At 39.1% G+C, this 144,179-nt stretch overlaps 1 protein-coding gene across 1 annotated transcript; it reads right to left on the bottom strand.

The window, feature by feature from the left end:
* Positions 1-56,039: 56,039 nt before the first annotated feature.
* DPY19L3 (dpy-19 like C-mannosyltransferase 3) lies at positions 56,040-127,707 on the bottom strand (the record flags this gene model as incomplete). Its single annotated transcript, XM_079723437.1, has 18 exons — positions 56,040-56,201; positions 57,702-57,860; positions 60,268-60,400; positions 67,673-67,755; positions 71,687-71,743; positions 72,369-72,480; positions 72,863-72,985; positions 76,642-76,800; positions 76,959-77,032; positions 79,524-79,625; positions 80,990-81,121; positions 90,577-90,711; positions 91,256-91,379; positions 93,098-93,243; positions 94,058-94,179; positions 100,389-100,479; positions 121,133-121,266; positions 127,605-127,707. The coding sequence occupies 18 exons, from the start codon at positions 127,705-127,707 to the stop codon at positions 56,040-56,042; spliced, it is 2,151 nt and encodes a 716-aa protein (XP_079579563.1).
* Positions 127,708-144,179: the final 16,472 nt, after the last annotated feature.

Here is a 144,179-nt window from a genome sequence, read left to right as displayed (position 1 = left end):
AAGTTCCAGATAAAAACAGTAGCAGAGGGCTTCCCTGGTGGCGCAGTGGTTGAGAGTCCGCCTGCCAATTCAGGGGACACGGGTTTGTGCCCCGGTCTGGGAAGATCCCCCATGCCACGGAGCGGCTGGGCCCGTGAGCCACGGCCGCTGAGCCTGTGCGTCCGGAGCCTGTGCTCCGCAGCGGGAGAGGCCACAACAGTGAGAGGCCCGTGTACCGCAAAAAACAAAACAAAACAAAAACAGTAGCAGAATCATGATTTCACCTAACAGGTTGCAACTATCCGTCACAGAATCAAAGCACGTACTCCCTGGTCCTCAAAAACGGGTTCACAATCCTGTTTGTCACTTTATCCATCTTTAGGTGATGTTTATTCCTCTTCTACCTGAGTCACAATCCATCTTTGATACCCTGTAACTTAAAAACTGAGATACAGGGTTAACTACTGTTGTAGTGGGTTCGGGCTGCTATAACGGAATACCACAGACAGGGTGGCTTAAACAACAGACATTTATTTCTCACAGTTGTGGAGGCCGGAAGTCCAAGATCAAGGTGCTGGCAGATTCAGTGTCTGGTGAGGACCCTCTCCCTGGTTTGCAGATGACTGCCTTCTTGCTGTGTCCTTATATAGTAGAGGGAGGGGGGCTGGGGGAGAGAGAGAGAGAGAGAGAGAGGGAATGAGTGAGGACACAAGCTCTCTCCTGTCTTTTCTTATAATCCCATTCATGAGGGCTCCACCCTCATGACCTAATTACTCCCCCAAAGGACCCACCTCCAAATACCATTACATTGGGGATTAGGCTTCAGCATATGAATTTTGGTGAGACACAAACATAGTTACCTATTGCTGTATAACAAACCACACCAAAACATAGTGGCTTATAGCAACCATCCTTTGGTTTGTTCATGATTCTGTGGATCAGTCATTTGGGCTGGCCTCAGCTGGGTGGTTCTTCTGCTGGTCTCATCTGGGCTCACTCAAGTGGTTGTACTTACCTGTGGTCCAGTGGGGCTGAATGGTCTAAGATGACTTCACTCACACATCTGGTAGGTACTTACTGAATTCTTATTGGATTCTTGTATTTTTTCAATTCATTCCCTTGAATTTTCCAATCACATCATTTCCAAATAATGATAGTATATCTCCTCCTTTCTAATTTTTATGCTTCTTTTAAGAAAAATTTATTGGAGTATAGTTGATTTACAATGTTTTGCTAGTTACAGGTGTACAGCAAAGTGAATCAGTTACACATATACATACATCCGCTCTTTTTTAGATTCTTTTCCCATATAGGTCATTACAGAGTATTGAGTAGAGTCCCCTGTGCTATACAGTAGGTCCTCATTAGTTTTCTGTTTTATATATAGTCGTGTGTGTATGTCAGTCGCAATCTTCCAGTTTATCCCTCCCCCTTACCCCCTGGTAACCATAAGTTTGTTTTCTACATCTGTGACTCTATGTCTGTTTTATAAATAAGTTCATTTGTACCCTTTTTTAAAGATTCCACATATAAGTGGTATCATATGATATTCATCTTTTTCTGTCTGACTTACTTCACTCAGTATGACAATCTCTAGGTCTATCCATGTTGCTGCAAATGACATTATCTTGTTCTTTTTTATGGCTGAGTAATATTCCATTGTATATATGTACCACATCTTTTTGTGTGTGTGAGTTTGTTTATTTTGTAGCTTTACTGGGGTATAATTGATATGCAAAAATTTACAGACATTTAAAGTATACCTCTTGGTGAGTTTGGACATATGTGTTCACCCGTGATGCCATCAAGGCAATAGACACATCCACTACCTTAAAAAATTTCCACTTTTTTTTTTTTTAGTATTTTGTTTATTTTGTTACATGAGATCTATCCCCCTAATGTATTTTTTCTTCCAGTTTTGTTGAGAAATAATTGACATGCAACACTCTATAAGAGTAAGGTGTACAACCTGAAACTAACACAACATTGTAAATCAACTATACTCCAATAAAATTTAAAAAAGAAAAACATTAACCACACCACAGAATTTCCCTTGCAATCACTATTACTATTCCCTTCAGGGTTATACTGATTTCGAACATTGTAAATTAAGTTAGCTTATTTTTGAACTTTATACAAATGTATTGAATAATACTACTGTTTACACACACACACACACACACACACACACACACAAAGATTAAGGTGTACAGCATGGCTTGACATATGTATATATTGTGAAATTATTTTTTTTCTTGATTCCCAAATTTTATTTCACTTATCTTCCCATTTTACCACAAACTCTTTATAGTGAGAGCATTGCAAGTTGATAGGATATATTGGGGTTAAAAGCTTATTGCCTTGGAAGAGTTTTAGAAATTTTAGAATGTTTCTTAAAAACTCTTTACCACATCTTCTTTATCCATTCCTCTGTTGACAGACATTTAGGTTGTTTCCATGTCTTGGCTATCGTAAATAGTGCTGCAATGAACATTGGGGTGCATGTATCTTTTCGAATTATATTTTTCCCTGGATATATGCCCAGGAGTGGGACTGATGGATCATATGGGAGCTCTATTTTTAGTTTAATTTTTATGCTTCTAATTTCTATCAACCAACTGCTTGGCTAGTGCTGCCAAGACAATGGTATGTTACAGGGGTGATGGGGCACCCTTGTTTTCTTTATGACGCTAGTGGGAATGTCCCTAGTGTATCCCCACCATGCTGATGCTGGCTTATTTATCATATTAGAAATAGATGGAAATTTCCTTATTTCAGTGTCTCCTTAGTTTCACAGATATGGAAACAACATGGAAGTCTATTCACAGAATTCAAACCAATGTCCCATTTAATATTGGTGATAGACGTTCTTATAGAGAGCTAAGTCCAGGCCGGAAATGATAGCTGTCCAGGATCAGGGTCATGATGGTGGTAATAGGAGAAGTAGATGAATCTGAGTTTCATTTTGGGAGTAAAACCATTGATGAATTCAATGTGGAGTGTAAAGGATAAAGAGGAATTAAGGATAATTTCTAGGTTTGATCTGACAAATGGCTCACACAGAGCCAAAAACTCTTGATTGCCAAATGCAATGGGATTTTTCTCACTTCACCCAATACCTGAGCTCTGAGAACCTGCTGACCACTCTCTTCACTTTCTGTTCTGCAGCACTAGGGCTTCCTCCTTCACTGCCCTCACTGTTTCTTCTCAGTCTCTTGCTGGGTTCTTCTCCACCTGCTGGAAGCCCAGGTTGAGACCCCCACACCCAGCTCTGTCCTTAGCCATCTTCTCTCCCTGAGCATCTTTGGATATTCTCATTTCTCCCCAGGGTTTCATGTACCACCTGTGATGCTGATAGCTCCAAAAACTGTGTCTCTATCCCCATCTTGCTCCTAAACTCCCAGGAGAAGATCCAGTTGCCTATAGGATTTCTCTCTCCATAGGTCTTCCGTAGGTGTCTCAAATCCTTCAAGTTTGAAACCAGACTCCTTATCTACTTCAATTCTGACACCAATTCCTATGTGTTTTTCACACAATTTCAAGCAATTCCCCAACACAAGATGGGTGTCCTACAATTCAACTGAATTCTGACGCTATCTACTTGGAGACAGCAACAGCTCCCACAGGTTAAGGACTCAGTCCTACAAGACTCCCCCCACCCAACCCTTCAGATGCCAACTGAAAGTTTGTCACTGGTGATTCTGACTGACTGGCTGAAGATGAGAATTTCGAATGACCCCCTTCCTTGGGTTTGATTAACTTGCTAGAGTGGTTCACAGAATGCAGAAAAATATTTTACTTTCTAGATTACTAGTTTATTATAAAAGGATATAACTCAGGAACAGCCAGATGGAAGAGATATGGAGAGCAAGGTCTGGGAAAGGAAAGGGCTTGGAGTTTCCATGCTCTCTTAGGGTACCATTCTCCCCCTATCTCCACATGTTCACCAATCCAGAAGCTCTCCAAACCCCGTCTTTTTAGAGTCTTTATGGAGGCTTCATTACATAGGCTTGATTGATTCAATCACTGGCCATTGGTGATTGATTCAACCTCCAGCCCCTCTCTCCTCCCTAGAGGTCAGGGGGGTGGGACTGAAACTTCCAACCCTTTAATCACTTGGTTGGTTCCCTTGGCAACCAACCCCCATCTTTAGGTGCTTCCTCCAAGTCATCTCATTAACGTTAACAAAAGACACTTTCTATCACTCTCATCACTTAGGAAATTCCAATGGTTTTAAGAACTCTGTGCCAGGAACTGGATGAAGACCAAATGTACATTTCTTATTGTAAATCACAATATCACATCTACCTTCTCCCAGACATGATGAGGGTGGAACTTATCATAGGTTCCATTCTCTCTGTCACCCTTTTTCCCCCCCGATCAATCAGTCACTAAGTCCTAAAGATTCTACCATCTCAAATCAGTTCCTTCCAGCCTCTTTCTTAGTCTTGGTCATCTCTATTGGGACTTACATGACAACATCCTCAATGCTGTCTCCACTTCCTTCCTGCATTGCTCCCTTGCATCCACCATTTCTGAACTTCTTTGTTTTCTTAGAGTGTTTTTAAAAAATCTATTGAGAAAATTTTTGTGTTATAAGAGACACTTCCCTAAGAATGGATTTTTGCTGGAAAAACGATGAGCACAAGGACAGAATGCTGTGTCCTTCCTAGCTCTTTATTCTGACCATGGGAAACTGGGATACCAAGATTCCTTAACCTTGTGACTGGTGCTTTCTGGAACTTCATGTATTTTCAAGAGTATTTAGCTGACCACGTCCATTACAAATCATGTGCAGACCTCTAGCTTGAATCTCTCTTGGGCATCTGAAGTACACTCTCTCATTGATGAGACTGAAATGCCTTGCCATTCCATAAACTGCTTTCCTAATCCCGTCACTTGACTTTCAAGGTTAACATTTAGGAATTTGTAGGAGAAAATTTTATCCAGAAATAGTTTGTTTTTTGTTTTTTGGCCGCACTGCACGGCTTGCAGGATCTTAGTTCCCCGACCAGGGATCAAATCCAGGCCCCCGGCAGTGGAAGCACAGAGCCCTAACCACTGGACCACCAGGGAAGTCCCCAGAAATAGTTTTAACTAATCACAGATATCAAGAACCACAGTCTTCAGCCACTGGCATTTTGAAAGGCAGAGGGAGAGGTGTGTGTCCTGAAGGCCCAGCTGTGGCAGTGGCTGCCAGCCTGTAGGGCTGCGTGGCTTCTAGAGCAGGATTTGGCAGCCTGGCCGGTGTAGGACTGGGGCAGGTGGGCTGTGAGACTGAGGCAGGGCATTGGGAATGCCAGAGGGAGACCGACCAAACCTGGGATTCAGTGTGAGTCAGATAGGAAAGGGAGCGGGGCCAGGAAGTTTGGGAGGACCAAGGGAAGGATGTGGGGGATAGAGGCTGATATCCTCAGGGAGCGGGGGAGGAATCTCAGTTTATGGGAGTTCCTGGAGAGAAAGGGAGAGGGAGAGACAGAGACCCAGATAGGCACAGATAGACACAGATAGATTCCATCAAGTGAGGGAAAACCAGCCAGAATCGACAAGAGTGCTCACTAGGCAGAGAACATAATTGAAGTGTCCCTACCTGTGGAATCATTCTAAAGCGATAAAAGAAAAAGAAAAGGAAAAAGAAAAAAACATATACTATATATAATATTATATATTATTATATATATTTATATATACTATCATAATATATATACTATTATTACATAATATATATTTTACCTCTTGAGAATGATTCAATATGTATTTTTTCTTTTTCTATACTCATAAAAAACAAATAACGTTTATTGAAGGCTCTGTGGGCCAGACACTATGTTGTGTGCTTCAGGGCATTATTTCTTTTAATCCTACCGCAGTCCCACTTTACAGATGAGAAAGTAGAGTCCAGAGAGGTTAAGCAGCTGGTAATCAGAGGACCTGGTGTTGCAGCCCTGGAAACTGAACTGTTAACAGCTGCTCTGGACAAAGAGAGCCGTGACTAATGTTTCACCACTTGGGTAGGTTATTTGGAGGTACCTTGGACAGTTCTATTTCTGATGGTGATGAGTTTGAAAGAATAAACGATGAACTTAGGTGGCCAACTGATCTCCAGTTCTTGTTGCTGCCTTTGTCCGATTTGGGACTGTGAAGGTGAGAACTGTTGAGCAGGTGTGAAGACAGTCAGTAAATAGGTTACGGGCATTCAAAAATAAGGTGCTGGGGACTTCCCTGTTGGCCCAGTGGTTAAGAGTCCGCCTGCCAACACAGGGGACACGGGTTTGAGCCCTGGTCCGGGAAGATCCCACATGCTGCGGAGCAACTAAGCCCGTGTGCCACAACTACTGAAGCCCGCACGTCACAACTACTGGAGCCCACGCTTCTAGAGCCTGTGCTTTGCAGCAAGAGAAGCCATCACAATGAGAAGCCTGCGCACCGCAACGAAGAGTAGCCCCCGCTCGCCGCAACTAGAGAAAGCCCCGCGCAGCAACAAAGACCCAATGCAGCGAAAAAAAAAATTAAAAATAAATAAATAATAAATTTATAAAAAAATAAAAATAAAAATAGGTGCTGAGTTGGATATGAGACATGACATCCCCGCCCCCAAGAAGCTTCTTATTAAAGTCACTTGAGGAATCAGCTCTTGATAGGAAGCTGATAGCCACATCTTTTTCTCTCCATTAGGGCACCCCAGTTAAGAAACTGGACTTAAAATCACTTGAGAACTTTATAAGATTTTAATGTCTAAGAATCCAAATTAACATGTCTCTGTCCAAAGGGTATGAAAAACTAATCTGAGTATAATTATCATATAATGTGATACCAGGGCAGGGACCTGGAGCCTGCTGCCTGTGGACCTAAGTTACTAATGAGGGGGTGGGCTGTAGACCACTAACAGCTCCATCAGGGTCCCACTCGGAGCAGCTCGGGAGAGCAGCTGGGATGGTGACCCCTGGAAGGTCCGAGAGGGGTCAGCTGCGGCTGAATGTTGGTGGCCTTACAGCCAGGCCATGCAGAGAGATTGCTTGGAGCCCTGGAAGAAAAGCCACATTTAAAATTCAGGTTTGAGATGCTCTCAGGGGGAAAATGCTTGTTCAATGAGAGGTGTGACTAGGACAACAGGAGTGGAGGGGGTCTGCGAACTGTTGATTGAAAGCTACCTGCCTCAACCCATCAGATCTGCCTTCAGGCCGCTCCAGGGAGCTGACCTGTGTCTTTTATTTGATTCTAAGGGATGGAGCCCACTTCTAATAGGGCATCAATAAAGCTTCAGGCTAATTAAGTACCTAATTGAGTGTCTAAATTCAGCTGAAGCAATTTGCATGCAGTCTTGCCATGTCTGGGATGTCTTTTTCACTTATGTCTAAGAAGTCATATTTTTGAATTTTATTTTGTTTCTTAAATTCCTTTGATACGACTGTGGCTGCCTTTGCATATTTATGACATTGGATTGGTTGCTGTGGCCACACTATATGCAAATCAATCAATAAATGCAGTAGAAAAATAATATGGAAATCTAAAAAGGTAAATACATGGGGGTTAGAAAAGAGTTTAGACAAGAATCGCAGAAACTCCCTTAGTGAGAATGACCCTCAGTGGAGCACTGGAATATTTGGAATATTGGCACTTATTCCTGCCAGAGAGCTCTTGGCTTTTTGTTGGAAATTATGTACATTTTTATTATAGTCTTTATCAACAGACCTCTTACCTCTGGGAAAAAGTTACTGCCTTTCTTCAGTATCTGTGCTTTGGTTCTCATCCATCCAGTCAAACATTTATTAAGTGCTTACTGTATGCACTGTTCCAGTTGACAGTCTGGTTCTCGCTCTCAAATCTTGCCCCATACTCTCTCCTCCTGCTTCATTCTCCCCCCGACCCAGCCCTCCCACCGCCAACGAAAGTGGCATCCTGGCCGGGCACAGCAAACCAGCCTGACAAGTGAATCAGGGGTTGGACTTGGTGAGGGGTGCGGGGGACTCAGGGCTATTTCAGAAGGGTCCTTGGAGCTTTGAGGAGCACGAGAATTGTTCCCTTTTGTGCATTGCTTGTCTCTGTTCTACACCCCCCAAGAGCCAGAGATTGCCAGTGGAGTCCACACTTCAACTCTTCAGAAATTTATGTTCAAATCCCTTAGAAGGAGGAGAATCTGCCCCAATTAAGGCTTTATCTTAAACCTGAACATTACATTTTAAGTAAAAAATATAAGATGTCAAAATGTGTGCTGTTGCCACTTAGTGTATACATCCCTATTCTGTGTCTGGCTTTAATATGGACAATTTCAAGCATACATACAAGCTGGGAAAATCATATAACCCCCACATTTCAGTAATTATCAACTTATAGTCAGTTTGCTTTCATCAGTACCCTCTTCCCACCGGATGATTTTAAAGCAATCCCAGACGCCATATAATTTCATCTGTATATATTTCAACGTGTATTTCTAAAAAAAGAAAACATAAAAAAATCCACAATAACCCTTCTGCAATTCCTTAAAATCAAATACCTAATCAGCAAATGCTCAAATGATTGAACTGCTTTTTTAGTTTGTCCTAATGGGTTTTCAGAGAAGGTTTGTGATTGGCTGAGATGCCTGTTAAGTCTCAATCTGTATCACACCCTTTCCCTTGTGTTGATCAAGGCTTTTTAAAAACGGTGCAACCACCTGCTGAATGTTATCGAAGATGTGTTTTGATGTCACGAAATGATCATCAGTGGAAAATTAAAATTGTTTTTATCAATTTTCACATGGTGGAAAACATACATAGAGAATTGCTTACAGTGGAAAGGGTTCCCCATCTCATCACCTTCCCCTCTGAGTCACTCCTCCATTTTCTATTTAGTTTCTCTAGTGTTTACATCCAAGACTGTAATTAACATATGTGGATCTCTGTGCCATGGATGTTACACACTGGCTCCCATTGTGAAAGATGGGCACTTGGTGCTCTTACCCTGTAAAAACTGTTCACTGGAAGACCTCATTTGTAGTTAAGTGCATCCGCATGTAACTTTCTCAGAATGAGTGCTTGGCAGGTCAGTTTTCTAAATCTTTGCATATTTGAAAACATTTGATTGATAGCTGGCCTGGGTTAGGAGTTCTAGGGTCAAAATTGTTTTCCCTAAAAACTTTGAAGTCCTTTTTCCATTAAAAAAATATAACTTGCAAGGTTAATTTCCTTAGCTATTATTACTATATGCTCACATCTGAGTACTTATGATTTGAACAGTGCCAACCACTGTTCCAAGTGTTTTAATCAGTATCAAATGTAAACCTTAGCCCTATGAAATTTGCAGTATTATTAGCCACATGTACAGATGAGGTAACCAAGGCATGTAGCTTGTCCAGGCAGGATTTAAACCCCAGAACCTGCATTCTGAACCTGGCAGCCTTCTTCTACCTAAGGCCACACCTCCTGTCGCGGACCCCCTCACGCAGCCCCAGTACTCACAGGGTTCCTCCTCTGACCTCTTCAGGCCTGGGAGTAACAGCTTCCCAGGGTTGCTGGTCCCCATACCCCAGCCCACCCCTTTGAAGAGTCTGTTTGTTGCCAAAACTCGGCTTCTGTTCACCGGTGCCAAATAGAAACGTGGAGACAGAGTTTTGGGTAAAGTAGAATAGTTTTATTGCTTTGCCAGGCAAAGGGGGCCACATAGGGCTAATGCCCTCAGAACTGTGTGTCCCACCCTGGAGGGGGTTGTGAGGAGTCTTATAGTGTTCAGGGAGCCGGGCGTGGTCAGCTGGTGGACATACTTCTGATTGGTTGGTGGTGAGGTAATTGGGAGTCAGCAACACCAACCTTCTGGTTCCAACAGGTCTGGTGTCTGCATGCTTGTGGGCAGCATACAGTTAACTTCTTCCACCTGGTAGGGGTTTCAGTATCTGCAAAACAGCTCAAAGGACATGGCTCAGAATACCATTTATAGTCCTTGAGGAAGAACTAAAGGTTCTTGACTTTGTTTAATGGCTAAAGTATTATTTTGTCTTTCTTGACTGTTTTCCTTTCTTTCTGCATTTTTTCACTTCTCTAATTAAATTTATTCTTTGACTACAGATTTTTACAGGCAAAAGGCAGGTGGAGGACATGGGTGGGGGTCTATTCTGGGAAGGTCTCAGAGGGTCCTGCTCAGTTACATGTTCATTAAACAGCTTTTCTTAAACCTCTGAGCACCCAGCAGAGACCATGACCAATACAGTCACATGTCTGGGAAGTACCAGGGCTCAGATTCAACCTGGTTCTGTCAAGCTCTGGGTGCTTGTTACCCAGAAATAGGTTTAAGACTTAAGAAGACAATAATTTAGAAGCTGTAGAAGATGAAAATGGAGAAAGTTTAGGTTAGTCTATTTTAATTTAGTATTGAAACTGCCCATATTTTAAAAAAGCAAACCCATTCTAATATTATTATAATTATCACACTGTTCATTTTGTCATTTTTATTTATTACTACTTCATATCTGTGTAGTAAAATAGTTGATCTAAGCAACTTCTCTTTTTACAAGTGTCATATAACTTTAAGTTCTTGTTTTACCATTTTTGAAGTGTTTTGAATACCAGTGAGGGTCTCCCTGTGGTACACCCTGGGGCTGCCAGGTTCCCCCTCCCCAGTGGGTTTTTATTGTCATCACAGAGTGGAATGGCTATTCTCCAGAGTTTAGACAACTGGTCCACAGGGAAGACATTGTTTCTGAAAGAGTTACCATGACAACCTCCTTCTTCAAGGTAAGCATTTGAGTTTTAACAAAACAAAGGACTTGGCTTTGTATTAAATTGGTCCCCAGTGTTCATCACACCATGCATGCTATATTAGCCGCCTTCACTCCTGGTATATTTTTTTCCTGAGATTTAAGAGCTCAGCTCATGACTGGGTGGCCACCTCCTTGCATCTTGGACTCAGACCAGAAGCCTGACCTCTTCTGTGAAAAAAGACTCATCTTCCTTAAATAAAGAAAGGCTGTTAGCTGGATATGGCTCCTTATCATGTAGTTACTATTTCCTTTTTGAATACAGGCTCTTAGATTTGGAAAGAAAATTTTTTGCACTGGAACAGATGCTGGCATCTCTCTCCTCTCCACCTTTCTCTGATAAAGTATTTCACTTCTCTTGGTGGATTGGTCCATTGATTAGTTAGTAAATATAGCCTTGGACAACTGGTTATCCATTTGGGAGAAGTTACTTCTCTGCTTTCATGTTATTCACAGAAACCTTGATGGATTAAAAATAAAAGAATTTCTAGAGTAGCAGAAGAAAATATAGGAGCCTATTTTCATAATCTGAGAGATGGAAAGAAAAGAAACCTAGAAGCAATAGAAGAAAAAAAGAGGGGAGCCCTCAAATTTAAAACTTACATACACAGCCACATCATAAATAAAGTTAAACAATAAATAACAAAATTGAAAACATATTTGTGACATATGGCAAAGCATTAATATCCATAACATGTAAAGGGCTTCTAAAAATAGATAAGACATATGGTAAAAGGTACTCAAGTTTATGAATGAAAGAGATATAAATAAATTAGCAAAAAAAAAAAAAAAACCCAACACTGTTGGACCAACCTAAATGTAAAAACTTAGAAAAAAATTTAGTGTTTGTAGGGGTGTCGGGGAGAAGTATTCCTGCTCTGTTGATGGGAGTGTGAAATTGTTATCGAACCCGGTCCGGCTGCTCACTGCTCAAAACTCAATACGCAAGAGAGAGAGAAAAATGTTGGTAGAAAGGAAAGTTGCTTTTAATCAGAATGCTGGCAATCTGGGGAGATGGCGGACTCAGTGTCCTCCAAAAACCACCTCCAAAGGTTCTGCTTGGCCATGAAAGTTTTTAAAGGGAAAAAGGGAAGTAATCTCAGTTAATCATTGAAACGGGGGTCAGAGTCATCGTCATCCCCCACTGTGTGCAGGCTGTGTGCAGGCTTGCTGACTTCTTGTGGTTTTTCTTTAGATGCTCTCTTGTTCACACAGTTTGTTCGAGAGATTACTGAAAGGGAAGCTAAGGAAGAGATCTGGTTGTCTATTAATTACTTATTCTTCATTTCTACTTCTTGATCTATGGAAAGAACCAACAGGTTAGGCAAGGTATTGTGTGGTCAAAAGATTTGAAAGGTGTGCTAGGGCTGGAGATGAGTACAGCATGGGGGTGCCTTGTGTCAGGTTAGTGACAAGACAAGGGGGCCTCCTGCAGAGAGCTTTTTTCTGCAAAGAGCTCTTTCCTTCCAAAAGCTGCTTGCAAATTTACACCCTCTTTGGAATGGGTAAATGTGACAGTTTTTGTCCATTTAAAATGCCCATGACTTTCAACCGCCAAATTCCCTTCATAGAAATCTATTCTATAGGAATACTGATACAGATTCAAGATGAGAGTGTGCAAGGATGTGTGTGAGAGTGTGTCTGTGTACGACAGCATGTGAATGTGGGAGTGGGTGGGTATGTGCGAATGTGAGTCTAACATCCTTGGTAAATTTGCTCAGTCTCTCTCCTTCACTAGAAGCTCCCTGAGGGCAGGGTTCTTGTTGGTTCCATTCACTCCTTTGTCCCCAGCACCAGGGATGGAGCCCCCGCACATGGCAAATGAGCAAATATTTGAAGGAATGAATGAATGAATGAATGTCAGGCAGCTGCAAGAAAAAAAACCTGGGGTTATATCATTAATATGTGATATGGATTTGGGTCAATGTATTAATGATACAGAGGGCTTGATTCACAATGAAGATGTTCATATCACCCACACAGATGTAGTAAATTACTGAAGTTGAAATATACAAAGCAAAAAAAAAAAAGAAAGAATAAACTGTCATTAAGGAAAATCAGAGTGAGACACTTGAACACACAGTTCTCAACAGGTCAAACAGGAAAAACAGAAGGGTTAGAGGCTTTGTATAATGTTGACTTAGAGATCCATGGAATTTTGTGTCCTGTGCATAATCACCTCCTTGTCTCAGGGTATGCGAAACTCTCCAGTCCCACACGGCAGGAGTACGTTTTCTTTCTTCCTTTTTTAAAATTTATTTATTTAAATTTATTTATTTTTGGCTGCGTTGGGTCTTCGTTGCTGCCCGCAGGCTTTTTCTAGTTGCTGTGAGCGGGGGCTACTCTTTGTTGAGGTGCGTGGGCTTCTCATTGTCATGGCTTCTCTTGTTGCAGAGCATTGGCTCTAGGCGTACGGGCTTCAGTAGTTGTGGCATGTGGGCTCAGTAGTTGTGGCTCCCGGGCTCTAGAGTGCAGGCTCAGTTGTTGTGGCGCACGGGCTTAGTTGCTCTGCGGCATGTGGGATCTTCCCAGACCACGGATCGAACCTGTGTCCCCTGCATTGGCAGGTGGATTCTTAACCACTGCGTGACCAGGGAAGTCCCAGGAGTACATTTTCTGACAACAGTGTCATAAAACTAAAAGCCAATTACAAAAAGTTTATTTTAAAAATTCAAGGCCTGGAAGGTAAGCAAATAAGTCTTTTCAGTAACTCTCTGTCAAGGGTTAACTTCCTCCAAAAAGCAATTGTTGACTGAAAAACGCACACAATGTAAAAGTTGAGAATTATGTTTTATTTGACCACCAAAACTGAGGACTTAAGCCCAGGATGCAGCCTCTCACATAGCTCTGAGGGACTGCTCTGAAGAGGTAAGTGTCCTCCAGGATATATAGGTGTTTCTGGCAACAAAGACCAGGTAGTCAGAACATAAAAAGATTACTGCTAATTCAAGAAAATCAGACATCTCAAGGAATTAAGGAATTTAGTGCTTTTCTATGTATGGGAAATGCAAGAGTCTAGGCTCACTGAAATCATTCCTTTGATATGCCCCTCAGCTATCTGGTGTCAGCATTCTGTGCTTTCTCATCCTGAGTCTCCTCAAGATGCATCGTAGGGAGTGGCTGCAGTGGCCGACTGCTTGAGGGCGGGCATCGTGTTTCTAACCTGAGTTTCCTCAGGGCTCACCGTTGGGGCAGCTGTAATGTGATGGCTTGATGGCTGCAGCATCCTTTGTTTACTGATATGGCACGCAACATTTTTTCATTGACACAATTATGGACTCCTTAAAAGTTAGGACTATGGAGAGCACCAGGCACCAAAGCTCATGAGAGATGCAGGCAAACTTTGCTCAGAGCAGGAGAAGTGTTTTCATTATTAGTGTAAGGTCTGATCTTAACAAACGGCATCGCGAAACAGAGGAAAGCTTCAAGTGAGCTTTATTAGGGGACGCTCCCGGGCGAGGTTCACTGGTCCGAGAGAAAGGGGCCAGAGAAGTCGCACCCGGGTGAGATTTGGGCAAGATTTCATAGGGGAAGAAGGGAAAGCGGTGTGGTGAATCTGGGAGGGCGCAGGGTATTTCTTATTTGGTGGTCTCTTCGGGTATCCTGGCAATATCTGGTGCCGGTTACAACAGTCTTGGGACCGCTAGTCCCGCCCCTCGAAAGGCGGGAAGGCTGGGCCGGGTAGAAGGTCCCCAGGTCAGTTCCTGGAACTGGGTGGTCCAGAGAGTTTCGGTCTGATGCAACCTGTGAATCTGATTGCGTTCCCCTGCCTGGGGCCAGTTGCCTTACAATTAGGTAAGAGAGGATGAAAATAAATGAACTAGGGATTCAATAAAAAGCTGGAAAACCAATAAAACAAAGCCAAGAAAAATAAAAATGGAACTACTGGAGACAAAATTAGAGAACAACAAATTAGAGAAAAGAACTAAAATAGGATTTTTAATATGAGGAATAGTTCTCTGGAAAAAGTTAAAAATGACTTAGATTTTAGCAATGCTAATCAAGAAAAAAAAACCCAACAGTAAATGGTAAAGGGTGTGTAAGCACAGGGATGGGAGGGGGAGATGGATGCCATTATAACACATTCGCCACCCCCCGCCTCCCCACCTCTCCACAGGCCCAGGCATCAGGAGGTAGGGAGGGCCCTCAGGGCAGCCACCACTAGTCCCTGAAGTAGTATATGGTATTGCAAATGCCGAAATGTCACAGCCTGTCCTTATCTTTCAGTGGTCAAGGGGCAGATGCTGGAGTCATACTGATCGGTCCCTCTCCTGGAAATGTATTTAAGACCCCTGGACTCTGGTCAGTGGGGCATTCTTCTAAATCAAGGACACGCAAACTTGAGAGCCATTTTCCCTAAGGGTATGGAAAGAGCCATTCTGAGATGGGTGGTGACCTGGGACCCTTTGCTGCAGTGCTTGCACCTGGACAAACATCTCCTCCACCAACAGAATACAAAGAAACTATAAGGGACTAAAAATAACCACATGCATGCCCAGTTGGGGCAAATTATGAACAGATAGATAAAAAAGGCCAAAACCCACCGCCACTCTTTTTTTTTTTTTACATCTTTATTGGAGTATAATTGCTTTACAATGGTGTGTTAGTTTCTGCTGAATAACAAAGTGAATCAGCTATACATATACACATATCCCCATATCCCCTCCGTCTTGAGCCTCCCTCCCACCCTCCCTATCCCACCCCTCTAGGTGGTCACAAAGCACAGAGCTGATCTCCCTGTGCTATGCGGCTGCTTCCCACTAGCTATCTATTTTACATTTGGTCGTGTATATATGTCCATGCCACTCTCTCACTTCGTCCCAGATTACCCTTCCCCCTCCCCATGTCCTCAAGTCCATTCTCTACGTCTGCGTCTTTATTCCTGTCCTGCCCCTAGGTTCTTCAGAACCTTTTTTTTTTTAGATTCCATATATACGTGTTAGCGTATGGTATTTGTTTTTCTCTTTCTGACTAACTGCCACTTCTAAGGTGCTGGGAGCAAAGACTGAGTACTGCGCATGATCCCTGCCCACAGCGCCACCAAGCGGTGGGCAAAGCCACCCTTCCGGCCCGACATACTGGTCCTGCCCCTACCCTCGTCCCGTTTAGGGGACCGGCCTGCCTTCCTCGGAGAGGAGAGAGAGCAAGGGCATCTGTTACTTGCTTTTCACACGAGGGGTGCTGCAGCCTGAGTCCCATGAAGCCTTGCCTGAATTCCTCCTCTGGCCTCTGATGAATTTCTAGTAATTAAAAGGTCCGAGGGCCTAAGTCAGTAACAACTCTGCCAAGAGGAGAGTGGGGACCAATGGAGAGAGAGAGAGAGAGAGAGAGAGAGAGAGAGAGAGACGCCAAGACCCTGTGGCCCAGAGCCACCGCAAGGCAGTGGCTGCTTCAGGACCTTGGGTTCTCTGATACCTTTTTGCCTTATGCAAAGTGTAATTTATAAAAGATTAAATAACAAGACTCAACAATAATATGAATAAGTGTCCAAGATTTTCTTTAACTCAATTGATGTGGGAACCAGGAAAATGTTGAAACTGGTTCAAACTGCATTAGAGCAACTGGGTATTTTAGGCAACTTTAATAAAGGAGTGTTAGGGTAGGATTGCTGGTTTAGATAGAAAACTGGTTCATCTCCTACAGGACTATAACCATAGCATCTGGGATTATTTTTTTCACCATTCAGAGATTATTTGCCTATCTAACTGAAAAAATCTAAGTTCAGGTCTGCCGGTACAGAGCCATAAAATAGCCCAATCCATAGAAAAGCAATCACAGGTGCAAGCCCAGCACTGCACTGAATTCACACCCAGCAAATCTCATTGGTCTGTTTTCAAGTTGTGGATAGCTTTGATGATACTGAAAAATAAATCCTTCCTTAACTTAGTCTGAGAGGAGTTTTGGTACTCAGATCCTAAAGGTCTGGTAGGAAGGAAGGGAGTAGAACAGTCAGAAGCAGACGGGTATTTCCTCAGCTGGTTGCAGGACCAGCCCAGAGCGCACATACTCCCATAAGCATGCCTTTCCACACTTCTCAACTGAGCTCTGTAAAAGAGCAACATTTGGACAAATATCAGTGGATTTTAGTTCATTATAAATTAACCAATCAAACTCAATCAACTTGTATATTTGAGAGTCCACTATGTGACCATGATCAGGTCGGTGTCCGCAGGTTCCGCATCCATGGATTCAACAATTGATCAGATCCAAGATTGGTTGAATCCATGGGTGGGAAACCTGGAGATAAGGAGGGACCCACTATGCCTTTTCACATAAGGGACTTGAGCATCCATGGAGTTTGGTATCTGCAGGAGTCCTGGAAGCAATCCCCCGTGGATACTGAGGGATGACTGTATACAGATGCGGAAGTACTCTAAGACCACCCTGCAAGACTTCATCGTTGAGGGACTTCCCTGGTGGCACAGTGGTTAAGAATCTGCTTGCCAATCTCCCAATTGGAATTGACATATATACACTAATATATCTAAAATGGATAACTAATATGAACCTGCTGTATAAAAAAATAAAATAAAATTCAAAAATTCAAAAAAAGAAAGTTAAAAAAAAAGAAAGAAATATGTTTGGGAGGAGGGTATTCCCTCCAAATGCATAGCTGTAAAAATGGACATAAGGTGCTACATTATGTGCTCAAGAGCAGAGGCTTTCCATTTCTTTTTACAAATGGCAAGAAAAAAAGGAGAAACCTACAGATAAAAAAAAAGAAACTTAAGAGATGTGTTAACCAAATGCCAGTTTCTGACATAGATTTTGTTTGGATCATGATTCAAATAACGTACTGTGGGGAAAAATTATGAGACAATTGGGGAAATATGAACATGGACAGGACATTTGATGATGCTAAGAAATGATTGTTATAGGTGTTGTTATTTTTCTAAAAAGAGTCCATTTCTTTTGAAGATATATATTGAAATATTTACAAATGAAAAGATGAAATTCTGTGTGTGTTGGATAGGGGCTGGGTAGGGTATGGCTGAAACAAGATTGGCTATGAGTTGGTAATTGTTGAGGCTGGGTGATGAACACATGGTGATTCATTACACTATGTTATCTACTTTTTTATGTCTGAACATTTTTATTAGTAATAAAGGCTAGGGCTTCCGTGGTGGTGCAGTGGTTAAGACTCCGCCTGCCAATGCAGGGGACACGGGTTTGAGCCCTGGTCCGGGAAGATCCCACATGCCGTGGAGCAACTAAGCCCATGCACCACAACTACTGAGCCTGTGGTGTAGAGCCCACGAGCCACAACTACTGAAGCCCATGTGCCACAACTACTGAAGTCCACGTGCCTAGAGCCTGTGCTCCGCAACTAGAGAAGCTGCCGCAATAAGCCTGTGCACTGCAACGAAGAGTAACCCCTGCTCTCCCCAATTAGATAAAACTTGCATGCAGCAGCGAAGACCCAATGCAGCCAAAAATTAAATAAATGAGTAAATAAATAAATAAATGAATAAAAAATAATAAAGGCAAAAAAACCCCACAATAATTATTATTTCTCTCGATTCCATGTGTTGGCTGGGCTCAGCTGGGGGATCCCTCTGTTGGTCTCACCTGGTGTTTCTCACATGACCACAGTTATCTGGCAGCTGGAGGGTCCAAGACGGTCTCCTCACAGGTCTGGGGCCTTGATGCTGGCTGTCAGCGGGACCTCTCCCTCCACTTGGCCCCGCATCACTTGGGAGTCTAGTGCAGACTTGCTCACATCGCAGCTGGAACATTCCAAGAACCGGAAGAGGAAGCTGCAAGGTTTCTTCTTGCCTAACTGCATGTCTACTGTGGTCTATCAGCCAAACTTGCAAAACCTAGGTCCAAGTGCTGGGGAACCAGACCACACCTCCTGAAGGGAGGAGCTACAAAGTCACATGGAAAAAGGGTGTGGCCCCAGGGAGGCATGACAAATTTGGAGTCTTATCTCTTCTACCACAAAACTGTAAAGTAGTTGCTATTTACAACGTTCAGCATGAAACAGGCATTTGGCATCTATGATACCCACTTAATTCAGACAGGGCCAGGCAAATAGGAGGATTTTAATAAACACTTACTGTATTAAACCAGACTGAATGAATTTAGACCCAAAATGTTTCCTCTCCTTGTTTTGTAACCTTTATAACCTTACTTGGTACAGTCAATGGACCAAAAGCCCTGATAAAGATAGTTAAAGGATTGAGTAACACCCTCTTCAGAATTTTTCATTCTACTTAATTTTAACAAATAGTGTATATATCAGCTAATGAATATTTCAGTCTTTCATGTATGAACCAAAAATGTAATTATGGATTTTATTTTACCAACATTTGCTTCTTGCAGTAGTCTGTGATCACAAGTTGCATTAAATGAAAGGTGAACCCCATTATGGTATCTGGAAAATGGAACTTAATAAGTTATGTAATTATGGGGAAAATCTGTGCAAATTGCAATTTTTATTAGGCAATTTTCCATCTTCATCTAGGCTCTAATAGTCTGTTAGGCTTGTGGCAGTTCAGTGCTTTTATTAAGGAAGTTCTTTAACTTCTTTTCTGTTTGGTTCCTTATAATGAAGAAATTGTATTTTGGGGTAAAATGATCACAGGCCTGCTTTAACGTATCTTTTTCAATCTTATTACAATAGGAAGCTGAATTCTAAAGTTAATTATTCAGCTAAAACTCTATAGATCCAATTTATGCTCATCTTACATAAAGACAGAGAGCTTAAGAGAATTTTATGCCAAGAAAAAAAAAATCTTACAATCCAGTTCTTTTCTATTTGCTGCACCATGTTGAAATGTTGGCCGAAAGAAAAGAACTTAATTTTAAAATCTTACCAGGTCAGTTTTTCATCCTAAAAATGTTGTCTCACCTGTTGGGTGATTATGAAGCTATACATCATTATATAGAATAGGAATTCAAAGTTGACACATGAAATTACCCATCACACTACCTTTTTCTACTTTGTGGTTGTTTGGGGTAAGATTTTATGATATGTAAGATCCAGTAATGCTATGTTTAGCAAATTCTCAGGTTTTATTGTCATTTAAAATTTTTTGTAATATGTTTTTATTTTATTTATTTATTTAAATAAATTTAGTTATTTATTTTTGGCCGCGTTGGGTCTTCGTTGCCATGTGCGGGCTTTCTCTAGTTGCATCGAGCAGGGGCTACTCTTCGTTGCAGTGCATGGGCTTCTCATTGCAGTGGCTTCTCTTGTTGTAGAGCACGGGCTCTAGGCGCGTGGGCTTCAGTAGTTGTGGCGCATGGGCTTAGTTGCTCTGCGGCATGTGAGAACCTCCCAGACTAGGGATCAAACCCGTGTCCCCTGCATTGGCAGGTGGATTCTTAACCACTGCGCCACCAGGGAATTCCTGTAATATGTTTTTAAATTATGATTTGATAAGAAGAAAATGACCCTGTGTCACTAAGTATTAGGATAAAGCCTTGTGGAAGGCTTTTCCAGGTTGCATGGATATTTCTATATGCAGTGTTGGAGGTGGCTCAGGTAGCACAGGGCTGGATTCTGCTCCGAGCTCAGTTAGAGATTTAAAGCATGGGCTTGGCCTGGAAATAGAGGGCATGACAAATAATGGTAGATGTGAATAACTCCCAGTTCAACAGAACTCTCCTGACTAGGCCCAGGGATTTGCACACTTTTGGTTTAGTTTTTTTTTTTTTTTAATTAATTTTTATTGAAGTATGGTTGATTTGCTGTGTTGTGTTAGTTTCTGCTGTACGGCAAAGTGGTTTAGCTTTAAGAACGTTTTGTTCCAGGTGCTCACGTCTCCATAACACTCTAGGTTTTCGAGGATGTGAAAAACACATCTGTCTCTTCCCACAAACTCCTTCTATATGTCACCCTTGCAGATGGTGCAAACAACCTCTCACTTGGTGGGGTGGAGCTTCCCAAGAAAATAATGATCTGGGTTTTCTTGGGAATCAGTGATCCAACAGATTATTAAATTCGATCAAGATTTTGACTTCCACGTTGTAAGACCCTTGCTCCTTCCTCCCCTGTTAAGGTCATAGGTAACATTCATCTGATAACCGAGGTTTAACTCTACATGTATTAGTATCTTTCTTCACTAATCTGGGACATTTCATGGCCCCTCAGAGTCTGTGTTTGTCATTTGGCTCTTCATTTTGAAAGATAATCAGGCTGGGAATGGTATTCTAGGTACAGAATAATTGTCCCTCAAAACCTTGAAGAAATTGCTCTGTTGTCCTATAATTAGAATTGTCCTTGAGAATTTACTGATTATTGTCCATTGTAGGAAATATTTATTTGGAAACTTCTAAGAGTTTCTCTCTCTCTCTCTCTCTCTCTCTCTCTCTCTGCTGTTTTGAATTTCACACACTGTGTCTTGGGTAGGTCTCCTTTCCACTGATGCTCAGAGGGCACTTCAATCTGGGGACTCAGGTGTCTTCAGCATGGTTACTCTTCCTTCATTTTTTTTCTTCTCCTCCCTTTTCCTCCTGGATCTTCAGTTGAATTGCTGTTGAAATTCCTGGATCTCTCTCTGGCTCTCAGCCTTCAGGCTTTCCATCCTGGTCTCATGTGCATCCAGATCCACAAGGAGCTCTCTCACTGGCTCCTCAGCACTGTCCATTCTGTTGCTTGGCCCATCCCTTCATTTCCAAGATTATTACATGCTCTTTTTCATACAGCCCTTTCTTACTTTGTGGATTCCCAGGAACTCACTCTCTTTGCTCTTGCCCACTGTTTGGCATGGCCTGGGGAGAAGACTGAGTGGACTTGCCTGGGGGTTACTGCTGCAGTGTGACCAGCACCTGTCTGGACACCTCCTGGAATGTGCAGCCCCTTCCTTTCCCAGCACCCTGACTGCTCCCACAGTCCACAGAAGTCCACTCTTGTGCATGTTTTGGCCGGGTGAATTCTCCTCCAATTCAGGCCCATCTGCCTTCTGAATTTCAAGGATTCTTCATAATTGCTGGTTTATTGAAGACATTTCTTCTTTTCTTGAGGACTCTGTCATAGATTAAAAAATACACGTATATGTGTGAATATGCGTGCGTGCCATTTTTAGGCATTTGCCTTTAAAGGAAGCTGGATACACTATCTTCAGTCTCTCTGCGTTGTTCTGAAATTTTTTTCCCATTAAATGATATATTTTTCAGTATCCTAAAACAGTCTTTGAGAACAAGATTCTTAGTGGTTGCATGACATTTTGTTGTATGTCTCCACCATTGTTTATTTAACTAACCCCTTATTATTAGAATATGATTTTTGCTATCATATAAAGCTATATAAGTATCACATACATTATAACTGAGAACTTCTCTCCTGTTATTACCTCTTCATTTGTACCTCCTTGTGTTGTTATTCATATATCTCATCTCCTGTTTTGGGGGTTACTGCCTTTTTGTTTCTTTTGGAAATTATAAATCACATTTCTTTTTTTAATTGAAATACAGTTGATTTACAATGTTGTGTTAATTTCTGCTGTACAGAAAAGTGATTTGGTTGTACATGTATATCTATTCTTTTTTATAAATCATATTTCTAATGAATAATTTTCCATATGTCTCTTGGGGCACATGTGCAGGATTTCCTTTAGTTGGGGAATTACTGGATCATAGAATACGTGTGTGTTCAACTTTATAAAATTGCTGTGGTCTTTTCCAGAGTGGTTTGGCAGTTCACACTCTGATCAGCAGTGGGGCAATTTCCTGCTGGTCCATGTGCTCATCAACCAACATGCGTCAGGCTTCTTTTTTGGCCAATCAGTTGGGTAGAAAATTGTATCTGTTATGGTCTGAACTGTGTTCCCCCCAAATTCACATGTTGAAGTCCTAACCAGCAGAACCTCAGAATGTGACCGCATCTGATGGTAAGGTCTTTGAAGAGGTGATAAAGTTAGAATGAGGTCACTAGAGTGGGCCCTGCTTCAGTACGCCCGGGGTCCTCACTGAAGAGGAATTAGGACACAGATAATGAGCAGAGAAAAAAATGATGTGAAGGTGCAGGAAGAAGACAGCCATCTGCAAGCCAAGGAGAGAGACTTCAGGAGAAACCCAACCTGTTGACACTTTGATCTCAGCCTTCCAGCTCCCAGAACTTTAAGAAAATACATTTCTGTTGTTTAAGGCCTCCAGTTTGTGGTACTTTGTTATGGCAGCCTGAGCAAACTAAATATAGTATCTAACTGTGGGGTTTTGGAAGACCTTTTATTACGGACATTTCCTAGTGTTTATAAGTAGAGAGAATAGTAATGTAACTGGCCTCATTTCCCCATCACCCAGCTGCGTGTATTTACTGAAGTAGTTTAAGGCAGGTCACAGACATCGTATTCACTGTGGTCTTCAGTTGCATTTCCTGGATGTCTAATGAGGTTGAGTCATGATTATGTTTATGGGTCCTTCTTGTGTGAAATGACGGTTCCATGTTTTTGGGTTTTTTTTGTTCTTAGTATTTTGTGTGTGTGTATGCACTTTTTTTCTATTGGGTTATTTGTATTTTCTTTTCTTATTGACTTGTAACAGTTCTTCACATAGTCAGGACATTAATCCTTTGGCTGCTCATATGTGTTGCAAATATTTTACAGCTTGTCAATTCACTTTCTCTATCCTTGGTTTTAAACTTTTAATTTTGAGATAATTTGAGACTAATAGAAGGGTTGCAATGTAATACAGAAAGTTCTTTTTTTTTTTTTTTTTTTTTGTGGTACGCAGGCCTCTCACTGTTGTGGCTTCTCCTGTTGCGGAGCACAGGCTTCGGACGCGCAGGCTCAGCGGCCACGGCTCACGGGCCCAGCCGCTCCGCGGCATGTGGGATCTTCCTAGACCGGGGCACGAACCCGTGTCCCCTGCATCGGCAGGCAGACTCTCAACCACTGCGCCACCTGGGAAGCCCCACAGAAAATTCTTGTTTATCCTTTATCTACCTTCCTTGCTGTTAACATCTTATACAACCTGCATAATATTTTTAGATGAACAAAAGTTTTTAATTTTAATGTTAACATTAATATAAGAATATAATTTATATAATGTATAAGATAAAATAAAAATAAAACGTAAAATATACTTATATATAAACATATGTAGTATATAATCTATATTATTAAAATATATAAGTATACTAAAATAACTATAAATTAATATAAATATTATATATAAATGTACAATATATTAATATTAATTTTTCTTTTACAATTGGTGCTTTCTGTATCTCATTTAAGGAATTCTTCTCTACTCAAGGTCATATGTTATCCTGTGCTAGCTCCTAGGCATTTTTAAAGTTTTGCCTTTCACATTTAAACCTTTATAACCCATGCAGAGTTTCACCCATCAGGTAAAAGGTAGGGCTTCTTTTCTATACGGATCGTCCCGATACTATTATTGAATGTTCCATCCTATAATGCCACCTCTGTCACATAGGGTTTCCATATTTGCTAACGTGACAGGTGAGAAGGCATACCTAAGTGCAGGTTTAACGCACATGTCTCTTATGCATTTGGCGGTGTCTCTTAAATAATATTTTCAAGATATGGGGTGAGAAGTGGTGGGCAGGGGAGGAATTAACAACTGTTGAGAACCTGTGATGTGCTGGCCCTGTTTGAGGCCCAGATGCATTGCTTCATTGAATTCTCATGATGGCCTGATGAGACGAAGAATCGTTACCTTCCCCATTCTCAGTGAGGATGCTATGCTCACAGAGCCAGTAAGTGGCTGAGCAATGGCTCTGGCCAAGCCTGTCTGGCTGCACAGTTCTGTCCCCTGCAACACCTTCAGGGTTGGTGTATATGTCCCAGGACCGGTCTGGTGTCAGAGATGGGGTGCTGCCTCTCTTACTGCTGAAATAACAGTGGTGGAGGGCTGGTTAGCCATATAGGACCTTGGTCAATGCAGAATGTCAGCTTTCTCCTTGCCTGACTCCTTTTCTACCTTCTCTCCATCATCAGGACACAAAGCTTTATTAAAAGAAATAATGTTGCTTTAAACACGCAAAACTTTATGATCTTTCTAAAGAATTAAATCTATCAATCACAGAGATATTGTGATTTATAGGAAATATATATTTGGTCATTCAGATGACCAAAATACATTTCTCATATATATTTGGTCTTCAGGCACAGTCCCTGGCTCACAGGTCCCAAAACGCTTGGAATTTCCTACATGTTGAGAATGATAAAAGTTTCTTTTATTATGTGAACAAGGTGATGTTTAGAAGCACCCAAGGAAGGCGGCTGGTTGCCTGGAGAACCAACCCTGTGATTAGAGGGTAGGAATTTTCAGTCCTACCCTCTGATTTCTGGGGAGGCGAGAGGGGCTGGGGGTTGAATAAATCATCATTGGCTCATGATTTAGTCAATCATTACTGTGTAATGAAGCCACCATAAAGACCCAGAAGGACAGCTTTTCGGCCCCTCCTCACATCAGGGAAACAATGCTTCTGAGTGCCACCCTGCCATGCCCCGGGCTCCCCGAGGACAGAGCTTCTTTGTTTGGAACCTTGCCCTATGTATCGCTTCATCTGGCTGTTGATTCATATCCTTTAACATCCTTTTATAATAAACTGGTAATCGAGTGAGTAAATGGGTTTTCCTGAGTTCTGTGAGCTGTTCCAGAAAATTAATCGAACCCAAGGAGGGGGTCATGGGAACCTCTGGCTTATAGTCAGTTGGTCGGAAGCACAGGTAACAGCCTGAGTTTGCTCCTGGTGTCTGAAGTGGAGGGCGGTCTTTTAGGACTGAGCCTTTTACCTGTGGAGTCTGATTCTGTCTCTGGGTTGATCGTGTCAGAACTGAGTTGAATTGTAGGACACCCTCCTGGCATCCGAGAATCGCCTATTGTTGGTGTGGGGAAGTCTCCACACAAACAAGTTGGAATTGGGTGCAGGAACCCTTTCCAGTCACTGACTATAGGAAGAAGTTGCAGAGACAATCTCTTGACTTAGGCAAAATACATTTTTTTAATTGATAGTTTTGTTTGAATAGAGTTAGACTTGAGTTTTTGTGACTTTAGGATAAAAAAATTATGACTCTAAATTGTCTGGTGACATTTAGCAACATGTATGTCTGTTTCAACAAATTGGATGTGACACTCATTTGATACCCTAGAGCTTTTGAGTAATGTGCTTTTGGTATGTAAATGGTCTAGAGCCCTAAGGGCCTATTTCTGTGTTGCCTACCCATTCATCTTCATTTATGTGCAGGGAGACAGCCTAAGGAATCCCAGTTGACAGAAGGGTCTTAGAGGGGTGCTTTAATCTCTTGCTTCTTGCCTCTGTAGACAGTGTGCATGAACACATTTTTATCAATGACATGAATGATAAAAACAAAGTCTTGGGACTTATGGTTTCAGCCCCAACATCTAAAGAACTTAGAAGAAATAGATAAATCCACTATTTGGAGATTTTAAACTCTTCTGTCAGTAATTGATAGCTCAAGCAGGCATAAAATCAGTAAGGATATAAGTGACCTGAGCATGATCAATCAACTTCATCTAATCGACATTTATGGAATACTCCATCCAACCACAGAGATCACCAAGATAGACCACATTCTGGACCATAGAACACCCCTTAACAAATTTAGAAGCATATAAATCATACAAAGTATGTTCTCAGAACAAAATGTAATGAAACTAGAAATCTGTAACAGAAAGCTGGAAAGTAACAGAACACAATAAATATAGCTGGAAAATTCCCAAATACTTAGAAATGGAACAACATATTTCTAAACAACACATAGGTTGAAGAAGTCTTAAGACTTACAGGTGGCCAACAGGTACAGGAAAAGATGCTCAACATCACTAATCATCAGGGAAATGAAAATCAAAACCACAATGTGATATCACCTCACACATGTTAGAACGGCTGTTATCAAAAAGACAAAAAGTAACCAGTGTTGGCGAGGGTGTGGAGAAAAGGGAACCCTTGTGCACTGTTGGTGGGAATGTAAATTGGTGCAGCTAGCATGGAAAGCAGTAATTTCAAAAAATTAAAAAGAAAACTTCTAGAAGAAAACATGAAAGTCTTCTTGACTGAGAGTTGGTGAAGAGTTTTTAGGTACGACACTAAAAGCACAACCCATGAATGAAAAAACTGATAAGCTGGACTTTATTAAAATGAAAGCCTTCTTTGTGCAAGATACTCACTCTTAAGAGAGTGAAAAGACAAACCATAGTATGGGAGAAATATTAACACATATTTGATAAAGGACTTGTTTCTAAAATATACAAAGAACTCTTAAAATTCAACAGTAAGGAAGCAAACAACTCAATGTAAAAATGAGCAAAAGATCTGAACAAGAACTTTATCAAAGAAGATATGGAGATGCAAATAAACATGAAAAGGTACTCAACATCATTTGCATTAAGGAAATAGAAATGAAAACAATAAAATACCACTACAAATTTATTAGAACGGCTGAAATCCATAAAACTGAATGCCAGTTGTTGGCAAGGATACAGAGCAAGAGAAACCCTGATTCACTGCTGGTGAGAGTGCAAAATGGAACAACCACTTTGGAAGACTGGTGGCTTATTTTGAGCCTAAACCTAGGCTTACCATATGATCCAGCAATCATCTACCTAAGTATTTACCCAACTGATTTGAAAGCTTATGTCCACACAAACACTTGCACACTAATATTTATAGCAGTTGTAATCATGATCACTAAGAACCGGAAGCAGCCCAAAATGGAATATTTTCCATTCATCAAGAAAAGAGGTATGTAATATCAAGGCACACAAAGATATGGATGAATCTGAAATACATATTGCTAAACGAAAGAAGCCAGTCTGAAAGGGTACATACTGTATGATCCTGATTACATGACATTCTGGAAAAAGCAAAACTGTAAAAATGATAAACGGATCAGTGGTTGCCAGGGGTTTGAATGGGTGAAGCACAGGGGATTTTTTTAGAGCAGTGAAACTATTCTGTATGACACTGTAATGTTAATTGTGGATACACAACACTATGCATTTATCAAAAACCACCAAGGGATTTCTGTGTGGTTTAAAGTTTGAGAAGCACAGGTTTACCATGACCCACATACTGAAGAGCTCTCCACTCCTCTCTTGCAGCCCTAAGACAGAGGGAGAGTGGTTCTGTCCCAGCAGTCAGCTGTTGCATCCCTCCAATTTCTGCCATTTCAGTTCAGGTCACATGCATGATAAAGCTCTCCAGTCGCTCCATCTAAAACCTGACTTGCACAGGGGTAGCTGGTTGCCACGTAAGAAGTCCAACTACACTGACACCACCATCATGTGAGAATGCCCAAATTATCTGGATGGAAAGGCCACTTGGAGAGAGAGATGCCGCACCAGCCCCTAGCTATTCTATCCATCCTGGCCCAGGTGCCAGACATGTTAGTGAAGAAAACCTCAGATGACTCCAGCCCTAGACCTCATCTGAATGAAACAGCATGAGACGAAAGAACCACCCAGCTGAGCCCACTCAACCCACAGAATTGTAAAGAGATAATAATAAATTGCTGTTCTTTGCTGTTAAGTATTGGACTTGTTTGTAAGGCCACAATAGATAACCAATCCAGAGCTCTAAGGCTTTACCTTGATCTGGGGACTCCTGCCATGTTGCCTTGCTTACCCCAAAGAGAGAAATGCCTGAAATATCGGAGGAGACAATGGAAAAGATTTGCAGGCTACATTCCCAAGTCAAGACACACAGTTACTCTAGCTCACTCCTCGCCCTTCTCACTCATTCTCCAGCAGCTGGAAGAATGAGCAGATTTAACGCATAGAGTACAGATGTGTGGACACAGCCGGGGAGAAGGGGTGGGTGAGCTGAGTTGGGAGGTTAGGTTTGACATAAATACACTATCATGTGTAAAATAGGTAGCTAGTGCGAACCTGCTGTATAGCACAGGGAGCTCAGCTCAGTGCTCTGTGATGGCCTAGATGGTTGGGATGGCGGGGGGGTGGGGGTGACATCCAAGACGGAGGGGATATATGTATACATATAGCTGATGCACTTCATTGTACAGCAGAAACTAACACAATATTGTAAAGCAGTTATACTCCAATTAAAAAAAATAGTCAATAGCTAGGTCTTCACTTCTCTTTCTAAGGGAAGAATTAAAACAACGCTCAGGTTATCAGGAAAAAAAGAGTGATGACATCATGCAATTCTGAGGCAGGCTTAGAGAGCTACCCCTACCCAGTGATGACCAGAAAGGAACCAACGTGGGTCCTAGGCACAGATGTTACAAAAATGGGGGTGGAGAGAGCAGATACACACTTCAACAAGAACTAGATCGCAAAACTAAAGAAACATCTTTTAGGGACTTCCCTCATGGTCCAGTGGTAAAGAATCCACCTTACAATGCAGGGGATGCAGGTTTGATCCCTGGTCGGGGAACTAAGATCCCACATGCTGTGGGGCAACTAGGCCTGCGCACCACAACTACTGAGCTCTCGCACCTCAACTAGAGAGCCCGTGCGCCACAACTACAGAGCCCACGCGCCCTGGAGCCTGTGCACCACAACTAGAAGAGAGAAAACACGCACGCCACAACTAGAGAGAAACCCGTGCACCACAATGAAAGATCCCGCATGCCTCAACGAAGATCCCACATGCTGCAACTAAGACCCGATGCAGCCATAAATAAATAAAAAGTAAATAAATCTTTAAAAAAAAAGGAAACATCTTTTTTTTTCTTCTTTTTTTGGCTGTGCCAAGCGGCTTATAAGATCTTAGTTTCCTGACGAGGGATTGAACCCGGGCCCTGGCAGTGAAATCGCCAAGTCCTAACCACTGGACTACCAGGGAATTCCCTGAAGAAACATTTATTTAAAACTTCTCCAAAGTCTCAAAGAAATTGTCATTAATCTTAATCATAGGGCATGCCTATGAAGCAAGAGGTCAAGCAAAACATCAAAGACAAGAGCATCAAACAACAGAAAGAGAAAGAAAGTGGCTCTTGGAGACTGAGTGGAGGGGAAAGCTTTTTAAAATGAAAACCACCTCAGAAGCACCTTAGAATCAAATCTGTCCTGCTGTCATGGAGATGAGATCCGAGGGAAAACCCATCAAGTGCAAGGGGCAAAGGCAGAGGTGAAACATGATTAGATGCTGGGTATGAAAGCTGACAGTAAAGATGCAGCACACAGTGGGTTTTCCCGAAGAAAACAGAACAAATGTAACAAAACCAAATTTGTAGATAAAACAGAAAGATCACTGTAATTTCTACACTAAAAGGATTCTCTTACTATAACAAGACAGATCACTATAAAGTCCTCAGGACCAATACAAATCCTATAGGCATCAGGGTAGGATAAATGCATCTTATCATGGGAAGCTTTAGGTTGGCTTCAGACTTTCCTCCAAAACTCAAGATGCCAAAAGATAATGGAACAATTGTTTGCAGAGTGTGGTGAGGGAGAGCCTTTGAACTAAGAACTCACAAATGCTTCTTAAATTATGTGCTTTAGTTGATGGAAGACATATTAAAAGAAGAATCAAAATAAAGAACTTATGAATATGAAGACTGAAGTCTGTGGTGAGCCTTGAATCTAAATAAACAGAATTATTAGGTTAAAATGACTGGCAATTGTGGCCATAAACCAGAGTTTACTTATTAAAATGTTATTATTTTTGCATTATGCTGCTTATTCAAGAAATGTAGGAGATCGTAGAAATCTCAGCTAGGGCCAGCAGAAGTAATGGAAGCAGAGAGAATTGGAAACGATCTCTGTCTTTTTCAATTTTTCTACAAGGGGAATGTCTTATTCTATTTGGGCTGCTATAACAAAATACCATAGACTGAGAAGCTTTTAAACAACAGATATTTATTTCTCACAGTTCTGGAGACTGAAATTCCGAGATCAAAGTGCCAGTGTTGTTAGGCTCTCTTCTGGGTTGCAGACTTCTTGTTGTGCCCTCACATGAGGGAAAGAACTTGGGAGTAGGGTGGGAGAGCCTTAATCCCATTCATAAGGGTTCCACCCTCATGACCTAATCACCTCCCATAGGTCTTATCTACTAATACCATCATCTTTGGGGTTCAGGATTTTAACATATGAACTTAGTGGGGGAGGGGGGTGGAACACCTTCATTAACTTTTTATTTTTAAAGCTAATAAACATATTTTGACTTTTTCATACCACCCCCTAATTTTAGATAATCACAAACTTCAAGAAATTCCTTCTAAATATACATGTGACATGTCTAAATCACTTCTCTATTGGCATACTCATGTATGTACTTGACCAGACTGGTTGTGAGAATTTTATGTTGTCTCCTCCTGCTACTGTGCTTATCTCTCTCAACATGTATCTCCTACAATTTTTCTTCACATATTCCAATGCTATGTTATTTGGTGCATAAAAGCATCAGCTCATCTCCATTGTGGACTGTATCTGTCATCATTGTAAAGTCATCCTCTGACTTATTTAAGGCTTTTTGCCCATGATTTATATATTTGATGATAGTATTGCTACCCATACTTTCTTTTGTTTACATTTACCTTGTATATTTTTATACATCGTTTTGTTTTCAATTTTGTGGTGTTCTTTGTTTCAGGTATGTCTCATATAAACAACATAGAGTTGAATTTAGTTCTTAGACCCTATTTTAGCGTCTATCTCATTTAATAGGTTATTTCATTAACACTTTCATTTATCATAAGAATCAATAAGACCGAAGGACAAATGAATGGTACAGACCAGAGAGTTCATGATTATGCCCAAGTATATAGGGAATTAATTTTATGATAAAGGTAACTTTTCAGATAAGTGTAGTGTTGAAAAACCACTATATGTTTAAAAAATAGTTGAAATCCTCATCTTTTTCCTTACACCAAAATAAATCCCAGGTAGATTAAAAAAAAAAAAAAAAGTAAAAGCAGTGATGAATGGTCAATGAAATACAAAAGGATGTTTAATCACACAAATTAAGTAAATTCAAATTAAATCAATGGGGGCTTCCCTGATGGCACAGTGGTTAAGAATCTGCCCGCCAATGCAGGGGACATGGGTTCGAGCCCTGGCCTGGGAAGATCCCACGTGCCGCAGAGCAACTAAGCCCATATGCCACAACTACTGAGCCTGCGCTCTAGAGCTTGCGTGCCACAACTACTGAGCCCACGTGCCACAACTACTGAAGCCCGCACTCTTAGAGCCCATGCTCCACAAGAGAAGCCACCAAAATGAGAAGCCCACACACCACAACAAAGAGTAGCCCCCGCTCGCCGCAACCAGAGAAAGCCTGCACACAACAGCAAAGACCCAACGCAGCCAAAAATAAAATTTAAAAAAATTAAAAAAAAAATGAAATCACTTATTTGCACCCAGTGAGTAAAAAATAAAAAGACTGATTATAGCAAGTACTGGTGAGGACATGAGGAATTAGGTCCCTCATGTACTACTGGAGAGTCTGCATTGACACTGTGCTTTAGGACTAGCAATATCAATAAAATGTTTAAAGTATTGGTAAATTTAAAAGCATCAATAAATTTTTAAAAGTAGAAAGTGATTCTACTTTTAGGATCATCCTCTTGACACACTTAAAGAACAAAAAAAATTTTCAAGCATTTTTTGCATTAGCAAAAATATTAGAAAAATTCAAAGGCATCAGTAGGACATTGCTTAAATAAACTGTGGTATATCTACCATTTTGATGGCAAGAGATGTCATTCCAACTTGAACAAATTTTAGAAGGAAAGGGTCTACCACCCCATGGGGTTCCTAGGAGGGGCTGGAACCTGGGACCCGAATGCTGCTAGGATTCGCTCGGTCCACCACCACCTCCCTCTGCATGCTGGCTCACTCTTCCTGCCCTTGGAGGAGAACATGGACTCAGGCAGCACTTGGGCTCATGCCTTCACAGCCAGCAATCAAGAGCTGCATATGAAGCAGTCTTCAAAAATACTTCCTGGTTTGGATCCAGAAGCTCCACTTCCATCACCACTCACACCAGCGTGGAAGTGTTCACTGGCGTTTTCCTCTGCTGGCAATACAACAAGGCAGCAGTGCTTTCTACGTGGAGGCTTTCTGACAGCAAAGAGCAGGAGGTGTTCCATCTGTGTTCCATCTTATAGGGAGACCCATCTGTGAGAGGTGTGAGTGTCCCACCAACTCATCCTGGGCGAAGACAACAGCGTGAGGGTGGAGTAGGCACTGGTGATTCCAGTAACAAATCTGTTCCCTCCAAGACTAAACTATACTTCTCTTAATAAGCATTTTCCCACTTTTAGGATGCAAGCTTAATTTAGAATTTTACTTGCAAATGAACCTCTAGAGATGGAGATACCCTGAAAAGATAGCATAGTGTAATGGTTAGGAGTGGCTCTGGAGCCAGGCTGCTGGGTCGGCTCCAGCACGTACTAGCTGGGGGACCTGGAACAAATGCATTGGTTGAATTTTCTCATCTGAAAATGGGGTTTGTGATCATACCTTTTTCACGGGGTTGTAGTGAGGATTAAGTCAATTGATGTGTGTATGGCGCCTAGAGGGATTCCTGGCAGAGAAACGATGCTATGGGAATGTGAAATGCAATAAATACAATAGAGAAAAGGAAAGAGAGTGAGTGTCTGAGTGCCTTTTATTCTTCCCCTTGTTGAAGGGTGTGTTCACTGCTGTTAGCCCACGAGTATACTATCTTTGTTAAGTTGGGACTTGGGGCAACAGTTTTGGAGGTGGGGTAGAGAACTTGGCATCTGGTTCTTAAATCTCTGGAGAGAGCACCTCCTTCAACCCAATTTAGAAATTCCTGTGCAACACCCATAGGTCCTGGACTTTAAGCCTGATGCCATGATTGGATGGAACTTTTGGTTATCACCCTTGGGGGTGTAAGTATGTATTGCTTGTAGGAAAGAAGGGTGGTCTAAATATTTAGTGACAAGAAGCACAGACTGTGATAATCTTCAGTTTGCCAGTAGTTCCACTTCTCCCCATTTCCGGGCGCATTGCTGGGTACACTTTGGGGCCCGCTGGTGGTTGACTGAATCATGAGCAGAAAAGACATGAACCACTTCCAGGCCAGATTTTTTTTTTTTTTAACATCTTTATTGGGGTATAATTGCTTTACAATGTTGTGTTAGTTTCTGCTGTATAACAAAGTGAATCATCTATATGTATATATATATCCCCATATCCCCTCCCTCTTGCGTCTCCCTCCCACCCTCCCTATCCCACCCCTCTAGGTGGACACAAAGCACCGAGCTGATCTCCCTGTGCGAGGCAGCTGCTTCCCACTAGCTATCTGTTTTACATTTGGTAGTGTATATATGTCCATGCCACTTTCTCACTTCGTCCCAGCTTACCCTTCCCCCTCCCCGTGTCCTCAAGTCCCTTCTCTACGTCTGCGTCTTCATTCCTGTCCTGCCCCTAGGTTCATAAGAACCTTTTTTTTTTAGATTTGATATATATGTGTTAGCATACGGTATTTGTTTTTCTCTTTCTGACTTACTTCACTCTGTATGACAGACTTTAGGTCCATCCACCTCACTACAAATAACTCAATTTCATTTCTTTTTATGGCAGAGTAACATTCCATTGTATATATGTGCCACATCTTCTTTATCCATTCATCTGTCAATGGACACTTAGGTTGCTTCCACATCCTGGCTATCGTACATAGAGCTGCAGTGAACACTGGGGTACATGACTCTTTTTGAATTATGGTTTTCTCAGGGTATATGCCCAGTAGTGGGATTGCTGGGTCATACGGTAGTTCTATTTTTAGTCTTTTAAGGAACCTCCATACTGTTCTCCATAGTGGCTGTATCAGTTTACTTTCCCACCAACAGTGCAAGAGGGTTCCCTTTTCTCCACACCCTCTCCAGCATTTATTGTTTGTAGATTTTTTCTGACTGGTGTGAGGTGATACCTCATTCTAGTTTTGATTTGCATTTCTCTAATGATTAGTGATGTTGAGCATCCTTTCATGTGTTTGTTGGCAATGTGTATGTCTTCTTTGGAGAAATGTCTATTTAGGTTTTCTGCCCATTTTTGGATTGGGTTGTTTGTTTTTTTGATATTGAGCTGCATGATCTGTTTGTATATTTTGGAGATTAATCGTTTGTCAGTTGCTTCATTTGCAAATATTTTCTCCCATTCTGAGGGTTGCCTTTTTGTCTTGTTTATGGTTTCCTTTGCTGTGCAAAAGCTTTTAAGTTTCATTAGGTCCCATTTGTTTATTTTTGTTTTTATTTCCATTTCTCTAGGAGGTGGGTCAAAAAAGATCATGCTGTGATTTATGTCATAGAGTGTTCTGTCTATGTTTTCCTCTAAGAGTTTTATAGTGTCCAGGCCAGACCTTTTAACTCCTGGTGCAAGACCCCACAAAGCCATCTCTCCCTCTATCATAGTGACCAGGCACATCCCAGACAGGGGCTACTTCATCAATCAGTCTAGGAGGGAGGACAGCATGATGGAAAGCCCCAGTCAACCTGCTGGATATGTAGCAACAGTGGGAAATAACACTTCATCTCTTTAAGTCACTGAGATTTTAGGGCTCTTTGCAGCCGAATTGAGCCTATCCTGAAGACACAGAAATGTGAAGGGAACATTTCACTTGTATAAAATCACCTTGCTCTCCATCTCACTGGCTTGGGGCCAAAACCCTTGTTAAGGCCAGAGAAGAACCAGCATAGTGCTGATACATCGTGGCTGCCCAGAAGTTAGTTTATGATTGATTGGTGAATGTCATATTTTTCATGCTAGAAATTTGCTTCCATTGGACGTGTAAGGTCTCCACTAAGCTATTATTAGAACATAAATTGGAGCAGACTGCTTTGTAGTGACAGGAATATGAAAGTTGGTAACTTAGAGGCACTTCATTTCGAAACCATTTGGACAGCTCATATTCAGGTATTACAGCTGGAGAGTTATGTGGAAAGATGAACGTGGGAAAAGCAGACAAGTTTAAAATGCTGCTGCCAGAAATACTCTGAGGGGATTCCAGCCATCTCGGTATTTGCTACATGATGAGTGTTGAAGGGAGGCAGATGCTCTTTAGCGTATCACTGTCCAGAGACTTTGTTTTCTTATAGACCAGAGAAGGGGCTTAGTTAGGCTGCAGTGTATTAAAGTGTCGGGTGTCAAGCCGGCTGCGTTCCAAATCATTCATTTTTAAAGAAAGATTTGCAGTTTAATTTACTTTTTTATTGAAGTATAGTTGATTTGACAAAGTTGTGTTAATTTCTTCTGTACAGCAAGGTGACTCAGCTATACACATATATAAGCTCTTTTTTATATTCTTTTCCATTATGGTTTATCTGAGGAGATTGGATATAGCTCCCTGTGCTATACAGAAGGACCTTGTTGTTTATCCATTCTACATGGAATAGTTTGTATCTACTAACCCCAAGCTCTGAGTCCATCCCTTCCCCACTCCCCTCCCCCTTGGTAACCACAAGTCTGTTCCCTATATCTGTGAGTCTGTTTCTGTTTCATAGATAGGTTCATTTGTGTCATATTTTAGATTCCACGTATAAGTGATACCATATGGTATTTGTCTTTCTCTTTCTGACTTACTTCACTTAGTATTATAATCTCTAGTTGCATCCATGTTGCCGCAAATGTCATTATTTCATTCTTTTTTATGGCTGAGTAGTATTCCATTGTATATAGGTACCACATCTTCTTTATGCATTCATCTGTCGATTGTTAGGTTGTTTAAGTTGTTTCCATGTCTTGGCTATTGTGAATAGTGCTGCTATGAACATAGGGGTGTGTGCAAAATCATTCATTTTTGTAGTGACCCCTCTTAATTGCTTTACAAAACATTTCTTTGCCTGCTATGTATCCCCTTTTTAAAGACTTCACAGTTTAAAGTTTATCCTCTTGATTCATTTTCATTTTAAATATGGACTATGTTATTGCTATTAGTTCATTTCATAAGAGCAGCGAAAAGGTGGGGGATGAAGTGGGCGGGGCAGCACACTCAGACTTGCGTTTTCAAACACCTCCTCCGCAGTATATGGAGAACAGGTCTTTGGGCACAGGGCTAGGTGTACACAGACAGACGGCTGCCGCAGGACTCTAGAAGAGAGGTGATGCTAGTTTGGATTAGGTTGTGTAAAGAGGGGGAAGTGACAGACACATGTAGAAGAAGTAAAATGACTTCTGGCTGCGTTAGATATGGAGCAAGGGAAAAGATAGCAAAGGATAGTCAGGTTCCTGTCTTGAACAGCAGGATGGATGAAAGTACTGTTCGCTGAGGTAGATGGAGTGGGTTGAATGGTGGTCTCAGATGTTGACATCCCAGAACCTGTGAATATGACCTTATTTGAATAAAAGGTCTTTGCAGACGTATTTATAAGTTAGGATCTTGAGATGAAATCATCCTGGATTTTTCCAGGTCCTTCTAAGAGAAAGGCAGAGGGAGATTTGAGACATACAAGGAGAAGAGAGGGTCACGGGAAGGTGAAGGCAGAGACTAAAGTGATGCAGCCACAAGCCAAGGACACCTGGAGCCACCAGCAGCTGGAAGAAGCAAGGGAGGATTCTCCCTTAGGTCTAGCCTTCTGAGGGAGGTTTGATTTCAGACTCTTGGACTCCAGAATTGTGAGAGCATAAGTTTGTTGTTTTAAGCCACCAAGTTTGTGGTAATTTGTTATAACAGCCCCAGAAATAAATACACTAGAGAACACTGAAAAAGAACAGGTTTGGAGGAAGAAATAATGAGCTTGTTTGGACATGCTGAACTTGAACTGCCTTTGATACGGCAAGGAAGAGATGTTGAATAGGCCAGTACGTACTTGTCTGGGCTGGAGAAGTCAGTTTGTGAGTCATATGCATTTAGGTGGTCCTGGAAGCAGGGACATGGTAAGGCACAAGGAGAGAAAATACAGGGGAGAAGGGGAGTCCTGGGACCAAGCCCTGAGGGACTCTAACATCCAAAGGGATAAGTAGTAGAAGATATGCCTGCACAAGAGGTAGAGAAGGGGAGGCCAGGGAAATAAGAATGAATCAGGAGAGCACTGATTTAGAAAATAAGGGAAGCGGGTATTTCAGAAAGGATGGAGTGGCCACCAGTGTTGATTTTTATTTTTTATTGAAATATAATTGATTTACAATGCTGTGTTAGTTTCAGGTGTGCAGCAAAGTGATTCAGTTATGTATATATGTATATATATGCATATATGGATATATATCTCAGTTTGGATAAATTTGGATATATGTATATATACTCTTTTTCAGATTCTTTTCCATTATAGGTTATTATGAGATATTAACTATACTTTCCTGTGCTGTTTAGTGGGTCCCTGCTGGTTATCTGTTTTGTATACAGTCGTGTGTGTCTGTTCATCCCAAACTCCTAGTGTATCCCTCCCCCACCCCCTTTCCCCTTTGGTAGCTGTAAGTTTGTTTTCTATGCCTGTGAGTCTATTTCTATTTTGTAAATAAGTTCATTTGTATAATTTTTTAAGACTCCACATATAAGCGATATTCTATGATATTTGTCTTTCTCTGTCTGGCTTACTTCACTTAGTATGAGGTCCATCCATGTTGCCGCAAATGGCATCATTTCTTTCTTTCCTAGGGCTGAGTAATATTCCACAGTGTATATATATATATATATATCTTCTTTATCCATTCATCTGTCGATGAACATTCAGGTTGCTTCCATGTCTTGGCTATTGTAAATTGCCAGTGTAAAACTAAGAGCGTACAAGGACTAAAAAGGTTCACCAGGTCTCATGGCATCATTGGTGAGACCAGCAAGAGCTCTGCTAGTCAAGTAGTCCTGCCAAATCTACCTTGGAATGGGTTGAAAAGTGACTATAGGCAGCTTTTTGGGGGGAGAAAGGAGGAGGGCATTTGGACTATTCAACAACGGAGAGAAATAGAGAGATATATGTTGGAAGGCGAGGACGTGAGGGTTTAGATTGATCTGGTTTGTGCTTTTATTGGTTTGTTTCTGTCAGAAGAGTCATGAGTACACTGACAAGCTGATGAGAAAGACCCAGTTGCATTGAGAGGCTGACTGTGTAACAAAGGAGGGATAATCCATTCTGCAAGCATCTTGAGAAGGATCAAAATGGGAACAAAACCACAGGTGGTAGGGCAGCTTCTCTGTTGCGATAATGGGACCGTGTGATGAAGAAGTAGGAGATGAGAAAGTTCTTGGGCCATGGCTTCTATTTTCTCTGTAAAATTGGAGGCGGCCCCCAGTGGTGCCTCCTGGTGCTTATGCCCTTGTGTACTCGCTCCCTTGAGTGTGGGCTGGACTTAATGACTTGCTCCCCCTGAATACAATATGGCAGGGTCATGGGAAGCCACTTCAAATATGAGATAACCTGAAAGGCGGTGGCTTCTGTCTCGAACGCTCTTGCGTGCAAGTGCACTTGAGGAAAGCCAGCTGCCATGTTGTGAGCTGCCCCATGAAAAGGCTCAGCAGGTGAGGGACTGAGGGGGCCTTCTAGCCAACAACTTGCAAGGAACCAAACACTGCCAACAACCATGGGAATGAGCTTGGAAGAGGATCCTGTCCCATTTGAGTCTTCAGGGGAGACACAGACCCCGGTGACAACTTGGCTGAAGCCCAGTGAGAACCTGAGCCAGAGGCATCCAGCTAATCCACCCCTGGACTCCTGAACAACAGAAACCATGGATAACAAATGCTTTTTATGTTTTAAGCCACTAAGTTTTAGGGTAATTTTTTTACACAGCAATAGATAGCTAATACATGGTTTTATGTACTGAGAATGTAGGATGGGAAGGAAAGACTAGACCTTTAAAGAGGGGAGAAGATTTGAAATGGTTGTTGTGGAAAGTGAGAAAGAATGTACGTCGACCAGCAACACAATAGGATTTCTGGGCCAAGCTGAGGGCCCAAATGAGCTTAGCAATCATGGCTTTATGGTAGAACCAGTGTGCCTTCTGTCAGATATAATGAGATTATTATTCTTTTTTCTTCCCCCGGTACACGGGCCTCTCACTGCTGTGGCCTCTCCCGTTGCGGAGCACAGGCTCCAGACACGCAGGCTCAGTGGCCATGGCTCACGGGCCCAGCCACTCTGCCGCATGTGTGATCTTCCCGGACTGGGGCACGAACCCGTGTCCCCTGCATCGGCAGGCGGACTCTCAACCACTGCGCCACCAGGGAAGCCCTATTCTTTTTTTTTGATTGGAAATTTTTATGATGCTTTGATGGGCCATGGGAATCTAGCCCTCCTTTAGTCTTTCCATGACATCTTCAGGGACATGGACTCATTCAGCACGTTTGCTGAGGATTTATTATGTGCCAGACACTGTATCCATTAACAAATATTTACTGGGTGTCTTATTGGTGGCAGGTGTTCTAGACACTGTTCTAGTAGGGGGCATGGAAAATAAGTAAACAAAATGGTGATGCAAATTCTAAAGTAAAGGAAGGTGGAAGGGGTGGGGTGAAGGGGGCTCTTTTAGGTAGGGGGCCAAGGCAGCTTGACTGCATGCAGGGGCTTCTGGAAGCAGAGAACAAGACAAAGTCTTTGCCCTCCTGAAGCTTACATTCTCGTGCAGGAAATAGAAAACAGAACAAGCAGAAGTATAATTGTAGGCACTGATGGATGGTGGGAAGCAGCATTAGAGTGAGCAGGGCACGCCTCTCGTAGAAGGTAATATCCGAGCAGAGAGTTGAATGGAGGGAGGGAGGGAGTCTTGTGGAAATGGAAACAAGAGGGAAGAGAACTGCAGGCCTGGAGCATGGCACCTGGAAATGCTCTCTGATGGGACCATGCTTGGAATGGTCCAATCGTGGCCAGTGCTCTGGGAAGTCAGAGTTACTTTTTGCTGATGGCACGAAGTGTTTCAAAATGGTCATGGAGTTAAAAAAAAAAAAAAAGGCGGAAGTGTCTATTAATAGATTGATCTCATCACACTAGGGGTAAACATTTTATTCCATTGGGTAAGAAGAATAATTACACAAGCCAAACTCCCTTTTAAGAAGTGTCAAGATTGTGTTAAATAACAGCAGTAAATATTTATTAGGTGCTTACTCCATGCTTGACACTGTTGGAGAGCTTTAAATTATTAACTAATTTCATCCTTTCAGGCCTTATGGGATGAGAATATTGATTTAATCTTTTTACAGTTCAGGAAACTGAGACACAGTTTCTGTGTTTCTGTGTTTCTTGTCCAAGGTCATGCTGCTACCAAGTGGTGCTGCTGGGCCAGAACATTTAGCCCTGTGCCACCTTCCTCCAAACCTCTTGGAAGGATATTAGAAAATATTAGCAAATAATATGCATTATAATTTAAGTTTAATGGAGTGGATTATATATGTGAAGGAAAATTAATTTCAAATATCTTAATGTAACAAGTACCATTAGATTTTGGTAGTCAGATAGAAAGCAGCTTAGATTTTACAGACGGCTCACCAGTTGTTTGGGTTAGAAGTCTTAAAATATCACTCACTGAGTTTGTATATTATCATAAAATATCACAGAAATGTTAATGGGCTAATGATTTATGTTGAAATCTCAGCTGCTAATATGCCGAATCTTTTAATATTGTCCTTCTGGAAAAACCCAAACTGATCGTGGATAGTAGTCATTCTTCATGTTTGATAATCTTGCTGTTAACACAGCAGGCTCAAATAGTCTGCTTTTTTTTTTTTTCTTTGTTAGTTTTGAGCTTGTGTTATGACTGATTTTCACTTAATTAACTTAAAAATAGATTTTATTTTTCAGAGCAGTTTTAGGTTCACAGCAAAGTTGAGCAGAGAGTACAGAGATTTCCCATATACTCCCTGCTCCCCCGACCCCCAGACACCTTCCGCCACCATCAGCATCCCCCATCAGAGGAGTGCATTTGTTACAACTGATGAACCTACACCGACACATCCTAATCACCCCAAATCCGCAGTTTACATTAGGATTCACCCTTGGTGGTGTACATTGTAGGGATTTTGGCAAATGTATAATGACAAGCATCCAACGTATATTTAGGGAGGATATCAACTAAGGAGCGCACAAGCCGCAACTAAGGAGCCCACCTGCTGTTACTAAGACCCGGTGCAACCAAAATAAATAAATACATATTTTAAAAAATGTTAATGGGCTTAACAGCTATTAAACAAATGAGTAAAATCTCTATGAAAAGATATGGAATGATTTCTAGGATATATTGTTAAGCAAAAATAGCAAAGTGCAAAAGAATATATTCATTTTGTGTAAGGAAAAATGGAAAATAAGAAAACATACACACATCTGCTTATTTTTGCAAAAAGAATAAACACCAGAAACTAGTAAAATGGATCATGTACGGGAGCAAAGTCGGGTAGGAAGATTAATGGAGAAAGTGACAGTTCTCTGAGAATATCTTTTTGATTTTTTTGACTTTTGTAATCATATTAATGTTCTAAATACTAAAACAAACAAACAAACAGAACAGCATGGATGAGGAGGGGGGAAACCTAAAACTAAATGCAAACATAAACCCCTGAATCCAACTGTGTTTCATAAGAATAACCACAATAAAGGGGGAAGTGATTAATTCGAGTAACATTTGAACGCAATACTTTGACTATATACCCTCAGTCTAAAAAACAAACAACCAAACAAAACCAACCAACTAAACAAAAAAACCTGCAAATAAATACTGAACTTTTCTGAGTTGGTTTGATTTTCATAGTGACTTACAGGCATAGCAATTCTGAAACTATTTTATGTGATTTTGGATTGATAATATTGGGAACGGGGGTTCTCACTGCAAAAGAAGAGACATAAATATTGATTTTTTTTCTTTGTCTTTGTTTAACTTTAGGGAAAGCAAGGAAGAACACTGTGGGGTTGAATTGGAAATGGCTGTATTGGCACAAAGTCATGTGTATGTATATATTTATGCACACACATATATGTATTTAAATTTTCTTGTGCTTGCATATATGTGCATGTGTATGTGTGTGTGTGATTCTATATTTCTTCACATAGTCCACTGAAAAAGCCTGGAAGCCATAACGCTTAATAGCAATGAGCACACCTAGCATCTAGTGTTCGGTTTCTAAATATTTACCATTTCCTATCAAAAGGACCAGAGCCCCTTAGAGAAATGTTTGGTTATAGAGCTCAGGAAGGAATCACACACAATGAGCACTGAATGTCTTATTGTACCGGAAAGAGAGGAAAGGTTAAGATAAATAATAAGGTGTGTAAAAAAGACAAGATCTAGCTTGAAGGACTTCAACTGTTCAAATCTAGAAGAATGTGAACATTGAAATAATAAGATCAGGGATGGGTTGTAAGTCTAGTGGGAGGAGTTGGAATTGATGAAGAACAGGGTTTTTGGTCTCAAAATACCTCCTCACACATCACTTACTCTTTATCATTTCATAATTAATAACTATACAATGGGTAATTGGACAACACCTTTAACTAAGTGATCAAAATTAGTATCATTGAAAAAAGAAAAATAGTATCATGTGTCTTCAGATGTGATGCCCTGAGAAGGACACAAAATCACTTGTTTAGTATCAGTCTCTCAATGTATTTATCAGTGATTACACTAAAATCTAAACAGACTAAACACTCCTATTGAAAGGAAAACATTTTCAGAATGGAGGAAAAAACCCAACTATAAGTTTATAAGAGACACATCATAAATATAGGAATACAGAAAGTTTCCAAGAAGAAGGGTGGAAATATATATATATGCCATGCGAAGAGAATTGCTGTGACTCTGCTAATATCAGACAAAGTAAGCTAAGGCAATAAGCACCATTTAGAAATTAAGTGGGGCATTTCATAATGTTTAAGAGACTCGTCCACCAGGAAGGCGTAGCGATTCTAAATCTTAATGCTAGACATATAAAGCAAATTAACAGGAGTAAACTGAGAAATAGGCAAACGCAACAGCCACAGTGGGAGATTCTAACACCTTTCTCAACAACTGACAAGAAGAAACAAAGAAATAAGTAATTATATATATTGAATATCTAAATAACAAAATTAAATTTGGCCTAATAAATATTAGAGCACTGTATCCAATAATAACATAATAGATATCCTTTAATGTATACATATATTTTGTCACCAGTTTTTTTTAAAATTTTATTTCTTTTGGGCTGCATGGGGTCTTTGTTACTATGCGCGGGCTTTCTCTAGTTGTGGAGAGTGGGGGCTACTGTTCGTGGCCGAGCATGGGCTCTAGGCGCCTGGGCTTCAGTAGTTGCAGAATTTGGGCTCAGTAGCTGTAGCTTGAGGGCTCTAGGGTGTGCGGGCTTCAGTAGTTGTGGTGAGCGGGCTCAGTAGTTGTGGCTCGTGGGCTCTAGAGCACAGGCTCAGTAGTTGTGGTGCACAGGCTTAGTTGCTCCGAGGCATGTGGGATCTTCCCGGACCAGGGCTCGAACCCATGTCCCCTGCATTGGCAGGCGGATTCTTAACCACTGTGCCACCAGGGAAGTCCCTTTTTTTTTTTTGACTATTGAATGCCTGGTTAATTTTGAGTGGAGATTTCATTTTCATACATTCCTTTTGGAATGTAGGTGAATCAGTTTCTTCGATAGGTAGTAGGAAGGGAAAGTTAGCTTGCTAGGCGCCATCATTTCATTCCCTTCCTCTCCCTGGGAGGAACTGACTGACTATAGCTCACTGAGTATTATTTGGCTATATGAACCTGATCTTAACTGCAGAATCCAATGCAATAAACCCTTACAATATGCTCACTCTGAGTGTCCATTGGGAATTTGAAGATGAGAAAGAAATAGTCCCTGCCCTCAGGAAATTCACAGCACAGTAAGAAGCGTAGAAACTTACATAATTCAGGATGACACATACTGTGTTAACTGTATGGACATGGGCTTATGAAAGTAAAGAACATCAAAAAGAGATGTCTGCCTTAAGAAAGCCAGACTCATGAGAACTCTTTGCCTTCATAGAGTGTCTTCATCAGGGGTCATTTGGTTATTAGAAACAGACATGCAAACTAGCTCAAGTCAAAGAACTAACTTATTGGAAAGGTAACAGGGGTACTTCATGGAACCCAAGAACAATTCATGAGGCCAGCCTCAGGGGGACTATAAGTAGGCACTTGTCATCCACAACCTAATATTTCTCCCCCTGCTTCATTGGGTGGTCACACAGCCTCTTATGGCTACTTTCTGTGCCTGCTTCACTTTCTGGAGGCTGCCTTTGTCTGCTTTGGCATGCACATAGCTGCTCCAGCCCTATGATTTCACAATTCAAATTGCCAGTGGAGGCTGAGTCGGGTCCTGAAGTCCTATTTCCAATTACACTTAGGGAAGATAACTGACTTAGGGTAAGACAGCTGTGGTGAGGGATCATGAATGTGGTCCCTGCCTGTTAAAGAGGCTGAAGGGGCAAACTCTCTGAGAAGCAGATGTGGCAACGCAGGTAACACAGCTGCTACAGATGGGCAGACCATAGGTTTTTCAGACATCTCTCTACATGGCCAATTGTCACAGTTGTGGCACTGGAAACAAATGTTACTTATTGTTTTCATGGCTTCCATGGGAAAAAAAAGTCAAAAGAAATCTGTGGGTGGAAAAAAGTTACATACATGATATCTGCGACAATTTTAGCTGAGATTAATAGTGCTTATAATGGGTTCCATGAAGGATGGCATTACCGATAAGATGATACAAGCAGGGCTTCCCTGGTGGCGCAGTGGTTGAGAGTCCGCCTGCCGATGCAGGGGACATGGGTTCATGCCCCAGTCTGGGAAGATCCCACATGCCGCGGAGCGGCTGGGCCCGTGAACCATGGCCGCTGAGCCTGTGCGTCCGGAGCCTGTGCTCCGCAACGGGAGAGGCCACAACAGTGAGAGGCCCGCGTACCGCAAAAAAAAAAAAAAAAAAAGATACAAGCAAAGTACCTTGCAAGCACTGTGCCAGGCCTACAATAGGAACTTGAAAATGTGTTCTTCTCTTGTACTGAACACGCATTCTCAGCATCTTCCTTCCCAATACTAGTCTGGTTTTCCTAGCCATGTGATTTACATGCAATTTGTCTCACATTCAACTCCAGAGGGAGAAACTGACTATCCTAAATTGTCAACATAACCCATCCCCATGGTCTCAGCGACTGGTTCTAAGATGGACACATGAACCAGAAAAATTCCATTCTTTGACCGTTGAGCTACCTCGGAAGTATACTGTCTCCCCTCTGAACCTGAACCATGCCAGCGTATAGATCTTGAGAGCAACTGACAGCTAGTCTAGAAGCAGGAAGAGGTCTACGAGGATGGAGATAATATGTTAATACTAATTGAAGGAGAGCAGCAAAGTGGACAGAGAGGCACACTTCCTGGACACAGCATTGATTAAGCATCTCAAACTTAACACGGCCACTTCAGAACTCTTTATTCTTGCTCCTGCAAAAGGGCTGTTCCTTCCCCAGTATGTCAGGTCAGGATAGGTGAGACTGAGGTGCAATAACAAACAACCCTAAATGACTTAAAACAACAAACGTTTGTTTCTTACCCTACATGTTGAATGCAAGCTGGTAGGAAGCTTTGTTCCACACCATCCTTTCTCAGGACCCAGGCTGCTGGAGCGGCAGCCACCAACTGCGAGAGAGTTCTTGAGGATTTTGCACTGGCAGGTAAATGCTCTGACACAGAAGTGACACATCTCATTGGCCAGAACTAGTCATAGGACTGCATCCAACTGAAAGGGAGGCAGGGGGAGGGGAGAACCAGAGATATTTGTTGAACACCAATAATGACTATCATGCCAATCTTTTCCATCTCAAGAAAAGGCACTACCATCATATACCCAGTTACCCACGTCAAAAAAAAAATCTAGGTGTTACCCTTGACTTTACCCTTATTCCCAGTGTATAATCCATCAGCACCTCCTATGAACCCCACTTCTCTTCCTTCTCCATCACTACCATTCTGTTCCCCAAACCATAACCTTTTAATTGGACTACTGAAATACCCTTATACTGGCCATCCTGCTTCCAATCTTACCCTCTGCCCACCCAAGTCTAATTTCCACACGGCATCTGTGGTAGGCTGAGTAATGCCCCCTGGCCTTAATTTCCACTTCCTAATCTCCAGAACCTGTGAATATGTCATGTTACTCGGCAAAACAGTCTTTGCAGATGTGTTGAAGGTTATAAGCCTTGAGACAGGGAGATTATCCTATATTTTCTGGTGGGTCCAATCTAATGCCACTAGCCCTTAAAAGTGGAGAAATTTCCCAGCTGAAATCAGAAAGATGCAGCAGACAGGAGGTAGAAGTGATGCAGCAGCGTGGGGCTCCGACACCTTGTTGCTGGTCCTGAGGTGTAGGGGGCTAGAGCAAGGACCACAGAGAGAGCACTAGGAGCTAAGGGTGATCCCCAGCTGAGAGCCAGCAAAGGAACGAGAACCTTAGTTCTACACATGCATGGAAGTGAATTCTGCCAACAATCAGAATGAGGCTGGAAATGGACTCATCCCTAGAACCCTCAGAAGGGAACCTCGATTTCAACCTTGTGAGACTTTGAGCAGAGGAAACAGCTGAGCCATGCAGACTTCTGACTACAAAACTGAGAGAAAACATAACTGTAGTGTTTTAAGCATATCTTGGTAATTTGATATGGCAGCAACAGAAAATGAATATAGCATCCATGGATACTTTTTTTTGAAACAAAAATTAGATAATGTCACTACTCTGCTCAATCCTCCAATGTTTTCCCATCACATTTGGAGTAAAATTCATCCCCTTTACTGTGGCATATGTGGTCTGATGTCTGCATACTTCTACCACTCTCTCCTTTCCCCACGTTCTCATCTCTGACCCTTAGTCGCACCAGGCTCCTCCCACCTACTTGCCTCCTTCTAGTCAGTCAAATCCTAAATGCCATCTCCTCAAAGAAGCCTTTCTGAGCACTTAAAACCAAGCAACCCCCTAATTACATTCTATCACAACATCTTATTTTAATTCTCTTCAAACATTTGGCATTTTCTTATATTTTTTCCTATCAATTGTGTGTATCCTTCACTAAAATATAAGTTCAGTGAAACCATGGACCTTGTCTGTCTTGTACACTAATGTTCCTGGTGCCTATGGGTATCAATAAATATTGAGTCCATTTAATCACTGGGACATTAGATTATAAGTCTTACCTAAAGGCCTAATGTGCTAATAAATTCTTTTTATGGATTGAGCCAGGGTTAGGTTTTCTGTTAACTCTCAACATGAAACTTCCTAATTTTGTTTTCCCTTAGAGGAGTTTTTATAGCTCTGTCTAAAGCATATCATCATAACCATTTTCACTCAGTACAACAGGATATTTTTATTCATGTTCATAGCATAGGACCTTCCCTATCCTCAGGCCTCACCCTGTCATAGAGTAGGTGCTAAGTGCTCATGGAAGGAATCACTGAGCTGAATGGTGGCATAGGGAAGATTGTGTTCATAATGTTCATAACCCACCAAGCTCTTACAGAGACTCAGATTTTCTATTAAACAAAAATGCTGCCCACAAAGACAGAGCAAAATAGCTGTACAGTAGGTCCCCTAACAACAGTTTTGTCCATTTGTACTACACCGTTAATTATCAACAATCCCCAAACACTCTCCTGGCCAGAGAGAGAATCTAGCATGAGATCAGGCATTGTAAAAAAAAAGAAAAAGCATTAACAGCAGTGAATTCTGGATGAGCACAAGTTATGTAAATAATCTTAATAGCAATGATAAGAGAGATAATTGTTCACAGGTGTCATTTCCTGGGGGAAGAGGGATCCACCTTTTCTTGTAAGAGAAAATGCTAATAGTTTCATTAAATTTATGAGCCTTAATTAGCACACTGCTGTTCTAATTACTGTGCTAATCCTGAAATCACATTCCTTCACTCCCCTCCCTCTCTTAAGTAGATTCATACACAATCAGACACTTCTGCTTTCTTTATGAATATGTGCTTTTTGGCAGGGCTTTGAAATTTATCTTCAATAATGATGATGTTGCTTCCAAAAACATGCAGGCCATCAGCTTCTCAGTCTTTTTCTATGGCTCTTTTTTCCTCTTCTACACACATACACACCCAGACACAGACACAAACACACCTCTCTTTGTGATGTAAATATGTAACTCAGAAATTACTAAGAAGTTGATTTCCTGACAAGCTCTTCTTGTTAACCTCCTTCTGAGTCCCTAAAGGTTTTTGTTTTTTAAAGATATTTTCTATAGCAACATAAGAATATCTCACATAAAATTACCAAGGGCTCTTTAACATCTTTATTATTATTATTATTATTATTTTTTTTTTTTTTTTGCGGTACGCGGGCCTCTCACTGTTGTGGCCTCTCCCTTTGCGGAGCAAAGGCTCTGGACACGCAGGCTCAGCGGCCATCGCTCACGGGCCTAGCCGCTCCGCGGCATGTGGGATCTTCCCGGACCAGGGCACAAACCTGTCCCCTGCATCGGCAGGCGGACTCTCAACCACTGCGCCACCTGGGAAGCCCTATTATCTAATTTTGATGATGATGATGATGATGATGGTGATACCCTGTAGCTTCCACCTATTGTACTCACCATGTACAAAGTATTAGGCCTAGTGGTTTAAATGTCATGTCATTTAATCCAGTCAATGACCATATAGGTAATTATCAAACCTCTATTTTACAAAAAAGGAAACTGAAGCTAATAGTACAGATAGCTTGTCCAAAGTCATATAGCCCCATTCTCTTTCTTCTCTTTTTTGGGGCTTCAGTTACACTTACAGGATAAAGTGAAATGTTCTAATATATGTCTCATGCTCTTTCGTTGTTCATCCTTTTCTCCTTTATGTTTTAGCCTGAATATTTTCTTCTAGCCTATCATCTAGTTGATCAATTCTCTCTTCAGCTGTGTCTAATTTGCTATTTAACCCTTCACTGAGTACGTAATTTATTACAGTTTTCGATTCTAGTATTTCCATTGTGTTCTTTTTTAGTTTTCAGTTCACCTAAATTTTCCATCTTGTCATTTAATTTCTTGAATATAATAAGCAGTTATTTTAAAAGTCTATGCTTTAAGCTTCAATATCTAATTAGACTGTGGCTCTGTTTCTATTTCAGTTTCTGTTTCAGTCTTGCTTTTTTATTATTCCTAGTTATTTTTGATTGAGTGCTAGACATTGTATATAAGGAATTGTAGAGATAATTTGAGGCCATGGATAAGGTTCTCATCCTTCATAGCAGACTTATATTTGCTTTTGACAGGTAGATAGGATAATAGCCTCTACTCCTAGGAAAAGGTATAGCTTTTCTTGGGTCTCAAATTATTGGGGGGTTCATCATGGCCTCTTCATGCTGGCTGGACCCCAATTCCAACGTCTCCTCAGCACTACATAACCTCTGAAATCTCTGTTCAGCTCTGTTACTTATTAGATGTTCTGTGCTAAGCCATACATGTGCAGGTTATAAAATGGCCAAGGACCCAAAGGGACTTCTCAGATTTTCTCTTTCACAATTCCCTCCTCTCTGGTACCCTGCCTTCCAACTCCTACCAAATCTCAGCCATCAGAGAATCCATGAACTCCAATCTCTTTCTTTCAGTAAGACTGTCATTCTCTGCTTGAGCTCCATTTTCCCTGTGCCATGGTTTGGGAAAGACTTTGAGGGGAGAAAGCCAGGGTAAGACTGGGACTCACCTTGTTTGCTTCCCTTCTTTCAAAGATGGTAGTCCTGGATTTCCCTGGTGGCACAGTGGTTAAGAATCCACCTGCCCTGCACAGCACAGGGAGATCAGCTCGGTGCTTTGTGTCCACTTAGAGGGGTGAGATAGGGAAGGTGGGAGGGAGATGCAAGAGGGAGGAGATATGGGGATATATGTATATGTATAGCTGATTCACTTTGTTATAAAGCAGAAACTAACACACCAATGTAAAGCACTTATACTCCAATAAAGATATTAAAAAAAAAAAAGAATCTGCCTGCCAATGCAGGGGACACAGGTTCGAACCCTGGTCCGGGAAGATCCCACATGCACAGAGCAACTAAGCCTGTACACCACAACTACTGAGCGCGTGCCTAGAGCCCATGCTCTGCAACAAGAGTAGCCACTGCAATGAGAAGCCTGAGCACCACAACAGAGTAGCCCCCACTCGCCACCACTAGAGAAAGCCCACGTGCAGCAACGAAAACCCAACACAGCCGAAAAAAAAAAAAAGATGGTAGTCCTGTCAGTTGCTGCAAAATACTCTGTATTGGCCAGGCTGTGGTTTTCTTTTTAACCTATCTGTGGATTATGTCTTCTTTTGCTTTTTCTTAATCAGGTTTACCAGGTGTTTTTTTCATTAATCTTTTAAAAAGTTGCAGCATTTTTTGGTGGGGAGGGGTTGTTTATTCTACTATTTCCCTAGATAATTGATTTCAGTTCTTACCTTTAAAATTTTAATCTTCCTAGTTTCCTGATTTGTTAGTTTTTTTTTTTTTTCTATATGAAAAATCCCAAACTAGCTTATATCAACTCATGGCCAACCTTGTTTCATCTACATGCCTCACAAAATGACTTTGATATGAACCCTATACATATATAATTCCACCTGTAAATACTTCAGTATATATTCTAAAAGATAAAGACCTAAGAAAATAACAATGTCTATATCACACCTAAAATTTATAATTCTTTAATATCATTGTTCAAAGGGTTCTTCTACAGTAGAGTTGGGGAACAAGACAGAGCCAAGTTCAAACTGCCATCTTCCCAGAATCCTCCCTGCTATAAAGGCATGGCTTTCAAACTGACTATAAACTCACAGTAAGAAATACATTTGACATTGCACCCCAGAGCACAAATAACGACATGTATAACTGAAACAAATATTTCACAAAACAATACTTATATTTACCATATTGGCTGTCCACTCTCTCCCCCTCCTCCCTCTTTCATCTCTTTCTCTCTCTCTCAACCACTAAATGTTGGTTGCAACCCACTAAATTGATTTCACATTACACTATAGTTCTGTTATCTGCACTTCGAAGAACAATCCTACAAAGCAAATGTCTAAATATCAAATTAACTGAAAAGGGGGACTTCCCTGGAGGTCCAGTGGTTAAGACTCTGTGCTTCCACGGCAGGGGGCATGGGTTTGATCCCTGGTTGGGGAACTAAGATCCCATGTGCTGCATGGCGTGGCAAAAAAAAAAAAAAAAAAAAAATTAACTGAAAAGGTTTGAGATGAGGGGCAGAGAACTAGCATTTCATCTGCCACGTGCCTCTGTCACATGTCAAACCACTACACATTCAGTTCATTCATATCCCGAATCTCTCGCTTACCTATATTGTTTGCAATTCTTAATTTGCCAGACCATTCTAGCAACATGTACTTAATAGCTTTGAACTTAATAGCTTTAGTGTAAGTACACTGAATTGTATACTTACAGTCAGTACTGAATATTTGAGATCCCACTGCCATTTTCTTCTATTTGGAAGTATATCCGTCTCCCTGACCATTTCTGCTTGGAATTTCAATACCTGCTTTGAACAACCTAACGTCAAGCATATTTGTTATTATACACTCTTACCAAAAATGTGAACCACCACCCATTTTCCTGAGTTACTAAAGACTGAGAGTTTAGTCAAGAAGTAGAAACAATTCCAAAGGTCAAAACAACAGCATTTATCTCTTTGAGGATAAATTCAGCTGACAGCAGCCTTCTCTTTAGAAGTCTTAACTATAAGCTTGAGGTTCAACTAAAGCAAATAAGCAGCTATCAAACCAAATTTTGTGAAAAAAAGAAACCCCTTCAACATTAGCAAGTACAATTAAGACCTTGTCACATCCATCCTTTAGTGATTATACTCTATTTAGCACATATTAAATACACTTCAATAAGCCAGTTCCTTGGTTTTTGACCTTCAAAGAAATGAAAGACACTCATCATGTGTAACTTAGCTTTATTTAGTACACAATCTTCATACAATTCAGTACAACAAATTATAAAAGCTCTTTGTAAGATTTTACCCATAGGATATTAAGTACAGAAAATCAATTGCCACAAGAAAGTAAGCCACTCTCTCATTTTAAAAGTTTTTTTCCATGAACAGACAAGCACTCTCTTCTATGCCAAAAGGTTGTCATATATAAAGCATTTCGGAACATACTGGCCAAGATATATGATCTGAGAACATTTTGTCTTTCTATTAATTCCAACGTTTAAATGAAAATTAAAAAATGGACAATTTCTAGTTAATTCAGGTAAGTTTTGGCCAAAGATGAGCTACAATTGTTACAAGGTTCATGTGCAATCAGAATAAACCTTTTTAGTTAATTGTAAAGATGCAGAACAGATGAAATATCTACATATGTCCTTGCCAACACCAGCACCAACCCAACACACACACACACACACACACACACACACACACACACACACACACACACACACACATTTACTTAGTTGATCTCACAAAGGTCAAGAAAATCACCTTTAAGTGGACAAAAAATGGCCTAGATAACACCTAATTATGTTCCTGGCTAATATATCTGAAATGAATTCCTATTTTTTAAGTCTGTAATAAAGTGACTGGAACCTTTCAACTCTAGTAGAAGTAGATTAGTCACTGTGATCAGTAACAGTAGCTGGTCATTTAATGAAGTTAAAGTTGGTTAAAGTAGGGAATCATAACTTCAAATGTATAATTGTACATTCATTTGCTCATCTTCTGATGTAAAGCCGAGGCCTTTCCTTTGCATAAAGGTCCAATGATTACAGTTTTATTTTTGCATAAATCATACCAATAATATGATTTGGGTACTTTTTAATACCTTCTGATCAGTCTAGATTTTTTTTAAGGTGAAATGAGTACTAAAATAAATAAATCTGTGAAGCAGTCTAAGCTCAGAAATTTTCTTGAATTTTAAGTTCTCCCAACATTTTATAATTTTCCCAACCACAATTAATTTAAAAGTAATTTTTATTAGTGGCAACCTTTATCAAATCTTACCAAAGCATTCAAGCTAATTTTTGCAGAAATAACCCTTCCATTTTAGAGCAAAATTTCCTGGGTTTATGTTGAATCATGTATTTACAGCGGGAAGTAGAGCATGCAGACAAGGTTGGTGCAGGCAGAGAACTCAAAGGAGAGAGCAGGGGCCTGAGAATGCCAGGGAGCGGCCCCCAGTGGTGCTGGGCAGAAGTCAGCTTAAAAGAGGGATGGAGACTGTGAAGCGACCCGGTGAGTCACGTAAGTAAAGGTTAATTAAGAGCACTTACTGTACTTAGAGGTTCTTTTGAATGCTAACTCTGAAGCAAAATCAAGTGGTCTTTCTACCCATAAAATACAGCCGTAATTTGAGGATATTACCAAACATTAGCACGGCCACTGAGATCGTGTGGCAGGGAGCTTAGAGAGCCAGGGTCAGCCGCTTCTCCTCTCTTTCCTCCCATGTACTCCAATGAGAAGGTCATAAAAGAGAATACTGAAGAGCACTAAAAATATTTAACATGATTCATTAAGAGATTTGGTCGTCAGGAAATAAAAATGTCAACTATACATGGTCACAGTGTTTTGGAAAGAGTGTATGTATGGATTCTGTCTTGCAAGATTTTTTGGCACTTTATATTTTTCACTAAAGACTGAACACTAAGTGTTTTGGCAACAAATGGCACCTAAACTGTGAAAAAAGGATTACTCTATGCGATCAATGTGGTGATAAAAATTTAAGTACATGTTTCTTGTATACTGAAACTCCAAATACCCAAATGCATAGATTAACAATACAGGAATATTTAAAATAAACTGAAATATTTCTGAGAAGGTAACAGAGGGTTTTAAAAACGCAACTAGATAGTCTGACACGTTGTACCTTACATGTGCTTGGTTTCAATTAGAGTAAGGCACTCACTGAAGGATGGACTGACCCATGCTGTCAGCTGCAATAGGCATGCATCATTACTGGCTTAATTAAAGTTTTAGTACTGATTAAAATGTTTTATTATTATATTATCATAAACTGCAGTGGTCTCCAACCTTATTAAGGGATACAAGAAAGATATAATTCAGGAGTTTCAGTTGCATAATTTAATAACCCAGCTACTGTCAATTTTTTATTTAAATACGTTTTGATAAAAGCCAAGTATCCTTCCTTGAACCCAACATGATAGTGTAAAATTTCTTTTTGAATACTGCTTAATAAGTAGTAGTTGAATAGAAAATCATTTGAACATGTGATATATCCATCTTCATGTCTACAGTGATTTACTTCAACACAATTGCAAGGAGAAATATTTAAATCATTTCCAACTGGCATGAGAGGTGAAAGTTAATTTCATTAGCCATCTTGATTTAATTAAATAGACAATATGCTTTTATCAGTAACTTTTACATGTCCCTATCATTAGAAATTAATTACAAAAGCAATTATCAAAAATTTTTTGAGCAGGTACAAGGTACACATAATCCTCTTCGTTGTTTACAAATAAGCATGACTTAGAGGCACTTGGTTACCTTTGAGTAAGAAAAAGAACAACCTATCAAGGGCCCTCACAGTAAGATTGGAGACCACAAAACAAACTTGGTATGAAAATGCTCTCTGCCAAAAATATCATAGTAGTGAGTTAGTTAAGATACAACATTTTAAAAATAGTAAGACTTTGCAAGGTTCTAGGCTGTAAAAAATACAAAGGCTAAAAACAAAGAGTTTACAAAATTTTGCAAACCCAGTAAATTTGAATGAGTAAGAAATGAAGAAGAATTTTCTTACTTGCAGGATAGATTAAATAGTATCAACAGGTTTTAAAATAGTAACACTATACAGTAACCAATTCTACTCAGCTACATAACATTTCTGCTGCTTTAAGGACTTACAATATAGAACTTGTAACACTTTTCTGTGTCCAGCATTAAAACATTCATGCACATGCCCATGTACACACATACACACACTGACACATACTACTGAAGTGCTACACATTACATTTCAGATGGAGCACAACAAAAAATTTTAGATACATATGAAGACCTAACATGATCTTTTAAAAAATATTAAAAGCATGACAAATGAAAACCTTATAAAATTTTTAGGTGAAACAGGACAATAGAGAGCTTTTTAAAAAGCCACCAGTTGGTCTTCACTAGTGAAAAAATATTAAATAATTTAATTATGTATCCCCTCAATTCAATTCAACTATAGCTGTTGTAAGTCAATTAAAAATTAGAAGTATTTCAAATCTTGAAACAGGCTCTAGATTTCCAACATGATACGCAGCTGTTCAGGCTACCTATGGAACACTTAACTGTTCTCCCCAACAACAAAATTTTAGATCACTTTTAGAAAGTTGAAAACATTTAGGCTAAAGAACATTAATGAAACAAGACAAAGACTGAAGCATGTATAAGATACTTTCAAAGATGGTAACGCTTGTGTAAACATTTGTAGACTTAATCATATCACAGCTTTAAGGTACCGGTTACCTAATTACATTTGAAACGTTATCTATTGAGTTTCATTATGATGGAGTTTCACATATCAAAAATAGAGATAAATAGAAAGCTCTGTTACTTGTTTCTGGATAGCTTGTAAACGTGGAATGTTTTGTTCTGAAACACTCTAGTGAAGTATGCTGTGTAGGGGGGCAGGTTTCTTTTTATCTCTTCGCAAAAGCGAGGGTGGCCTGCAAGTTTCAAATCTGGATCATTCTCTCCTGGGCCATCCATCATCTAAAGCCAAAACAAAACCAATACAACTTGGAAAAAAATCTTATTTACAAAAGACAAACAGAAGTAGGAATAGGGATTGGGTTTCTTTAAGAATGACATGCTAGTGAACTTAAACTGAATGAATGTCAATGGCTGCTTGGAGATCATCTGGTCCATCCCTTTCCCCTTTGGAAGTGTGACGCAAGTCTGAAGAGCAGAGTTCGGTGTCAAACAATGTTCACCTTTAAAGGCAAAACTAGAAGCAGAACTTGGATCTCCTTGTCCTGAGGAACATACTACACCATTCCCTCTCAAAAAAGGAAACACAGAGAAGAATTACTATGACCAGAGAAAGTTCTGCAACTCATTAGATGGCCTAGTTAGAAAAAGTTACACACAAAGCAAAATTTAAATGCATGTATTTGGTCTGTACCTCCTCTGAATTCAAGATAGTTATGGACAGTTATTTTTCCTTGAGCAAAAATCAAATCTCATATTCTTTCTTTGCCTCAGCTTTATTGAAGCATAATTGACATATAAAACTGTATATATTTAAGGTATACAATCTGATGACTTGATATACATATACATGGTGAAATGATTACTACAATCAAGTTAATCAATACATTCATGTTGGTCAAAGGGTATAAACTTGCCGTTATGAAATGAGTAAGTCTCTGGTGACCTAAAGTATAGCATGGTGACCAGGGTTAATACTACTGTACTCTGCACTTGAAATTTGCTGAGAGTAGATCTTAAGTGTTCTGAATCTCAAATTCTGTACAGTCAAGGTTTTATTTATTTATTTTTTTCAGATGTAGGCTAGGTTTATCACTCCCCCCCCACTCATTTTAGAAATATCTATCAGCTTTTATACCAATAATTACAGCACACACAACCTCTAAAGGGTGAAAATCTTCCGATTTCTCTACCTGAGACCTAGCATAGCTCCGAAAACATTTTCCTCAGAAGGAAGAAAAGAGAAGTAGCTTGTTTTCCTGCTCAGGAGTGTAAGCTTGGCCACAGAAAGCCATCTTTGTGGAAGTGTGCCAGTGGACGAAAAGGGACACCCAACAAGAGAGCAGGGAGAGGAGTGAGATTCTACCACACAGGCTGGGGGGTGCTGGGTTGGCGCACCGCCCTCATGGACTCTCGTATCAGCCAAAATGACGCATTGGAGCAGCGGTTTAAAAGGTTGAGGTTTTCTTTTTCACTTTAGTAGCAAAACCTTAAAAAACAAATTCTATGCAGAGCCTCATGACACAGACCGGCTGAAGACAGAATTGCTCTCTTTGGTGTGACAGTGGGGACAAGAGCTCCCCTCCCATCTCTCCCGCCCCTCCAGCCCCCGTGGCAAGTCACTAACGTGCCAAGGTAGGGGTTCTGCAGAACGCAACGGAGGTGAATGCTTGATCCATTGTGCAATTCTACAAGGTATAAAGGTAGTTACACTCCTTAGGGCTCACACGGGACCCTCTCCTCCCCAGGGGACGCCCCGCACAGGGCGGATGGCATGCTTACGTGTCCGTTGGCGACGTCCAGCAGGTCCCGCAGCCGGCAGCCCCGGCGGTGCCTGCGCTCATAGCAGATGCTGTCTTCCAGGATCACGTAGTCGGTGCCAAAAGACCTTAGCAGGGTATGCACTTCCTCTGGGGCCCTCTTTGCATATATCTGATAGACCTTCAAAACAAGATAAAAATGGAATAGGGCAAAATGCCACTTACCTGCTGGGAAGTTCGTCAAGGACTATCTATTGCTGCAAACCTCCCACAGGGGTTGAGTCTAATCGCAGACACCCAGCTCCCCCCACCTCTTCCTGTGCAGGTCGCTCATTCACCTGTAGTCCTGGAGTGTGTGTGAGAAATTTCCAAAAAAAAAAAAAAGTTGTTGGGATGGGGGAGAGTGAGTCATGCTGAATACATTTGGATTTAGACACCAAAGAGGTCTGGATTTAGGATATACTGAGTTATGAATATATTCATCAGTAGATGCCAATTCTAAGAATGCTTCACCAAGGTAAATAATGCGATTAAGTATGTAAAACACAGTCTCTACCTTTAAAAAGGGAACCTTTAGACTAAAAGTGTCCATTAGGGGTGGTGGTACAGTCTGGAGGCACAGATACTTGTAAGGAGACCCAGCTTCTGATAGTGGCAGTTGGGGAACAGGACCCCCATAGGGTCCCTGGCCCCAGGCAGGGGCAGCACCCTTGCTCTACTGCTGTCCTGCTGCACTCAGCTTGACCAGGACACCCTACACTTTATCTTTCTCTCGTCCTTCCTGGAGGAAGAGCAACTTGCAGCGCCCAGTGGCAGTTCAACAGGAGGCACGCCTTCCCAGTCACCACCAGCTTCACACACCTTAAGTAAATACACGCAGATGGCGAGTGGCCTATATCCTGGGACTTGGCGCTGGGAAAGGTAGAATGGTGTGTGAGTGTTGGGGTAGGGGTAATGAAGAGAGGTGCTGCTTCCTTTGTCGCCCACTGATTTCTAATGATATGTCTCTGACTTAAGAGACTGGGTTCTGAGAGCCTAGGTCAGCATGTCTCAACGGATATGCTGAAATGGTGGGGGGTTATCTGCTTCTACTGCTAACACTGTGAGGTCATCCTGCCTACAGTCCAGCACCAGCCTCAGGCTAAGGCATTCCAAGGATTCGAAGGTCATGACTGAAGAAGGGCACTAGGACCTTCAAGATGATCAGTTTTTAGGGCATAAAACTCAGCACCTAGGCAGGGACTGGATCTTGGAGAGGATGGAACACAGGACTCCCTGTGCCTCTGACATGTCTCTATCTGCATCTCTCTCGAGTCAAAGTGGTGGCCACCTCCCAGCTGAACTTTGGGGTCTGGTGATCCAGGTACCCTCCGATCTTCCTCTAGCTAACTCAGGGCCATCTGGAACACTTGGGCTAGTTGAAAAATTCCCATTTTAGCAGGAATCTATGTAAAGACGATTCTCTTGAAAATGGAGTATTTAGTAAAAATCATTTACTTTTAGGCTAGTTAAATCTCACCCCCCAAACAAGACTTTTCAACAAATTTTCAGCCACCAAGATTAAGAAGTGACTGATATAAAACATTAAAAAGTTTGAAACCACTGCTGGCGAGGACTAAGACAGGTACACTTCTGTAGCACTGACTGGAGTGTAAATTGGCATAATTCATACAGACCTGGTAATTCTATCTCGATTACAAATGCCCACGCCCTGTGACCCAGCAACTTCACTTCTAAGAAGCTCATGTGTGGACAGACACTTTGTGCCTGTGCAGAGCGATGCTTATATAGGCGTATCATTTGGGAAGTTGCTGTATAACTGCAGAAGACAGGGAAACAACCTAAACGGTCAAATAAAATTTGCCACATCCACGTAACAAAATATTATGCAGCTTTAAAAATGGCAAGGAAGCTGTCGATATGCTGATGTGGAGTGATCTCCAAAATACATGAAGTGCCAAAAAAAGCAAGATGTAATTAGTTCTTTTGTAAAAAGGGGGGAAAAGAATATGAATTCATGTATATATCCACACACACACATTTGTATGTACATAAAATTACTGGTAATGTTATTTGCCTCCTGGGAGGGGAACCAGTAGCTGGAAGACAGGGGTGGGATGGAGACTTTTCACTATGTTCTCTTTTGCATGCTCTGAGCTTTTTTAACTGTGTGGCTTTGTTGCCTATTCTCTCTCTCTCTCTCTCTCTCTCTCTCTCTCTCTCTCTCTCACACACACACACACACACACACGAAACAGCCCATTAAAAAATGGGACCAGTATGTCTCTCCCCCTTTTCCTTCTCTCTCCAGTTCAAAGCTCTGAGGACTCTGTCCTCAGACACTCTGCTCTGTACATCTCCAGGTGTTCTTCTCCTCAGTTTACTCTTCTACCCGAGAGGAACAGAAGGCCGAAACAGCATGCCTTTAACAGACGGGGCAGGCCAAGGTCTAGACTCTGGAGACGCAAGTCCTGACAGGCACTTCAGCTCTGCCTTCCCCTCATAACCCGCAGGCAGCAGGCGCCCCGGCTTTACCAGCCACGAGCCAGCCCGCTGCTGCCCCACAAAGAGCTGGGAGAGACACTCACCGCTTTGGTTCGCTCTCTCAGGCTGTTGTCCTCGTAGTGTGGGTGGTTGGTCAAGGTCCTTCCCGTGCACAGCTTGACGCCGGCCAGTAACTGCATGCTTCCAGCAAACACAGCCTTCCTTGGAGTGTTAGAGCTAAAAGAAAAAGGTCATGAGGAACCTAGGGGCAAGACAGGAATACAGACGCAGACCTACTAGAGAATGGACTTGAGGACACGGGAGAGGGAAGGGTAAGCTGGGACAAGGTGAGAGAGAGGCATGGACATATATACACTACCAAACGTAAAATCGATAGCTAGTGGGAAGCAGCCGCATAGCACAGGGAGATCAGCTCGGTGCTTTGTGACCGCCTGGAGGGGTGGGATAGGGAGGGTGGGAGGGAGGGAGATGCAAGAGGGAAGAGATATGGGGATATATGTATATGTATAGCTGATTCACTTTGTTATACAGCAGAAACAAACACACCATTGTAAAGCAATTATACTCCAATAAAGATGTTAAAAAAAAAGAAGATTTTAGAGTCTAAATTAACCTCACTGCTAAGGCTTCCACGAAGATAATATCACACACTCAGGATCACCCAGCTATGTTAGGAAGGGCTATGAGTCGGGAAAAACACAGGAGGCTGCTCGAGATTCTGACTTGCACTCAAATTGTTTTATGAAATTTTTCGTATCTGTTTTTGACAATGATTGGGAAGCTTCTAATTTACTGTTTTGATGGGTTTACTCTTATAATGAATTGTCTTAGGATGTGGGTATCTCCTGAGTCTTCTAGGCTAAAACCCACAACCCTCTCCTGCTCTTGTTCCAAAGAGGCAGATTCTGACATGAGGCCTTAGAAGACTGCCAGTGCTTTTTGTATTAAACTTAACTAAAAGGGCTGCCTAGAGTAAAACAAATTATAAAGCCAGAAACTGCAGTTGCCATGAGTCAATTCCAAGGGTTTTTGGTTAAAACAAGAAAAAAAGATCACAGATATTACTATAAATTACTTTTTAGAAAAGAATTAGTAAAAACAAAAGAACACGGAAAGAAGATTCTGAACTAGTAGATATCTTATTATCTTATCATACTCAGTATGAAGATGTACAGTATTTCTGATGCAGAAGCAGAAGTATTTTATGTATTCCTTTCCTTTAGTCCCGATTACGAAAGACTACATGCATCTTAAGGAACACAGCGTATTCTGATATTAAATTAAGATCTCACTTTCCAACTATCACAAAGCTGTGATTCTCTGCCTCCCCCTGGGATGCGAGGGACAGTGATGGAGAGCCAAGGAAAGACTTCCTGATTTCTGTGAAGGCATTTTTCCTTTTCCCCCGGAAAAAAAGAATCTTAGTAGTTCATTTAATTCCCTTCCATTTTTTTTTTTAAAAACCTGGGAGCCACCTGCAAATCAACGAGGTGTTATTTTATTGTGAAGAACATAACAGCTGTTCCATGGACTCTGCTCAATGCACAATCTCCGATACAGGCCCAGCAGGAATACTGCAAGATGTATTCACCCTCCCTGTGTTAAGAACAAGGAGTGTATGGCCGCTAGGGTGAGTTCAAATGATGGACATAGTTTTTTTGAGAAGGAGTCTAATTGAAATCGTTAAAACTCAACATACTTTACAGAAAAAGCCACAGCAGGCCGTTCTCCTCAATGTTTCTGGACATCAGGGCACGAAACTTGCTCTAGTGTTCAGGTTTCTAAGAGAAGCCTCATCATATTCACATATTCCATGAGGATGTTCTACTTACTCCATTTTAATGCTAAGACTACAGCACGAATGCCACCCAACAAAGGCCTCTGGATGTCTACCAGCAAGGCATCCTACAGCTCAAGCTGAAACAGTTACAAGTAATTTACTTTTGGAAAATGCAAGATTTTCTAACAATGACACTCTCGTTCACTCGAATTCCAATAAGCTTTCTTAAGTGATGAAAAAAAGTGGATAGAATTACAAGGAGCACACAGGGAATGACACAATCTTCACCCTCCCTTATTCCTGTCAGACCCCAGAATGGATTACAAGAGAAAAACTTTTATGTGAACTTGGCTGTGCTTCATAGGATGTCATCATTCTAACAACCAGACCCAGGAACACAGGCATAAACAGATGTCTGCTCTGTCCCCCTGAACCAGCAATTTATAAGGAGTTCTTGACATGTGTCCCATGTGGTCAGGGAAATAGGAGGGTTTAAATGAAAAGAGGTGCACTGGGTTCCTTACTGAAAGGTTTATATAAAAATTCCATTTTATTCAATGAGTACTTACTAAACGCTTAGTCTGTGCCACATATACCATGCTGCCCTCATTTATAGTGTCCCGTAATTGCTAAAGACAATAAATATGGACAAATAAAATTAAAGAAAATGTCACCATTTTTCCAAAGCAGTCTTCTTTCCTTCTGTATACTCTTAACTGGCACAAACCATTCTACTGCAATAAATTACACAATTAATGCCACAAAGTGGCTGCCTTTGGGTCCTCTGAACCAAAGAGATTTAGAATGCAGGGAGAACATGAGTCTGGTCTCCATGTCTGGCAAAGCATGAGAGCTAACAGAGAGAGAACCATCCTGGTCTGTACAGTCTTACTGCCTAAGAGTGCCAGACTTGTCTCTCTTCACAAACGACAAATCCAGCAGCTGAGCTGATAGTATCCATTCAAATCTTTAGGCTGTCTCAGCATCATCATTTTGAATATATAACAGGATTCAGCATCAGGGAGATGCACAGAGCTGTTTCTAGTTGTGGCAGAGATAGATGACTGGCCTGTTATCTATTCATGGCTAATGACCAAGGTTTCACTCGCCCCTTCCTGGGCTATCATCACAATACTTAGATGAGTTATACAGTTCACAAAGGTTTAAAATGTCAAAAATCCTAAACTGCTTGCTGGGGAGTTATAAGGCTATTCTTTATTCAGCTAAAAGTTATTACTGAGGGCCTACTATGTGCAGGGCTGGCGATACCCTGTCTTGAAGAAGCTTACTGGCTAACAGACTCAGCTCTTATTACAGGCAAGCACTTCAAAACAAGCCCATAGTTAGTCCACCACATACTGACGACTGCTTTCTGTGGGCCTGCAGCTATGCTGGAAATGGAACACATCAGACACAGTAAATACGGCCTCTCTCCTCCGTAGGCTCTAAGAGCACTTGCTGCTCCCTGCCGCCCCAGTGGGTACGGTCCCCAGGGCAACAGCAGCCATCACCAGGTGAGCAAGTCATGTCACATGACTGCTTAGAGGAGTTGAGGAAAAAATGGAACAAAGTTCATTCGACTGTGACAAGTTTTAATGTTTGGCCTCATCAGTAGAGTCAGGAAGTTTAAGAGAAATGCAATCCGTCTCAACTGCTGGTGCTACAATCCTCCGGATTTTTAACAGTCTTTCACTAAAGGTCCTTGGTTTTATTTTAAATAGCAAAATACAAGCACCCTAATGGATTAGATATAATATTTCTTTGAAAACGATTGACTTCCAAGCATACTAGAGATGAGGTTTATTCACTTGATCGTCTAATTTGGTTTTATATGCTAGCCCTATGGTAAATCTGGGATATTTAACTGCTCTCTTAAATATTTAAGTTTATCCATAAAGCAAATGCAAAAAGTAAAACAAGCAAAGTGAAACAAAATGAAAAAAAAATCACATTTTCTAGACTTTAAAAACCTAGATTCACAGTATTTTACATTTTCTGTGGTAAATTCAGTAGGCAAAGGGAGAAGGGATTCTTTAACTTAAAATATGCAGTATGACAGACGTAATGATGGGTATTCTTCCTTCACAGATACTTTTGCTGACACAGTCTGTGGTCTGTGTCTAAAATAGCTAATGTGCTTTTATCCACTGAATGACACTTCTCTATTATAGAAAAACAAAGCAATTTTTACCAATGTTTGAACAAATGATGTATAAAATGAAAGAATAATTTGTTTTTATAGTTCTCTGCCAAGCTCCATAGCAGGCTGCCCAACCTGCAAACAATTTATTCTGTATGAAATGTCACTAAATAATGACAAGGACTCACAGGTCAAATGGATTTACATTATATAATTTAAATGTCATTCCAGGAAGACCTGATGGCATTTTGAACAAATAATCTCATTTATTTTTGAAGCTCTAAGCTTCAACAAGTTAATTACTGTTGAACTAATGTGGAAACTAAGCATTATAATATAATGTGTGAACATCTGTTTTATCTACACTTCAAAAATTTATAGAATTATGCAAATGCCACAAAATGATTCATTAAGTATAAAAGAGGCTTACAGGCATTTAAGGTCTGAACTTAACCCACATCATGTTTAAAATATACAGTAATTCCCTCTGCTTTGATTAAATGTGAAGGAAGTTTGGTCCATTTTCTCAGGTCCATTGAGAAAATACTGCACATGCAGGCTTCATCACTGGAAAGAAACTATTTCTAGTGAAAATCTCCTAAAGCCAAGTAGGTAAAATGTCACACTTCAAAACAGTCAAATCTACAGTCTATCTTAATTGCACAATGTCAAAGAAATGTTTCAGGAGCCAAAAATGAAATACTCTAAGGAACGAGGCATGAACTACCAATTGCTGTGACACTTGGCCTTGATGAAGTAAATGTGCTTTCTAATCACACATAAAACCTATAAAAGTACCACCTGGGTTTTGCTGAAAGAGATACCAGAAAGTAAGAAAACAAAAACGAAAAACCAGGTTTTTAATCTTCGTATTCAGGAAACATCATGAGTAAAAAGGGGTTAACGTGAACACATGCATTTAAATCTGCTGGAAAACAGGGCGTGGAGCAACTCAGTATAACGTGGAAGGCAGGCAACCAGCCCGGTGAACACACAGGCCGGGGTTGTGGAAGGCATACGGATGTCGCCCTACTTCTCATAGGGAAGACTCTGGGGGCCTGACTGCAACAAAAGGTCCTTGCTGATTGAAGAGAATTTAATCCCGAAGCATCAAGCATGAAGCCCCAGCACCAAGTACACGAGGCAGACTGGGAGATGGCGGTAGCTCCTTCTCAACACTTTACGCAAGAATTGCCCTGTGCCAAAGTGGAGGGTCATTTGTGTCCCCTCGAGTTTCTGCAGGTCACTGTTCCTTGTTCTCACTCATCCTGGAGGGCAGGCAGCCATCCCGTAAGGGAAGCTGCACTCCCACCCCAATAGATGCTGTCACGACCGCCCTGACAAAGGACAGATGTGAGTGTATCACTTTGGCTATCTGAGAACAGAAGCAGACAGGATGGGGAGGAGATGTCCCTCACTAACAGTGCTGGGTGGGGACCAGAGGTCTGGCTGCTGCCTTTAGACAATTTCAAACAGATTTTCAGATACACTCTGTATACTTAGCCCACAGCCTTTTCTGTAGCACAGCTCAGACCTACTAATATCACAAACACTGTGTGACTAATCAAGGTAGTGGAGTGAAAGTAGAAGGTCATATTTTATGTTTTAAAAAGAGAAGAAACCAGCGCAGGTTAAAAGAATAATAAATGCATGCACTTGTGTTTGGAATTGAAGTCTACAGACCAGAGCTGATTTAAATGTTGATTTAAACAAATACACTTTGTGTCTAAACAGACCCTATTTTGGCATACATTCATCATCACTTAAGCTTATTTCACAAACATGCCTAGCAGCTATTTTGCAAAAACAATAATTTAGATTTGAAGACTTTGAAGGGAAAAGAGGCAAGATTAGATCACAATAGAACCAATTTTTTGGAAAAATACAAATCCTTCAGTTGCTGAGAATTTTTAAAAAGTGAAAAGAGTAAGTCTACATACAGGGAGAAGAACTGTTAGTAAAAGGAGAATGTAAGAACAAAGACCACTTCCCCAAAAGCAGAGTAAAAGATTATCTTCTTTACACATGGAATAAGCTCTCATCCATACTTTTTCAGAACCAGAAATATTATTTTAAATAATTTTCTGTGAGCAAAAGCATGAAAATAAAGGCGTTACAAAAAGTATATCCTGTCTGACACAGCCAAAGACAACTCTGCTAGGATAAGATTTTAATGACACTACAATTAATTCCTAAAAGGCTGGGGAGTAAAGGTGAGATGTTTTAAAGTGCCAATCCAAGTAGATCCAGAAGATCTGCCACCTTCAGGACTGTACCAGGCTGGGTACCCTACACCATTCCTATCGATGGTACAATTTGAAAAACAGAAAATATCAGCCTCACCTTCAGATGCACATGTCATAAATTTCCAGTTGACTACAGCTAGTGCAAAAGTAATTAGCTTTTCTTTATATGAATAACCCTCTTTTCCCTTACACAATGAATACTGAAGGAATTACTTACTCTATAATTGTCTGCCATGATTTAAAGTTAAATAAATATATAAAGACAAAGCACTACTTCGTACTCTCAGCACTGAAAATATATGAAAAATTATACTCATTGCATCTAGTCAACCCAGACCAACATTGGGACCAAAGCCACATATATATTTTAGATACAAATCTCTATAAAATCCATGTATTGTACTCAAGAGACCTAAGCTATCAAACATTTACCATCTCTTAATACACAAGCAGTGCTCAACTGTACTGGTTAGTAAACATTAGTCACCAGCAAGTGCCAATATGGCTACTAAAATTCTAGGTCATGGAGACAATAGAGCCGATGCTTTCAGAATATGTCACATAAGATTTGCAACACCTGTTTAAGTGTGAATAATTACACTGCTGCTTTTTGGTTATAAAATAGCAATACAATATTACAGGGCACAGGAATGCTGCTCTGGGTAAAAAAGTTTATTTTTGCTGGTGGGAGGCAGGTTTCATTAACAAAACTTTGAAAAACACAAGCCTCATTCTGATGCTGAATGCTGGGGCAAAGCAACCGTGCAGGCAAAAATAAAAACCAATATAACATGAAAGCATTATGATGTTCAAGAAAGGAAAAACTCTAGCTTTTGAATTTTAAATTTTCTCTAGGCCTAATCTTGGGCAATATGATTAGTTAAAATGAAATCTGCACTGAGCTAGTATGACTCTAATTGTAGTTTACAGTATAATTTTTAAGTGATTAACAAGGAAAGAATATTTTATGTGTCAGTATTAATAGAAAATTTGAATGGTATTAAAATGAAAGAAATGATAAAATTGGCAGAGAATATAAAACTTTATTTCCATTGCTGTCACTGGTTTGAAATGCATCTTCTGATTCTGTTTCCCTCTCCATATTGGTACTTTCCCTTCTTCACGGGATTGTGGTTAGAGAGAATGTTTTTTGAATGGAAAGAAATTATTTGCAAATATAGAGTTTTAAAGAAAAACTTGAGAATGAATGGATCTTCATAATTAGATTCAGGAAAAAACCAAAAAACCAAAAACCAAATGAGGTCTACAGTGACTCTTAAAAGGCACTTTAAATTTAAAAGTTAAAAAAAAAATCCTCTTACTTAATCCAGTTCATCAGCTCCACTGTATCTGGATCATAGAATTCTCTCAACTCGGAGAGTTCATCCATCATTCCTGGCCAGAACTGAAATTAAAAACAAAACTAAACAAAACCAAAATCCACCCCCAGACCCACAACTATCACTAAGATTAAAGTGAAAAAGGAGAAACTGCATATAACTTGTGAACTAAATAAACGTGGTAACTGGAATATTAGAACTACTTCACTTCTGCAGTCAACCCTTCTAGTGTAAGTGAGATAAAGTCTGAGAAAAGTTTCCAAAATTATTGTGAGCTAGAGCTAATTAGAAGTAGAGGTGTTGCCAACTTTAAAAAAATGAGCTTTTATTTTACACTAATAAAAATGCTATTGTATGTGGTGTTAATGTCTAGTAAAACATTAATTTGGATATGACAGGAATAGCAACCATGAGAAAGTTCACAGGATATGAGAAAAATGTGACTAACGAACTTCATGTAATTTATCTCTAAATGTAGAATGTACCCTGTAGAAGACAGCACCATTTTAGAGCTGCAAAAATGCTTTGGAATACAGAATCTCATTTTATCCTCACAACTCCTCAGGGAGAAAGATGACGCAGAAGGCATCATCACCATGGCTATTTATTTTTCATTTTACTAGTCTGGAGACCTCGGCTCAGAGAGATAGATAACCTGAGTTGCTCAGATCAGAGTGGCAGAGTCACAACTGGAAACTTTTCATTGTGTGATATGGTGACTATGTTGTCTAAACTAGAAATCCGGACAAATGGTTTGATGAATATTAACATAATTACAGATACAAAGGAAGAGAAGAATATTTGAAAGTAGGACAGTCCAGGAAAATCTGGTACATCTGAGTATTATATTTATGCCACTGGTGCCTCCTACTCAACTTGAGTAACTTAAGCTATGCAGATATAATGTAAAAATACACTCTGAATCCACTGCTTTTCTAATATAACTTGTCTGTTTAAGTCAACAATTAATTAAATGTTCACTGTTTTATCAAATGGCAGTTGGCTAAAAAGACTTGATCATCTAAATACATGCTAAGGTGAACTGCAGAACTCATTTCCTATATTGGAATAGAAGCCCAGTGATAATGTATCTACACTTCATTAAAGTTGCAAGTATAATCTTTTTTATTTAACAACCACTAACTGGAAGCAAAGTGGCACCTGACTGGTCTATGGCTGTTTTTTTTATCCCCATCACTTTCTTATCTTGTCATCTCATCTTTGGCCATTTTTACTACTCATTCATATCTTGTCTCCTGGGTGGGTAAATCAGGAAAATTGCTGGTGACAGAAAATCAGGTGTCAGCACTACTAGTCCTAGGTTTCAGAAGAGATGTAATAAAAATTACTGATTAAATGATACCTCTATAAGATTCCAATTACCCATTATCCCTATTAATTTTGATAACAATAGAATACCAACTTTTAAATGATGTTTTAATTATTTTCGTATAAAACATATTTTGAAATCTGTGAATTCAATTGTTATTAGATATTTTTCTAGTTTGAAAGTTGCTCTTAATTCTGAAAATGTTAATATCTGGTAACACAGTCTTATGATAAACTTCTTAAACAACGTGAAAACAAATGTTGAATTAACTAAAAGCTGTTGCTAAATGATCAGCAGTGTTTATATGAGATTGTAGGTATCCAAATAAGTTAATTAACATGAGAGCAATAATTTTATTAAACTCTTGATTTTAGAGTGGAGACTAGCACATACTTTTCCCTTTTAAACAGGATTATCCTAAGCAGACATATAGCAAAATAAGTATTATGAACAAGAATATTTGAAATCCTCATTGTAAGTGCTATGTAAAACTTAAATCAGGCTTTGAAATATTAGTTCGTATTTCTTACAGATAAATCTGTTCAATAGTTGGAAAACATATTCAGTTTCATACATAAGATCTTTATTTTCTTTGTGATTTTGTATTTTACAAAGCACAAATACAGTTTTGAGAAGCTGAAATACGTAAACTATTTTGTACAGTGAAAGCTGGATGCGTTAGGATTTCTCCTGAAGTCCAATACTGAGAAGGGCAAGGCCATCTGTCATCAGAAGGATTCTTCAGAATTACTACTAACTCTCTTACTCAGGGAACATCTACAAAGATTCCCTGAGGAAGTGATGGCCTTTTCAGTGCTATCATTGGTTCTTCTATAGCAATGGTTCTCAAGAGGGGTTGGGGGAGGGATTCTGCCACGCCCGCAAGGGGACATTTTGCAATGTCTAGGAGCCTTTTTGACCGTCACAGTTGGAAGTTGGTGCTATTGGCATGTAGTGGGTAGAAGGTACGGATGCTGCTAAGTGTCCTATAATGCACAGGACAGCTACTAAGACAAAGAATTATCTAGACAAAATGTCAACAGTGCCGCTGCTGAGAATCACTGTTCTCTGCAGGAGGTTCTCAAGTTTGATGGTGCATTAGCACCACCTGGAGGGCTGGTTAAAGCCTGATCACTGGACCCCACTCCCAGAGCTCCTGATTCAGTAGGTCTGGAGTAGGACCCAAACATCTGTATTTCTAACAAGTTCCCAGGTGATGCTGCTGCTGCTTGCTTATTTCTTCTATAATGTCCTTCCTCAATGTTATCAAGAACAAGAGACTTAAGTCCTCAAGTAGCTATTAAAAAATCAACAAATTTTCAAATAAATATTTGAGACATAAAGGAACTCAGCCTACACCCAGAGACAGTGGGAAAGGACTGTTACAGTGTGTGTATGTCTTCAGTGGTGAGACAGGAATGATGATGAGCTGCATCTTCTCTGTGAGGAGGGTGCTTTATCCCTCAGAATCAATGTGTAATAAAGCTACCTCATTCATCATTAAACATATACTCTGCCTAATCCTTAACTGTTGCTTTCCAGATGTTTGTAAGAAGTTTCATTCATTTACCGTAGAGCAATAAAATTCCCAGAGGCATGGTGGCAGAAATGACCTATTTCTGTGTTTTCTAGTATCTGGGAGTTGGCACAGTGGTCCACCCATAACAGCAAATGTTTTGATAGATAGGAACATGATAGAACATAATTTTTTGAAATATTTACAACAGAATTGTCTAACAGTGATTATCAAACATTTCTTTTAGCCTAAAACCTTTGCTTCAAATAAAATCTTACATGAAAATATAAGCAAATAAACCCAGAAGCTGAGCTGCCACAGCTGATCCTTTCTGTAGGAGAGTCCCACCCACCTCCCCACTCCCTTTAGCTGCCCTCCCAAATCAGGAACTATACACAGTAGAGTTTGAAATCCATTGCTCTACCTTAAAATAAAGTTTGAAGAAAAAAATCTAAACTTAAAAAATATGTAAGATTTTTTTTTAAAAAAGAGAGCATAAGAGCTCAATTGGATAAAACAATCCAAGCTACCTGCCCAGGTAACAATTCAAGCCTCTCTAAATCTCAAAGATGGGATGAAAGACTCACTGTCTCATATGGAGGAGTCTCAGAATTGAAACACAGTTAATGCTGTTTGAGAAATTAGTCAACTGAAAATATGAAGAATTTCTTTATTTCCTCCTGAAACTGAAGGACATAACAAGGCTAAACTTAGACTGTATTTATATGTGCCCAGCCCCTCTTACAAAGATGATTTTAAGCATCTAAAGTATGTAGGTTAAAGTAAGATGCATTTTAGGATCTTACTCTATAAAAAGCAGGTAAAATTTTTCTCCTTTATTCACCTCAAAATAGGTCTGAAAACATCTTTATTTTCAGAATTTGCATCTGCTGACTAGTAAGTCAAAACCAAAATTAATTAGAATAATTAAATTGTAGTATTTTTTGTTATAATGTTTTTACCTGTTAAATCCCATTTTGGGAAGTACATCACTCTTCCTATCAATGTCAACTTCCATAAGAAGAAGCTAAGTAGATATCTGTAAGTTCTGCAAACCACTCTACTTGCCAATGACACACAAAGTACACTGAGTCAAAGCAATTATTCTGCTAAATAGATTAAAGACAGGAATGAGGACAATCAACCTTACCTTATAGCACAGATACAGCAGTATTAATATCGGTATTGAATATCGCATTATACATATCTATATGAGAAAGACATTATTTAGATTACAAGTGTTTGGAATATTTTTGCTTTTACATTTTTGCTTTGTAAATACATTTTTTTTAAACAACAAAAATATAATTTAACAGAGCATGAGTCTCCGATATGCAAGACAACTGAGTCAATCATTCATAAGCTATTTGTAGCTCCTACCATATTGCCACCTAGTGAATTTATAGGGCAGAACAACCCAGAACTGCACTTATGGGCCATTAATCATTACTGTACACTTAGTAGTAATTATGTTTATATTATAATAATTAACAATAATAATAATAGCGATAACTCTGGATAATGGGATTATTGGTGATTTTTAATTTTCCTTTTTGTGCTTTTCAGTATTTCCAAATTCTGTATAATGAACAAATGTAACTTATGGTCTGGAAAAAAAATGATTTAGAAAATAAAGCTAAAATTGAACATAAAATTATTTTAAAATAATTCCTTATAAAATCATAATGTATCAATTATTTTTAGCTTTAAATTTTAGTATCCATTTTATCAAACTGATGTATGGACAACTGAAAAAAAAAACCCAACAGAATTGATAATGAAAGAAATACTAGAAGTCATAAAAATGAAATGGAAAAAGAGATAGCACTGACCCTCTTTGGGTTATAAAGATGGATCAACTTCAGAAGTAACTCCCATATTTCAGGGCTGCATAAGCCAAATGATGCAAACACACACATATGTGATGTCCAGAGGTACTTCATTCTGTAAGAAGAGAAGCAGGCAAAGGTCAACAGTGCTAGCTGTGTAGAAACCTGGAGTCCGAGACAGCTGTAAAGACAGCTGTATTATTTGTGATAGTAAAATCTTACTAAAACTATGCAGAAACCATGGCCAAGGGGTTACTTATTAATTCCATTGCCTTTTGAGAACCATCAAATAAGTAAAAATAGAGGAATATTGGTAATTACAAAAAAAAAAACGGTTATAAATAATATTTTATATTGGGAGAAGATAGTAAACAAGGACATTTTTATGGGAACCATAATCATTAATGAAGATGATCATCAGTTTCCAAATTATATTGCTAAACTATGTCAGGTAAAGAGTGGTCAAATAAAAAAATAAACAGATAAGACAAACATACCTCATAGTACTCAATGCCAAGAATCCAAACAGAATTGTATGTATTAAATTGTAGGCAGTTTCTGGTTTCAGGCCGACTGTGTACTCTCCCATTTTATACATGGATTGCTGATTTGTAGAATCACTGCATGAAATAGTACATATACAAAAATTAAAGCTGGGTAACTAATTTTAATTTTGTTAAATCTTTCTTAAAGAAAAAGATAGAAGGACTTCCCTGGTGGCGCAGTGGTTAAGAATCCGCCTGCCAATGCAGGGGACACACGTTCCAGCCCTGGTCTGGGAAGATCCCACATGCCGCGGAGCAACTAAGCCCGCGCGCCACAGCTACTGGGCCCATGCCCCGCAACTACTGAAACCTGTGCGCTCTAGGGCCCGCATGCTACAACTACTGAGCCCATGTGCAGCAACTACTGAAGCCCATGTGCCTAGAGCCCATTCTCCGCAGAGAAGCCACAGCAATGAGAAGCCCCACACTGCAACGAAGAGTAGCCCCCGCTTGCCACAGCTACAGAAAGCCTGCGCACAGCAACGAAGACCCAACGCAGCCAAATATATAATAACTAAAAAAAAAAAAGAAGATACAAGAAACCTATGCCTTCGTATATTTATAAATGTTTTATTTCCCTAAGATAAAGTGAATCAGCTCTGATCAATTTTGAATTTGTTTATGAGGTTAAAAGTATCATAATATAAATGCATTAATAATTAGAGTAATTAAAATTGAACAAATTTCATTTTAATTTAAGCAAAACCTTAAAGTCCTTCAATCCTTTAAATTATAGGAGATAGCAAACAAATATTATTTTGGAATCACTGAAACTACAAGAGATCTTTAGAGATATCATAGTAGTTACTCATATTTTTCTAGTTTTTACAAATAAGTAAAAATGTACCCATAAACTTGGAATTCAGTTCCTTTACGAACCAATGATCACATTTTTAACCTACCACAATACCTCATTACATATAACTAACATGATATTTTAAAAAATTACTTTAATTTTGGCTGCGTTGGGGTTTTGCTGCTGCGTGGGCTTTCTCTAGTTGCGGTGAGCGGGGGCTACTCTTCGTTGTGGTGTGCGGGCTTCTCATTGCGGTGGCTTCTCTTGTTGCGGAGCACAGGCTCTAGGCAAAAAGGCTTCACTAGTTGTGGCATGCGGGCTCAGTAACTGTGGCTTGCGGGCTCTAGAGCGCAGGCACAGTAGTTGTGGCGCATGGGCTTAGTTGCTCCGCGGCATGTGGTTTCTTCCCAGGCCAGGGCTCGAACCGTGTCCCCTGCATCGGCAGGCAGATTCTTAACCACTGCATCACCAGGGAAGTATCCTAACGTGATTTTTAAAAATCAAATATGGCTACATTAAGATGATTGCTCCCGTAAAATTAACAATAATCCTTCAACATCATCTAACAACCAGTTCACGTTCTATTTTCTATTTATTGCAATAGCTTTTTTCAGGTGGTTTCTTTGAATGAGGATCCAAAGTTTTCATACTGCATTTCATCAATGTCTCTTTAAATTATCTTTCAATCAATAAAAGTACTCGCCCCTCCCCACTTTTAAGGGCCTTTACTCGTTGAAGAAAATGCGTCATTTGTCCTATAACTGTTCCTACCTTCTGGGTTTGGCTGATTGTCTCCTTGTGGTGCCATTTAATATATTTCTCTATTCCCATGTTTCTTATAAACTTGTAATTAGATCTAGAGGTTAATTATTAGAGTCAAGTTCATTTATTTTGGCAAGTACACTTCATGGGGATATGATGTATTCCATATTGCACCACATTGGGAAGCACATACTGTCTGGTTGTCCCCACTTGAATGATGTTGAGATGGATGAGTGGGTTCAGATTTGCACAGTTTGTTGTCAAGGGGAGAAGGAAACAACAGTAAGGGCTGCCAGCTGAGGATAAAAACAGTACTTCTATAAAGGCCCCACTTAATCCTTCACACAAACCCAATAGACTTGGATATGTACAATGCTTCTATGTACCTACAGACCTATTATTTCCTGGAAATCCTCTTTTTCACCACCCTAGATACATAAGAAAAATAAAATGATACTCTATGGTAATTTTTACCACTGGTGATAATCTTTACTTAAACATTATATATCACAAACCAAACTCTTGGCTTCCACTGATACTAAAAGATGACTCCACACAAGAACACACCCTCTCATCCTGCCTTGATACCTGGGAGGATTCTGCAACACCTCTCCCGGTGCCCACAACTGAGCTGGAAAGCTCTATTAATCCCATCAGTATAGAACAGGGTATGCTTTTCAGTTATATACTGCACACTAATGTAGATGCGGTGCATAAACGTAATCGTACCATCCTTCCTAGTACTAGAAGGCAGAAATACTTTAAATACTTGGCATTGATAATATATCCTTCAAATTACTTAGATGTTAATTCACATTGAGACACTATAATTCTTAAATGACTTTAATTAATGTAGTGCTTTCCTCTAATAAAGTCCTAATATCCCTACCTGGTAAAACCTTTATCTATAATCATATACCAAATAAGCTTCCAAGGACGGCCCATAGCTTCACGCCGAGCATGGCAGACCTTTTCACACAACACTGCAGGCCAACTGAACTTCCTGATTTGCATGCTGTCTAGAGTCCTGTCGACACCTGGTGTGTCTGGAATAATATTAAGTTACACTGTCTAGAATAATTTCCATCTATTTTCATGGGGCTAAATTTTTATCTTGGACTCGGTATAAAAAGAACACTTCTGAAAGATACTAAAATAGTTTATAGTCAATGAAATAGCTTCATGGTTCAATGTTGCTTCATTCTTAATAATCATAAAACACCTCAACTGATCTGGGCTCGCTGTAATGACTTTCTCCCAGCACAGCTCTCCGGTGGCTGCGAATCACAGCTCACCAGCACCTTAATTGTCAAGGTAACTACACAGGAAAAGGGCTTCCTTCTGGGCTTCATTACTTTTCCACAAATGACAGTAGCTTCAACTTCTTACACTTAATCTTCTTTCAATTTAACACGGATAGTAAATGCAAAGACCTCCATCAGCTTGATAGGTAGGTATTCTTCATACTCCCTGACTTTCTCTTTTAAGTAGATTAGCAGACATGCTAAGTTTTAAAAAACTGTCAACTAATACTTAAGACTTTTAGTAGATGCTAATAATTATGGTCCATTCCAACTTTATAAGCCCTTAAACAAGATGCAACAAAACAAATAAACAATGGTTAACTCTTGACAGTTCATGAAAAATAAAAAAGGCAGCTGGAGAAAGAAAGGTAGAAAAACACAGGAGATTAATAATGGGAACAAAACAGAGAGACTACAAGTCAATAATAATAACACTTGCTAATGATAGCTAAAATCTACACAATATACTCTACGCATGAGGCACGGCTTTAAGTACTTTATGTAATTTTCACTTATTTATTTCTCACAAAAAAGTAGAGTAAGTACTCTTAGTGCTCTCATTCTCCAGAAATGGAAATGGAATAATGAAGGGTTATGTAACTGGCTCAAAGATCACATTGTTCCCAAGTATGCGAGCCAGGACTTCAACCCAGACCTGTGTGCATGGCATCTACTACTTTTTGCTGTCTCTTAACTACTCCACCCTTACCAACTGAGAGTACAGTCCATGCTAACTTGGGTACGTTCCCCCTTTAAGATGACTGTACTCTGTTCCGTATCTGATGTTTTGATTTTCAATTTAGCAATTTTTCTGCGACACAGAACAAGTTCATTAAAGCACAGAATTAGATTTCTGAAATATGCCATACCTGAGATTACGGAAGGCAACAGCTAATGCTGCAATCACTGTGATGGACAGAACAAATATATAAGCATAAAAAAGCAGAGTATCTGAAAGCCTTTCAAATGTATTAAAAGGCAGAAGGCCAAATGCTTCTTCACACAGATACAGGTTTGCATCAAAATCTCTAGGAAACAAAGGGAAAGCAAAATATTAAATTCAAGTACAAGTAAACCTCCAACTTTTCCTCAAAATAAGCCTGAAATTAAGAACTGATAACTTACATTTTAAAGACCCTGTTGATTTAATATAAAAAGCAAACACAGACTTTAAATTCAGTCATACCTTGTTGCTCCAAATCCAAATTTTGCCTTCAGAAATTTAAATATGTGTTCGTCTGACTTGAGGTTAAGAATTTTCTATCGGGGAGGGAGAAAATAAAGATTGCTATCAGTTCTTTATGCATGGTTTTCTGATAATTTCCCATTGAATACACATCTTCAGCACTCCATTTCATAGGACTGTATGTGTGTGTATGTGTAAAATTAGTAAATGTTTACAATAGGTCTTAGAACTGAGAAATTCTAAGGCAGGGATTTTTTCATTAAAAAAAATTCTTTTATTTAAGTATAGTTGATTTACAATGTTGTGTTAGTTTCTGGTGTACAGTAAAGTGATTCAGTTATATTTTTTCTATTATGGTTTATATTGAATACAGTACACTGTACTTTACAGTAGGACCTTGTTGTTTATTTTATATATAGTAGTATGTATCTGCTAATCCCAAACTCCTAGTTTATCCCTCCTCCAACCCCGTTCCCCTTTGGTAATCCTAAGTTTGTTTTCTATGTCTGTGTCTGTTTCTGTTTTGTAAATAAGTTCATTTGCATTATATTTTAGATTCCACATATAAGTGATATCATATGGTGTTTGTCTTCCTTGTTCTGATTTACTTCACTTAGTATGATAATCTCTAGATCCATCTATGTTGCTGCAAATAGCATTATTTCATTCAAAAGCAGGGATTTTCAAACACCCTCTATTCCTATTTTTTTCTTTTTTTAGCAGAATCGTTTTTGCAAACAAACTCTAGGCATAAGTTCAACATGCAAAATAGATAAAAGACGAAGTTCTTTGGTTTCAGGGAGAGGGAGACGGCTGAAGCCCAGTGAGTACAACTTTTTAAATCAGAAAATCGATAATATCATGATCTGAAACCTCAAATAGGAACATAGCCCACAAAGCCTATTTTGCTTTGGGTTTTTCTCTCTGCAGATACAACTGATATAAGACTCATTCTTTCAAAGACAATTCAAGACACAGCAATAACCCTCAAGGGGTGAAGAGACAAATGCCAGTGTTTATCATTAGTGAGTATAATTTTAATTCACATTATTTTATTTTTAATTTATGGCTTACAAAAATTCATGTAACATAAATGGATGAAGAAATTGTAGCAGAAGAAAAATGAAGATAGAAAAGAAAATAAGATTAATCCAGAACCGAGGTTAGTACACAAAATATATTCAGTAGAGATGAGCCACAAATTTGGGCTCATGCATTCTAGTAGCAGATACAAAGAGGGAAATAAAAGCATTTATGCTACTCACAGGGTCATAAGATTAAGACAAACCAGTTGCTCAAGAGACATCCTTATAATCCTAAAACTGAGACTCAAGAGAAATTTTCCCCATGGGTACAGTAAAAACAGCGAACAGTCTCAAAGACTATTTTTTTAAATTCTTCTAATTGTAGGTAGCTGGCAGAACATCAAGTGCAATTCAATAGGTATTATTCTTTGGGGAGTCAAAAAACAGTGGTCCAGACAAGTAGCTCTCTCCTGGCTTAATCCAGGCACAGATAACTGAACATGTAGAGTGGTGAAACGGACGGACTGCATATCTTTCAGACAGTCTTTCAGAAATGCTGATTGTTCTGCTCAAATAAGTTTTTTAAAAAAAATAAAATTTATTTATTTATTTATTTATTTATGGCTGCGTTGGGTCTTTGTTGTTGCACGTGGGCTTTCTCTAGTTGCAGCGAGTGGGGGCTACTCTTTGTTGTGGTGCGTGGGCTTCTCATTGCAGTGGCTTCTCTTGTTGCGGGGAACAGGCTCTAAGCATGTGGACTTCAGTAGTTGCAGCACGCGGGCTCAGCAGTTGTGGCTCTCTGGCTCAGTAGTTGTGGCTCGTAGGCTCTAGAGCGCAAGCTCAGTAGTTGTGGCACGCGAGCTTAGTTGCTCCGCGGCGTGTGGGATCTTCCCGGATCAGGGCTCGAACCCATGTCCCCTGCATTGGCAGGTGGATTCTTAACCACTGAGCCACCAGGGAAGTCCCTCAAATAAGTTTTTGATAAGTAGTGAACACTATGGAGTTTAAGAAAATAGTGACAAGGACCTGGAGTGGAGGTGTTTAATGTGGCTGACTGAGTGAAGGGTCTGTTTTTTCTTTGACAGTCAACAGACAGGGAGAGAGACTGCCATTCTCTTACAGAAGAGAAGTCTGTCATGTACATGCAGCTGTCTTCTGTCCTGAGACCAGCCTTCCCAGAGGGGTGAAATCATCTCAATTAATCAATGTGGTTCCTATAGTAAAGCCAGTTTATTTATCAACCTACCCCAATAAAAATCATGTCATTTTTTTTTTTTAGTACCATAGTACAGAAAACGCTGTAAAAAGTAGTTTTAAGTTTAGAGAAATACTTGTTTAATGCTTTTAAAGCTGAGTTTTTAAAAAGTTAAATAGTCAAAAGGTGGGTTCAAAGTAGAACATGTTAAAGAGCAAATAGAAATCAAGGACTAAAATCAAGAAAATAATCCCGTTACTGAAACAAAGGTAAAACTGAGTCTGTTTAAAGTAAAACTGGTAACTCTTTAGTAATGCTAAATTAAATGTCATTTTATTAACCTACCTTAATAATGTTGTTGAGAAAAAGTGTCAAACATAAAACCACAAATAAATGTAACAATAGTTTCCCAAGCCTATTAAGGAAGCTTCCAGTTTTCAGGTTTTTCTAGAAATTAAAAGAGTTCAGTTTCAATTTTTTAATTTTAATATAACTTCATAAACATTTAAGATGAGATTACTTAAGAATTTAAAACATTGGGTCATGCAACATATAGGGGAAATATAACCTAATTTTCATGAGGTTACATTGTCTTAAAATTTGTCTTTTTCTAATAGTAAATGAATCACTTAATAATAAGCTCCATATGATGAGGAAATGTGTCCTAGTCCTTTTTTTTTTTTAAAGACCTCTTCAACCAGAGTATGGAGTTGGCCACTTAGAAGATACTCAGCATATACTGAATGAACTTGATCCACTGATTCATCTTTTTATCCACTGATTCATATATCACAGACTATAACCCATTAAACAAAAGACCTATATAAAAAAAGTAAATTGTGCTCTTTGATACATAATAGTTTTCTTATAACCCTCAAATAACTTTATGGATTATCAAATATAATAATATCTAAACAGTTCAAATATGAGTGATGTTTATTTATAATTAAGGTTAAAAGGATAAATGAGAAGTACAGTTTTTAATAGTCAACTAAAAGCCTGTTTTTTAAAATTTTGTGAAGATTTGTCCATAGCAGCTCTCACTCAAAAGACTAATAACAAAACGTATTTATTCTTCCCAAAATGGAAAACAAAACAGCTTCTTGAAATAAAAGTGCTTATGAGAAATGTTTCTCATATGCTTGTAAGACAGAAAACAGGCTTTGCAACATTATTAAGGAAAAACAACTATCAAACTTTATGTAAATTTAAGAGATTTTAATTATATAATAAAGTCAAAAGATGAGGCCAATGTCAAACATGTTATTCTAGGAAATACCTTTTTCTAAAGGTATTTATTTGGAATCTCAAAATTCTCAAAACAGAGTTAATTTTAACTCACTTAAAAATCAATAATATGATATGGAAGGATGGGGGAAAGAGTGGTGTTACTACTTCAAATAACAACAAGGTGTCCACCAACTTTAAAGACTGTGACAAACACATTTCCACAAGCAATATGTTCTTCTCACTCTTGAGTTCACACATGAAAAAAGTCAACATTTTTTCCTCTTTTATTCCAACTTTAAACCAATGGCAGTCAAACAAGTATCTCTGGCTAATCCTGAATTTAATTAAGATTCCAATTTTCTAAGAAATAATAAATGTCAAAACAAAGGGATGGCAGATCAGAAAGCTTGAAAACAAATGCTATACCATGCACTTCAAAAAAAGCAAATAATAGCCCTACTGCTTTTTAGTGGGAATTTGGTCATAAATTTTCCTTTGTATACTATATGAAAACAAGGTCTAAACAACCACACAATTAAAAAAAAAAGTTTACTTTGATTAAGGACAAAAAAAAGTCCTACCTGAAGTTTTCTTGCAGTTAACACCGAAAGGTTAAAACTGATAAGCAATGATCCAAGAATCATGGAATTAAAAAACTGAAGAATGCAGACAAGGAGTAAACCTGTTAGCTGTATACCATACAGCCATGTCACCTGCAATAACCAAGGATTAGATGGTTAAACAGATTTTATCAAGAGACTCCCACATGCTGACAGGCTGGTCCCTAGTTGGATACATTTCAAGTTATAAATAATGCAGAAAACACACCTAGCTTCAAGTAATACAATCTAAGAAAGGAAGATAGTAACTCTTTATTTACCTTTTAATTACAGAACATTTTAAACTTTATAACATTAAGAACAGGGATATATGAAGTAGAGGAAGCAAACAATGGTATAAATATATTCTAGAAATAGGCAAATGCTGTTTGTAGTCTTTAATTTTCTTCTAAATTCCTTTACAGTTATGGTCTATAGGTATTTTATTGTATTCCAACAATCAGTATTTTTATCGTACTCCATTAGTTCCCAATCTTCCCTAATGACTAATGATGTTGAGCATCTTTTCAGGTCCTTATTGAACATTTATATATCTTCTTTGGAGAAATATCTATCTAATCTCTTGCCCATATTTTAACGTTGAAAGAGTTGTAAGAATTCTTTATATATTCTGGAAATCCTTATTCAGATATATGATTTGCAAATATTGTCTCATATTTTGAGAGTTGTCTTTTCACTTTCTTGATGGTATCCTTCCAGGTACAAAAGTTTTTAATTTTGATGAAGTCCAATTCATCTATTTTTTTCTTTAGTCACTTGTGCTTTTGGTGTTATATCAAAGAAGGCTTGGGCTACTCCAAGGTCATAAATATTTATTCCTATCTTTTTCTCTAAACATTTCATAGTTTTAGCTCTTAAAATCAGGTCTATCATCTAGTTTGAGCTAATTATTGTGTATGGTAAGAAGAAGGGGTCCAACTTCATTCTTTTGCATACAGATATCCAGTTATCACAGCACCATTTTTTTAAATGGGGTTTTCCAATTTAAAAAAATTCTTTTTAATTTAATTTAATTTTTATTTATTTATTTTTGGTTGCATTGGGTCCTCGCTGCTGAGCGTGGGCTTTCTCTAGTTGCGGCGAGCTGGGGCTACTCTTTGTTGTGGTGCATGGGTTTCTCATTGCAGTGGCTTCTCTTGTTGCAGAGCACACGCTCTAGGCGTGCAGGCTTCAGTAGTTGTGGCACGTGGGCTCAGTAGTTGTGGCTCGTGGGCTCTAGAGAGCAGGCTCAGTAGTTGTGGTGCACAGGCTCAGCTGCTCCACGGTATGTGGGATCTTCCTGAAGCAGGGCTTGAACCCCTGTCCCCTGCATTGGCAGGCGGATTCTTAATCACTGTGCCACCAGGGAAGTCCCATCACAGCACCATTTATTGAAAAGATTACTCTTTCTCCAGATTATCCTGGCATCCTTGCTGAAAATCAGTTGACTGTTTATTTCTGGTCTCTCAATTCTATTCCATTGATTTATGTCTATTCTTCTGTTTGTATCACACTGTCTTGATTACTGTAGCTTGGAAGTTAAGTTGTGAAATTGAAAAGTGTGAGTCTTCCAACTTTGTTCTTTTTCATGATCTTTTTCGCTATTCTGGGTCCCTTGAGTTGCCATATGAATTTTAGGATCAGCTTGTCGATTTCTGCAACTGGGATTCTGAGAGGAACCATATTCAATTTGTGGATCCATTTGGGGAGTATTGCCATCTTAACAATAGAAAGTCTTCCAATCCATGAACATGGGAAATCTTTCCAATTTATACAGGTCTTTAAAACTTTCAACAATGTTCTGTAGTTTTCCGGGTATAAGTCTGCACTTTTTTTGTTCAATTTATACCTACATATTTTACTCTTTTTTATTCTTTTCCTTCTACGAAGTATTTGTATCTTTTGCTCCCTTTTCCATAGGGGTGTAAATATTTTCCTCATTAAATCTGTAGGAACTCTTTAAGCATAATGACTCATTCAGGAATACATTTTTTTAAAATAAAGCTTTTTTGTCTTTATTTGGATTACGATGTTTTTTGATGCTGGCAGTCTTTTTTTTACACCAAGTAGGAATATTTAGAGAAAAAAGAGCAGTTTGTGTTACAAGATTGCACAGTTTTATAAATGTACAGTCATCCTTTGGTATCTGTGGGGGACTGGTTTCAGGACCCACAGTGGATTAACAAAATCCTTGGATGTTCAAGTCCCATGGTCAGCCTTCTGCATCCATGAATTCAACCAACTGCAGAGGACTGTATACATTTATTGAAAAAATCTATATATAAGTGGACCCACGCAGTGATACTCATGTTGTTTAAGGGTCAACTGTAATGATATCCTAGGTTCAAGAGAAACACTGCGGGTGATCAGCCAGAAATGTAATACTGAGCAGTACTGTATACTAGAAAGTTGTGGATTATCAGTGGTACTTTTGATGTTCCTTCTCAGGTTCTATTAGTTCAGAGTTTAGAAACCAGGCAGCAATAATACATTCTTCCTATACAGAATAATCAAAATTTTCTTCAATGGCATGCTCATGCCCTTCATTATCATTCATAATTAAACATGGAGAGAATCAGAACTTTGGTATCAAAGTGTGCTAACATTCAGTGTTTAATGCTCCAAGGGAATTATGAAAGTCTGTAGTTTTACTATCTTTTGAAAGAACTAGCTTTTTATTTCACTAATTTTCTCTATTGTTTTTATGTTTTCAATTTCATTGATTTTTGTTCTTTTCTTTATTGTTTTCTTCCTTCTGCTTCAGTTGGGGTTATTGTGCTTTTCCTTTCCTAGTTTCATAAGGCGGGAGCTTGGTTATGGTTTAGATTTTTCCTCTTTTGTAATGTGTGTAGTGGTACACATGTCCCTCTTAATGCTGCTTTAGCTGCACTACACAAGGTTTGATATGTTGCATTTTTGTTGTCACTGAGTTCAGTGTTTCCTCAAGGCTTCCTCTTTGACCCATAGATTATTTAGAAGTGTGCTGCTTAGTTTCCAAATATTGGAAATTTTCTTATCTTTTTGTTGATTTCTAGTTTGAATCCATTGATTCAATCCATTGGGTATTCTGCTGTTGTTGGGTGGAATGTTCTATAAATGTTGGTTAGATCCTGTTAGTTGATGGTGTTGTTGAGTTCTATATCCTTAACGATTTCTGTCTGGTTCTCAATTGTTGAGAGAGAGGGGTGCTGAAGTCCTCAACTCTTTCTGGGTTTGTCTGTTTCTCCTTTTCGTTCTGTCAGTTTTTGCTTCACATATACTGTGGCACTGTTGGTTAGTACATGTACATTTAGGACTGCTATGTCTTCTTGGTGGATTAATACTTTTATTAGTATATACTATTCTGGTAATTTTCTTTGCTCTCATGCCTACATTACCTGATATTAATATAGCCACTCCTACTTTCTTTTGATTAATATTTGCATGGTGTATCTTTTCCTACCCTTTTACTTTCAGTCTATCTATACTGTTTGTCTGAAGTGAGTTCCTTGTAGAAAACAACTGGGTTGTGCTTTTAAAATCTATTTTAACCCATCTCTGTCTAAATAGTTGTTACTTAGATCATTTACCTTTAATGTAATTTTTTAAACATCTTTATTGGAGTATAATTGCTTTACAGCGTTGTGTTAGTTTCTGCTGTATAACAAAGTTAATCAGCTATGTGCATACATATATCCACATATCCCCCCTCCCTCTTTCTTGCATCTTCCTCCCACCCTCATCCCACCCCTCTAGGTGGTCACAAAGCACTGAGCTGATCTCCCTGTGCCATGAAGCTGCTTCCCACTAGCTATCTATTTTACATTTGGTAGTGTATATATGTCCATGCTACTCTCTTACTTCGTCCCAGCTTACCCTTCCCCCTCCCTGTGTCCTTAAGTCCATTCTCTACATCTGCGTCTTTATTCCTGTCCTGCCCCTAGGTTCTTGAGAACCATTTTTTTCTTTTTAGATTCCATATATATGTTAGCATACGGTATTTGTTTTTCTCTTTCTGACTTACTTCACTCTGTATGACAGACTTTAGGTCCATCTACCTCATTACAAATAACTCAATTTCATTTCTTTTTATGGCTGAGTAATATTCTATTGTATATATGTGTTATTATTGATATGATAGGTCTTAAAACTGTCATTTTATCATTTGCTGTTTGTTCACTCTCTTTTCCATTTCTGTTTTCTTTTCTGCCTTCCTGTGGGTAACTTGAATATTCTTAGAATTCTATTTTTACTTATTTATAGTATTTTTGAATGCATCTCTGTGTACAGATTTTTAGTGGTTGTTCTGGGTTATTACATTATACATTCATAACTTATTACAGTCTACTAGTGTGGACATTTTACCAGTTTGAATCAAGTGTAGAAATTTTACCTCAATTTAAGTCCCTTTACTTTTCCCATTTACAGTTGTCATAAATATTTCCTCTACATACATTGAGAACCATAAGACCATATTATTATTTTTGCTTCGGCTATCAAACATAATTTAGAATACTCAAGATGAGAGAGGAAGTTTATTATATTTATTCATATTTTTACTTTTAATTGCCTTTTCTCTCTTCCTGATGTCCCAACATTTCTTCTTTTATCATTTCCTTCTATTTCAAGAACTTCATTTAGCCATTTTTTTTTCTACAGTAGGTCCATAGGTAACAAATTCTGTTAGTTTTCCTTCATCTGAGGATGTTTTGCTTTCCCTTTCTTTCCTGAAAGATATTTTTGCTGGGTATAGAATTCTGGGTTGACCATTCCGTTCTTTCAGCACCATGGTTTCTGATGAGAAACCCACTGTCGTTCAAACTGGTTTTCCCCTATAGGTATCATTTTTCTCTGACTGCTTTCAAGATATTTTCTTTATCTTTATTCTCCAGAAGTTTGATTATGATGTATCTTGGCATTGCTTTATTTGGGTTTACCATATTTGACATTAGCTCAGCTTCTTGATTCTGTAGGTTTTGCCAAATTTGGGAAGTTTTTGACATTCCTTCAGAAGTATTTTTTTCAAATACTTTTTCCAGCCTCACTCTCTTTCTCTCCTTTTGGGGTTCTGATTATATGAATTAGACTTCTCGTTATGGTCCCATAGGTCTCTGAAGCTCTGTTCATTTTTTCCAGTCTATTTTCTTGTTCAAATTAGTTCATTTCTAAATTGTCCTGTCTTCAAGTTCACTGATTCTTTCCTCTGACCATTCCAGTCTACTGTTGAGTCCATCTACTGAGTTTTTGGGGTTTTTAAAAATTTATTTATTTTAATTAATTTATTTTTTGGCTGCATTGGGTCTTTGTTGCTGTGTGCGGGCTTTTCGAGGTCAGCGGGGGCTACTCTTCACTGCAGCCTGCAGGCTTCTCACTGCAATGGCTTTTCTTGTTGTGGAGCACGGGCTCTAGGCATGTGGGCTTCAGTAGTTGTGGCTCGCGGGCTCTAGAGCACAGGCTCAGTAGTTGTGGCGCATGGGCTTAGTTGCTCTGCAGCACGTGGGATCTTCCTGAACCAGGGATTGAACCCACATCCCCTGCATTGGCAGACGGATTCTTAACCAGTGCGCCACCAGGGAAGCCCATCTATTGAGGTTTTTATTTTCATTATTGGAATTTTTCAGTTCTAAAATTTCCATTTGCTTCTTCTTTTTATCTTCTAAATCTTTGTTAAGAGTTCCTATTTTTCATTTGTTTCAAGTGTGTTTGTAATTGCTCAATGAGAATTTTTTTATGATAGCTGCTTTAAATTCCTTGTCAGGTAATTCAACTTTTGTGTGCCTTGGTTTTGGCACCTGTTGATGGTCTCTGTTCATTCAAGAGATTTTCCTGGTTCTTAGTTTAACAAATGATCTTCAATTGTATTGTATTATGTTATGGAACTCTGAATCTTATGTAAATCTTCTGTGTCAGCAGACCTCTTCTGACACCATGCCAGCGTCATGCCACTGAGGAAAGAAGGACACTGCCTCATTATTTCCAGATGGGTTTGGATGTCCAGGGTGACCTGGACACTTGACCTCCACTGACTTTTGGGGGGCAGGAGAAAGGGCTGTCTCATTACTGCTGGGTGAAGATGAAGGTTTGGGCTCTCTGCTGACACCATCCCGGTAGGGATGGGGAGGGTTGTCTCATTACCAATAGGTTGAAGTTGAAGGTTCTCCACATGGCATTCATGCTTCACCCTTTCTGGTCCTTTTGGCTTTTCTTTGGGCTTTTTTGGTTTGAGTCCATTGGTTTCTCCTGATTGCTGACTTTTCCAGTACCCAGTCTGAGATATATGCAGCAAAAAGAAAACCCAGTGAACTCATTGCCATGTTCTTCCTCTGGTTTCGAGGTCTCTAGGTGTAGTCTACTTTCTTTTCTCCACCTCTCAAAATCTCCTTATGTTTGTTTTTTACCTATTGTCTAGGGCTTTTAATTGTACTTAGTAGGAAGAATAAGGAGAAGTGCATTTACTTCATTTTGTCTGGAACCATACGGAGTACTTTAAAATTGCCTCTTAGGCATTGATCACTAATGTGTCTTGTTTTCATAACACGTAGTCTCCACATTCTTAGTCTTTAATGGAACAGAATTATATGCTTAGTAATAACATTTACTGTTCTGTCTTATATTTTAAAACCCTGTACACATTTCTCACTGAAAACTTGATCTTTTGATGGTAAGAGATTTTCCATCATCCATGAAAAGAAGATGACGTGTACTGAAAAAGATACTGCTTCTTGTCACCACATCAGGCTCTGAATTTGTATTACTTTTTTCTATAGCAATTGTTCTGACTCTTTCCCATTCAATATGATTAGAGATCAGTGATTCCAATTTATGAAGAAACTAAGGCTCCAATAAGTTATATCACTTGACAAAGTTTAAAGAGCTAGTTATTTTCAGAGTTGATAGTAGCAACTTGGTATTATAACCCAGGATCCTTTCATTATAATACTGTTCCTCCTTTAATTCTGATAGTTATAACTACTTCTAATGCCAACAGAGTTTCAAATATAAAAATTCAACGAAGCTTAGAACTGAATATGAAATAAATTAGCTGTATTATTCTTTAGTTTTATGTGTGTGCCAAAATAGTACCTTTTATTGTTTTCCAATTTTTAAAAAACGAAAAAGAAAGAGATGTTCATTACAGAAACATTCAAGAGGTCTAAAGAACAAAAAGAAAATAAGAGCATCACTCACATAGCTGACTGCTAATACTTTAATGCATATGTTTCTGGAAACTTTCCTCTCTCTATACATGTTTTATTTTTAAAAAAGGGAGAAGGAAAACTAATGGTTATGTATAACTAACACTGTGTTACATAGTTAAGACGTGTTTATTTAACAATACCCTATTGCTATTGACTTAGGTCATTTCCAGACTTTTCTTATTACAGTCCAGCTAAAATGAACATGTTTGATTATATCCTTAGGATAAATTTCAAGAGGTCAAAATTTGGTGAAAAGACATACATGTTTTCTTAGGCTTTTGATACCTACTGTGAAAATACACTACAGAAAAATTATACACTAGGAAAAAAATTGTATAAATATATTTTCATAATGGCTCAATATTATTTATTTATTTTTATTTATTTCTTCTTCCATTTATTAATTTATTTTTTATGTTAAAATGTACAATGTTCTTTTGAACATACTTGTTAGAAAGGGGGGAAAAGTGATATCACATATGAAGAGACTAACTGGCCTAAGAGTGTATGACAAGAAGAAATACAAAGGTATCTAGGCACCTCTTCCCCTTAGCTTGCAAGTCTCCACGAACAAAGCATAAAGAGTTTACAAAACAGGAAAGCAAATGTAAACAGACAGCAACAGACTCAGCTTCATTTGTACATGCAGCTTTTAGAGGCATGTGGGCTCTATTATCATTATCTAATACCATATATATATACACACACATACATATATTATACACCCACACACATACATACACATTTTAACTTTGGCTTATCCACCTGCTTTCTTTTTTTAATTAAAAATATTTTTAATTTTTTAATTTTTATATTGGAGTATAGCTGATTAATGATGTGTTAGTTACAGGTATACAGAAAAGTGATTCAGTTATACCCATAGAAGTATCTGTTCTTTTTCACATTTTTTTCCCATTTATCCACCTGCTTTCTTTACTGTATTTTACCTTCATATCTTCCCCTCTCACACTCCATCCAAATTCTAGTCTCCTCATTTTTGGTCCACCTCTAGCAGTTCATTTCTGTGAAACCTTTCTAGCTGAAAAAGAAGTCTCCTCTTCTAGACTTCTGGCACTTACGGTTACTACAAATTGACATCTATAGATATACAGACATCCCTCTAATTGTACAGACATATTTATTTCCTAAGCTAGATGGCAAACTCCCTGTGGATGGGACAATGTCTTATACAGGTTGGAATTTTCTGTAGTGCCTATCCTATTATAATGACTCAGTAGATAGATAATATATATGTGTTGGTTGACTTTAATGTTTCCTAATTCACATTCAGTCAGTTTCCAAAGATTGCTGCATCTCTTTTGACATGGAATATGTGAGTACAACTCTTCTCTATTAGATTATATTGCTGCCTTAGATCTGGTGATAATATTTTATTATACTTGGAAAATATTTAAGTTACTGTTACTTTGGAATAGTAACTATGAGCAACTTAAAAACATAAACAATACATTAAAACATATTTCTGCACATGACAAAAACAATGCAGTTAAATGACAGCAGCACACACTGGGAGGCAAACAATGGTTTCCTTTATAATTTCCTTATTTCATATATGACCTCTAACCAATCAACAGGGATTCACATCCCGTATGGGTAAATGTTACTATGAAAATTTTACGAAGTACCAAAGAAAAGTTGTTTTACACCCATTGATTTCCTTGGGGAAAAAAAAGGTGGGACAATACACAGTAATAAAATTTAAAATATAAGATAGCTATTTTAAAATGTAAGTCAACTCTATAAAGGACAACTGATTTAGACATTTGTGCTCCCAATAAATCCCATCTTTTTTTTAAGGCCACACCACATGTGGGATCTTTGTTCCCCGACCAGGGATCGAACCTGTGCTCCCTGCAGTGGAAGTGCGGAGCCTTAACCACTGGCCTGCCAGGGAAGTCCCAAAATAAATCCATCTTTTTTTTTTTTTTTTTTTTTTTTTTTGTCGTACGCGGGCCTCTCACTGTTGTGGCCTCTCCCATTGCGGAGCACAGGCTCCGGACGCGCAGGCTCAGCGTCCATGGCTCATGGGCCCAGCCGCTCCGCGGCACGTGGGATCTTCCCGGACCGGGGCACAAACCCGTGTCCCCTGCATCGGCAGGCGGACTCTCAACCACTGCGCCACCAGGGAAGCCCAAATCCATCTTTTAATGTAAAATAAGCAGAATAAAAATTAAGATGGTCAAACTAGGCTGCATAAATTACTCAGCTTCAACTGACTGCAGCATATTTACATTATAGCTAAGAAGCAGCTTCAACTTTATTATTAAGCATATTTTATGTGCATATATTATGTGCATATTTTGAGCTCATTCTATCATATAAGACATTAAACAACAACCATCTCAACTGAGAAAAGAGAGCAAACCTTACCTTCACTGCTGGCAGCATGTCCAAGGAGTCCAGTATGAACAGCACTAATGCTTGCATCAGCATCATAAATTGATTAAATTGCCATGTTAGACTAAAGAGAAAAGTTGATATGAAAATGGCAAGAAGTGTCAGCCTCTGTAAAAAGAAAATCTTTGTATAATTTACAGGTCTCTAGTAATAAAAAGCCTCTCAGACAAGTGTTCTCAAGAGCAGCCAATATCTCTATAAACCAAACAGAAAAACTATGAACTGTTGCTCTGAAAACTCTTGCATTTGTTATTTAAGTTCTAAATATCCTAAAGTGACACTTTGCATATAAATATTCACATATGGTATGTGTACTCCATATTATCATGGAGGCGATAATGCACCAAATCACATCTCAAGAGCAATGGCTTAAAAATTCTGACCGTTTTGCAGAAATTTTGTGTGGGTTTGCCGCAATTGTTTAAGGGAAGATGATGTAGAGCACATTTTTAACATCAAAAATGAAAACATTTTCTTTGCAAAGTAGGAACAGGTTTAGAAAAAGAAAACTTAATTTAACTCAAGTTAAAAAACTGGTCATGGAATAAGAACTATTAACATGCACTTGGACACTATGAACATCACATTTTCTGAAGCTTCTAAGATAAAATTGGAGAACTAAAAATATATACAAAGTATTATAAAAACTTACTTGAGAAAGGGGCTGTAAGTTTGGTCTCAGGAAATATGTAATTGCTGCTATCTGAATTGCAAAGAATGGCAGCGCCCAATTCTCTCTCAGTGGGATGGTAAACTCAACCCTTGTGGTATCTATTCTGCATAAGGAAGACACAAAGGGCCAAAGTAGTAATTTTTACTAGCATTACCTCAAAGATTTCCTAAAGTGAAAGACATATTACGTTAAGTATATTTAGATTTTTGTCCTTGGTTCTCAATAATTTGCCCTTATCATCATCATCATCACGCCTGCAACATAAAACTGGCATTGAGAAAATTTAACTAACCTGTCCACAGGTATGCAGTGGTAGAACTGGGGTAGAATTGGTAGTTCTTTATACTTGAGTCTTAATTTTGTCATTGATTAATAACTTTTAAGAGCTCCTTGACTCCCCTAGAATGTGAACCCCCAGAGGGCAAGTGTAGTTGTTTTCAACTTTGTACACCTAGTACCAAGAACGATCCCTATACATACTAGGAATCCAATAAATGTCTTTATTTACTTTTAATAGAAACAATAAATTTGACTTTATTCTTTTTTTTAAATTTATTTTTTGTTGAAGTATAGTTGAAATACAGACTTTCATTTACTCTTAGCAGGAATAATATGTTAGATTAAAATGTTAAGAGCGGGCTTCCCTGGTGGCGCAGTGGTTGAGAGTCCACCTGCCGATGCAGGGGACACGGGTTCGTGCCCTGGTCCGGGAAGATCCCACATGCCGCGGAGCGGCTGGGCCCGTGAGCCATGGCCACTGAGCCTGCGCGTCCGGAGCCTGTGCTCCGCAGCGGGAGAGGCCACAACAGTGAGAGGCCCGCGTACCACAAAAAATAAAATAAAATAAAATAAAATGTTAAGAGGCAGCATAACATAGTGGTCTCATACTCTGCATTTGAATTCTGACCAAGACTTAGCTCCATGTGTGCACGTGTACGTGTGTGTGTGTGTGTGTGTGTGTGTGTATGCCTTGATCTATATATAAATATATATGCCTATAAAAATATTCTCATATATATATATATATATATACACATGCACACATAACTTAACCTTTTTATATATTTATACATATAATGTATATGTATAAAAGTTAACCTTTTAAGCTTCAATTACCTCACTTCTAAAATAGTAATAATAATAGTACCCACTCTACAGGGTTGTTAAAATAATACATATAAAGTATGATGTAAAGTGCTTGGCATATAGTAAGCACTCAGTAAGGTTATAATAAAAAGTAATTTGTTGAGGATTACAACATAAAATCAACATCAGAATTCATGTTCAAATTTTAAGACTGCTACTGACTATTGGTGTTGCTTTTAATAGGTGAGGCAATAATTCGATTTATCTCGAATATGTTTTTTAAAAATGCTATTTCATAATGCTCCAGGATTTGGAAATTCATAGATATTAATTAAATAATGTAAGAACTTCCTTACATTTGTACAGTGCTTTATACTTTGCTAATTATGGGCTGCATACAATGTTATTGAGGTTGATAATAAAGATATTAATAAACCTTTTAAGAGATGAGATTTGTGGCTAGAGAAATACTGATCACACAGCAAGTTGGTAATAGAATTGGGATTATTATAGATGACTCTCTTGACTTACAACTCAATGTTTTGTTCCTCAGCTGTAGATATACATAAGTAGGACTTTCTACCTTACTAAAGAAGAAAAACTCCACTAGGTAACCCAAAGAGAAAATACTCCACACAAAATGTGGCAGAACAACCTTCTTTAAACTGGAAATGAAGTAACTTCATTTTAACTTATACCTTAGAAAGGGAGAAGGGAACACTGATTCCAACTCACCTATTTGTGACATACCAGAAAGTTGCTAAGAGTCCTGATAGCCACGTACCACTCAGGAGCCAGCTGGTTATGTAAAGGGCTGTGACATAAATTGCTTGGAGTCCAAATAAGGTGTAAATATAAAAATAAACTGGCTCTATGTATTTCTGCAAGGGAAGGATAAAAAACGTCTGTTAGAGAAGACCTACTCCCTCTCATTGCCCCTTACAAAATATGACAGTGGAAATTTAATATTCAGAAGCTTGGTATTAATTCCAAGAAATAAGCGTACATCACTCCTTCCTGTGTAAAAATGTGCTAGCAGCCTTTCTTCTCAATACAAAAGCAGAAAAGGAAGTCCTAGAGAATTCTGGCTTCATTTTTTTTTTTAAGTATTTATTTATTTATTTGGCTGCACGGGGACTTAGTTGCGGCACGTGGGATCTTTAGCTGTGGCCAGCAGGATTTTTAGCTGCGGCATGCAGGCTCTTAGTTGCGGCATGCAGGATCTAGTACCCTGACCAGGGATCAAACCCAGGCCCTCTGCATTGCAAGCGCAGAGTCTTCACCACTGGACCACCAGGGAAGTCCCTAGTTTCATTCTTTAGACGAGTTTTACACCTAACTTCATCCAGTATTACCTTATTCACATGAGAAGTGGTCACTGTGATTTGCTAACTTTCCAGGTTGTTGTTTTTTTATTTCAAAGATAAATGAGGAGTGATCACATGTTTCCAAATGAAAATATTTATCAGCTTCTAGACTGCATACTTATAAGCCTGGAAGCATCTATATGTAAAAATATCTTATAAAATATAAATAAAAAGCAAAATTCACAATATGTATGGAGAAAATTAGGATACTACTGTTTTTATACCAAGCCGTTGAAGATCAGAAAAACATACGTGAAACATTCAACTTAAAATGTCAGACTTTGACTTTCATCTAATATTAAATTCAATGTCACAGAACACAACATACCTGTATGGGTAGAACTCTATATAAAATACTGAGAAAAACCTCTTGGTAAATATTCATTCGTTGAAGGAGGTTAATTGTCCTCATAGATTCGGTTTTGTTATCATATATTAAGCCATGAACACCTAAGATTGATATTTGAAAATTCAGTAAAAGATAATTATAATTAAATTATTCATTCAAAACTATTCATAGATTCTTTAGTATATGCCAGAGAATGTGCTAGGTGTTGGGGATATAATAGTCCTATCCATGAAAAGCATACCATATATTAGATGGACATTACTTAAATGTTTACACAAACATAGGTAAATTATAACTTCTGTGATGGAACAGAAGAACCGTATGATTCTTCTACAGAAATTTGGGCAAGAGGATTTTATATTTCCCTGCTCTGCCTTCCTGCCATGAGACCTGTAGTACCTCCTTTGGGAGGGTATATGAAGCCTCCCTCCCACCCCCAGGGATGGGTTTGGCCATTTGACTTGCTCTGACCAATGGCAGGTGAGTGGATGTGACACAGGTCACATCTGAGCAGAATCTTTAAGAGGCAATGCATGCTTCCACCAGCAATCTTACTCTTTCCCTCTGCAGTGCTAACAGTATGTTCCACATAGGGGCTGGATAATGAGAGTGAGAAATACATCTGTTGTTATAGAATTCCATTGTTATATTGAGGTCATTTGCTACTGTAACCAAGCCAACTAATTAACAGAAGGTATGAACAGTTCACAGAAGAAAACATGCACACAGTCCTTACACATCTGAAAAGATGCTCAACCTCACTCCTACTAGAATTGCAAATTAAAACTACACTAAGATATCATTTCTCACCTAGCAGCTTGGAAAAAAATCAAGAAGTCTGACAATATACTCTGTTAGTGAGGCTGTAAGGCTCTTTCATACACTGTAGTTGGGAATGCAAAATGGTATAATCCCTATGGAAGAGAATTTGGCAACACCTAGCAAAATTACATGTGCATTTACTCTTTGATCCAGGAAGCCCATGTCTAGGAATAGATTCCAAAGACAGACTGGCAAAAAGACAAAATGACATAGGTACAAGTCATTCCTGCAGTGCCATGTGTAGAAGCAAAAGATCAGAAACAATGCCAAAGTCCATCAACACGAGGTGTTTTGGACTGAAATGTGTCCCCCCAGATTCCTAAGTTGAAGCCCTAGCCCCAATGTGTCTGTATTTGGATAGGGTCTACAAGGAGGTAAAAAGGTTAAGTGAGGTCATAGGGTGGGGCCTTAATCTGATAGGACTGGTGTCCTTATAAGAAGAGGAACCAACAAGAGAGGGCTCTCTCCCTCCCTCTGTGCACACAGTGGAAAGGCCTTGTAAGGACATGGCAAGAAGGTGGCCATCTACAAGCCAGAAAGAGGCTTCACCAGAAACCAACCCCGACAGTACCTTGATCGTAGACTTCTGGCCTCCAGAACTGAAAGAAAATAAATTTGTACTGTTTAAGCCACCCAGTCTGTGTTATTTTGTTACGGCAGTCCTACTAGACTAATACAGGAGTGTTATGGACTGAGACTTTATATGCCCCCCTATGTTGAAGCCCTAAGCCCCCCCAAATGTGATGGTATTGAAGATGAGCCTTTGGGAAGTAATTAGGTAGAGACAAAGGTTATAAGAGGGGGACCCTCATAATGGGATTAGTGCTCTTATCAGAAGAGACACTGGAGAGCTTGCTCTCTGTCTCTGTCTTCCATGTGAGGATGCAAAGAGAGGTGGCCAGCAACAAGCCAAGACAGTCCTCACCAGAACCCAACTGTGCTGGTACTCTGATCTTAGACTTCCAGCCTTTGGAACCATGAGAAAATAAATTTGTTTTTTTAAGCCAGCCAGTCAATGTTAGTTTGTTATGGCAGCCCGAGCAGACAAAGACAAGAAGGCTACTTGAATAAAGTTATGGTTACCCACACCAAGGAGTACTATGCAACTGCAAGAAAATAAGTAAGTAAATAAATAAGGAATATCATGATACTCTACTATAGAGTGATCAAGATTTCAGTCAAGTGAAAAAAGCAAAATAGAGGACAGTGTATACAGTAAGCAGGGTTTTTTCTGTAATAAAAGGGAAAATATGAATATATAAAGTATTTGCTTATATTGAAAATACTAACTGTAGAAGAATAAACCAAAAACTAATACAAATAGTTACCTAAAGAGTGAGGAAAGAAACAGGGTGGAGGTGACAGGGATGGAGGTGGACTTCCCTGAATGCTCCCTGTTTTATAGTTTTGACTTTGGAACCATGTAAACATTTTTTTAGTAAGTATAAAAAATATATTAAAAATTTTAACAAAGCAATCACTGAAAACCAAAAGCAAGATAAAACAAAGAAACCTACTGAGTTGGTAGCTTGGTCACATAAAAAGAACTCTTTCCAGTGTTCCTGGGAATAGAGGAATGTGACTGTAAATTCCTAGTAGGCTACATCCTAAGGACAAAAAGAATTACAAAGACAGCTTGAACTGTTTTCAGGCAATCACACTGTTAGTAGCAATATTATCATTGCTACACTGAAAGTATTATACATAGCAGCATAAAACAAATAAGTGATAATGTCATAGAAGCCAAAATTTTCAACTTAAAGAAAACAAGATACAAATATAAAGTCAAAAAAGTAAAAACCTTATTATCCTAATTTTGAACTAAAAATAGCTCTATTCATATTTTCTTTTAGAAAAAAAAATCACATTTCCTACTCTGCTCACTAAAGGTCTGGAAACAAGGACCAAACTAGTAGCAATAAGTGCCTCTAGTACCCAGATTGTGGTCTCTAAATAGCCACTAAAGAGAACTGGGGCTCCTTGGAGAAACAGCGGATTCTAGGTCACGGGTAGGAAAAACACAAAATGGGCTTGAAACATCTTGTCATGCCAAAGGAGTTTTCAAAGGCTATTGGAGTCATGTCAAAAAGACAGCAGTTGGTGGTTAAGAATCCACCTGCCAATGCAGATGACAAGGGTTCAAGCCCTGGTCCGGGAAGATCCCACATGCCACAGAGCAACTAAGCCCATGTGCCACAACTACTGAGCCTGCTCTCTAGAGCCCACGAGCCACAACTACTGAGCCTGTGTGCCACAATTACTGAAGCCTGCAGGCCTAGAACCCGTGCTCTGCAACGAGACAAGCCACCGCAATGAGAAGCCTGTGCACCACAATGAAGAGTAGCCCCAGCTCGCCGCAACTAGAGAAAGCCCGCACAGCAACGAAAAACCCAACGCAGCCAAAAATAAAAATTAAAAAAAAAAAGACAGCAGCTAATTTGAAGGGCATCCCACTGGCCAAAGACTGGACAACTTGTTATAAGAAGAATAATGCAAAGATTGAAACAAATGAAATATGTTAGAAATCCATGTGTTTATGATAATATTTAAAAAGCAAACCTTTAGGGGATGCTAGAGAGGTAACTCATTCTAAAACAAAAGGAAAGGATCAATACTTATCCCACCTTTCCTTTAGGAACTGACATTCTGGGTTGCCAAATAGTTGATGAGAATACGTTTTTATTTAGAGAGGAAGTCCATCTGATAATGATGGAAGGAATTACAGAATCAGAATATCACCATGCTATAGTCCTTATGCAATGAACAGATTTAAGTAATGATCATCAATGGTTGTAAACCTAGGTGAAAGGCTAACTAAGAACTTAATAATGGATGGCCCAGTCTAAACTCCAAAAGAATGAGCTGCACATTATGTACCCCCTGATGTGGAAGTGTACAACACCATCTAGGAAGTATTCTTGCCAAAAAGCAGAACCTAAATCTGAGCAAGCCTCTAGATCTAACTGCCAATTAAGAGGAAATTCAGACAACAGAGAAACACTGAATGGCACCATTGGGGCTCCACCAAAATCCAGAAAGTGGAAAACTCTCAGACAAAGCAATCAGTGTTTCCAGTGAAGAATTACAAGAAAAAAAGATGGTGAGGAATCTATAGCTTAAAAGAAACAAAGACATAGCGAAAGACTGCAATGTATGAGCTTTATTTGGATTTCAAAAACTACATTAAAAATCTATAAGACAAGAGGAAAATGAGAATATTGAGTAGATATTTGATATTAAGTAATTTCTTAATTGTGATAATGACAACTTGGTTATGTTTATAAAAGGGAGTTGCCATTCTTTAGAAAAATATACTGATATATTTACAGATGAAGCAATATGATGTCTTGGAGTTACTCCAAAATTATCCAGGTTGAGGATGGGGGTAGAGAGGAAACAAGATTGGTCATAATCTGGTAACCACTGTAACTGAGTGATACTTGAGTGCAAATCCATTAGAGGGTTTTCTCTACCTTTTTATATGTTTGAAAGTTTCTAAAAGAATAATCTTAACAAATAACTTAAATGAATTGAAACAGATCAACCACTGAGTTCATAGTGATACTTAAAAAGAAAATACTCATTATTCACCTTTAGAGCTGAGGTTTTCAACTTCAACACTACCAGTATTTTGACATTTTGGTCCCGATAATTCTTGTTGGGGGGACTGTCCTGAGCACTGCAGGATGTTTAGCAGCATCTCTGCCCTCTACTCACTACATTCCGGTAGCACACTCACCCTCTCCCCGCTAAAGTGTAACAATCAAAACCATCTCTGGACATTCCAGATGTCCCCCAGGGACACAAGTGCCCTTCAATAAGAACCCCTGCTTTGGGGAATGCTAGAGAAGCAACTCATAATTTTGAGAACTTGTAAGTACAGCTGATTCTCATTACTCACCGCAGTTATGTTCTATAAAATTGCAATGAAAACTGTATTAGCAATACTGAATGAGTAGGAAATACAGCGTTACTTTCCTACAAGCTTCTGGTCATGCATTTTTATCAACTGATCAACACATGACCTTGATTTATATGAGTTTTTGTCTAAAGACACCTTTAGTATATATTGTTGATTCATTAACATTTAACTCATGGCCGATAGCACTCTCACACCTGAACAAAGCTTATCTAACACACGTTATTTTCTCTGTATGCCTTCACCATAGCCTTCTTGCACTTAGGAAAACTAGACAGCACTGCAGCACTATGCTTGGGGGCCACTTTAAACAGGAAAATCACCAACGAAAACCACAAAAATGCAAAAAAAACCCCATGGCGCTAAACAGACTGTGAAAATGACTCTGTAGTCTGAGAGCTGAAACACGAAAGCACTGCATCACCTTATTTGACCTCAGCTGGGAACACACGTATCAAGCAACTAAAAATTTTCACTGCTGCGCACATGCCCGTGAATGACTGTGAAAGCACCAGGACTACTGATTCTGGGGTTACAAATAAGTTTCAGAGAGTAGGTGAATTTGCAAATACAGAATCCATGAATAATGAGGATCAACTGTATGGGGGAAAAATCAACACTTATCCTGCCTTTTTTGATAAACTGTAGCTTGGGGTAATCAAATAGCTGATGAGAAAAAGGTTTTCTATCTAACAGAGTTCCAGCTAATAAATGCAGGAGGAATGAGAGTCACTTCTGTAACTCTATTGAAATAATGGACAGAGGCAATAGTCATCAATGGCTACTAAAACCATTAAGTGCAAGGCTGGTGAGTAATTAACCTTATTATGTGTGAATGCAACTATCCACACAGGAATCAACTGATTAACTTTTATGGCACTAAAAGAAAGGCAACCAAAATTTCATGTCTCCTATCGTGATAAAATTAGAAGTACAAAACATTGCCCATGAAGAATTCTTGCCAAAAATATATCTGATTCCAAACAAAGCCTAGAAAAAGGCAATTCTCTGTTATATGCACCCATATTAAGCATACAAAGCATATATTGAGTAGGAGAGACCCTTTTGGAGGGTTCCATTAAATGGAGTAAAGGTAAAGAGTATGTACTCTAAACCACTTAGAAACACAGAAAATGTGGGAAAATGGTAACTGCAAAATAAAGGAATGAATGGGGGCACTGGGGACAAAAAAGACAACTGTAATTGTCATTTGTACCACCAAAACGTCTCCTGTTTTCAGACAATACTCCTTTCACATACAAAGACCTTTTCCAAAATGACCATGAAAACAATTAACAGCAAAACCAAGAAATTGTGAACAGATAATTTGGGATGGAGGAGAGCTGAGAAGCAAGGAGAGGAGAACTACATAAAATATTACATAGCTTCTTCCAAAGCAAAACATTTTCATGGATTGATTATGTTAACAAGGAAAAATCTATACAAGTTCAAGGAAAAACTACACAAGATCTATAAAGCATTTAGAATGCATTAGTGCCAAAGTATATTTTAGCAGAAATATTGAAAAGAATGCAGTAGACCCCAAATAAAACTATTAGTCGTGATTACCTTGCATGAGGGTTGGAGCCTGCAGCATCTGCTTGTAGTAGGAGTAATACAGTCCACATTCTGTTCTGAATGAGATTTCTCGCTCCACTTCCTGAAATAAAGTTAGGTCTACTGGGTTTACATGACCTAGTTTTGTTTAAATATCTACTGTCACTGTAGAAACAGGATACAGAACTACAACTTAAAAGAAAAACACAAAAACAAAAACCTCTGTCTTAAGAAATCTTGGCAAATAAAAACTATAAAAGGCTGATAATTATTGAAGCTGGGTGTATATTATAGGGGTTTATTTTACTATTCTATTTTTGTGGATGTTTAAAATTTCCTATAACAAACCATTTTTAACAATGGAGAAAACTAGTTCCATTTAAGTTAATGTTTCAGAGTTAACGTTTTTAATTTCATACAAATTAAAACCTTAAAAAAGTACCACCATTCTTATGTAATATTAGTGAAAAACAAAATAGGGACAGTAGAAAAAAGTCCCTCAAATAAAAAGAACTATAACTGCATTAGACACCTGCCTAAAAGCTAACAATATTATATAATATAAGATTACTAATTTTCTTTTTATTCTAAGAATACAAGGTATTCTTAGTAAAATGGGGCAGACCTTTTACATGTGAATTTTACTTTGACAAGTGTAACCTTGGTGGAAAGATGTTCATGTAGGATACAAGAAATATTAAACATGGATGCAAGAAATATTAAACTGCTTTTATATAAATATTCAATTTTAGAAGAACTGAAAATTTAAAGTAGTAGCTATTAGTCAATTTGGTTGTAAGGTGCTTTTATGAAATTTAAGATTTAAATCAGTAATATAAAATATGGAGGCAACTGGTAATAAGAATGGGGAAGACTTTCTGGAATAATCCTATTAATACTCTTAGATCCTATATTTCATATATATATATAACAGTATAAATGAACAAAAAATTATAACCTATGTCATTATAGATTCTTTTACCCCAGTGTTCAAAAAACCAGGTTCTGCAACACATTGTCTAAAATGTAATATCATCTATGTTTTTTCCTATATAGCGGATCCATATTCCACAAACCCAACTTTACTGGTGGACGATGATAAACATTGAATATCTTACTTTCTAGTGGATAAACTTCTTTTAGCACATCTTTGTTTTCCCCTACCTCCAATTATTTTTCAAATAGTAATAAACATTTCATTAAAAGAACCAGTCATGCTATTTATCTTCAGATCTGGAAATTATTTAATGTACTTCCTTCTGCCCTTAAGATATTTAAAAAGGGACTTCCCTGGTGGTCCAGTGGTTAAGAATCCACCTTCCAATGCAGGGGATGCAGGTTCGATCCCTGGTGGGGGAACTAAGATCCCACATGCCGTGGGCCAACGAAGCAACTAAGACCCGACGCAGCCAAAAATACATAAATAAATTTAAAAAAAAAGATATTTAAAGAAATACTTCTCCTACCCTTTAAAAAAGTATTATAAATTAATTCACGAATAGAGCATTGAAGAAATACTCAACTATCAAAGAGTATAAACATCCACTTACTGATATTAAAACAATTATGTTTCATCATTAACTCTTTTAAAAAAGCAGAAGGCACAGGGTAGCAAACCTTCTTATATAATGAGCTTCCTTTCACAGAAAACAAATTTATCCTTGGGAAATCAAACATGAAAAAGAAAAGGCTCATCAGGTTTTGAAATTTAATTTCATTAGCACACTTGCTTTACAAAAAGGACAACAGAAAATGATGTAGCTCTTTTAGCTTTTACATTTGCTACTGATTTGTGTTGTGTCTTTCATACCTGTATTGTTTTATCTTCTTGGCAGTCACATTAATCCATTCACCTTTAATCTTTGGGAAAAACTGCTCGACTGCTTTTGATAACATAAAACTAAATTGGTATTAATTGTTTCCAGAATGTTCAACCTCCTCCTTGGTCAGGTAACCATAGAAACTATGAATTGACATTAACTAAGCAAATATTAGCTTTTGTCCATGCAAATAAGAAAAAAAAAACACATTAAGTATATTACATTCCTTTCTTTCTCTCCAGCTGCCTTAAAGTGTTCAAAGTGTGGCTGCCTTCAATGGAATATTCTAACATCAAACACTCATGCCCAAACCAAACTGGAGAACTAAATCAGTCATTCACATGTAGGGGGCTCCCTATCGGACATGGTTCTAAAAGGAGACTGACTTCATGAAGATGCAGAAAGAGAAAAAAAACTGCTCAAAGTACTAAAAGTAGAAAGCCACTTTTGTGCCCATCTCTCTCTCTTTTAACATAACCAGAATGTGTAAAGAACAGAGGGGATCCTGATTAGTAAAAATGCCTTTCAACATGATTACTTGGTAATCTTGGCACCAGCTGTATAGAACCAAATGCTATACTTTGTTAGACAGACACTTGCAAGTTTTACATCTGCTTCATGCTAAGAGAACATCTGCTCTACTCAAACACTTTTCCAGTTTTTATACAGCAATTTATACTTTGCCTGGTGGATAGTGCCAATGAAAAGGTACATCAATAGAAGTTACCCTCTGAAGAACACAAAACGAACAAATACTTCATATTTTAAATTGCACAAGTTCCACAGGGGAAGCACTGTTGAGAGAATAAAAAACATTGTCTCTGAAGATGACAGAAAAAAGCAGAAAGACAAAATAATTGTATTTTTAAGAAATTGTACAGCTAAAGCCATTTAAGTAGTAGTTAATATAGTAATTTAACAGCAGTACTAAAAGGAAATAAGCATGAAGAAAAGAAAATGACTAATGAATGTTGCCAGGGCATGCAGCTAATGATTTGCATGCCCTGGCAACACACAAAAGGTAATAAGCCCTTTTAGACAAATGACACCAAATTTGCAAAGGAACCATATCATTAGTTTTAAAAAATCTCATGTAAATAACTTTTGTTTATAAAAATTGCCTTCCCCAAACAACTAGGCAACTGGTAGTGGGGAAGCCATTGAAAGATTAACATTAAAGATAACATTAACATTAAAGATTACATTAAAGACAAATGTAATCTTTCAGAATTAGGTTAACAAATCATCTCACCAAGCAACAGCAACTCATGATAAGACAGCTGTTCTTAAAGTTCTGTACAGGGAATCATGCCCTCAGCAAACATATTTATGGCACATACATAGTTTATTGTCTGGTTAAATTCATGTCCATCTGTTAGAATGGAATGATTCTTGCCCTAGAGTTGATTAAAAGCCATGACATATGACAGCTGCCAAGCAGTGTTTGTGACTAGGTTAGACTATTGTTGACGTGACAGTATTTCCACTGGGCTGGGCTGAAGCAATTATTAGTTGTGGTTCTACCATAGTTACCACTGTGCGGATTAACCCTATTTGGTCTAAAGACTCCTTGCTTTGCAGGAGTATTCAATGGGAAGATGTGCAAATTCTATAAAATCAAATAAATAAGAAAAAATGTTAGCACAAGGAAAAAAGACTTTAAAAAATTGAGAGACTTGAGTACTTCTGGCCAAATGAGAATTACATTTCCTTATAACTGAACGTTTATTTGCTGAGGAAACAAAAAGGTATAAGAATTCAGTCCTTGATCCCAAGGAGTTTAAGTTTCAATGAGAAAGAACAATGCATTTTTTAAAAAGGAAAATGACTGTTCAAGGAAAGACAGGTATCAATTAGAAGGAATGACAATTCTTTGCCTATTAAACTAGCCTCCCCACTGGATTCTGTGCTTCTAATTGGTATCTTCTTCCTCCAATCGATCTTCGTCATTCACTCACTCATTCATCCATACATCCACTCATTTATTCATTCAACAAATACCTACTGACCACCAACAATTGACAAGCATTCTTTTGCTGGGAGATTCAGCAGGGAAGAAAAGAGACACAAATCTCTGCCTTCATGGAATTTATAATCTAGAGCAGAAGGAGAAGGGAACAAATAAACAAGTAAAATATAAAAAGGAAAGCAGAGATGTGGTATAGGGAGGGAAGGGGGTGGTGCCATGATCCTGGAGGTGGGCAGGGAAGGCCTCACTGATGAAGTGACACTGGCCAGAGACCGGAAGAGGTGAGGTAGTGAGCCATGTGGATGTCTGAGGGGAGAGCCCATCAGTGAGACAAAACAGGCCACATGCACCCTGGAGATCAGCGAGGAAGACAGTGTGGCTGGAGTGGAGGGAACAAGGAAGGGGCAGGAATAAGGTCGGGGGGCTGTAGGGGCAGAAGTAGAATCTGAGATGTAATGTGGGGTTAGGGGCTGGACCACTGAGTCTGGGAGACACAAGGACTCTGGGCTCATACTCTGAGCTAGAAGGGGTGTGTGTAGGAGGTGGAGAGGTCAGGAGTTTGGTTTTAGACATGTTGAGTTTGAATGTGAAGGGTTGTGAGCAGAGACATACACTGCTATACATTTAAAAGAATCGCACTGGCTGCTGTGTTCAGAATAGATTCTACGGGGCAAGGGCAAAGCCGGGAAACCAGGAAGGGGGCTGCTGAAGTAATCCTGGTAGAGACAAAGGCGGAGGTTGTGAGAGGTGATCGGATTCTAGATACTGTCAAAAGACAGTATCTGATTGGGGTTTCCTGAAGGATTTAATGTGGGCCACATGTGCCTACTTAATTTAATTACAATTAAAAATTCAGGGGCTTCCCTGGTGGCACAGTGGTTAAGAATCCACCTGCCAATGCAGGGGACATGGATTCAAGCCCTGGTCTGGGATGATCCCACATGCTGCGGAGCAACTAAGCCTGTGCGCCACAACTACTGAGCCTGCGCTCTAGAGCCTGCAAGCCACAACTACTGAGCCCATGTGCCACAACTACTGAAACCCGCGTGCCTAGAGCCTGTGGTCTGCAACAAGAGAAGCCACCACCATGAGAAGCCTGCACACCGCAACAAACAGTAGCGCCCACTTGCCACAACTAGAGAAAGCCTGCATGCAGTCAACGAAGACCCAACGCAGCCAAAAAAATAAATAAATAAATGTATATTTAAAAGAAAAATTCAGTTCCTCAGTTCCTGAGCATATTTGGATAATGGCTATAGTATTACCACAGCAAAGATAAAGAACTTTTCAGCAAACAGAAAAGTTTTTTTTAATAGATCTTTATTGGAATATAATTGCTTCACAATACTGTGTTAGTTTCTGTTGTACAACAAACTGAATCAGCCATATGCATACATATATCCCCATATCCCCTCCCTCTTGAGCTTCCCTCGCACCCTCCCTATCCCACCCCTCTAGGTTGTCACAAAGCACTGAGCTGATCTCCCTGTGCTATGCAGCAGCTTCCCACTAGCTATCTATTTATATTTGGTAGTATATGTATGTTGCTGCTACTCACACCTCACCCCAGCTTCCCCCTCCCTCCCCGTGTCCTCAAGTCCATTCTCTATGTCTACATCTTTATTCCTGCCCTGCCAGTAGGTTTATCAGTACCATTTTTTTTTTAGATTCCATGTATATGCGTTAGTATACGGTATTTGTTTTCCTCTTTCTGACTTACTTCACTCTGTATGACAGACTCTAGGTACATCCACCTCACTACAAATAACTCAATTTCGTTTCTTTTTATGGCTGAGTAATATTATATTGTATATATGTGCTGTATCTTCTTTATACATTCATTTGTTGATGGACATTTAGGTTGCTTCCATGTCCTGGCTATTGTAAATAGAGCTGCAATGAACATTGTGGTACATGACTCTTTTTGAATTACGGTTTTCTCAGGGTATAAGCCAGTAGTGGGATTGCTGGGTCATATGGTAGCTCTATTTTTAGTTTTCTAAGGAACCTCCATACTGTTCTCCATAGTGGCTGTATCAATTTACATTCCCACCAACAGTGCAGGAGGGTTCCCTTTTCACCACACCCTTTCCAGCATTACTGTTTGTAGATTTTTTGATGATGGGCATTCTGACTGGTGTGAGGTGATACCTCATTGTAGTTTTGATTTGCATTTCTCTAATAATTAGTGATGTTGAACAGCTTTTCATGTGCCTCTTGGCCATCTGTATGTCTTCTTTGGTGAAATGTCTATTTAGGTCTTCTGCCCATTTTTTTTTTTTTTTTTTTTTTCCGTACGTGGGCCTCTCACTGTTGTGGCCTCTCCCGTTGTGGAGCACAGGCTCCGGACACGCAGGCTCAGCGGCCATGGCTCACAGGCCCAGCTGCTCCACGGCATGTGGGATCTTCCCTGACCGGGGCATGAACCCGCATCCCCTGCATCGGCAGGCGGACTCTCAACCACTGCACCACCAGGAAAGCCCTTCTGCCCATTTTTAAATTGGATTGTTTTTCGGTTTTTTTGTTGTTGATATTGAGCACCATGAGCTGTTTGTATATCTTGGAGATTAACCCTTTGTCCATCATTTCATTTGCAAACATTTTCTCCCATTCTGAGAGTGGTCTTTTTGTCTTGTTTATGGTTTCCTTTGCTGTGCGATAGCTTTTAAGTTTATTTAGATCCCATTTATTTATTTTTGTTTTTATTTTCATCACTCTAGGAGGTGGGTCAAAAAAGATCTTGCTGTGGTTTATGTCAAAGAGTGTTTTTCCTATGTTTTCCTCTAAGAGTTTTATAGTTCTGGTCTTACATTTAGGTCTTTAATCCATTTGGAGTTAATTTTTGTGTACGGTGTTAGATAGTGTTCTAATTTCATTCTTTTACATGTAGCTGTCCAGTTTTCCCAGCACCACTTATTGAAGAGGCTGTCTTTTCTCCATTGTATGCTCTTGTCTCCTTTGTCGTAAATTAGGTGACCATACGTGCATGGGTCTATCTCTGGGCTTTCTATCCTGTACCATTGATCTATATTTCTGTCTCTGTGCCAGTACCATACTGTCTTGATTACTGCAGCTTTGTAGTATTGTACAAAGCCGGGGAGACTGACTCCTCCAGCTCCATTTCTCTTTTTCAAGACTGCTTTGGTATTTGTGATCTTTTGTGTTTCCATATGAATTGTAAAATTTTTTGTTCTAATTCTGTGAAGAATGCCATTGGTAGTTTGATAGGGATTGCACTGAATCTGTAGATTGCTTTGGGTAGTATAGTCATTTTCACAATATTGATTCTTCCAAACCAAGAACATGGTATATTTCTCCATCTGTTTATGTCATCTTTGATTTCATTCATCAGTGTTTTATAGTTTTTTGAGTACAAGTCTTTTGCCTCCTTAGGTAGGTTTATTCCTAGGTATTTTATTCTTTTTGTTGTGATGGTAAATGGGATTGTTTCCTTAATTTCTCTTTCTGATTTTTCGTTGTTAGTGTATAGGAATGCCAGAGATTTCTGTGCCTTAATTTTGTATCCTGCAACCTTACCAAATTCACTGATTAGTTCTAGTAGTTTTCTGGTGGCATCTTTAGGATTTTCTATGTATAGTATCATGTCATCCGTAAACAGTGACAGTTTTACTTCTTCTTTTCCAATTTGTATTCCTTTTATTTCTTTTTCTTCTCTGATTGCCATGGCTAGGACTTCCAAAACTACATTGAACAATAGTGGTGAGAGTGGACATCCTTGTCTCATTCCTGATCTTGATGGAAATGCTTTCAGTTCTTCACCATTGAGTATGATGTTTGTTGTGGGTTTGTCATATATGGCCTTTATTATGCTGAGGTAGGTTCCCTCTATGCCCATTTCCTAGAGAGTTTTTTTTATTATAAATTGGTGTTGAATTTTCTCAAAAGCTTTTTCTGCATCTATTGAGATGATCCTATGGTTTTTATTCCTTTATTTGTTAATATGGTGTATCATATTGATTAATTTGCATATATCGAAGAATCCTTGCATCCCTGGGATAAATCCCACTTGGTCATGGTGTATGATCCTTTTTACATGTTGTTGGATTCTGTTTGCAAGTATTTTGTTCAGGATTTTTGCATCTATGTTTATCAGTGATATTGGTCTATAATTTTCTTTTTTTGTGATATCTTTTTCTGGGTTTGGTGTCAGGGTGATGGTGGCTTCATAGAATGAATTTGGGAGTGTTCCTCCCTCTGAAATTTTTTAGAAGAGTTTGAGAGGGCTCAGTGTTAGCTCTTCTCTAAACGTTTGGTAGAATTTGCCTGTGAAGCCATCTGGTCCCGGGCTTTTGTGGAGCCCAAATGCCACAACTACTGAAGCCCGCACACCTAGAGCTCATGCTCCGCAACAACAGAAGCCACCGCAATGAGAAGCTCTCACACCACAACAAAGAGTAGCCCCCACTTGATGCAACTAGAGAAAGCCCGCACACAGCAACGAAGACCCAACACAGCAAATAAATACATACATACATCAATTTATTTAAAAAAACAATTAGAAGTTCATTTTCTCAGTTCCTGAGCATATTTGGATAATGGCTATAGTATTACCACAGCACAGATAAAGAACTCTTCAGCCAACAGAAATTTCTTTTGAATACCATTTTTCTAGTGTTTCCCTAATCAGTAAGGTCTTAACATTTGGTCTTAGATGTATGCATGCTATATTTAAACAAAAGTATTCACATACCATACAATTTACACTTTTAAAGTGTACAAGTCAGTGGCTTTTACTATATTCAAAGAGTTATGAATCCATCAGTACAATCAATTTTGGAACATTTTCATTACCCACACTCCTGGGCTGTCACCCTGCAAATTCCACACGTCCTGTAACCCTAAGCAATCACCAATCTACTTTCTGTCTCTTTAGATTGGCCTCTCCTGGAATCACTGAACATGTGTCCTTTGTGCCTGGCTTCTTTCAATTAGCATGTTTTCAAGGTTCGTCTATGCTGTAGCATGTATCAGTAATTCATTTCAAAACTGCTGAATAATATTCCATCGTATGGATATACCACCTTTTCTTTACCCATTCATCCACTGATGACATTAGAGTTGTTTCCTCTTTTTGGCTATTATGAAAGATGCTGTTATGTACATTTGTTTATAATTTTTTGTGGATATGTTTTCATTTTTCTTGGGTGTACCCTTAGGAGTAGAATTGCTAAGATCATGTGATAACTGTGTCTGATTGAGGACCTGCTGGACTTTTTCCAAAGTGGTTGCATCATCTTACATTCCCACCAGCAGCGTAGATGGGTTCCAACTGCTCCACATCCTTGTCAACAGTTGTTATTATGTCTTTTTATAATAACCCTGCTAGTAGGTGTGAAGTGTTATCTCATTGTGGTTTTGACTTTAATTTCCCTGGTAGTTAATGGGGCTGAGCATCTTTTCATGTGCTTGTTGGCCATATGTAAATCATCTTTGGAGAAATGTCTATTAAGTCTTTTGCTCATTTTAAAAATTAGGTTGTCTTTTTATCATTAAGTTGTAATAGTTATTTATATTTTCTAGATACAAATCCCTTACCAGACATGATTTGTAAATATTTTCTCCCACTCTGAGTGTTGTCCTTTCACTTTCTTGATGGTGTACTTTGGAGCACAAAAGTTTCTAACTTTGATGAAGTCCAATTTAACTATTTTTCCTTTAGTCACTTGTGCTTTTGGTGTTGTATCTAAGAAAGCTTGGCCAACCCAAGGCCACGAAAATTTATTCATGTTTTCTTCTAAAAGTTTCATAGTTTTAGCCCTTACATTTGGGTCTATGATCCATTTTGTGTTAATTTTTGCATGTAGTATGAGAAAAGGGCCCAAATTCATTCTTTTGCAAATTCATTCTTTTACATGTAAATACCCAGTTGTCTCCAGACCATTTGTTAAAAAGACTATTCTTTCTCCACTTAATTGTCTTGGTACCTCTGTTGAAAATCAATTGACCATAAACGTAAGGTATATATTTCTGGACTCTCAATTCCATTGATCTCTATGTCCATTCTTAAGCCAGCACTACACTCTCTTGATTATTGTAGCCTTGATATTGCAAGTTTTGACATCAGGAAGTGTGAGTCTCCCAACTTTGTTCTGTTTTGGCTATTCTGGGTTTCTTATTCCACATAAATTTTACGATCAGTTTGTCAATTTCTGCAAAAAATCCACCTGGGATTCTGAGAGGGATCATGTTGAACTTGGGGAGTATTGCCATCTTAACAATATTGTCTTCAATGCATGGACATGGTTTAAGTTTTATACTTTTTGGTTAAGTTTATTCCTAAGTATTTTACTTTTTGTTGATGTGTAAGTAGAATTGCTTTTTTTTTTAAAATAAATTTATTTTTGGCTGTGCTGGGTCTTCGTTGCCACGAACGGGCTTTCTCTAGTTGTGGTGAGCAGGGGCTACTCTTTGTTGCGGTGTGTAGGCTCCTCATTGCAGTGGCTTCTCTTGTTGCGGAGCACAGACTCTAGACGTGTGGGCTTCAATAGTTGTGGCACGTGGGCTTAGTTGCTCCACAGCATGTGGGATCTTCCTGGACCAGGGCTCAAACCCATGTCCCCTGCATTGGCAGGCAGATTCTTAACCACTGTGCCACCAGGGAAGCCCTGGAATTGTTTTCTTAATTTCATTTTTGGATTGCTCATTGCTACTGTATAGGAATACAATTAATTTCTGCATATTGATCTTGTATCCTGCAACCCTGATAAACTCATTTATTAGTTCTAATAGTTTTTTTAGTGGATTCTATATACGTGTCATCTACAAATAGAGACAGTTTTACTTCATGCCTTTCATTTCATTTCCTTGCCATTATTTCCCTGACAGACTGTCTAGTACAATGTTGAATACAAGTGGCTACAGCAGAAATCCTTGTCTTGTTCCTGATCTTAGGGAGAAAGCTCTCAGTCTTTCATCATTAAGTATGCTCTTAACTGTGGGTTTTTGACAAATGCCCTTTATGAGGCTAAAGTTCTCTTCTATTTCTAGATAGTTGAGCATTTTTATCATATAAGTTGTCAAACTTTGTTAAATGCTTTTCCTGTGTTTTTTGAGATAATCACATGGTTTTTATTTGTGTATTCTACTGATGTGATGGGCTTACCTAGTCTGTTCCTATTTTGAGTTATGTACGTTACAAAGAACTGATGTTGAATTTTTTTCAAATACCTTGTTTTACATCTCTTGAGGTACTAATATGGCCAAAAAAAAAAAAAAAGTATATATTTCCCAACAATCTCCTTTGCATTCCTGGCAGAAAAATGACTTTTTCATGGTGTGGCATGCTTTAATGTGCTACTGGACTCTCTTTACTAGCATTAATTAGGATTTTGGGTCCAATATATATAGTGGGATTAGTCTCTGAGTTTTGTTTTTTAAATATTATCTGGATTATATGCAGTTGATCCTCATTATTCATGGATTTCCTATTTGCAAATTTGCCTACTAGCTAAAATTTATTTGTAACAACAAAAATGACAAAAATCAATACTTGCTGTATTTTGCAGTCATTTGTAGACATGTGAGTTGCCTGACGTGCATAGTTCCTAGCTGTGGTCTGCCTCTTGCTCCAGTTCTCATACAGAGATGATCAGAGGATAAAGACAGTAAGGGGCAGTGCAGCACAGCACGAGAAGCCCCAGCTCTGGGGCCAGTCACAGAAGGTTTGAATCCCAGCTCTGGCACCAGTTAGTGGATGGCTTCAGGCAACTCACTTAACACTTCTGAAACTCACTTTCTCTTTTGTGAAAAAAAAGAAAATAGAATCTACCAGGAGGAGTTTTTAGGATTTAAGATTGTAACCTATGTGTGATATGAGTGTGTCTATATGTATGTACATATTTCCCCAGGAGTCACTGTTCAGTATTCGCTAATTCACTATTCTCAGTGACTTTATAGAACATAACTGGTGGGAATAAGAACTGACTGTAGTTATATTCTGATCCTCAGTTTTGGTGTGTAATACCTGTTTTATAGCAATAATTTGGAAGTTTTCTTCCTCTTTAGTGTTCTAGGATGGCTCAAATAGCATTGGAATATTTTGGTTCTTTAAAAGTTTGGTAGAATTCCTCCATAAAATCAACAGGGTCTGGTATTTTGGGGTTGGGGGATAGGCAGGTACAATATTTTTCAAGTGTTCTCTATCACATCTACAGAAATAACTGTGTTTACTGGGGCCATTTTGGTAATTAATGTTCTTCTAGGGACTTCCCTGGTGGTCCAGTGGGTAAGACTCTGCACTCCCAATGCAGGGGGCCTGGGTGTGATCTCTGGTCAGGGAACTAGATCCCGCATGCATGCCACAACTAAGAGTTCGCATGCTGCAACTAAGAAGTCCGCACGCCACAACTAAAGATCCCGCATGCTGCGACGAAGATCCCGTGCGTGCCACCACTAAGACCCAGCACAACCAAAAAATAATAAGAATAAATAAAATAAATATTAAAAAAATATATTCTTCTAGGAAATCACCCATTTCATCTATTCAACTAATTTGCATAAAATCAAACAAAATTCATGTGGCTCTTTCTTATTTCATGGTCTCTATGGTTATTTCTCTGTTACCATATTTCATGATCTCTGTAATTATTTCTTCTTTTTTTTCGGCCGTGCTGCACAGCATGTGGGATCTTAGTTTCCCTACCAGGGACTGAACCTGAGCCCCCTGCAGTGGAAGCACGGAGTCTTAACCAATGGACCGCCAGGGAAGTTCCATCTCCGTAATTATTTCTGTTATTTCTTATTTTGGATATTTTCATTTCCTACCCCATCTTTATCTTTCTTTTGTTTCTTTAGTTTTCACCCCCCCAAATAACCACTGATTTATGAACTGTTTTCCTACTTTCTAGGTGATCAATTTCTTTTACCTTTATCGCTCCTTCTGTTATGAGATTTCATAAGTGGAATAATTCATTTATTTCACAATATATTAATTATTTCATAATATAGTATTTACAGCTACAAATTTTCTTCTGAGTACTCTTTTAGGTATATTCCATAATCCTGAAATATGGTTTTCATCATTTTCTAGATTTCATTTATAATTTCTATATATTCAGTTTTAATTACCTGTGGCCCAAAAGTTACTTTTTAAATATTTTTAAATTTCCAGATAGTAAGCAAGTTTTCTTTTTAATTAGTTATCTGCAATTTTTATTTAAGTGAATGAATAAATTAACAAAAGAGGATACTGTGACCTTTATGCCCAAAGTCAGGAACAAGCCAAGACTATGCACTCTCACACTGTGATTAGAGAATATTGTTCATATAATTTCTGTATTTTTGGATCTGAGATTTTTCCTTATGGCTTAATTTATCAATGTTTTAGTGAATGTTCTGTGGATACTGGAGATGAATGTATATTCTCTCTTTAGATATTTACAGATTAGATCTATCATATTCAATATTTTCACTAGGTCTTCTATATCCTTACTTATTTTTGTCCACTTGCTTTTATATGAACTGGGAAAGAATTAAAACTCCTCAATACTAATGTATTTCTATACTCTTCTTACATTTCCTGTGGTTTCTGCTTTGTAAATATTGTGATTATCTGATGCATGGATAGTCAAACTTGTGGTTTGTATTTTTATCACTGAAATATTGCCCTTCTTTGCCTCATTTAATACTTTCTGTCTGATACTTTCTTTCCCCTTTCTGCATTTATTAAGTCCTTATCCACACCTGTGGCCTAATCTGTCTAAGGAGGATTCTTACTGTTCTGGGAGGATCTTATGCATATATGACGTGATTTGGATTTTGCTTTGTGATCCAGAGTTTTTATTAGGTGAGTAAAACCCATTGATACTTATTTAATCAAAAATAATTAGACATACTTGTGTTAATACATATTGTATCATGCTTTTTACTGCTCTTTAGAACAAATCCTTCACTACATGATCTGTGTCAGCCTGTTTCAATATGTGTGTGTGTGTGTACATGCCTTTAATTTGGAAGGTTGATGTTTTTGTTCTAGGGGTTACCTTTCTTTATAACGTCAGAGGATAACTTAATTCTCTGTTTCTATGGCTAGTATCTACTGACTTCCTATAACAAGTTATGACAATCTTATGAAATTTATACTTCTCCCCTGCCCAGTTTTACTTGATATTATTTTTCTTCGAATTTTCTTTATATATACTGTGTGTCTGTTTCTTGACATCACTGTTAGTTGTAACTTTTTGACTTTTAGCTATGAAAGATACATCAGGATACTTCCACCATCTTTTTTTTTTTTTTTTTTTTTGCGGTACGCAGGCCTCTCACTGCTGTGGCATCTCCCGTTGCGGAGCACAGGCTCTGGACGCGCAGGCTCAGCGGCCATGGCTCACAGGCCTAGCCGCTCCGCGGCATGTGGGATCCACCCAGACTGGGGCACAAACCCGTGTCCCCTGCATCAGCAGGTGGACTCTCAACCACTGCGCCACCAGGGAAGCCCTTTCCACCATCTTTTGCCTTTTCTTTCCCTTCCTCTTCTAACTTGTGTTATGTAATTATTACACTGCTATTGTATTACTATTACATAATAACATTATATTATTACACTATTCATATCATATATATTTTGTTCGGTAACTATTTAATCTTATTACTACAGTTAAATAAATTTGACAATCTTTCTAACATTGTTTTGCTTTTTATTTTTTTTATTTTTTGTGATACGCGGGCCTCTCACTGCTGTGGCCTCTCCCGTTGCGGAGCACAGGCTCCGGACGCGCAGGCTCAGCAGCCATGGCTCACGGGTCCAGCCGCTCCGCAGCACGTGGGATCCTCCCGGACCGGGGCAGGAACCCATGTCCCCTGCATTGGCAGGTGGACTCTCAACCACTGCGCCACCAGGGAAGCCCTGCCTTTTATCTCTTGACCGGATAAAGTTTTTCCTCTACCAATTTCTCCAGGTGTTCTTAAAAATGCATATTTCTCAGAGTCAAAAACATTTGAATGGTGCTTTATATATGATGGAATAACTGGGTTAAAATACATAAATCACTTTCTTTTATTTGAGTCCTTTGTAGACATCATTCAAGGTCTTTGAGTAACTATATGTTACTTGGAAAACTTGGAAGCCAGATTGACCTTTGTTTCCTCATATAGGTAACTTGATCTTTTGTCTGGATGTCCAAAGGTTTCTTACTATTTAGGTACAGCAATTTCGTAGCTATATCCTGCTAATGATTTTTCTAGGCCAAATGTTCCTGGGACCCATCGTGTCCGTTCAGTTTGTAGATTCAAGTTTTCCTTTATTTTTGGAAAGTTTTCTTGAATTACAGATTTAAACATTTTTCCCCGTTTCATGGTTTTGTCTCCTTTGGAACACAAATTATGCAATCTTTCTGTTGTCTTCCTTAGCTGTCACTTCTAATATTTTAACTTTACTAATTCTATTTCATTTTGTTTACTTTCATCAGTCCTGTCCAACTTTTCTCTTCTGTGCTTTTTGCAGATTCTGGTCTGTGCATTGCTTCCTACATAGTCATGATTTCTATTATGGTTATATCTTTACATATTCTATTTCTTGACTAAGTTCTGCCAGCTCATGTTTCATTTCCTTTTATCTTCCTACAAATCTCTTTGAAGATGGTATATACATTCTTACATTCCTGCTTTGAATTCACCTTCTACAGTGGCAAATGCTTTATTATGTTTGTTTTTTAATGTGACATGTTTGGCCACAATCTTCACGTCTCTGCTGTAAAAGTTTTCTGGTTCTTCATGTATTGTTTGTTCTTGTTTTTCTCTTCCCTTTTTCTTGCAGTATTATTGTACAGATCCTGTGCTAGTTCCTTTCTGATTACTAGTCATTTCTAAATGTGGCAAGTTCTTACCAAATCAGCTACATGTAAGGGAGAGGGCTGGGACATAACTCAGGCCAGCAAGACTTTTTCTGCTGATACAGAGTGGATTACAAGAGTGAGCTCTTTAGTCTTTTCCTCATTTTAGTCTTCAGAGATCGGCAGCTTCAGGGCTGTTGAAAATGCAAGTTTTCTCTCTTTATCCTGGTCTGCTTAAACTCTACTTTTACAAAAATGGTTTGTCTCTGTGATTACTCCTTTCAGCCTGTCTACCTTGTTTCTCTTTCACACCAAAGTGTATACAGGAAAGCTTCTGTCATTACTCCTCACATCTAGTCCCATGGTCTCACACAGGGGACCACTGGTTTATCCCTCAGGATATGCCAGTGACTTTGGAGGACTAAACTTCGGCAGCTTTATCTAAAATCTGCAGCTTTGAGAGTTCTCTCTCAGCAGCTTTCTACACTCCTTGGAGTTTCACTGGATTTGGCAGCCCTTCCTCATATATTGTGGTTCCAGATTACAGGCCTCTCTTAGTTTCATCAAAGAAGGAATCTGACTGTTTTTTTCTTTCATTGCTCTGACGTAATTCTAAAAAAAGAAGGAACTGACATCTTTATCCTGCCGCTTTAAAATGAGAAGTTAAGTAAGCAATTTTAGGGGTCTAACCACACAATTAGAAACAATCTACCCCAAGTTGGGAGCATGGAAATAGTGAAATGACCAAGGGTATAAAAATGTCAAAAATATTAAAGTATATAGCTATTCATTTATATAATAATTGTGTTTGTGAAAATATATAATTGTATATGGAAAAAGCATACGATGATTGTAAAAACTATCTATATTGGGATCATAAATAAGTAAAGTATATACACGTACAGGATGAAGAATGGAAGGGAAAAATGAAAATTGTTTTTGCTAAGGATAATGAATACTAAGTAATGTTTTTCATTAAAAAAAGTTTTTGTTGTTGTCACAGTGTAGTGTGTGCAATAAAAAACACAATGTTCCAAAAAGAAAAACAATTGAGACCATACAGAGATTTACTCCAGCACCTACGAAACACAAATCATTAAAAATGCAATGACTGGCTCCCCACCTGCCAGTACTAACTATGTCCTATATCTGGAGGCAAGCTCCAAAGTTGCATCCTTTTGCTCCAGTTCCAACCCAGGTTCTTTACAGCAGCCAGGTGTCTCCCTGCCTCCCCTGCCTATACCACTCCCTCACCCCTGGAGGTTAACTCTGCTCCAACAGACCACTGTCTACTCAGCACTGATGATGTGCCAGGCACTGTAAGGGGAGCACAGCAAGTAAGAGTATGGGCTTTAAACCCTTTAGTTTGTTTTGTTTATAATAAAGAGCAGCAAAAAAAAAAAAAAAAAAGCAGGTTGCATTTAAAGGACAAGTTAGAGTTAAAATGTTTGGGCTTTGGAAACAGCCAGATTAAATAAAATAAATGTAAAATGCACCTATAACAGTGCCAAGGACATAGCAGACATTCAGTCAAGGATATTTTTAAAAATCTCTTATACTTTAAATTTCGCAGCAAGGGCAATATAACACAATGGTTAAGACAACAGGAAACTAACTTTTTAATTTAAAAAATATGCTAGGAAAGGATACCACATACACATTTTCTGTGACCATTTAAACCAACATCTTCTTCTTTTCAGCTCCAAGTTTCTCTGTCCCAGGGTTCCCACATATGAAATACTAACACTGCTATGAACATTTAAAAAAATTACTTTGAATGCATAAACTGAATGTATGATTAGTCTATTTTATTAGCAATATTTTTACTCTCTGAATAATTACAACTAATTCAAAGTATTCAAAAGATCAAAGTATTTACATAAAAAACTAACCTGGCAATTTTGATAAGTTATAACTCAAATAAAAAAGGGAAATAGATTTACACTTCTCAAATATTCCCATCATCCCCCAAGATGAAAATGATGTAAAGGAGTAAATTTAGGAAGGTGTATAAACTCTGAAAATGAGCTTTCCCTTTGGCTAAGTAATACCGTTGATCAGTAATAGCTGATTTCACTGGTTTATTCACAGAAGATGTATAAGCACTTTAAAATTAAAGTTCAATTTAAGTAAAATTTAAAATTTAGTTCCTCTGATGCATTAGCCACATTTCCAGTGTTCAATCACTACATCTGGCTGGCAGCTACTGTACTGGACAGTGTAGATTTAGATCATTTCCTTCAGTACAGAGAGTTCTGTTGGAGACCACTGGGTCTAGATAATTCTAAGATGAAAAATAAGCCAGCCTATCGTCTGGTTTGAGAAATGATTACAACATCTGAGGATTCCTCTTGTGACACAGGGGTGAAAAAAAAACAACAGAGCTCGAATAGAGAGGAAAAAACGCACCAAAACTCTGAGCTCAACTTTAAGTGTAAGGGGTGGGGGTGGTGTGGGGAGGCCTGTGAGAGGGTGCCCCTGTCTCACAGCTTCTCCCAGCCTATGTCTGAGGCAGAGACAGAATCTGGCCTCCGGTCTCTTTCTTCTCATGCTACATACTCCTCAAACAATCCTGCCCACACAGCTACAAGCTGGTAACATGAAAAGGTCCGTTTCCAACACACATGGAACTCCTGCCTTCAGATCCATAAATCCAGCTCCCCTTACTCCACGTCTTTACTTGGATTGTTTTGAAAGTGACTCAAAATATATCCAAACCTGAACTCATCATTTCTTGCCTCGCTGCCTCCTGCATAAAAAAGAATGTGGTTGGCCTTTGTCTCCAGTTCCTGAGAGGTAGCCAATAAACCCTTGAATTTCCCTGTGACAAGATTATCTTTGTTATTCATGGTGGGCTCCTTGGCCCACATCTGACAGCTTGTGCTAACAGGTGACTCAGGGTGGGCCCCTAGATGGTTTTTGCTAAGGAGATGACTCAGGATGGGAGCTGGCCAAGCCAGAAAGACCAACTGTATGCTTACAGGGTTGGCGGTCTGAGCCAACAGGTATCATCCTGACCTCTGGCAAGTGGAGAGCAGCTGGAGATTGAGTTCAACCTTGTGGCCCATGATTTAATTAATCATGCATACATAACGAAACCCCAGTAAAAACTCTCAACACCAGAGCTCAGGTAAGCTTCCCTGGCTGGCAATACTCTACACATTGTCACACACTGATGTGCCAGGAGGGTAATGCATCCTGACTCTATAGGAAGAGGACAATGGAAACTTGGAGTCTGGGACTCTCCCAGACTTTGCCCACTGTGCCTCTCCCTTTGGCTGGTTCTGATTTGTATCCTATTTCTATAATAAAATTGTAATTATAAGTACAAAGCTTTCCTGAGTTCTGTGTCATTTTAGTGAATGGATAGCCAGTTGGTCAGAAGTGAGAGGACCCTGGGGTCCCCCAGAGTTGTGACTGGCTTCTGAAGTAAGGGTCAGTTTTGGGGAGGACTGTGCCCTCAACCTATAAAGTGTGGCTTAACTCCGGGTAGTTGGTCGGAAGTCACTGTACCCTTCAGATCTGCACCTCCCACAGGGTTCACGATCATAGCAAATGAAGATCTACCCATCTACCCTTCTGCTAACAGGAGAAAGAAGGTCATCACTGATAATTCTTCCTCCTCAACTGCACTCCACACAAACGATGAATCAGTACATCCTTCCAACTCCTGCCCAGTCTACAAAGCCCTACATGACCTGGCCTTTTCTTCAGGTTTCTTGATATCTATATAAGGGTATATCTATTTAAGGGTGCTAGTAGGGCCACATATAAGCTTTAAATTAAAGAGCTAAACTTACAGTTTAAAATTATGTGATCTCTTTCACCATGTCTCCTTGCTATAGAGTTACTAGCATTTAATTTTGACTTTATGCCCACAAAGGGGAAATTCCAGGTTTTATTCAAAATACTTGTATTAATAAATAAGTTTTAAATTTCTCAATTCCAGGGAATCTGTTTATAGGTACTCAATTTTAAAGAGACAGGTGAGTAAAGTTTTTCTTGACAAGAAAAACTACCAACTGTCACTGAAGGGTAAGAATTATTATTTTTTGGTACCATGATTATTTGTATAAAGATATATCCATGCTGTACCTATAAAGTAATATGACAGGTTTTAAAAATAAACATACTAGAAATTACTCATAAAAATAAAATTTGTCATTCAAAGCAGTCTCCTTTGGAGACTCATTCCAATAACGGAACCAAAGCTCAAAATATTTTGGAAAATTCTCTTTGGGAACTGTCTTCACATTCTGCATAGATACTTTTGACTATTCTTACAGATGATAAATCTTTGCCCTGTGAAACTCAATTTTACCTTTGTAAGCAACTAATCATTAAAAGCCATGGTGGGAAATAAGGTCAAAGATCATGACATTTCTGATGAAAAGAAAGGTATATTTGGATGAAAAACACTGGCAATGTGCAGTGTTGTGGATGAAAAGCACTGGCAATGTGTAAGTTTTAAGTGATATACTTGCTCTGAACCAAAGCCAAATTAAAGGATATCGGAGGGGAGAGAGAGAGAGAGAAAGAGAGAGAGAGAGGGAGGGAGGGAGGAGAAAGACAACAAGGAAACTGGTATTTAAAGAGTCACACACTCTCTTGAAAACCTGATGACAGTTATGGCTTCCTCTCAATCTTCTGCATATATTATTAGAAAGGTATACCACGTCAAGGTCATCTATGGAGCCAGATTAAAACTCCCTGGTTTAGAACAGTAGCTTTGGCTTTCTTTTTTTTTTTTTTTTTTTTTTTTTTACTGTACCCAACAGGAAAAAAAAAATTTATACTGTGACCCAGTCTGCACATACACATAATTAAAATAAAAGTTTCACAAATAATTATCAACCTTACCATGTGATAGTATTCTCCTGTATTTGATTTCATTATGAAAAATGCTACTTATGACCTACTACACCAATTTCACAATCTACAGCTTGAAAAATACTGGTTTAGAGTAACTGATGCATAATATGAATAAACTAACGAAAATGGGAAAACTCACTTGATTATAAAAATTCTGATGTTATTTTTAACTAACAAAGAAAAAGTCATTTTACTCTATAGGCAAATTTTTCAAGAGACTGGATTCTTTATGGCAAAACGATCATTCATCTAAATGGCTAACTAACTACTGGAGACACTGATGGGTAAATCATACAATGTTCATACCTTAATATTAGAAAACCACAAATCATTCTCATGTAAAGTGGCCAGGTAGACAGATGTAAGAAGTCCAGTGCAAAGGGCAACAGTTCCACCAATTGTAAATGAAAGAATCGTCCATAATCTTCTATTGGTACAACCTTTTAGAAAAATGAACAGATGAAAAACCAAGTCAGTAAAGGATTTAGCAGTTAATAGTTCTATTTCAGACTGTCAAACATGCCAAGTTCCAGCTGCCTGTTAGTGGTGAAGCTTTCCGTGTCTTCAGCAGACAGTTAGGGGTTCCGTTTTGTGATTCCACAGACCTTTTTATACTTTTCATACTTTTATTATAGTTTTTCCCCCATTGTATCTAACTGTTCATTTGTCCATTTTGCCAACTAGAATGTAAGCATCTTGAGGACAAGCATACTATCTTATTCATCTTAACACCTAGGACCTGTGCTTGACCTAGTTTAACTACTAAGTTTCTTAAATAGAGGAATAAATGGGTTACAGATCTAAAATATAAACAGTCTTTTAGATGATCTACTTACAATGTGTGGTTTATTCATTAAAAACTACTCCCAAACTTGATTACTTAAAATTTTAAACCCCATCACCCAAGTTAAAGGAATATAAACTAGGAAACATATTTATAGTACATATAAGAAAGGTTAAATATCCTTAATATAGGATAAATACTTTCAGGATAATTTTAAAAAATGAATATTTCAGTAGGAAACTGATTAAGGACATGAATAGGCAATGCACAGAAGAAAAAATGGCCAATAAACTTAATAGAAAAAAAAAGTTATGTCTACAAGAGACCCACTTCAGACCTAGAGACACATACAGATTGAAAGTAAGGGGATGGAAAAAGATATTCCATGCAAATGGAAATCAAAAGAAAGCTGGAGTAGCAATTCTTATATCAGACAAAATAGACTTTAAAATAAAGACTATTAGAAGAGACAAAGAAGGACACTACATAACGATAAAGGGATCGATCCAAGAAGAAGATATAACAATTGTAAATATTTATGCACCCAACATAGGAGCACCTCAATACATAAGGCAAATACTAACAGCCATAAAAGGGGAAATCGACAGTAACACAATCATAGTAGGGGACTTTAACACCCCACTTTCACCAATGGACAGATCATCCAAAATGAAAATAAATAAGGAAACACAAGCTTTAAATGATACATTAAACAAGATGGACTTAATTGATATTTATAGGACATTCCACCCAAAAACAACAGAATACACATTTTTCTCAAGTGCTCACGGAACATTCTCCAGGATAGATCATATCTTGGGTCACAAATCAAGCCTTGGTAAATTTAAGAAAATTGAAATTGTATCAAGTATCTTTTCCGACCACAATGCTATGAGACTAGACATCAATTACAGGAAAAGATCTGTAAAAAATACAAACACATGGAGGCTAAACAATACACTACTCAATAATGAAGTGATCACTGAAGAAATCAAAGAGGAAATTAAGAAATACTTAGAAACAAATGACAATGGAGACACGACGACCCAAAACCTATGGGACGCAGCAAAAGCAGTTCTAAGGGGGAAGTTTATAGCAATACAATCCCACCTTAAGAAACAGGAAACATTTCGAGTAAACAACCTGACCCTGCACCTAAAGCAATTAGAGAAAGAAGAACAAAAAACCCCCAAAGTTAGCAGAAGGAAAGAAATCATAAAGATCAGATCAGAAATAAATGAAAAAGAAATGAAGGAAACGATAGCAAAGATCAACCAAACTAAAAGCTGGTTCTTTGAGAAGATAAACAAAATTGACAAACCATTAGCCAGACTCATCAAGAAAAGAAGGGAGAAGACTCAAATCAGTAGAATTAGAAATGAAAAAGGAGAAGTAACAACTGACACTGCAGAAATACAAAAGATCATGAGAGATTACTATAAGCAACTCTATGCCAATAAAATGGACAACCTGGAAGAAATGGACAAATTCTTAGAAATGCACAACCTACCAAGACTGACTCAGGAAGAAATAGAAAATATGAATAGACCAATCACAAGCACTGAAATTGAAACTGTGATTAAAAATCTTCCATCAAACAAAAGCCCAGGACCAGATGGCTTCACAGGCGAATTCTATCAAACATTTAGAGAAGAGCTAACACCCATCCTTCTCAAACTCTTCCAAACAATATCAGAGGAAGGAACACTCCCAAACTCATTCTACGAGGCCACCATCACCTTGATACCAAAACCAGACAAGGATGTCACAAAGAAAGAAAACTACAGGCCAATATCACTGATGAACATAGATGCAAAAATCCTCAACAAAATACTAGCAAACAGAATCCAACAGCACATTAAAAGGATCATACACCATGATCAAGTGGGGTTTATTCCAGGAATGCAAGGATTCTTCAATATACACAAATCAATCAATGTGATACACCATATTAACAAGTTGAAGGAGAAAAACCATATGATCATCTCAATAGATGCAGAGAGAGCTTTTGACAAAATTCAACACCCATTTATGATAAAAACCCTGCAGAAAGTAGGCATAGAGGGAACTTTCCTCAACATAATAAAGGCCATATATGACAAACCCACAGCCAACATTGTCCTCAATGGTGAAAAACTGAAACCATTTCCACTAAGATCAGGAACAAGACAAGGCTGCCCACTCTCACCACTCTTATTCAACCTAGTTTTGGAAGTTTTAGCCACAGCAATCAGAGAAGAAAAGGAAATAAAAGGAATCCAAATTGGAAAAGAAGAAGTAAAGCTGTCACTGTTTGCAGATGACATGATACTATACATAGAGAATCCTAAAGATGCTACCGAAAAACTACTAGAGCTAATCAATGAATTTGGTAAAGTAGCAGGATACAAAATTAATGCACAGAAATCTCTGGCATTCCTGTACACTAATGATGAAAAATCTGAAAATGAAATCAAGAAAACACTCCCATTTACCATTGCAACAAAAAGAATAAAATATCTAGGAATAAACCTACCTAAGGAGACAAAAGACCTGTATGCAGGAAATTATAAGACACTGATGAAAGAAATTAAAGATGATATAAATAGATGGAGAGATATACCATGCTCCTGGATTGGAGGAATCAATATTGTGAAAATGACTCTACTACCCAAAGCAATCTACAGATTCAATGCAATCCCTATCAAACTACCACTGGCATTTTTCACAGAAGTAGAACAAAAAATTTCAAAATTTGTTTGGAAAAACAAAAGACCCCGAATAGCCAAAGCAATCTTGAGAACGAAAAACGGAGCTGGAGGAATCAGGCTGCCTGACTTCAGACTATACTACAAAGCTACAGTAATTAAGACAGTGTGGTACTGGCATAAAAACAGAAAGATAGATCAGTGGATCAGGATAGAAAGCCCAGAGATAAACCCACGCACATATGGCCAACTTATCTTTGATAAAGGAGGCAGGAATGTACAGTGGAGAAAGGACAGCCTCTTCAATAAGTGGTGCTGGGAAAACTGGACAGGGACATGTAAAAGTATGAGATTAGATCATTCCCTAACACCATACACAAAAATAAGCTCAAAATGGATTAAAGACCTAAATGTAAGGCCAGAAACTATCAAACTCTTAGAGGAAAACATAGGTAGAACACTCTATGACATAAATCACAGCAAGATCCTTTTGGACCCACCTCCTAGAGAAATGGAAATAAAAACAAAGATAAACAAATGGGACCTAATGAAACTTCAAAGCTTTTGCACAGCAAAGGAAACCATAAACAAGACCAAAAGACAACCCTCAGAATGGGAGAAAATATTTGCAAATGAAGCAACTGACAAAGGATTAATCTCCAAAATTTATAAACAGCTCATGCAGCTCAATAGCAAAAAAACAAACAACCCAATCCAAAAATGGGCAGAAGACTTAAATAGGCATTTCTCCAAAGAAGATATACAGACTGCCAACAAACACATGAAAGAATGCTCAACATCATTAATCATTAGAGAAATGCAAATCAAAACTACAATGAGATATCATCTCACACCAGTCAGAATGGCCATCATCAAGAAATCTAGAAACAATAAATGCTGGAGAGGGTGTGGAGAAAAGGGAACACTCTTGCACTGCTGGTGGGAATGTGAATTGGTACAGCCACTATGGAGAACAGTATGGAGGTTCCTTAAAAAACTAAAAATAGAACTACCATATGACCCAGCAATCCCACTACTAGGCATATACCCTGATAAAACCATAATTCAAAAAGAGACATGTACCAAAATGTTCATTGCAGCTCTATTCACAATAGCCCGGAGCTGGAAACAACCTAAGTGTCCATCATCGGATGAATGGATAAAGAAGATGTGGCACATATATACAATGGAATATTACTCAGCCATAAAAAGAAACGAAACTGAGCTATTTGTAATGAGGTGGATAGACCTAGAGTCTGTCATACAGAGTGAAGTAAGTCAGAAAGAGAAAGACAAATACCGTATGCTAACACATATATATGGAATTTAAAAAAAAAAAAATGTCATGAAGAACCTAGGGGTAAAACGGGAATAAAGACACAGACCTACTTGAGAATGGACTTGAGGATATGGGGAAGGGGAAGGGTAAGCTGTGACAAAGGGAAAGAGAGGCATGGACATATATACACTACCAAACGTAAGGTAGATAGATAGTGGGAAGCAGCCGCAGAGCACAGGGAGATCAGCTCGGTGCTTTGTGACCGCCTGGAGGGGTGGGATGGGGAGGGTGGGAGGGAGGGAGATGCATGAGGGAGGGGATGTGGGAACAGATGTATATGTATGACTGATTCACTTTGTTATAAAGCAGAAACTAAAAAAAAAAAAAAAAAAAAAAGTTAGTATTAATGAAATGCAAATCAAAACAAAGAGCTATAACTTTTACAACAGTGGCTAATTTGATAGCTTAAAAATGCTTAGTACTCTGTTTTGGTAAGGATACAAAAAACAGACTTTTTTTTTTAAAAATAGACATTTTTTAAACACTGCTGGTGTTAGAATAAATGGATACCTCTCTGGAATGCGACATGGCAATAGGAAGTAAAAGCCACCAAAATGAGCACCCTATTTGACCAATAATTGTAAATCTAGGCATACACCCCAAAGAAATAAAGTTTTAAACAAACCTTTGGCCACAAGGATATTTATCACAGTTCAGTTTATATAGGCAAAAGGTTAAAAATCATCTAAATATTCAATAAGAAATTAAATAAATTATGCTGCAGTCACAGTGACTACACACTGACAAAATTTTAAAAATACATTGACTGACATATGTTCATAACACAAGAGAAAGATAGCAAGTTACACAACAGCGTGTAGGATCTCAATTTTGAGAAAAAACACATCTGAATGCTTGTAGGTGTACACGTACAGAGAACAACATTTAGACAGCAAGCTAATCTAAGTGTTATAGGTGGTAATCTCAGGATGAGGGGGTTTCCGGGAGTATTTTTTCCTTCATTTTTGCTTTTCTTTAGTTTTCATTTTTTTTTCTGACATGAATAAATACTGCTTTGGTAAAATGAACAGTTTTAAATTAAAATTTAAATTTAAATTAAAATATTTTAATTTAAAAGGACAAACTTGAACCTGTATTTGTTTTTATATAAGATTTTCAGAAAGTACTCTGTATTGTCCCAAATTGCTAATAGCTGAGTTGGGTGGCATGACTGCTCAATACAGATTACTTTTATTTTATAAAACTGTCACCTCCCACCAAAATAAATAAATAAATAAATAAATAGAACTGTTACCCCAAATTACTTTACTAGCTCTAGCTGCAGCTGATGTAAACTCTGTCAGATATCCAAAATGGCTGATAGACATGGAATTTTTCATGCTTACTTTTAAAAATTCTGACCATGCTTAGCCTAAGAAAGCAACTCGGGAAGCAAGAAGTTGGTAATTAATGCCATTTGATGTATGGCTTAGCAAGAGTCTTCAATATTATTTAAACAATTTACCAAATTCTGACCACTGTTCCCACCAAAAAAAAAAAAAAAAAAAAAAAGCAAATTAGAAAATTTCAGGAATTTGACTGAAAATAAAGAATAAAAGAGAGTTTGATTCATCTTTCAATAGTTTAATGAAATGAGAAACTCACCCAAGGTAAGGCTGTCTAGTTGTGAACAGCATACACAAACCAGAAAAATTATAAGTAGACTAAAATCTGAACAGTGGGAAAAAGTATTACTCTGAAAGTCAAAGGATCAGATTGGCATAACTATACTGAACAGGCAGCTGGGAAGCAAAGGGCTCTAATCAGAGGTCTTTTATCTAATCATAACTGTAAAACAAATATTATCACATTGTGATCAAATCATCTGTAAAACTAAAATATCAGGGTAATAGAATAAGTTTCTTCACCTATTAGGTCTTACCAAATTTTTATCCTATTGGAAAGTGATTATTTCAATATGCAGACAAAAAAGCAATCCAAAATGCTGCTTTAATTTAAATCACCTACTAGATGGCAATTTATTTTCCAACTTCACATTTTCTTCTTGTGCCACGTAATCCTCTGAAACTTCTGTGGTTTGTATTCCTTTTCTTTGCCTGATGGATATCATGGTGTCAAAGGCTCACATGCATTGTTCTTCCAACCACTCCTACAAACAACACAGAAGTAAGCCACCATCCATATGTCCGTACCCTCTCTGCCAAATACAGCCTGTCCTCATCTGTGTTTTGGAGACTTTACCTGAGCCATTTTCCATCGCTTAGCACGCCCTCCCATTTTCCCATCCAAACCGTAACCAGCTTTCAAAGCTACTCTCAAGACACAACACAAATATTTCTTTAACACAACCACATTTATGAAGCGCCTGTCTTGTGGCAGGCACTGCCAAGAGTTAGGAGCACAGGTGAGCATCACAGACAAGCCCCTGCCCTTCCAGGAAGCCTTCTTTCTGAGGATGCACCAACCCCTACTGATCTCTCCCCTTCCCGACTCATAGCAGTTACCACGCATTTTGTCACATAATTAGGTAGTTTTATATTATTTTCTATAGAAACAACCATGGAAAAGGTATTAAGTAGTAAATTTGTTGATTGTTGATGGTCTGATTTTGAAGACCTGAAACATTGTTTTGTCTCCGGTATCTGGATTTTGATACTGGTGCTCCTTCAAACAATTCACACTGGAAGCTTTAGGAATATGCCTCAGTGGTCATGGCAGCGGGGGTGTGCCAATCAGGGCAGCTGCTACACCAGGCAGCAACAGTGGGAGTGACGGCAGGGAGCAGGGGCCTGGTTTGGAAGCAGCAAGTGGGAGGCAGGGGAGTGGCGGCAGTGAGTAAGCTGGCTACAGTCCCCCGGGACATCTGGCGTCACTCCTCCGACGAATGAACAGCGTTGAACTAACTATTTATTAACTATGACCGGTTGCCGGACACGACTGTCGGCACAGTTTATTAATTCCTAAAGGTAAACAAGTTGCTTTACTGAAAAGAACACACCAATCAACGTTATACAATTCATCCATTCATTCATTCATACAAAAAAAAAAAAAATCTGAGAGGAAAAGGGTGCAAGCACCGAAAATGGAGAATCTGGAGCAACGAGGGAGAAAAGGAGTGTGGGCAAAGTCGTACCTCTAGAGATGAGCTTACCCCCAAATTACCTCATCCTAGAATCATGCCCTTTCTAAGGGCCCCAAGCGGAGTTGTAAAAATCCCACAACTGATACAACGTAACACATTAGGACAGAAGGGCAACAAATGTTTAAGTGCCAACTACGTGTGATAATTGCATGAACCTAAGAAACAAAAGTTTCCCCATCAAATTACAAGGAATGCCATCTTAAATGTTTGAAAAGGGAAATGAGAGCGGGTGCTTTTTTTCTCCGTTGCTTAGAAGAACCAGCACGTACTGGGCATCCCGGGGCGCTGCAGGGCACATTATTCAGCTCACCTCCGCACCCCAATCAATCTACACCACCGGAGTCCCCGCCAGACGCTGAGGGGCCGGATAAGTTCAGTAACTCGCTCCGGCTCACCTAGGAAGTGGCGTGGCCGCCGAGGCCGGAGACCACCCAGCCCATCCCTCCGCCCGCGTGGCCGAAGCAAGAAGTCGCCCGAGAAGGCGCCCCGCCCTCGGCAAACTTGCTCTCTCCCAAGCTGCCGCCCCCAGCCCCGCACGTCGGGAGGACAAGGGGGCGCCCAGTCCCACACAGGGTCTCCGAAGACGCCGCGAGGGCCGGATTCGCGCCCCCACCCTGAGCAACGCAGCGGGGCGGCCCGCGGGATTTCGGTCTTCGCGGCGGATTCAGCCGAACGCCGCCACGCAAGGGCGGAGCGCCACCCGCTCGCCGGACAGTCCGGGGCCGCCGACGGAGCCTCGCGCCCGCGCTTCCCCTCGCGCTGCCCGCGGCCCGACACGCAGCCACAGACCTGCGGCCTCAGCCGTCCTCGCGCGCGGCTCCGGACCGGGAACGGGGGCAGCCGGCCGGCCGGCCGGGGGCGCAGAGGGCTGCGGGGGCGGGGCCGCACTACGGCCAGCAACGCGCCGCAGGGACAGTCTAAAGCCAGCAGCCGTGGAGCTTTGTACTGCACCTTGGAAATGGGGGGCTGGGGGGAGTCACCGCCCCGGGGAGGGGGCGCGCCGGGGAGGCGGGGCCACTGATGCCGCGCCTATAGGTCCCTGGAGCCGTCCGTCAGCACGGGCCACCTCCCCCTCCCGGGGCGCCCCGCCCCGCCCCGTCTCGTGCGGCGCCGGCCGGAAGGAAGCGGCGCACTTCCGGCCGCCGGGCTGTACTGTCGGTTGAGTTCCGCTGTGTTCCGCTGCGTTCAGCTGCGTGCCGCAGCTCCGGGCAGCCCTCGAAGAGCACAGGACCCCCGCCACCGACCGAGGAGCCCGAGGCCACCTTCGCCCACGCAGACTCCCGCCACCCCCACGCCAGGGCGAGCGGCGCTGCTCGGGGGAAGAGGGCCGGGATGCGAGTAAGGGTGGCCTCAGGTCGGACCGCGGGTTGGCGGCACCACTTCGGCCCCCGGGTGGGGAGGGTGAGACGGGCCGCGGGCCGCGAAAAACTTTTTCTTGCGCCGGTGCCTTCCTGTCTCCTGTGCTGGTGGATGTGGAGGGGTCAGTAAGGGCCCGATGGACGGAAGCAGTCCGACCACTCGGACATCTCCCAGCTAACCGCGTTGCCAAGGCCTGGCGCGCCCCCTTCTCGGGTCTTGGCAACACCCCCAGGCCCCAACTGCCGGTGATCTGTGTTTGGAAGTCTTTTACCGACTGCCAGTGAGAGTACCTGCAGAGGTACTTTCGCATCTCCAAAGACGCGCCTCTTTTTGGTGAGGGGGGCAGGGCGGGCTGTCTTCTTCCCAATTTTGTGTCGAATACGTTCCTCTGTCTTCTTAGTCTCCTGTGTTACTGCGTCTCCAAACTAGAGTGTAAGCCTTTTCCGAGGGCAGTTGCTGTGTTGTACACGTGGATATCTTTCTTAATCACACTGCGATGAATAGTAGGTAAAGCCTTTTGTCAGCAGATTCTCAGAGCACATGTTAATTGATTTTTATTAAGGAATGGTCCTCTGGGTCTTCCACCTGTGAAGAGGACTGCCCATCTGTCTAATTCCAGGAATTACTTCAGCCAGGTGCCTTTCTTTGTTACCCCTGTTTGATATTTTCCTCCTCCTTTGTGCGTCTGTTGCTGTTAATAACAAACACACATGCTGTGCCAGTGGGTTGAGGTATCTGCTGGTGGTTTTAATAAAAATAAATGTCAGCTGTTTTTTCAGATGGCATTTGTCATGTTTAACATGATTGTTGGTGTCTTTTTTTCATGTTATGGACTTGAGAACAGGGACTGTATATTTATAATCTTTCTCTTTCACCTTAAGATGCTTTACATAAAATACATTTGTGTGTTTAATAAATACATATGTGAATTGATTCCTCCTTAAGTAGAATTCCCCCTCTCCTCCCCACCTTATTATATAGGGTTTTTTCTTAAATTGTCTTGCTCACTGGGGAAAAAAATGAGTCTGTTGTGAAACATGGATCCCTTGAGCAAAGGAAATACTACTTGTTAGCTGCTTGTTTTCATATGAAATGGCTTTACTAAGCAAAATAAAGCTTTGAGAGAAATAGACATCCACTGCTGAGGGTAAGTCTTGGTAATAAATAAGTTAATTAAGAATGAATTCATTCTGATACAGCAACCATGGGGGTGATGGGTAATGAGCGGTAGACCTTTGCCCCCATTGAGCTCTGGTCATGGGCTGTGACTGCAGAGGTCTACAGGAATACTTGTTTGCATTGTGTTTTGAAACCCAATGGGATCTGGCTTTTCCTCTGTTGGGGCCAGCAATAGTTAAGTTGTGCTGGAACAGTTCAGCTCAAAAGTATGGCCTGGAAACCTGTGGCATCACTATCAACATCGTAAGGGAGCTTGTTGGAAATTATCAGGTTCTAGTCATACCTACCGAATCGTAATCTGTAGGGGCCAGGGACCAATAATTTGTTTTAAGAAGTTCTCCATGCAAGTCTGTGTTCAACAAAGTTTGAGAGCCATAGCAGGACCTTGCTACTCAAAATATTGTCTGGGGACCAGCAGCGTTGGCATCCCCTAGGACCTTAGAAATGTTGGCTCTCCGGCTCTCCCCAAGGCCTCCTGAATCAGAATCTGCATTTTAATATAACCTCCAGGTTATTTGTATGTACGTCACACTTTGAGAAGCACTGCACTAGAAGTCACTAATGTCTTCTTATGGGAAGTCACATCCTTCCCAGAAAAGCATCTTGCGTTGGACCAAGGGAGAGAGCTCTCCTTCTTCATTGGCTTTTTCCTGTCTGATGTACGATGTTCGTTGAGTTTTCAATAGTTTGGCTTAGTAGTGTGAACACTCTGGATCACTCCTGTCTTCTGTGGCAATAGACTCTCCCAGTATTCCTCCTCTGTCTACCTTTCTGGCATTCCTTTTCAGTCTCATGTAAACTCCTCTTCCTCTCTGGCTCATGGCTCCAATTTCCAGTGACATTCTGATGACTCGTAAGTGTTCATGTCCAGGCATAGCTCCCGACAGCCAGGTCCCATACATCTAGTGCCTATTGGAAAGTTCCCTGTGTGCAGAGCAATCAAACTCAACTCGTTAAACGTTTTCTAATCCCCAAACCCACTTTTCATCCCATGTGCCCCCTTTTCCTAATTGCTGTCAATACCTTAGGAGCCAAACTTGATTCCTCCCTATTGTGTAGCCCATATATCCAGTCAAACATTGAGTCCCATTGGGTTTATTCCTAAATATCTCAGAACTTGCCCAACTTTTCCCCATCTCCATTGCCACTCCTGTAATCCAGGGCACCCTTTTTTGTCTGGGTCATTTCAATAGTCTGCTCACCGATTGCCTTCCCTCCATTCCTGCCCTCTGGCCTTGTCCACTCAGTCCACCCTCCATATAAAAAACATACTGATCTTACTAAGATATAAGTCTTTTGGTGGCTTACTGGCTTTATATAAAAAGCTCCCTAACAAGCTTGAAAGTACTGCTGTGAGTCAGGCTCCATTTACCTCTCCAGCCTCATCCCTACTTCCTATTCATAAATTTCCAAGTTTTTATAAGTGCCTGACTTAACTACTATTCAGCCTTTAAATTTCACCTTAAATGATCCTTGCTGTATTTGAGTATTTATATACTCCCCTCTCACCGCATCATAGCTGTTCTGTGTGATGCATAGAATACGGTGGAAGTGACATCGTGGGGCTTCTGAGGCCAGGCCCTAAAGACATCCTAGTTTTAGCCTTATCCTCTCTTGGATTGCGCACTTATGGGGGATGCCAGCCACCATGTTGTGAGGACACTCAAACATCGTGTAGAGAAGGCCACGTGGGCGGCACCTGGCCTCTGGCCAACCACCAGCCTGCCATGTGAGTGAGCCACCTAGGAGGAAGATCTGCCAGCTCCATGTCATCCATGCCACTCCCAAGTATCTCATGCACAGATATGATAATAATAAACGTTTATGTTTGTTTTGAAACCACTAAGTTTAGGGGTAATTTTGTTACACAATGATGGGTATTCAATATAGTAGTCATCCTCTGTATGGAGGTATCATAATTTATTTAATATTCCCCTCTAATTGGACATTTAGATTGTTTCTAGCTTTACCCTATTACACACAATGCAAAGAGAATATCCTTATATTTATGTAATTCTTTAGGATATATTTCTGGAAACAGAATTGCTAGAATTTAAATTAGGATGAACATTGGCAAACTACATTACAAAAGGTTAAAAATTGTATTACTTTACACGTCCACCAATGTGCATTACGGGTCTTATTTCAGTGTCCTTGCCAACAATGGATATTTTTAATCTTTGCCAATCTTAGGCAACAAATGATATATCATTTTAAATGTATTAGGTGGAGATACATCAGGCCTTATTGGCTGTTTGTATTTCTTTTTCTGTGATTTATGTTTTCATGTTCTTGGGCCAATTGTCGATTTAATCTTCATATAAAGGGATTCGTTATAGATTATGGATTTTAACATTTTTTTTTGGCCGCACTGCGTGGCATGTGGGATCTTAGTTCCCTGACCAGTGATCGAACCCATGCTCCTTGCAATGGAAGCACGGAGTCTTAACCATTGGACCACCAGGGAAGTCCCTGGATATTAACTTTCTGTTGTATACCTTGCAGGTATTTTCTCAGTGTTGTGTACTTCATACGGTGTGTTTCGCTTTGCATTGGTTTTCAATTTTATGTTATCAAATCTATCATCTTCCCTTTATAAAAGCTTCTGGGTTTTTCCAACATACTTAGGAAAACCTCTACCATCCCAAGACTGTAAAATTTTAAAAATACTTTTTCCTAGTTTTAAAAAATATTGCATCTTTTTAATATGAAGAGAGAGATCTGACAATTTTTTTTTTCTAATTGGAGAATCAGTTGTTTCACCATCATTCTTACCTTACTGATTTGAATTATCTGTATCACATACTAATTCCAGTACGTATATGGCCTATTTGTAAACTCATTGTTGTGTTTAAGTGATTTTTAAAAAGAACTAGTTTGCAGCAGTTCTACATACTGTATTTCTTTTAAACACATGTTCTGGCAAGTTTTGCATATTTTCTTGTTCATATAAACTTTATAATCTTTTTACCAGTTTCCAAAAAAGAATCCATGGAGATTGTTTTACTGGAATTGTATAAAAGGTAAAGAAGTCTTTGAGAGAAATGAGATCTTTACAATACTGAGTATTCTTTTACAGAAACACATATTCAGTTGAAGACAGTTTGGCCCACTTACACATATTTTTGCAACAGTAGTTTCATGCAGTTCTTATTTTGCCACCTCGTCCACAGGGTTGGTTTTTCAAGTGTCTTAATAAAAGTCAGAGCAGTGGTCTCCAAACTTCTTGATCTCACAACTTCATCAATGAAAAATTTTTGTCCTCTCCGTGTGCACGTATATGTGTGTGTATACATACATATATATACACATTATGTATTCCAATATGTGGAAATCCTAATATGTTCTTCCTACATCCCATGGGTTGTTTTATACACTCCTTGTGTATGACCCATGTCAGAGACCTCAGAGATCAGCTGTGTCTACGGCATTCTTTCGAGCCTAGTTTGGCACTTTTGGTCTTAGGCAACCCATGCTGAGTCCTGGAGATCAGCTTTCTCAGCGCTCACAGATCATTCCAGAGTTGCACAGGAATCAACATTACACCTGAGTCCTTCCCCGTATTCCCCACCCCGGACCCCGCCTTTAAAATACTTGCCTCCTTCCCTGGGAGATTCTTAAGAAAGGGTATTATGTAATATTGTTAATTACTTTTTCTCTCTTCCTTTGATCAACTTTGTATTAACTAGGTTTGTAATGGTTTAGAAGAATGGAATTTATAGGCAGATTAGCATAGGTGCATAATTATCCAAGGACTCTATTAAATAAAGTTAACAAACTATGTAAACATTGTCAGTGTTGGTTCATTTTCTTCAACACCTGCTACTCTTCTTCCCTCTACTTGTCTGCTGTTTCCACCTACGCCTTTTCCCCCCATTTCCATGGTTAGAACAACTATTGTACTTGTTTGTTTTTGAATAGGACATGAATAGGTTATCCAATTAAAGCAGATGATGGTGCTTTATCACATAATAAGCTTTTGGCGAAGTGTGACGATTCCTAGATGTTGGCTCTTCTAGTCCACAAGCCAGCCTTGGCTGGTCTTTCCAGTTTGTTTCCTTGGACTGCTCTAATGTCATTCCCTGCAAAACAGGTATATACAGCAGGTGTCTAAAAACCCTAGAAATAGACATTTCCTACTAACAGATGCCAAGGTGTACTGTCTGGCTTGGGTTTTTTTTTTTTTTTTTTTTTTTGTAGCACAAAGTAGGACTTTCAGCCAGAAATGTATGTGTTTCTAATACCCTCAAATTCAGATATTTTATCATGCCTTAAATTATGGCTAATCTAGCACTGGGTTGGATTTTCACTAACACTTAACCACGTGCTGTCCCCAAATCTTCCTGAGTCCACCCATGGATGCTGATAAACTAGCCTGAAGGACTTATGCTTAGGAATTCACAGGCTTGATTGCATCTCACCAGGCCTGAAAGCTGCTAGGACTCAAACGACCCCAATAGTTGTGTGGAGATTGAAGTAGGTAGACTCTGCCCTTTTGTGCTCCCCACATGATGGAGGAACGAATACAGCTACCTCTGAGAGGTTTTTAATCACAGTCTCTTGATGACTTTAAATTTTTTTCAGTCAAGATACCAGGAAACAAAGTTTGTTTCCTCTCACAACTGTCACCAACCAGTTCATTTATATGAGCATACATTCTCCGTGGTGATATTACCCCCTCCGCCCCCAACGGGGAGAAAATTGGCTCTTGGGGGTTGAAAAAAACCTTATTCTTTTAATGTATAAAGTGCAGATACACAGTATATCTAAGGTATTCAAATTTCATGGAGGGGGGTGATCAGGAAAAGTCTAAAAAAAAGTTCCTTAGGGATGTGATAATGAAAAAAAGGTTGAAACGCTGATACAGATTAAGTTTTGGTGGTTGGAACACCGGACAAATTCTAGAGGTTAACTTTTCTCTTGTATTTTTACTATGCATAAGTGTATGTGTGTGTGTGTTGGGGCCGTGGGGGGAGACTGGAAATAAGTTACATCAGTGGATAGTGGTTAAACGCAAATGCTGGTTTGGATTTTATCTTTGCCCCTTCTGCCGTTTTCCTACCTGGTCATAAGTCTCTTCGGTGAAACTAGGAGAGCTACATCCCAGGCCCACAGGACAGCACCGCATATGAAGAGGTTGGCTTTAGGGCTGGACTGCAGGGATGCTTCAGAGTTAGAATTGCTCTGCACCCGAGTCCTGCAGGTGAAACAGTCCTTGTGCGATGGTTAGAAGACTGAGTTCCGTGTGAGAGCTTTGCATGGTCTGAGCCAGGCCATGTCTCACCGTTTCCAAGAACGGTTACCTTTCCCTAATGGTCCAGTGCATGGCACTCAATCCTGTGTAGTTAGCGGCTGATTATACTGAGCGTATACAATTTGAAATACCATTCTCTCTCCTTGGACCTAAGTTTTGCCAATGCTGCCTGCTCATCAGCTGATTTAGGGAAAGGGCCATTTTCACATAGTCCTTAATGGCGGTTTATAGGTGTGAGAGAATGATTATATGAACTTAATGTGATGGTAACAGGGTAATGTTCTGACACTTTCTCCCAGGCTGTTGTCTTTTTAGATGTGACATGAATTGTATACAATATTCTAGGTACCAGGTTTGTCTTGTTTGGGTATATTTTAAGAGATACGATATTTTGTTGTGAGTATCCTTCCTCAAAACACAAAGCAGTATGGCTCTTAGAGTCCTTTCCAAGGCTGTAACAGGTAGCTTTGATACCATGATTTATAAGGGCGTTTAATGCGTCCCTGCCCCCAGCACACACAGTGAGTGCTCAAACCATGATAGGAACCACTGTTTGAGCTCACAGATGGCCAGGCCCTTTATACACATGGTTTCTGATCTTGACAACAACCCTACAAGGTTTAAGTATTACCATCTGTTTTACTGATGAAGAAACTGAGGCTCAAAAAAAGGTTGAATGCCTTATTCGAGATCACATGGCTTCGAACCAACACCATCCAGAACTGTCAGAACTCAACTAGGTATCTTATAGACGATCTTCTCATGTAGTCCACATAACTCTCTGAGGTTGGTATTATAAAATCAATTTCACATTTCAGAAAATAGAAGACATAACTGAACTTACAAGAGGTTCAAAAAGGTAAAGCCAAACTATATTTCAAACCAGCTGAGGTAGCAAAATACCCACTCAGTGTGCAGCTGGCAGGCCGTCCACCACCCATGTCTTGCCCTTGCTTCAGATGGGACACAGTGACTGCTCTCCCATTAGGAAGATCCACACTTACTTTGTCTTGTGATTACAAAGTTTTAAAAAGTGTCACATAGTACACTGGAGCCTCTTTATCAGCGTTTGCACACGGAGCACAGGGGTGCTCCAGCTGGGCACAGATTCTGAAGAGCCTCATTTTAGAGTTTTTTAACCTACAGGGTGATACCCTGCATGGATTCCAATCTTAGCATTATGGAAAGGCACGACCTCACCAATTGTATTCTCATGCTTCATATGGAGAAGGGCTTGGAAAATGAAGATAACTTGGAAACCGCTCGTTTCCTACAATTATTTAATTATTTCAGCATAACTATTTTTTTGTAGAATGTGAGCTGTAGAGGATCAGAAATAAATACAGCTTATGATCTGAACCGTATCCTGCTGTACTTTTTCTCATTAGCCTGAAATAGAATTTTCTAACACCTTTTGTGGTTGGAAATACTAAATTTAAATGGGATTGCAGATATAAACAAAAAAGAGCCAAGATGTAGATTGATGTGTCTATTTCAGTAAAATGCAGCCACATTATTGCTGAAGTATGGATACTAAAATTAATAAAATGACAAGTAGAAAAAACCCAGAAATCTGGAGATGTGCACTAAGCCTTTAAATAACATTAGGTTATTAGGTTAAATAACATTAGGTTATTTAAAAATGAATAACTTGTTTTATTTTGTTGAGGGTCTCTTCAGGTCATAATTTTCTATTGTGTACATATTTAAGATGACATACTTTATTAATAACTCAAAAATTTTACAATTACTGATACCAGTGGCAATGACATGGATAATTATTCTTAATTTTTCCTTTTAACAGAGGATAAAGCTGAGAAATCAGAAAGATAAAATAGTTGGGTCTATTTTATCAGCTCATGGTCAAGGATTTATTATTTTCTGATTTGTGTAAATAAAACTCCATCCACCTAACACACATGTCCTTTTCAAACAAAGGCCGCATCTACCTCAGCATTATCATGGAAGTATCTATCTGTCTTACATTCAGTTTTGCAAACTGTCCCGAATGGTGCCTTTACTCTCTGGATTAAGTGACACAACTGGTGTAAACGTGGTTGAGTTAGGAAACAAAACAACACCAACATCTTATGATTTTGTTCTATAATGGTAAGAATTTATATTAGATGCCTAAAATTAAACTTTTAATTCAAAGGAAGATCTACTAGAATCAACTTTCGTAAGGCAAACAATTTAAACAGGAATTACTCATACTGGGAAAAAGAAAAAAAATCAATAGATAAAAACCAAGTATGTCATAATCTTACAAACACTTTGTGGTCTAAATGAGAAAACTGGATGCAGTATATTAATGTACCACCAGAAAAATGAGGTCTACAGTCCCCCAACACAACACACAAACCAGATTTTGCTGCACATCTAGGACTCTGGAAATGGTTTAAGCATCCTACAGTCATTTGGATTCTAAGATATAAACCAAAACATACTGTCTATTGTATGGCACCAATTAAAAACAGAAACTCCTCTGAGAATTTATAGGGCCAAAAATGTTCATTTCACATCTTTGCTGCTTGATTCGGAAGAATCTATGTAGGCGAATACTGTGACTTTTTCTTAATCTGCCAATTTAGTCAACAGTTCTACATCAAAGCCAACTACAACTGCCACCCAACCCCAGAATCTGATTTTAGACTCAGACAAGTTATTCATTATAAAGAGGTGTGTCTAAGACTTTTCTTTATATCCTGGATTATTCAAGTCAATGGTCACCGCAGTTGAGTGGATTAGCTGCCATGGTTACCTCCCACCGCAGTTAGATATGCCGGTGGCATGACCACATCACAGAAAGGGTGAAGCAGAGGGTACCATCAGCACCATAAGGTTGTCAGGAGGAAAACAATACTTTTTAAAAGCGGCATTATTTATTAATTAATTATGTTGTTATTTTAAACAAATTGTGTTTGGCTTAAGTAGTGGAGATGAAATAGTGAGTTAGGTTAAGTCATAAATTATGAGTAGGGCTGTAGAAGGAGACGAAATAATATATTTATAAAATAATGCAATATATATAAAGCTTTCTAAGAAGCTTTTTTTCCTGGGAGCTTTAAAGCACAGATCATACCATTGTTCTAGGTCACAGGTCAACAAGCTCTATCAAGCGACTTACTATTAAGCAGATAGTAAATAATTTGGGCTTTGTGGTGCATACAGTCTTTGTAACAACTACTCAGTGCTGCTGTTGTACCTCAAAAATAGCCATATACAGTATGTAAATGACTGGGTGTGGCTGTGTTCCAATAAAACTATTTACAAAAATGGATGGCAGGCCAGATTTGAAACAAGGGCTGTCAGTATACTAATCCTTCTTCTATACCACCACTGTCCAACAGAAATATGATGTGAGCCACATATGCAATTTAAAATTTTATAGTAGCTACATAGAAAAACAGGTGAAATTAATTTTAATATTATTTAACCCAAAATATCCCAAATATCATTTCAACAAGTAATCAATATAAAAAACATTACTGCGATACTTTTTAAAAAAACGATGTCTTCAGAACTGTTGTATATTATACACTTAGCATCCTAGTCATATTACAAGTACTCAATAGCCACATGTGGCTGGTGGCTACTAAACTGCACATGTTCTGGATCTTTCATGCTGAGATTTCTACAACTATCCGGAGGTTAGTGACAGTGTTGGGATTTGGCTCTTAAAAGATAGGACATAATTATGTTGCCCCTGGGGAGATAGGACAAGGGATTAAAGCTTTTGGGGAGAAATATTTGGCCTCAGACACTTGCAGCCGAGGTATCCCAGGATTCTAGGGCACAAATGTGTAACTAGACCAATGACACAGTCAGATGATGTTAGCTTTACTTGCCAATGCAACGGATCAATGCAAGTGCAAAATGCTAACTGCTGTTAAGAGAGCTACTTTAGCACTTTGACTACATCCGAATTTAAAGCATATAAAGATGTGATTTGGAAGATAAAGTGAAGAACTGTGTAGCAGGAGAAAAACTACAAAATAAGATTGAATTTTTTTAAAAAAAATTTAATTAATTTATTTTTGACTGCGTTGGGTCTTCATTGCTGTGTGTGGGCTTTCTCCAGTTGCAGTGAGCGGGAGCTACTCTTCGTTGTGGTTTGTGGGCTTCTCATTGCAGTGGCTTCCCTTGCTGTGGAGCACGGGCTCTAGGCGCGGGCTCAGTAGTTGTGGCTCGTTGGCTCTAGAGTGCAGGTTCAGTAGTTGTGGCACGTGGGCTTAGTTGCTCTGAGGTATGTGGGATCTTCCCGGACCAGGGGTTGAACCCGTGTCCCCTGCATTGGCAGGTGGATTCGTAACCACTGCGCCACCAGGAGAGTTCCTAGATTGAATTTTTAAAAAGATTAAAACAATCTAAATGCTTTTTCAATTACCTTTGTGTAACACAGTTTAATGCTAGTCATCAATAGTTTAACATGTTACCAAAGGGTAATCATAAGCCTTAGTTTAAGCCTGGGGAAGTTCTTCATTATTTAAATCCAAATTTCTAAGTGATTAAATCAACATTTCCAAAATAAGAATGGATATAACTTTTTGTTAATAAAACTTAGAGGCAAGTGTTTTTAACAAAAAATTTATTACCAAAATACAATATTAAAGTCAATACATGACAAACTTCTGTAAAGCAAAATAAATTATTCTAACATTGTACAGTATTTCCAAAGGTAGTTAAAGTAGCGCTAAGACCTTGCTTCACTGTTTGTTGAACAGATAAACTGTTCTACCATGAAAACAATCCTAGAGTTTTAGGCGTTAAGGCATGCAGCTTGATGTGCAGGATAATTTTACAAAATGCAAATCATCCTATTTTAATAAGATACAGTGTCAGAATTAACTGTAGTCTTTACATGTCAGTGTTCCAGAAATTTTTAGACTTTGGCTATAGAAGCAATGCCATAGTGTTACACAATCCTTATTTCTTAAAAAAATACATGTATTCATGTCCATGAATATCAAACTCAAATCTCTATTAAATATATTTTATAGAATATTACTTAGAGCACCTTGCTGTACAATAAAAAAAGATTAAATAAGTGTCTATGAAAACTAAAAATATAAGTCTCAAAAGAGAAGCCTGCTTGTCTTTGTCAAGCCAAGTACACTGCAGGAAGATACAATGTAAACATAGGTGCCCACCATTTGCTTTGTGAAAAAAGACAAAGAAAATAATAACAAAGCCACTGATAGCTACCTCAAATAGATGAAAGATCTAGAATAAAGGCTTCAGTCAGTGTCAGTACACTGCACTGGCTGGACACAGAACTTGAAGTCTACAGGTCAACTGGAATATAGGCATGGTACTGTTAGAACACTGGGGATACCAACCATATTCTGGATTATTAGAGAAAAAGAGAAAATGATAGAGCCCTGAAAAAGTATTATTTATAATGATCAGAATGCATCATCTTCCCCCTCCCCACCTTTGCCTTATCCAGTAAGTGTTTTAAAAACTATTTTCACTGTCAAATCTTAGAATTGTAAGTGTTCAGAGGGGAAAACAAATACTGAGCTTTACATGGCAAAAGATCTAGTGCCAGTAAATGTTATTCCTATAAAGGGAATTCCTGCTGATTATTTTAATATCTGTTCTATAATTAAAATTGCATATATAGTCTTCATCATATTCAGTTGTTCTTAGTGGGGAGGGTTAACTTAAGGCTTGCCTCAAAATCATAATGGGAAGGTACACACATCCTTGGTATATGGTTCCTCCTATAGGCCAAGAGAAAGCTTTTGAAGGTACTTTAGGCTGGAAGCAGATGAATATTTAAAGACTTTTGAACTTCTGGGTTAATTTTTTCCCATGAGCTAGGGAAATTTTAAATTCATGATTCCAAATGGCAAATTTAAGTAACAATCAATGGAAGTAGTTTAAGGAAATGAAGAAAGTTAATTTAAAAATACACTGTTGAAATTTTGGGAATGTTTTTTGGTTATGAGTATGTTCCAAATGATTATATAAAATTAAAGCCAAGGAAAATTTATAAAACAAAAACTCTTCTAAGATTGTTAATTTTCAGAATAATAGATTTTTATAAAGAAACATTGAGTCAGAGCTACCAGTAATGAAAAAACTAAGTGGGAACAATAAAGTAATAATGGAACCATTTAAAATATTTTAGTTTATTTTTGAATTTGAAATGAAATATAACTGTGTTTTAATTCTGAAAACAGGAGAAAATGAGAAAACCCACTGCATGTGGATTTGGGGAATATAGTTTAGTATATATGAATCCATTTTCTCTTTTAAAAACCAGCTATCAGAAATGGATTAACTTTCACAAATAAACTAAAGCTACGTAAATTAAAGAGTTGCAAAGTTACAATCAACTCTGTTCAAATATCATCAAATTAGATTTTAAAAAGCAAATAAAAAACAAACAAAACAAAAACACACAAATCAGACAGTATTTCAGGTTACCTGGCCCCGCTTAAATAGTTCCTAATGCTATCTTAAAAATGTTAATTCATTCAATTCATACCTGGACTTTGGGAAGAGAATTCTTTCCTAAAATGTGTCTACAGAGTATCCTATTCAAGAAATTCTGTTTTCGATGTTTTCTAAGCTTTGAGAGTCACAGCCTCAGCTCTAGGAGATGTTAGAGTCAAGTTCAGAAAGAGCACCATGAAGGCGGTGCACCGCATGGTGCACCGGCCGCCTTTTGACTTGTAGGCAGAACTGACATTAACAGAACAATGCATACGTAAATGATCAGAACTACAAAAGCAAAACCAAAAAATCCTGTTCTCTTCACTCTTTGAAATACACTGTAATACAAATGTGTAATTAATGAGATTACATCTATCTGATGGCGAGTTTTAGTTGGCTTCCCACGTGTCCTATTGCACACCAACAAAATACAATTTCCTGGATAGGAAATACCCAAATAGTTTTTGTTTGTTATTAAACGCTTTATAAACCACCTGAATTTTTACTACATTTTAGCCACATTTGGTTGTGTCTCTTATGCTAAGTATAACTAAATAAAAAGTTCCAGGAAGTAAAATCTCAATAGTAGTACTCATTTTAAGGGGCTTTTGAATTTCATACCTCTTCCCACAAATGATTTTTATTTAACAGTTCAAACTACTTCCAAGGTCTGATGAGCAAATGCAATTTTTCCTACTTTGTTGTTTTTAGACAACAAGCTTGGTCTAGTTTAGAGGAGTGGATTAGAAGGCCTATGTAACTATTGAGAAGCTGGGGTGTTCCATCAACACTCTGAAAAGAACCTCTGAGAAGTGCACCGTGCTCAACCAGTCACCATTTTTATGAACCTTGAGATTTGGTTTGAGGCTGGTGGGAATTCACCTCTTTTCTCCTTTGCCCACAAGACATTCACTGTAAATTTAAGACAATAATTTACTTTGTAAACGCCTATTTACAATCTAGATTTGGATTTAGAGGTCTCTTTTCTTTCTTTTTTCTTTCTAAAGAGTAAATATATCTCAGATTGAGTATATGATTTGTTCCTATCAATCTGGCTGAAGATTTAGGTTGATCATCTCAAAGCCCTGTAATGATCTTTTCTTTCCTTTGTTGATACCAAAAATCCCTCAGACATGTGCCTCCCATTTCTCACAAGAGGGTTGTCATTCATGTCAAAATTGAGAATGGGGCTTCCCTCGTGGCG

The sequence above is a fragment of the Hyperoodon ampullatus genome, assembly GCF_949752795.1.
Source record: "Hyperoodon ampullatus genome assembly, chromosome: 18".
NCBI classification, from domain to species: Eukaryota; Metazoa; Chordata; class Mammalia; order Artiodactyla; family Ziphiidae; genus Hyperoodon; species Hyperoodon ampullatus.
The sequence above is the reverse complement of the archived record's forward strand: the minus strand, read 5'-3'. Positions and strand labels throughout refer to the sequence as shown.